This window comes from Pseudopipra pipra, chromosome 3 (assembly GCF_036250125.1).
Source record: "Pseudopipra pipra isolate bDixPip1 chromosome 3, bDixPip1.hap1, whole genome shotgun sequence".
Taxonomy (NCBI): Eukaryota; Metazoa; Chordata; class Aves; order Passeriformes; family Pipridae; genus Pseudopipra; species Pseudopipra pipra.
The window spans coordinates 17183136-17325529 of NC_087551.1; the positions used below are offsets into that span (position 1 = coordinate 17183136).

General features: G+C 47.5%; 2 protein-coding genes across 7 annotated transcripts; one reads left to right on the plus strand and one right to left on the minus strand.

Moving 5' to 3' along the window:
* Positions 1 to 7591: 7591 nt before the first annotated feature.
* Positions 7592 to 75987, plus strand: ITPKB (inositol-trisphosphate 3-kinase B). Its single transcript, XM_064648062.1, has 8 exons — positions 7592 to 7930; positions 9302 to 10385; positions 59917 to 60016; positions 60634 to 60847; positions 63816 to 64020; positions 69231 to 69332; positions 70840 to 70911; positions 73556 to 75987. The coding sequence occupies exons 2-8, from the start codon at positions 9465 to 9467 to the stop codon at positions 73769 to 73771; spliced, it is 1830 nt and encodes a 609-aa protein (XP_064504132.1). The 5' UTR covers positions 7592 to 7930; positions 9302 to 9464; the 3' UTR covers positions 73772 to 75987.
* A 9754-nt stretch (positions 75988 to 85741) lies between these two features.
* On the minus strand, positions 85742 to 133704 carry STUM (stum, mechanosensory transduction mediator homolog). Of its 6 annotated transcripts, XR_010428959.1 has the most exons (5): positions 133446 to 133696; positions 100035 to 100214; positions 94320 to 94404; positions 90477 to 91481; positions 85742 to 87878 (listed from the first exon to the last, which is right to left on the minus strand). XR_010428959.1 is itself a non-coding variant. In XM_064648064.1 (4 exons), the coding sequence occupies exons 1-4, from the start codon at positions 133633 to 133635 to the stop codon at positions 91447 to 91449; spliced, it is 414 nt and encodes a 137-aa protein (XP_064504134.1). In that variant the 5' UTR covers positions 133636 to 133693; the 3' UTR covers positions 91288 to 91446. The 6 variants fall into 6 exon arrangements, 4 of the variants coding, with proteins under 4 accessions (XP_064504134.1, XP_064504135.1, XP_064504137.1 ...); XR_010428958.1 differs by lacking the exon at positions 94320 to 94404 and having other exon boundaries at positions 90477 to 91298; positions 133446 to 133704; XM_064648064.1 differs by lacking the exon at positions 85742 to 87878 and having other exon boundaries at positions 91288 to 91481; positions 94320 to 94328; positions 133446 to 133693.
* Positions 133705 to 142394: the final 8690 nt, after the last annotated feature.

The window sequence follows — 142394 nt, forward strand, 5'->3', positions numbered from 1 at the left end:
ATCAGAAAGGGTCATTCCAAGGCATTTCTCTGGCAGCTCTTATTAATCTCCCTCTCTCTGAGCCAGAAGACATGAAGATGTCAGACATCTGTGCTCTTGCACTGTTCCCGTTTTCCTATTCAGGACAAGTCTGTCCTCAGCCAGTGGGAGAGAACGTAAAGGAACTGGCAAACCTCAAACATTTTGTCAAATGGAGACACATTTGTAAAGTTAATTCTTAGTGCTCTGTCCGGGTACTCTCTTCCTGCTTCTCATAAAACAGCCCTGAAGAAAAACAGTTTCAGTCTGTTCCCAGTGGAGAGAAGATAATGACGACTGCCAGCTTCTCCAGTGCCCTCAGCTGCGGGTGCCGGCTGTGTTCCAAGGGGTGAAGAGACATCATCCCTGCCAGCCTCAAGAAGCCACCGGCTCTGAGGGCAAGGCAGCCCACCTGGCGTTGGGGCCAGTTCTCCTGGTTCTCCCATCTCCATGCTCTTTCTTTCTGGGCAAGTGTCTCTCTGTCCCACTTGCCAGGTGAGTCCTGCTCTTCTCAAACAGCAGAATCCTGTGGGCAGAGTGGCCGGAGTGTGGGTGTGTGTAGGCCCAGGTTGAGGCACGCCTGGGAGACCCCCACCAGGGAGCAGCTGAGCCTCTTTGCCGTGTCCCTCTGCAGCACCATCTTCTGCCATCTCTACCTGGCTCAGGCTGGCCTGAAGTCCTACATTACCTGGTCCAGAATGGTGCTGCTGGGGTTCGTGGGAGAATCTGGTTCAGACAACAAGGGCTACAGGATCTATAGGTGTGCCCAGAAAGAAGGAGAGCAAAGGATGGAAAAGGGGTGAAGAACAGGTGGCAAGCAAACACAGGAGTTCTGCTGAGGACCTGCAGGCCCCATGTCTCTCCTTTATTGTCTTTGCTTTTGCATCTCGTTAAGTTACTTAAGCAAATAGGTAATTCCTCTGGGAAGAAAAGAGCAGCCAGCTGGAACTCTGTGGTATTAGTCCCCATCCAGCAGGAAGCAGGGAGAAAATACACAACATTTAGGAACCATTAATGCTGCAGTCTAGCTCATCATTTCCCATTCAGCAAGATAGGAAATGGATGATTAATATCTCCTTTCTGGGTCAGATCTTCACCTTGCCCAGCTTTATTGTCTTTTTAGAGCCCTAATTTCAAGCAGCCAGACCATGAAATATCTTTCACCTTTTCCAAAGGAGAAGAAGGATGGGGAACCCCTTCCTTGGAGCGCAGAGAGTTGTGAAGAGCGGCAAACTTCATGGAGATGTAAAGGATCATCTGTCTTCTTACTGAGGCACCTAAACATGGGTTTAAATTCTTCAGTTTAGTTACATAAAGGTGAAAACTCGAGCTGTGGTGTAGTCTAGTGTTAGAGAGCTCGTGGTAGTAGATTGGGAAATGCCAATGAACTGAAACTCTGTAGTCTGTTATTGGTGACTTTAAAAACTTAGACAAGTACCCTCTCAGAGATAAACAACTCTGCCAATCCAGGAACAACCTGGAAATAACTGGGGGGATGGGAGGGGGTAGGGGAAGGGGAAAGGTAGCACAAGAAGGAGGCTTGTCCTGGGCATACCAGCCAGAGGAGCTGGGAGCACAGCAGGGGAAACTACGCTGCATTGCTCAATTTGCTGCTCAGATCCAGAACTGGGGAGGCAGCTCAGAGAGCAGTTCACAGCTGTCTCCAGACAGCTCCAAGAGTGGATGTCTCCAGAGCTGTGGCAAGGGGCAGCAGGGAGATAAGGCTCTGACTAGTGTTAGTTGGGGCTGGAGAAGCTGCTTTTTGTGCTATTAAAGTGCACCCTTATTATGCCTGGGCATACTTGTATGTATGTGTAGAAACCTGTGACAGTTTGAAAATTTCCCTAGGTGGACACATCTTTCCATAAGGGCTTTACTTACCTCTAAGTTGTTCAGAGGAAAAGCACGATCCAGCATGTGGATCTCAATCTATCTGGGAAAGACGTTCTTGCTTGGAACACTTTTATGTGCAAGGACGGGTGTTTTCCAGTGGCTGCTATAACACAGCTGCTTTTCAGGGTCAGGGTCTGCTGACTTTTGCGATTTGTTGCGAGGCAATGAACAGTGCTACACATAGAAAACAGCACAGATAATGCTCTGCTGTCTGGCAACATCATTTAGGAATATTTTCATAGTTCTATTGCTCTAGCTGTTCAAAACTATGAAAAATCAACCTAGATCTGCCAGTTTATTAAACTGTGCTGCAGTCATTCAAAGCTCAGCTTTTTTCCTTTCACAGTCATAGGAACAAAGGTAAACATCTGTCCATCATAGCAGTATTATGGTAAATCCTTAAAATATATTATTATACTACGAGCAAAAATAGATTCTTGGAGAAAACCAAAATGTTTTATTTTAAATTAAATGGCTATAGCTCAGTATGGACTTAAAAATTATTAATTATGCTTTCTTCAGTGTCCTCTCTCTCCCTGTTTTTCAAAACACACATATCACTCATTGCAGAGTGGAAACTTGGACAGCATTTCTTATGATCCCATGTTCATCTCACCCCTAAAAGGTGCAGTGGAATCTCACAGCCCCTTCATAAACTACTGATTCCAAAACAGTCTATGTGACACACCGCACACTTGAAACACAGTTTGTCTTTTTCCTGCTGTGATCTCAAACAAACGTAAAGCTGCCCAATTATGGCTGTGTGGTCACAGTCTAGTGGAGTAACTGTGACCCATGAATAGGAAAAACCTCTTCAGGCAATGAAGCAGTATTTCAATTCCAATTGTTTTATCCCCTCAAACAGAGAGCTGGGTATAACTTTTAGTAGCCTCAGGCTCTGATGGGGAAGGATTTCCCTTTCTACTTTTAGTTTTACTGAACCTCCATATATAGTCGACAATACATGTTTGATGTGCTCCTACTGCCTGTAGTTCGGTCTGTGGAAAAGAAGGAAACATTTATGCTGAATCATGGGTTACTCCCCAGATATGCACATATGTTTATATTCTTATTATCTGCAAACAGCAACTGTGGGCCAAAGTGCCAGTGTAAAGCCCTGCTGTAGCACAGGGGACCACAGCTGTGGCACACATCAACTGCAGAGCTCGGCTCTTCTCTGGCATCAGGAAAAAACAGGAAGGGTGTCACTGAAACTGCTGCCCATATCCAGACATAAAACTAGGCATTCACATCAGACCTTCACATCTTCATCCTGGGCAGTTTACTAGCTGAAGGAAAAATAAAGGTACCACTGCCACATATGTATTGCATCAAGAGGAAATGTAACATCCTGTGCTTGTTCTAGGGTTCCTAAACACTCTTGCATATCATGTGTGTAATTCCTTATTAGAGTAATTCACTATGCATAATATTTTCCATCCATACATCCTTATCTCCTGAGCTCTGTAACATTTCTCCAAAGTCCTGCTGCAAATACTGAAACCTGTAAGCTACACTGATGTTCTTAGCTCAGTGCTAAAGCTCCACATATGTGTGCTGTGCACGGATGTCTAGGATGTATGCACCCCTTCCTCCAAGGGCCCCAAGTGTATACGCAACTGTAGGCAGGTCACAGCCCCAAATACCCTTGGAGACACAGGATGTCTTAGTCCACACTGCCTGTTTCACAGGTGGGTGAAACAAGGCGAAGAGGCAACAACCACATTGCTGACACCCCACGGCGCAGCAGGGGCAGAGCCAGGAACAGATCGCCAGGATCTTTGGCTGACTTTCTTGGCTGCGCCACAACGTGTGTCTCGGTGCAGCACAGGGCGAGGTGCAGGCAGGAATGCGTGGAGGAGGCTCCCAGAGAACAAAACTGGTTTCTTTGTGCTCTAGGTGGACGTACAAGCTCAGGCAGACGTGGGTGCAGTACACAGACTGCCCTAAATTACATTGACTTGCTACAGGTGTCTTTGCACCTTTGTCTGTGTTCTTGCTCCCTGAACAGGAGCTGGCACAAGGAATATTAACGAGTCTCTGCTTAGTTCTGCCATTATGCATGTTCCTGTGGGATAGGGGGAAGGGAGCAAATGACCAGATAACCCAGCTTAGAGGCTGCCGAGAGCTGGGAAAACCAGCTTTTTTCTGATCTCTTACCACTGAAGGAAGGCAAAAGGGCTGGTGCAAGATAAACATCCAGAGCCCTTTTCTCAGGCCTCCATTTCCCCTGCCAGCCTAGACAAGGTAGAAGTGTGCCATGCCTGTGACAGCCACCTGCATGAACACAGACAATTTCCAGCACATAGTTCAGTGTTGTGTTTTCACTTGTGTCTTCTGTGGCTCTTTTTCTTTTAAAATATTAGCTGGATTTGTTCTCTGTCATAGTGGCATAAACACAAAGTAAGTCTGTTGACTGTAGAATTACTCTGTATTTATACACTTATTTCTATATTTACAAGGTTTTAAGATTCAACTTGCTGGTGAGGAAATGCTGTCAAATACTGACTTCCCCTGTAAGGATGCCGACAGTCCTTCTGATTCTGAACGGGATGAACAGTGACAGTTTGGACAACTCAGCTTTGAAACACAGTGAAGGCTGTCTTGTTCAACCAGTCCAAAACATGACAGAGAGTAATAATTTAAAAAATGGTTCTTATAATAAAGGGAGAATGGGAGGAGGAGGGTACTTGAGGATTGTAGTTGTTTTGTGATTAAATAGTTATGATTTTTTCTGTTTTGTTTTTACAGTTGGATGGATGCTAAGTAGATTGTGGTCTGTTCTGTCCTGTTCTAGCTTTATAATGCAGCCCACATCGTATTAAGTGTGTGTTTTCAAGGATTTAAGTGATTGCAATGACCAGTATGTACCATGCAACTGTTCTCCCCCCTCCATGGAAGGAAGTATTTCTGTAGTACAGGATCTTGTTTCAGTATGGTGTTTTAGGTTGGTTCCTTTGCCTGTTACTGTGGTTTGGACTGGGGAAGGGGTTCTTCTTCAGTTCAGTACCTGTGGACCAGGACCTCAACTGCAGAGGAAGAGGGTGTGTAAAATAGCAAAGGACAGTCCTCGCTTTATTTCAGACTAAATACATTCTGCCATGCATATATGCTCTTCCTTAGTGAAAGATCCTGTTCATTTTAATGGCTCCACTCTCTTGAATAAGAACAAGTTGCCCACACAAAAGTTGGCTGGATCAACTGCTTGCCCTAACCCAGCCTGTTTTCAGTATTCTCAAGCACTGTAATGATTTTCTTTGGAAGCAGGAAGTATAAATTCAAATGAAGAACACAGCTTAAGCGGAGGCAAGATCTTTTAAGACCTTGGACTTTTACTTGAAGAATGTTCACTGAGATTGCAAGCGAGTCAGAGTAGGATGATCTTTTTGGGTTTCTTCTCTTTGTACAGCACCTAATGCAACTGTGCCAAAGCCACGGAGAAGGCTTCTCGGCAGCATCAAGTAACTACAGCAGTACTAGTGCCCAGAGACACTGTCTGCATCTGTGAAAGAAACCTTTCTCCTTTCTTGCCTCCATCCTTGTCTCTGGATTGGACTAGCAACCTGTTTCAGTTTGTGTTTTCCATTTAAGCTGACCTCAGACACTTGGTTTCCACTTGATTGGAAACAAGTGTGTTGAAAGCTGTCTGTTCTTTCTTCACTATACAATGTGGAATGCTGCCTGGCTCCAGTCTGGAAACAATTATTTCCCTTCTCTACCTACTCCTTCTGAATAGTAAAAGACTTATCCCTAGATTTTCTTTTCCTCTTTGCATTTTTATTAGCCACTTCAATTATAAAGAAAAGCTTGACTTTTTATATAGTACCCACAGAACAGCTCTAGCTCTGTTACATGACAAAAATGCTGCCATGTTTTAAGGCCGGGTCTCCCTTAGGGAGTTTTGTATCTGTAAACCTGCCCACAGTGAATTCACCACTCCTTTGTCCTGTTCTGATAGGATGAATATCTGATGGTGCTTGAATTTGTGGGACTTCAAGAAACAGCTTTAAGCACCCGTTGTGATTACAGTCGTGTAAATATTCTTTAAAAAACCCAAAGAATGGCCAAAACATCCACATACAGATGTGCAGTAGTGTTTGCAAGTGCATGCAGATGCTATCAGCATAGCATAGTACAGCTGTTTTAAAAAAAGAACATACCTGTTTATCTGCATGTATTCCTGGATTTATTCTTTACTGCAAGAGTTCCTACTTTTTGACATGTGTATGCAGACACAAGGGAATGTGAGCAACAGCTGAGCAGAATCTGCAGATATTTGCACACAGGGGAAGCTTGTGCCAATGAATAGTGCTGTTATACTCAGCAGGGTCACTTTTCTGAGAGAGTTTGATCACATTATTTCATGAAAGACCAGTTCCTGACCAAGCACAGACTCTAAGGAAACAGATTGGAGTGGAAAGAGTCTAAAAATTTCTTTTCCTGCACTGAATTCAAAATAGTGTTTCTCTTACTGGAAAAACAAACATAAGCTCATTTTGGGTGTCTCTCTCTGTCTGCCTGTGGGATTGGCAATCCACACCTTCTGCCAATTCAGAGACCTCTCTGCCCCCATTTATGCTCTAGAGGTTATGCTTTAATTACAAAAAGCTGATCCGCTGTGACATCAGTTTCCCTCTCTAGGGGAAAGTCCTAGCTGTGAAATCCTAGCCAAGGCAAATTGCTGTTCTTTTTTCTTTTTCTTTTTTTTTTTTTTCCTTTGGCCAATCCAGACCAACCCCAGAACTGCTATCTGGGTTTGACCTTGACCACTACTTTGAGAGTGAATTGCAGATCCTGCTCTCCTGAAGTGCTGACGTACAGACAACTATTTCCAATGAGTTATCTTGATACAGAAATCATGCTGTATCACAGCCAAGAGCCTGCTCCTCCTGCCAAGCAGGACCCAAGCCTGGGGGCTGCAGGAGAGTGCTCTCTGGGGCCCTACTTGAGTCAAAATGGACAGTGTCCAGAACGAGTTAGTCACAGCCCTGCCTAAACCTAGGGAAGGACCACGGCAGGTGGATGTGCCAGCAACACTCGCGTTTGCCCTCTGGGGATGCGGAGGTCATCTTCCCTCCACGGGACGTGCTCACCCAAGGCCACACAACCTGGCAGGGAGGTCATCGAGCCCATCTTGGGCTCGTGTGAATGACCAGTGTGCTGAGAAGCAGCAGGACTGAGCCGTGGTGCCTGGGGAAAGGGGGATGCGGTGGGAAATGGATGGACTAGTCGGTGCCTTCGAGCCGCGTGCATGGGGAGGTGGGTGGCCTCTAGCTCTGCGTTCCTGGTGCGGCCGGCACCACCCTTTGCCTTGACCGCTGTGCCCAAGGGAGGAATACGACGGCCAGCTGCGATGGGAGGCCGGGATGCGGCGGGGAGGCGGGGGATGTCCCCCCGCGGGCGGTGCCGGGGCTGACCGGGGACTCTGCCGGGCCCCGCCGCGGGACCTGCCCCGCCCGCCGCGGACGGGGGTGGAAAATGCCTCGTGTATCTTTAACCCACAGCGGCCAAAGCGCGGCGGCGGTGGGGTTTTTTTTTTCTTAGTTAACAATGGAAACTTTTTTTTTTCAGTATTTCCCTCCAGCCGAGCGAGCAAAAAAAAAAAAAAAAAAAAAAAAAGAAACTTGTTCCGCTGAGTTCAACCCCAGACAGGCTCACAACTTCCTTCCTGCTTTCCTACCCCCTCCCTCCGCTCTCCTCCTCCTCGCCGCTCCTCTCCCTCTCCTCCTCCTCCTCCTCTCTCCGCCTTTCCAGCCGCACCGGGAGCGGGCGCCGGGGCCGCGGCGCGGACCTGGCCGGAGCGCGGAGCCGCCGCGCAGCCTTGGCCGCGGAAGCGCGGAGGGGCAAATCCCGGCGCCCCCGGCCCCCCGCGGGGCGAGGAGAACCGCCCGGACCCGCGGAGGGAGCGGGACCCCCCGGCAGCCGCGCTCCGCGCCCGCGGCGATGGTTTCGGCAGCGCCCCGCGGCCGCCGGCGGGCGCTGCCGGGCGGCGCGCACTGAGCGCGGATCCCGCTCCCAGGTAAGCGGCGGAGCCGGGGGGTCGCGGCCGCCCCTCCACCGGGGGACGCCCGGCAGCCGCGCCGGCGGCTAGCGGGGCCCCGCGGGCAGGAAGGGGCGAGCTGGGGGCGGGCAGAGGGGCTAGGTGCTGCCCCGGGGCCAGGCGGGCTGTCCCGCACCCAAACTCTGGCCGAGCACCTTGTGCCGGTGCTTGCTTTCGTACCGAGCCAGAGTGCTGGGAGCGTTGCGTTGCCGGGGATTCCTGCGAAGAGTGACTGCCCTGGGCTCTGCTGAGCCTCACGCTGCCTCCAAGCAGTGCCTGGAGGGATGGGGGACCTTTTGGTCACACACTCAGCGGGGTCTGCGCTTTTAGACCTGGGGGCATTTTCCTGCCAGGAGCCTCACAGAGTCACAGGGCTGCTGCTGACAGCATCGTGCGCAAGTGCTTCCAAAGGCTTTTACACCCATAGCCAGAGTTAGCGCGCTGTGTGTAAACAAGCCTGTGCACTCATGTGGGCAGTGAGTTTATGTAGATCTCATGGGTTCCCGTGCCCCAGCATGGGATGGGGGCTGCAGCTCCAGTGGCACATGGAGCAAACAGACATGACGGAAGGCAGGCTGAGGTACACAGAGGCACAGAGAGCCACCTACAAAAGCAGAGTCTCTCACACGCGTACACAGTCACACACTCACCAGAACAAACAGCACTGCACATCTCTGCCTGTGGGATCCGGGCTCTGACTTGGAGGCAGCTGCAGTGGTTGATGCCCCAGAAGGCAGACATGCACAGGGGAGGCACGTTTAGCCAAGAAATGCATGAAGATGTGCAAAGCCATGTTATTGCACATGGTAACTTAGGGGAGTAGTGGAGATGTGGCCCCATACCATATAAAACTGTGCAAGCAGGAAGACTGTATCATTATGTCATTGTCCATGTATCATTGAACAGAAATCCGTTCCTGAGACTTGATCTTGCTCATAGGTGACAAACTGGAAGGTGACAAATTTAAGCTGTTTGAAGTCTTTAACTTTCTTCAGCTTTTGGGGCCAACACTTGAAAGGTACCAACTTTCAGTTCACATCAGTTGACCTTAACTCCTTTATTCTGTTGAGGGAACTGTTTCTGGCTGTGTGTCCTCTTGGACACTGCTGCTGCAGCTGCGTGGGCAGGCAACCTGGAGTGGGGAGTAGGGAAGAGGGGAAACGCCCAAACCTGATTTTCCCTTCACTCAAATCCTTCTGATGATCAGGCCCCAGAGGTGGCACACTGGGGCTGTGTGCAGGTGGGAGGGGCACACAGGAAGGGAAGAGTCTGGCCAGCTGCGTGTGCACAGCTGGATGGTGAGCTAAGGGAGGGCACAGAACTACTCTCACTGCTTCACTTTCTCCTCAGCTGTCCTGTTTTATGGAGCTGTGGGTCAGGTCCAGCCCAGCTCCCCTTTTGCCTCCTGGCGATGCTGCTGGTCCCGGCGGGGAGAGACCCTCGGCAGCCCCGCGGAGCCTGAGCGCCGAGGCGGCAGTGGCGACGGCCCCCCTGTGCACCCCGGCTGACTACTATGGCCGTGTACTGCTATGCGCTCAATAGCTTGGTGATGATGAATAGCAACAGCGAGGTGACAAGCGGCCGGAGCAAGACGCCGCCTCCTCCCGGACAAGTACTGCCCAGGGGCCCGGAGACACCCGGCAGCTGCCGCTCGCTCCCTGTCTTCAGCCCGGCCCCCGTGCCGCCCCGCTCCCCGCGCTGTGGCCCCGCTTTCCTCTTTCCACCACTTGAGGAGCCCCTGCGGCAGCCAGGCAGCCCCAGGGGGCGGCGGGGCAGCCGGGGCGAAGAGGGGCAGCCAGGACCCCCCATGGCACGGCAACTTCAACGGGAGCTGCACAACGTCCAGGTGAACCAGAAAGTGGGGCTCTTCGAGGCACACATCCAGGCACACAGCTCTGCTGCCCAGCCACCGCGGAGCCCCCGGCCATCCCGGCCCCGGCCCGCCAGCCCTACAGTGCCAGTGGTGGGACTTGGAATTGGACCCCGGCTGCGAGCCCATGGGGAGAGTGAGGCCCCCGATGCTGGTGGGGTGCAGGTTTGTCTGAGCACTGCAGAGCCCTCCGGGAGGCCAGCAATGACAGTGGTGCCAGCTGTGGAGCTGGCAGAGAGCGCCAGCCCCCTGGAGCAGTCAGGGCCTGCACCACGGCAAGGGGAGGTGGTGGTGGCCCCCACAGAACTTAAGGGCCAGTGCCCAGCCATTGGCGGAAGCATCCCCGCCGTCATTGTCACGGACCTGGGGGGCCCGGAGGAGGAGGCGGGCGCCGTGCCCCCCGGCAGCCTGCCCGTCAGGAAGCTGTCATCGTCCTCAGCATCTTCCACTGGCTTCTCCTCATCCTGGGAGGAGTCCGAGGAGGACATTTCCAGTGACCCCGAGCGCACCTTGGACCAGACCCCGGCCTTCCTGCAGACCCTGGACCAGCAGAAGCCCCGAGTGGTGAGTCTTGCACCACACCCTGGGAAGGTGGGGTGAGGGCTGGCAGCATCCCCGCTCTGCGGCACAGCTGCAGCGGCAGGGCAGAGGTCTGTCACAGCAGAGGTCTGCAGAGGAACTTTCCATTTGCTCAGCGGTGCTTGCTTTCCCTCACATGAAAGCTTTCAAACTTGGAGCAGGGGTTCCTAGTCGGAAAATCCCCTGCTTGCAGGAGAGAGCATTGGTACCTGTCCTGTTGTGCACGATCCTCGCAGAGCTTCCCTGGTGCTGCAAGCTGCCTGCTGGCATGCTTAAAATGCATCCATGGACTGCAGCCTTCTGCTGACATGTGGTTACGAGCCTCAGCTTTCCCTCAGTACAGCTTCCTTGGGTGCTGGAGGTTTCCCATGATTTACATGAGCCTTAGGGAGAGTTTATTTCCTTCTTGGAGTCGAAACTGTGTGGGCCAACTGTTGAAATATATACTGATGCTCATCAGCGTAGTGTCTGTGTGTCTTTCACATGGAAGCAAAAATCTTGAGAATTTCTGGTAATTCCCCTTTTGAATAAAATTTTCAGCATGTGGGTATCTTATATTTTAGGTAAGCATATTTTTATTTGGTATTTATATTAAGCTCGCTCATCTGTTTCACAATCTCTCTTTGTTGAGGAGCTGGTTGTGAGGCTTCAGGCGAGAGAAGGCATCAGGGTAGTATTACCCCTAGAGCGGAAAGGTCTTCTCAGAGAGGAGAACTTTGAGGCATTTTCCAGAGGCATGAGACAGTCATGGGATTTGTTGTGTCACTAGGGGAGTTCACTCTGTGTCTGAATGCTCCACACAGAGCGTGCTTTGCTCTGAACTGTCACACCATTTATCCAGAGGGCTTTGAACCACTTTACTCCAGAGCAGGGCACCCATCACGAGGTTCTCCAACCGGCGTGTGGTCTCTCCCATCCTCCAGCTCTGAGACAATTCATTGATTCGAGCCCAGCACTGAAGCCTCACACTGACAACACTCTGAAACATGCAGGGCAACCCCAGTGGCTCCTTAATTTAAAGAGTTTGATAAAGAACCATCAACTTTCAGTGATATGGTTCACTATGTTTAACTTTCTGTAGACACATGGTAGTGAAAGTCTTGCTAAGTTCAACAACACAAGGAAAACTGGAAATGTTTAAGTGAAGGTATCAAACTTGGAAGAACTGAGATTGTGGTTTGTAAAACACTCAACAGACTGAAATAAGTATCTTTCCTTTTGTCCTTGTTTTGTCCTATTCCAAGAATTCAGGCTCAGTTCTGCTCAGGATAGAGCAGCAGTTGAGTAAAAGCACAGTTAATGAAGTTACGAGTCTGTGGCTCATCGTGTTTGCAGACAGTTTTGTATTTTGGGGCTCTCGGCTGATGAATCAGCTTGCTCCCTTTGGGAGCTGCTACAATCCCGCTGCTGATTAAGTTCTGCTGGTTTTGTGTGCATAAACTGTAGTAATCTCTGCTCTGTTCTCTGTACTAATGACTGTTCCCAGTGCCAGATCCCACTGATTTGCTGCTGAAAACAGTTCATTGATGGGCAAAAGCATGCCTGATGCTCTTGTGGAAAGCTTCCTGATGCCTCAGGCTGACTCTGTTACCTCCCGTGGCACCCAGTGAGCCCAGCCAGGCTGGTGGCTCAGCAGTGAACAGGCAAGGCTCGTTTGTATTGCCAAAAGGCCTGGATCAGAGCAAGCTCATATCAAGTCTAAGACCAGAGTAACTCAGCTGATCTCAGTGGGACTACTCAAGCTAAACGAGATGAAGATCTGGTCCAGAACATGTCAGACATCCCAAGGAGGATTGATTTTGTGTTTCAGTGCTGGATTTGTCTCAGCGGGAGCGGCTGGGCTGTTTTACAATGATACTTTTCCGCTGGGCTCCACAGGTCCTGTGCAGGGCTGATCACTGACTTTGGCAGATTACAGTCAACTTCTCAGCAGGATGGTGTGCAAATGCCCAGTAATTCAAAGCTGATTCATATAAATAACACCCAACTTTGTGTACTCGTTGGCAGTATCTTGTAAATCCCTAATGACAGCAGAAGGCAGCTACTGAAGCAGTGTCAGGTTGCACACTAATTTGTTTTCATGAACTCACTATTTCCTTTTAACGATGCACATGGTCTGAAAATGAGTTATGTAATGAGGGACAATGTATGAGAAGCTCTCTCCAGAAGTTGTGCTTTTCTGTCACATCCTGGGAGACCTTGGCTGACAGAAACCAATGTGGTGCCTCTGGGTTGGGAAGATAAACACTGGGCAGGCAGAGGACCCTGTCTGTCTGTACTGGGTGCCGCTGGCACAGGGGAGGGCTGTGGTACCTGGGGGAGAGGTAATGACGAGCAACAGGAAAGCAGTTCTTGCTGCAGATGCAGTATGTGCTGCACATCTCACATAGCATGTTTACAGGTTTGATAAACAAAAGGCCTGCTTCTGCCCTTCCTTTCTGGAGGCTGTCTGGCTTAGCAGATCTGTTAGGGATGTCCGGCTGTCTATTGTAGTTCCTCCTGATGTCCCAGGGAAATGGGCAGATCCCTCCATCTGGCATGGGCAGATCATCCTCCATTTGTACTGCAGGTAGGAAACTTCATTTGTGTTCAGGCCTGAAAATTGGCCAGTGAGAAAGTGACGTTGCGTAGTGAAAGAGAGGGAGGTATTGTGGCCACATTTTTGGACACCATGACCTGGAGCAGCTCTGTGTCTGAAACTGGCTCTGCCTCTGTTAATTGAAAGTTTGCTCAGTGCTTTGCCTGTCCCTGGAGTGCTCTGGTGCTCAGTGGGCTGCGCAGCACTGGGGAACAGTGACCCAGCTGTGATAGTTGCAGACTTGTGAAGTGCAGTAACAGTAAGAGCAATGTGACGTTTTACTGTTGTCTAATTGCAAGTCCACTTAAGGTCTGAGTAAACTTCCACGTAAGGGCTTTTGCAGCTGTGGCTTTCCCCGGGCTGTGGGCTGCTGCTGGAGAAACCCCAGGCTTGTTTATTGATGCTTGAAAGGTTTCAAAGGCACTTGAGCGCTTGCACTTCTCGGGCTGTGTGGGAGGGATGGGCTGTCCAGGCGCCATGTTGGGATGGGGACACGGTGGTTTGGGAATGCTGCGGGGCAGCGCTTCCTGCACACCTCCCGCGACATCAACACGGGCAGTCCGGGGAAGGAGTGGGTACCTTCGCTCACCTACCACTCAAGCCAGGAGGATACAGTGGCTGTTGGAAGGTGCCTGTCTCTGTCACAGTGTGTCTCATGCTGAGGGAGGAGTTTTCTCCTCACAGCTGATTGCACAGATTGGGTTTGTAGGGGAGTGAGAAGGTCTCCTTGTCCCAGGGTACAGGTAGCCTGAGATGGCAGGCCAACTCCTAAAGGGATGTCACACCAAAAATGAGACACATTCTTGCCGTGACTCCCTCTGACTTCTTGACTGGAAAAATACCAGTGTATTAGTTTTGCTGTTCCTGGGGAACTCTGTTTGCTCTTCCCAAAGAAGAGGTGCTAAGCAGGGTGTACTCAGCAGCAGGAGATTTGTCCCAGTCTTGAAAACTGATGTGCCCCTTAAGTGGAAGATATTCCAATGCTTGTCATTAGTGAGTCGCTGTCGTTGACCTAAATTCCCTAGTTTGTCAACTCCTCGGCAACTAGAGACAAAGTGACAGACAAGTGGGGGGAAAGGCAGAAATTGTGCAAGCACGTACTGTAGAAAAATGACATGTCAAGAGGGAAAAAAAGCCTTCCTGGAAAAACAGTGCAAGACACTGCAGTGTTCCTCTTCCTGGCTTTCCCACAGCCGCCGTGGAAACACAAGGATGTACAGCAGAATAGTTAATCAAGTGACTTGGTACATTGTGAAATGTCTGCTTCTTTCAGCAGGCAGAGCAGTTTGCTCAGAATAAGAGGCTTCCATTAAGCTGTGCAAAATGGCAAGAACTTTCGGAAAAAAACTAATGGCACTGCTGCTGACAGGCGATTTTTTAATTGATTTATTTGTTTGATTCACAGTGGCTGTAACACAGTTCTGAATGGAGCCAAGTTTATAAAGGGTTAGTGTCAGCCAGGGGCCTGTGGGACCCTTACTGATTTCTCTTTGAGATGTTCCAAGGCATAAGCTGACAACAGCACTCCTGATTTGTTCCTATGAAAATTACTCAAGTTAAATATGCTTTCATTCCCATACCTAGCTGTCACTGTGATCAGGAAGTCTCCGTGTAACAGAAACCATGACCACATGGTGATGCATGCAAGCCCCGTGAATGTATATCTTTATGCTGACTGTGTTTATGTGTTTTACTCCTTCCTCCCACTGTGTTTGTCTTGAAAGCTCCTAAGCTTATGAGTTTGTGAGTGGTATCACTGATTTAGCATCAATATAATGTCTAACACATTAGGGCCCTGCTGGCTTGCTCAGAAGAGCGACTGTTCCTCTAGTAATGTGCATCATTGACCCGGGAAGGTGCTTAGCACACCTGGTAAGCTGCCAGAGGATGGAGTCTCCTTCAGCCCTGTGGGAACGCTAGGATAAAGAGGAAGATGAGGTGGACACCTCTGTGTTGCCATTTTCAGAACAGCACGGCCTATTTTGTCTACTGGGATGAGCTGAGGACCCTCTGGTGCTCAGCGGACTGGGCAGATCTTCAGACTCCCTGTGGATGGAGGCCGTGCACTCCAGGGAGTTCACAAAGCATCACTCTCTATTCAGTAGCTTATCTTCTGCCTTCTCACATGGCCTTCTCAGGGAATAAGCAGCTTTCTTATGGGCTCCCACCCACAGAGTCTAAGTGAAGATGCAGCTATAACCCAGTGAGAGACATATGGTGCTACTTCAAGTCCGTTTTCATCAGCACTTTTAAGCTCATTGGGAAGGGTTTCTTCTCTGTGCACATTCCCCATGATTGACAGTGCAGGAATTACATGGCACATAGCAGATCCTTTTCATAGGGGACTTACTTGCTAGCACAGCTGCTGTCTCTTGCATATTTTGTTTCTCAAACAATTTCACACTGAAAGCGTTCATAAAAAGTTCATAAAAAAAAAAAGGCATTTCTGAGGTGCAGGAAGAACAAACATTAGGCCCATCATTCTTAGGGTCCCCAGCTCTGAAACATTCAGATTTCCTCCTCTTCTGTTGGGAATTGCAGGGTGTCAGGAGCTTGACTGGTTGGACCCTTCGGGTGTTAAGCTGAATGTCCGCAGAGTGAATTTCACGGATCAGTGGAAACTTTAGAGTTTTGCCTTTACCTTTTGAGGCTTGCAATGACAAAACCCAAACTGTAGTCAGCACCTGTCTCATGTTTTCCATATTATTCCTGTAATGTGTTAGGACAGATTTACATGTGAAGAAAATATTAGCGCAGCACTGAGCTCTCGCGTGCCATGCGATGGCTGAAAGCCACTGCTGAGCTAATGTTTTCTTTCATTTAATTCTGTTCTAGCTCACTAGAGAAATAATGGCATCTATGTATGATGTTAAATGTCTCTTCAGCTAAGATTAGTCTTCTGTAATGGTTAGAGATTATGTTGTTTATACCAGTAGGTAAATTTCTGCAGTAAATTTGACCTGCTTTCTTCCAATGAAGCCCAGCCAAGCTTTCTAAGAAAGATATGTTAATATTTAATAGACAGTGAAAACTAAATGTTAATATTTTCAAATCACTGAATAACTTTGCAGCCTAATCCCTATTCTCAAATGTGACTTTCTGGGGAGTGTGGGCTCCTATACTTGCCGGGTCACTTGAAATAGCTCTTTTATGGCATCCATCTTGCTTAGCCTGTTGGATGTCTCCTCAGGATAAGTCTTCTCCTAAGGTACCTTTCTTCTCTGTTGACTCTGATGGGATCTTGAGGATTAGACCAAGAGTGTGCTTAAGACTGAATGTCTGCAATAAAATTAGTTGGAATTTCATTCTTATTCGTATAGATAAAAACTCATAGCCTGCAAAACAGCTGCAAGTAGTTCAGGAAGCTGCCCCAGTCTGAGCTTTACCAGACTTAAAAGTAAGTGCCTCTGATTTGGCTTTTAAATCAATGTTTAGGCAGCAAAATGTGATTTGCTGTATGACAGAGATGATAACCCAGCAGTGCCTTTCAGTGTGAGTTGGTGTGGGTATGTTCAGAAGCTCGGGGTCTCCAGCTGCAAGTTTCAGCCTTGGTGTAGGTACTGTGGATGCGCTCAGAACTGGTGGAAGCTTTTGGAAAACGTAGACTGCAGCTTCTTCTTTCCCAGCCATTGTGGGAGTTCAGCACACAGAGCTGCTGTCAAGGCTGCGTGCCTGTGGAGATCCTCACTGCCACTGTCAGCCACGGATTGTGTTTACTGAGTGCTGGTGGTTTCTGACCTTAGTTTCTCAGAGATGGGCAATATTGGAGTCTAAAGCTACTCCACAGTGCTAAGACCCATATTAGCCTTTTCAAACTATTTATTTCAATATTTTCATACATTTTGGCCATGAAAAGAAAGAATCAATTTTCTTTTATATTAAAGAACATTCTTTTCATTAATGACATGGGAAAAGAGACAGCCCAGTAGAAGGAATTCAGTTCTTCCTTTCAGATATAAGATTTATTGCTGGTCAGAACACAAGGATTACTTTTGGAAGGAGAGCTAGGGGGTAAAACAACAAGTGTTTAACACTTACAATTTCTTCTTGTAAGCAGTACAGTGCATTATCTGATCAGTGCTACACAACAGGAACTTCATTAGCATTCAGCACTGTTGTGGTTTTAAGTAATAGTAAAGCATCCCTTGTCTCTGTGAAAGACATATATGGACTCTGGGGGGACATGCTGACAGACATTTTAATGAGTTTGATTCTAAGGACAGAGTCAGGTTGTGTCTTTACTGTTTCTTCAAACATTTGATTTGCAGAGAGGTAGGCACCTGCAGTTGCTGTGATGTGGACCTCGCTGAACTGATGCGAGTTTTGCTCAGGGTTTCTTCCTTGACCTCTGGGCTTTCATCCTTGACTTTAAGCTTTGTACTTGAGGTCTTAGACAATAGGGTTCCTGGACGGCGTGAAGCAGAGGGAGGTCTCATGAGGCCTGCAGTCTTCACTGTCACAAAATGCCCTTCAGCCTAAATGAAGACCAATATGCCAACACCAGGAATAACCAGCACAACACTTTGGGAGAATGGCTGTGGCAGGGAGCAGGCACAACTCTCTCCTCCCACCCCATCAGCTTTTGCAGAAGGGGCTGTTTAGCAAGGGCTAAGCAATGGCAGCACCTACCTTCAGCATCACCTCCTTCTCCTCCCCCTTCGCTTCCTGTCCCTTTGCCCTTGCTTGGGCAATTCATCTGCAGCAAGATAGAATCAAAGAACCCTCTTCCTTTGCTAAACAATTCGTTCCTTTTGTTAGGGTCAGATAAAATGCTGATAAAAGCTGTTGTAGCTCCGCTGAAGCCAGCAGGAGCATGCTGCAGGTTTGGTCCTTGATCATTTTTCGCCTTGCTCACCCCTGCATGTCTCCAGTTACATCTTGTGGTAAATCCAATATTAAACTGAATTAATGAACCAGAGACGCAGTCCCTGCGGGGGGGGTGGTTTGCCTGTTGGTAGGTACAGTGCTTCAGAGCCTTTGGGGACAGGAGGTTTATAAATGGAAAGATCTGCAGGGTGGCTTTTTGGAAAGTGCATTTTACGGTTGGGTGTTTTTCTCTTGTGTCTTGATGAACAATCTCCGATCCCTGCTGCTCGGGAAAAGGGGAGGAGCCAAGGCTGGCCTTCAGATCACCACTGAGCCTTGTTCTTTGCAAATGTACTTTGAGAAGGCATTTTGGGAAGGCGTAGGAATAGCTTTTGTCCCATTGAGCTAAACATGTTCAAAACATTGTACTTAAATGGGTACTTAAGTACAAGCCCATGTGTACCCCTCAAAAGAGAGGAGACCAGGGCACCAAGGAGGGGTGGGAGTGAGGGGGAGGTGAGCAGGCTCTTTCTCACCATGTGGACCATAGGAATTGCCCTGCTGGCAGCCACAAGCCGCACTAGGTATCCAGGGGCATCCTCCCACTGCAAGCAAGGTACAGAGCAGCTGGGGAGAGAATTAGCAACGTATCCAAATGTAGTATGGTTGCTATTACGGGTAATATGTATTTAACACTCTGCAGGGACCATTTAAACCTGCATCTGTAGGAAGAGGAAAAAAGTCAGGTTTGCTTTTTTGGCAGACTGCAGATCAGAGAGTCCAATCTATAATCTCTCTTGGTATGTTTTATGTGGGTGGGTTTTGTTAAATTACAGGCAAAGTTATTGCACCCCTAGGCTACTCACATTAAACGTTTCTCCAATTTTAGCAGCATTCTTTCCAGGCTCAGCTACATTTGTTTTTGTCTTCTTCTCTATGGCAATTGATGAGCTAAGTCTAAAATGTATAACTCTGCAGGATCTCCTGTTATATATTTCTTCCACAGCTGTAGCTGAACTGGGACAGTATAATCCAATGACTTATTGTAATGCCTAGTGCTTTCTTTAATACATTCCAGATTAAAGGAGTCAGCAAAGTTTACATATCCAAAGTAATAAATTTAAACAATAATAATGGCAAATCCCAAACCATGATTATCTCTTTAAAGTGTTGGGCTTTTTTTCCCTCCTATCTTCTCTGGTCTGGCTAAAGTCTGTTTTTAGGAAACTCAACAGGACAGATAAAAGATGATGAGACAAACAACTTAATCCCTTAATAATGTCAAGTGGAAAATCCAACAACAGATTGGCAAGAAACTCAAATAACAACTGCAAAGTGACCCTTACTGAGGACTAAAGAACAAGTTTAAAAGGCTGAGCTTGGGATATAATTAGAGATGAGCCTGAATCAGTGCCCATAGGCTCAAATATTTCTTTGAACTCTGAAATGGAGCCAAATTCCTTTTTTTCATCCATGCCTGCATAGCATCATCTTAGTTCCATTGAGGCCAGTTCAGCATCACCTCGTACCTCATGCTGCCCTCGGTACTCACACAAGGTGACCCGGGAAGGCCCCAGGGTGATATTCCCACCTCTGGGTGCTGTTTCAGATGGAGTGTGGGATACCAGCAAGTGTGTGCAGCCCAGGTATGTGCCAGGTATGTGCCTGTCATGGCAGCAGGAAGAGAAGAGATGGGCACTGCCACTCTGGCCTCAGAGTCCCAGTATCTCGTTCTGCTCTTGCCAGGGACTGGCACACAGCTTCACCCCTGGGCAGCAACCCTAAGCAGTCTTGGGCTGCCATTAGTAGATACACCTTGGAAGCAAGGCACGTGGTCACAGGAGTAGAAGGCACCTGGAATTGTAATTGCCAAGCAGCTTCAGAAAGAGCATGTTAATTATTCTCTCTCTCCTCAGAGCCATATTTATTTAGAGCTGACAACCCTTCACCCTGGGGTTTCGTCGTAGGAATGTCTTACTTGGGTGGAGATGAGGGCGGCCAGAAAGAAAACAAAGGAAAGAGATTTTAGAACCGTGTCTTGTCTGTAGCCACCTGAATTACTGTTGTATTTTAAAAGAATATGTGAAAAAGAATTGTTTGCAAAAGCCTTGACAAGTGTACTCTCCCAACTCCCTTGTTTTAACCTTCTCCTAGGAATTTGTGTATAAAATGTTCTCAATTCAGTTTATCTCTCTGCTTGACAAATCCTGTGTTTCCCTTCCGTACTTTCAGCAGAGAGGGAACTAACTTTGATCTTTTTGCGAAGTGAACAGAATTGCCTTGTCGGATGTCACATTCCCACCTTCACACACAAACAGTGCGTGTCACAGTTTTTGAGCAAGATGTACCATCGCTGAAAAAAAAAATTGCGTAAAGCTGATATAAAGATGAGCTTTTGGAAAAGCAGCTCCAAACTGAACCAGACTCTCCCTCAGAGGAAAGAGCAACTGATGTCATCCGTCTCTTGTTGAAGCCACCTTGCACAGCAGGTTAAAACAAATGATCTGAAGCCAGGACTGTAGCTCAGCTTCTCCATTAGCAGCCCCTCATCCACGTCTCATCTCAAGGAGAAAAGACTTGGCCTCTCTCCTCAGGTCTCTGTTTTCTCTTGTTACCATGTGTTGCTGGAACTGCTTTTTTGAGCCAAGGAAAGCAGCACAGAAGTCCAGGTGGTCACAAGTGACCGTAACGTTGACCAGGTGTTAGGCTGGTAATGAGAGACAAATGCAGAGGTAGCACAATGCCACCTTGTCTGCTATTGTCTGTTCCTGTGTTGCATATCCTGACCAGCTCTGGTATTTGGGTTTGGAGTTTTTGGAAAGCTCAAAAGGCAGTTCCAGAGCCCAGGTTTGTTCTTGTGGATGGGAACCCTTCCCAGAAGGGAGAAAGCTCAGAGAAGCCTGTTTAATATAGGCTGATCTCATGCTTGAGCATACGCAGGAGTTGACCTTTCAGCACTGAAATAAGAAGTGATGGGAATAGAATAAATCACAGTCTTGAAAGAAAAGCCGAGTAGCTTAGACATGCATCTCAGGAGGAGTCAAGGTAGGGAGGCTGAGGGAGCCACAGAGGGGCCAAATGACAGATTGAAAAGCAGTCTTTCAGCAATGGGTTTGGTGGATCTTTGCAGAGCAAGCCTGCAGAGCAAAGGCTATTGAGATGTGAATTGGGATATGAGGTGATGAGCCCTGAAGGTGAATTTTAGTCAGGTGAGTAGACTGGAAAGACTCTGTTAGGGATGTTATCCTGAAAAAATCTGCAAGACGTACAGATGAGTTGGATGTGACTACTGAAAAAGATCCAAGTTTTCCACTTGCTAAAAGTTTCAGGGTAGGAGCAAAACACAGATGGGAGCAGTAACATTTGCACTTGCACTGCAAAGGCATCAGTTGTTCTCTGAATTGCCAGGCTGCAAAGAATCAAGCCTCTATATTGCATTGCAAGCCTTGGAACTGTCAAGTTTTGATTGAGTCCTAAGCCAAAATTTTTGTAACCTTGATAGGAGACAGCTCCAAGCGCCCGTGGTACACCCCTTTAACCTTCAGGGGCCTGGCTTACAATGCAAGATTCTTCCAAGCGAACCAAAACTTGAAGCACTCCCCTCATATCTGGAAGCCACATCCTGATGAGGAACTCCCTCTGCGTGGTGGCCTCTGTCAGAGCCCGGCTCCCTGTTCAGTCTCAAGAGGGGATGGCCCAGGGCTTTTTCAGGGCAGCCATGGTGGAGAGTTGGGCTGCTCTGTACCACAGAGCCCATCACTGCCTGGAAGGATGCTGAGGTTTGCCCTCCTGGCCCACTCTGTGTCCCCAAGGCAGTCAGACTCTCAGACTCATCCAGACAAACTCTGGCAGGACAGGAGATTGTAGGAGCTGGCTGGATCTGGAAGAACAGTTTTTTGGCAGAGAATAGATTTTCCAGCAAATGTCAAGGGAGAGGGGGAGTCAAAATGATTCACAAATTCAAACACATTTTCTGAATAGTTCTGGCCTAGAAAAAATACAGAGGTGGGGGAAGAGGGAGCGATGTTAAAAATAGCAATGAGTGTCATTCTGACACTTTCAGAATGAACTGTTTCATTTTGGGAATGGTTTGTTTATGTTTTGCAAGTATTTGAAATGTAGATTTGATTCAAAATGGCATTTTTCACTTAAAAGTTGACCTTACCGCTAAAACACATTGAAAGAAGAAAAATGGTTTTTTTAGGACTTACGTAACCTGAAATAAAACACCTCCTTTTGCTTTGACTCCACATGAGATGTTTCAGAGTTTTCCTTTCACAGCCCCATGATCTTAGCTGCGTTCAGCCCAACCTGAACATCTCCTCTCCCCTTGTTTTAGGGTTGAGCTCTGATGTTAAAAAAACTGTCCAGCTCCCGTGCTGGCCAACCTTAAGGTCCAATGCCATGGAGCAAGTACTTTAGTTTAATCTGAGGTCAACCACACATTGCTGTGATTCAAACTGAAACCTGTGGTATCAAATGAATAAGAGCTGTAGGTTTTGTAGATAACTGGCATCTTCTGCGGAAGATGCAACGTCGAACCTCATTTAGAAAAATAACCCAAACTCCTGAGGCCCTGAAATCTGATCTAGAAATCTTCAGAGAGGCTGGAGTTTGCAGACAGCTGAATGACAGACTTTCACTCCTCCGACACTCACGCTGGTCTCATTCAACTGATTCATTAAAGGAAAATGAGCAAACAGCTAGTAATTATTTTTTTGTAGCCAAAACGTGCTGCAGAGTTTCCCTGGGCAGAGGGGAAGGAACACGTGTGTTTGCTGTACGATGAGCCATAGCTGAGTTTACTGTTCCCCACTGCCTGGCTGGGACACATTGTGCCATTTCCTCAGCTGAAGTCCATCCCTTAGTGACTGGAGTGGAGCCTCCTTTGCTGAGATTTACCTTGACTGTCTCCTGAGCTCCTTCCTCTGTGCCTTGGGAGGGTTCGGGCACAAAAGAGGGAGAAAAAAGATACTATGGTGTGGGACAGCAAACTTTTTAACAGCAGCCCCTTTTGGACAGGGGCCATAGGAAAGACCTTTTTCATTCGTGGGAAGATCCTGGGTTTTACCTGGAATAGGCAGGTTTGAAAGCATTTTTCTGGCACACTGTAGATGTTACTGAAGGATGGATCTCATGGTGTGGACAGGACATGGATGTTTTTATCATAGAGATTTGTAGAGGTGAGGGGTTGGCAGTGGCCGAGCATGGGAGTGGGTTGTCCTCCCTGCTGTCCTGGCAGCAGTGGGAGCTGGGATGGCTCTGCTGCTTTCTGTGGTGGCTCTGGGTCCCCCAGCAGTGGGGAGGGCAGGGATTAGTGCCTGCACTGGGATGAGGAATCAAGGCCAGAGTGTGTGTATCAGCTATGCAGTTCCTTCAACCATGCATTTACTGTTCAAACACTGCCAACTCAAGCTCTCCCAAAAACAATGAGGATTGCCTTAAAAACCACCAAATGTTTCAGAGGTTTTTTTGGAAGTGCTGGGTTTGATTGTTTTCCTAGTTTCTATGCCTTTAACTCACACTTGGGACAATTTTTCAGTCTGTTCTCTGCAAGCCAGAAGTCTAGAAATGTACTTTCTTTTTAAAAATGAAAGCTCAGAGTCTCAGCCACCTGACTGCAAGAGCTGGGGGCTGTGAGAACAAGGCAGAGCTCACACTAAAACTGCAGGAGAGGGCAAACAGATTGTTGAAATAGCTGCTTCTCTTGGTCAGGAGTTGGGCTGAATGGAAAGAAAGGCCAGAAGGGCAGAGCATGTAAGCTGACTCGGTTTTCCTGTAACAATCGGAGAACGCCAGCTCTCCCTCCCCGCCCCAGCTGAAACAAAAAGCCCATACACAACTAAAGCAAAATCTGCCTTCCTGTTTGTACGCCTGTCATGAGGCCTGGGAGAGCAGGTGGCATTCGACTGTTGCATCCCTACCAAAATTCAAGGTCCTCTCCTGGCTGAGGAGGTAGGGGTGCAGATAGAGATGTAGGCGGTCACTGAAGAGCAAGGACCATATGAACTGCACGAGAAGGCTCACACTGCTTCCCTGTCGATAGTTTATATGAAATATATTTTGAAAACTAACCACTTTTTCTAGAGGTAAAGGTGATTCCCAGATCCTTGACGCAAGCAGCTGCCAGGATATGGGAGAACAGCTTTGGTTATGTTAAAGTGGGAAGGCAGTAATTTTCCAACTAAACAACTGCATTTGGGTAACAATCTGTGGAAGGTTGTACACATCTTTCAACAAGGAATCTTAGGCTCTGCTACCACTCAGAAAATAGCAAGCAGGATTGTTGAACCATCCCAAACCACCTTGTCATTGAATGGTGCAGAGGTGCTGTATGAAATGATGCCAGGTGTTCTCCGGCAGCTCTAAGGGTATTTGGATTTCAGTTTACTTTCATCAGATATGCTGACGTGTTCCCCAGTTTGCCTCTTGCATTAAGATGCTGCAGTGTTCACTTTTCTCCTTTCCAGCTGATAGGCATGTGTCTTTGCTCCTCCAGGGGGAGGAAGACAAGTATATTCTTCTCTTTAGCATGCCCTTCAAAGCATGGGCGTGGATGTTGGGTGTGCCCCGTTCCAGCTGGTGGGCTGAACGCTGTTCTCAGGTGCTCCATGTGCAGGGTTGACTTCACTGAAATAGCACCAGGAGTGCAGATTTGAAGGTTGCATACAACATACAGATGGTCTTCTGGAGAGCAGCTGCCCTTGGAAACCTAGCTAGAACTACTGATGGCGTTAACAAACAGAATTAGAATATTTCCAGGATATAAAATTAAGGGAAGAAAGTGGCTTTACTGGCTATTGTCAGAAAACAGAGGTGTGCATAACAGCAACATTTTCCATATACTGTGCAATTAAGTTACTTGCTTGGGAATTAAATTGCACGTCAGTTTACACAGCGTGGCCAGCTGTAACATTGCAACACACGTACTGAATGTTATTACTTGGTGTCAGTGTTTATTGAAGCGAGTGGGGATTTGAGAAACAAGCTTTGGCGCAGTGAACACTAACAATGTGATGGCACTTAACATCTCTAAAGCAGTGCAGCTCATGTAAGAACTTTGGGGAATAAATTCTCCAAAGATAGAATACTTTGGAAAATACCTGCTAATCCCTTTAAACCCCTAAGACACATTAATTTTCATATTGTGTAATGATAAGCCACAGATTTCACCACTAATCACAAAAATATCCTGTGGTTTTTGGAATAGGAAGGGAGACTCCAGGTGTAGTTCAGTGGCTGATTTTGCAGTGGCAGCTCCAGCTGATCTTTCTGGAAAGAGTTTATTTGCTGCTGTCTGCTGGTCCCTTGCTGCCTTCTTTTGCTACTGCAGGAACCAGGGCCAGCAAAAACTGCTCACTAACTCCTTGTACTACTCTTCCCTCACATCTTTATAGGGGAGAATCAAAACTCTATGATGTCACTTCATTTTAGTTGCAAGAGTGGAATAAGATTGGGCCAAATCAAGTCTGTTGTAGCTCTCTTGGTTCTGGTGGGCTTGCAGGAGGGATAAATTTGATCCAGAGTAAGAATAACACGAAACACAGATGGGCTGGGTTAGTGCATTGTTTATATAAATGGCTAGATCATGGAGAGCTGCCCGCATTGCAAAACCCCCCTCCCAGCGGGCTCCTTCAAGGGATCTGAAATCACAGCAAGGGCAGACCAGCAACAAAATGTGGCACAAAGACCAAGTTTCTCCTCTCTTCCTACAGCAGGTTTCTTGTGCTCAGAGCTGAGGACTGTTGGCATTGGTGCACGGGCTCAGCTCACCGACCGTGCTGAACTGGCATCTCAGGGAGCAGGACAGGTCAGATTGCTGTGCCCTCCGTTGTCAGTAAAGTTATAAATACATTTTTGGAACAAAAATAGGAACCATCCACCAGAGCTATTTCTGATGACCTCAAAATAAAGTTAGATTTTAGTTGTTTTTTTTTCCCTCTGTTTCTTAGTAGGACTGCTGAGCTCTCCAGCAGAACAGGAAGTAGGCTGAGGAGCTGTTTGAGTAACCAGACTCGTCAGATCAATGGAAAAAGTGGTTTGAGTACATTCTGTGAAAGTTCAGTCAACAATTTTGAAATGACTTCAGTTTCTCTTCCTAGGTCAGGGCTGTTGTTCATGCCAAGAGGACTTAAGTCTACCACTGCTGTGTCTGTAAGCAAACAGAGCATTTCTTTTTGATGATGTACATCATGTGCACCCAGGGATGAAGCAGAAATCTTTTCCTTGGTGTCCTTGGATCAGATTCCAGATGAGTTAATCTCTCAACTTGATCAAGATCCTACGTAATTTTGAAATGCCTACCATGCCATTTGGAAGAGAAATAAACTTGCTTTTATTGGGAGTTGGTCATGGAGAGGTCAGGGTAGGTGAGGAGCGAGGGAGAGGATAAGAGAAGACACCATTTTGCTATCAAGGAGGAAGGTGTATAGTTGTCAATCTCAAATTTGAGGCTGATCCTATATTTTAGTGACACTTGCAGCTTCTTTCATGTTTTGCAAGCTCATCCGAGAATTGAATGCATGCCAAATTAATCTTTCAAGGGAAGTGGAGCTGGGTTGAAAATACCTCCAGCACAGATAATTCAAAGGAAGTGCATTAAAAAAAGTGTGTGAAATGCCTCTAAGAATCTACCTGTTTTTTCCTGTTTTCTTGTCTTCTTTTTCTCTTTCCTCCCCTTAGTCCCACATTTTGCCTCTCCACTCTCATCATTTCACCATTTCCTTTTATTTCCCCCCTTTATCTGTTCTCACAGAGGCATACAAAGGGTTTTCAATCCCGTCACATGCTCCAACTGGAACTGGAGCACGATTCCTTTCTGACTGTATTTTCTCCAGGATTTTGTCAAGTTCAGCTGCGGACGCTCCCCAGCTTTTCCCTGATTGTCTTTTCAGCTGTCCTCCGCTTGCGACACTCACGGTGCAGCCGGGCAAAGGCCGGTTCCAGCTGCAAAGTGGAGGCGATGCCGTGAGTGCTGGGGGCAAGGGGCTGCACGGGTGGTGCCTGCGGGGAGCGGGATGGGGCGGCTGTGGGAGCGGCCCGGCCGTGGGAGAGCAGGGCCAGGAGAGAGAGATAAGACGGGCAGGAAGGGGAAAGGCAGGTGGAAAAGGGAAATGACCACGGAGGCCAGGAAGACTAAAGAGAATACAAGGGAAGCTGCGAAGCCATCTGGGAATCTGCTCTAGCCACGTGTAAATCGTACACGTCCCTGCGGCTTCCCACTCCGCGCAGAGCAAAGCAGCGCCCAGAGGAGGCCGGGCAGAGCCGGGATGGCGGCGTGCAGCTGTGTGAGGTGAGCCTGCCTGGGTCAGGGGTCGGCATGCTGCGAGGGGGGACGTGGGGGACTAACCCGGTGCAAGTGTGGGGACAGCCCCACACAGTTGTGGGGGCACAGTGGTGGCTGGATGTGGGTGAGGGGAAGTGAGCGGGTGTCCCAAGGTGGGGTGCAGAGGTGGTAGAGCTGTGTCCTGTGAGGAGGAGGGCAGAGGTTGATGGAACTTCTGGGCAATGGCAGGGGCAGAGTGGAAGGAGAGGTGAGTGCTGTGGGATGGAGGCAGATTGGGAAGTTTGGGAGGAACGGAGCGCAAAAGCTGATCAGAAGAAAGTGGAGGGAAAAGCCATGTGAAAAGTTGCAGGTAGTGGAAAAAAGCATCACATAAGGCTGATATGGAAAGGCAGGTGAAAAAGAGGAGAGCTTGGATGAAAAGACTTTAGAAGTACCTAATGATGACTGTGGTGAGATTTATGGCAAATAGCTAGATCTGAGCCAGCCTCCCTTCGTGGGGAGAAACAGGCCCCTGCAGAGCACAGTGTATGTGACCTGCCTGCACAGCACGAGAGGAGCTGAGGCTGAGCAGCGCTGTGACTGTAAAAGGAGTTAACTAGCATAGATGCAGTCATCTACATTGAACATGTCTAAAAATAGGTGAGATGAATTTCAGTCCCAAGGACAAAACGTTACAGTAAATGAATACAAACAATCTCATGTTATCTGGCTGGGTGTGTTCATGCCTCCTCCATGTGTGTGCATGCAGGAGGTGTGTGCCCAGGTGTGGGGCTTGTGCACATTAGGAGCACATGTGAACACCAGCACGTACCTGGCTGCAACGTTCACGTCTTTGGTGCAGAAGTCCTCTGCACCTCAAACACTGAAAAATTGAGCCATGATGCTGGAACAGGCTGTAGTTCCTCAAGTGTCTGGAGTTTGTACTGTGAATCATTCCTAAGAATCACAAGGAAGAGCAGGGAGATGTGCTGCAGTTTCAGGGAGTGCTGCTGCTGACCCCACCACTCTCTGCTTCACTATGGAAGGGGCTGCAGAGTTAATCCAGACCCTCACCTGGTTGCCTGGTTTTAGCTCAGCTCTGCAGGCTTCCTTCACCAGCATGGGGCTCCTGGCTGCCTCTGCCAGAGCTGTGGGGGTTACTTTGCTTTATCTCACACTGGGAGGCATCAGCGTGACAGGGAAGAAAGGTGCCCAGTCCTGATGGTGCTGTTTGCCCCGTGCCACCTTGCCAGCTGTCCTGAAGGAGAGATAATTTCTTTCCCCCAGTGAGAAAACTGGTTAGTAAAGAACAGTTGCATCTCTACGGGGACACCTTTGGGATGTGCCAAGAGAACCCCAGGCAGATGCAGTTTTTTCATGGGATCCCTTGCTCATGGACTAGGTTAGTGTGGATGGTCTGAGCAGGGCATGGATCTGGAGCCTGTCTGCATTGGAGTTGTCCTCTGGCTGCCTCAGCCAGTTCCCTGCAACCCTGCTCTCCTTTCCTGTCCCAGTCTCTGAGCTTGTCCTCATCTCCAAAATTAGGTCTGCAGGTCCCTCGCCTCATGTTTAAAACGCTCTGTGCAATTAATGTGCACAGGCATGTCCTTGGCAGAAAATGACCCCAGAGGATGGGTGACAAGAGGATGCACACAGTTTGACTGGCTAGGGCTCACAGTTGTAGGAAAAGCTCGGAATGCCTCTCTCTGCACCAAGAAGTGTCAGTGTGTTCATGGAGGTTGTGAGTCTGTGGTGCAACTTGAGCTTGTTTAATGGTCTCCGCTGTGGAAAAGAACAGAGTTTTAGTGTAGTGACGGTGACATTTTAGTGCTTGGGTCTGACTAGTCGTAATTAAACTCCCCTTTCACTTAGTCCTTTACTGGAGGCTGCTCATTCTCATGCTGCGCATTTCCTCTACCTGCAAAAGCACTTAAAGCAGCTTGGATTCCCAAGTCACATATCCTCAGTATTTATGCCCCATGGATGTTTTTCCAGGGAAGCTCTTAATCTTACAAGTCAAGAGAAGACTAGCAAGGTGCAGAGTTCATCCTTAGACAGCAGCTGGGTTATAAAGTCTTATTTTTATGCAATTCATTTTGTAAGAGCTCTCTTCCCAATTCTCTCTGCTTTTATCTGCTTCTGTATCCTGGGGTCTCAGATGACAAAGGTTTTTAAGGGCCAATATCTGCCTTGAGATCACTTGCCAGCAGTGCCGCAGGAGCAGCGCAGAGGTGACCGTCCCTGTATTTCCACATTTGTGTTAGCTGTTGAAGTATGTTGTCTCACGAGAACTATAGGGTATCACCCCAACAGTTCTTTAAGCCTGTTCATAGGGGACCAGTAGGAACCCAATAAGCCAGTTTCCCATTACTGTAATAGTTTCCAGATTATTTTGTTTAGAAGCCCGTGTGAAACATTACTTTGTGCCTTTCTCTGTCAGCCCTCAGGCTGAAAGTGAAAAGGTCCTGGTAAAGAAGACTGAGTCAGGAGATACACATAGTTTATACATGGGATTATCTAGCCTGCAAACTAATGGGTTTCAAGTGAAATATCTAAGATCATTGCGAAAACTCTTCCATTCCTTCCTTTCTACTTACCCTCTCCGTTAAATCAACATACACTTTGCGTGATGAAATTGCGAGGATATGCACACAGACTTGGAGAAGAAATTAGTGGGCTCTGTGCAGAGCTACCCTAGGGAACTCTGTGCTGTGGGATGCCTCGAGCCCACCTGTTCCAAGGGGAGAAGGGGCTGGGGAACAGCCCAGCCACCTGCTTGCAGCCTTGCAGGCTGAGATACGCAGCCACGTGCGGGATTTCAGCAGTGGCCGTAAGCTGATCATGTGGAAGGAACAGGACAGGCTTTCTGCGCTGTGTGGGTGAGGTTGCACAACAGCCTCTGTGGCTGATGGGCTGGGGCTGTCTGCTCGCTGAGGCTCCTCTCCTCGCTCTGCCGATGGGGATGGGGCTGCAGAGGCACCATGTGGCCCATGGCAAAGACCCACAGCTTTATACAGTGATGAAAGCTGTAGTCCAAATGGGAAGGCAGCTCCTCATGCCACTTCATCTTCCTGTGAAACAGGGGCACAGCTGACAGCAAAAACACCAAATGGCACTTGCTCCAATGTGGGCCACGTAGGCTGTACTGCCCTAACAGCTGGAACTCTGAGTGACAGCCTTTGCCCAGCTTCCTATTACATGCAGCACCTGAGACATTGAAAGCCTTGAGTTCTGTAAGTCCTTAGACCTCACGTGACAAATTATGAGCCCCAGATACATCACACGACTAGCACTGGCTCCATGGCAGTCTCAGGCACCACAGGAGCAGGATCCTAAAGGGTGTGGTTTTTCCCCAAAGTTGATGTGAGCTCCAGCACATGCTGTGCAAGGCTTGCAGCAATGCCAAGTGGCTGCTCCTGCCGCGTACTATCAGCAGGGCATCTCTGAGCATCCTGCTCTGATGGGCTTGGGGGGCAAAGTCTTCCCCTGGTGGGAAGTCCCCAAGCTGTCTTAGATTCAGCACAGCTCTCACATTTACTCCAGCTGAGGATCTGACTGCCATCTCAAAGGGTTACACAAATAACACACAGTTTGAGCTCTGTTATAAAGCCCCACCCTTTTCCTGCAGTTTTAGTTAGAGGAGTAGTGCTACTGAGATGCTTTATTGTAACAGAAAATGAAGAGAAACATGGAAAAACAAGGCAGTAGGATACTTGTTTTAAGGTATGCAGCTGGGCTTTTTGTGTAGGGAGGGGGAGAAGGTACCCTTTCTTCAGTATGTGTTTTTAGATTATTTTTGTCTAAGCAAGGAGTGAAGTAGACCCAGTAATTTTCACACATAACCTTAACTGTGGTTGTACATGAGGATGAGTTTAATTAGAATCAATTGCGTGTGCCTTCTGAACATTGCCTCGGTCCCTCCTGGCCCAGGTGTGCTCTTCAGCATCCAGGGGCTGTTCAGCTGCCAAAGAGTGAGCACAGCACACTGGGCTGGCACGGTGGGGCCAGGTGGTGGGTCGTAAGGGTGAGCGAGAGGAGCTGTGGGGACCCTGTGAACCCTATGAGGGTAACCACACAGCAGCCACACTTGGTGCCTTCTCAGGATCCCTGTCAGAAGCAGTGCAGCATTCTGGCTCCAGCGACCATCCCCTTTGGAAGTTCACATTCACTGTCACTCCTCTTAGATGTGTTTGAATTTTTTAATCCACCTGTTTCTTCTCTCAAGCTTCTCTACTTGCTCCATCAAATACTGCTATGGCAAAGCCTTTAAAGGTGTGTTTAGGACCATAGAATTCCCCAGGTTTCTGCATAGTACCTGAGCATCACGTAGATCCTGAGTAGCACTGTCCTCACGTGGTTTGTGTATGGCTGCATGTTGCCCTCAGCACAGGGACTTCAATCCTCCTCTGTGTAAGGAGGGAAATTGCACTGGAGCTTCACCAACAAACCCAGAGATTGCTATGGAGTCTTTATGAAATTCAGTTGAACCTGGCTGCCATAGAAGTCTCAGGACTGGAGTAAGAACATTGTTTGGGATAGGTCTGAGGCACATCAGCAGGGCTTTCAGGCAGTAGCTAGTCCATCATATTCCCTCACATGGGAGCTGTGCAGTTAAGGTGCTAGAGCTGTGCCCCAGTTTCCCACCCACAGGCCTCTGTGCTTCATGTGGCTGGCCTGAAAAAAGCAGGATTTGCAGGTACAAATGGGTGGTGCGTATGTGTTGGTGCAGGAGATATCTTGAAGGGCGAAACTGATGCACTGGCACCAGAACAGGGAGCTGATGGGCTAGAGATAGCCAGCTTGCAGCCCCTAGGAGTCTTAGGGACCAATATGCATCATTTAGCAGAAGGCTCTACTGGGACTGCACTGCTTGATTTCTGAGACCTCTGTGTTCACTGTTGTTCCTTACCATTTTTCTGTTGATTTGGGTAGTCTGTGCAGCCCTGTTGAATTCTGCTATGTTGAATGCTGTTGTGTGCCATCAGGCTATGTGGGAAGAGATGCCCTCCCCACTCTTGGACTCTCTTCTGCTTCTCCTCTGTTCAGGCAAGTGGTCGTCTTTTGCTTCCTTGGTCCAGCAAAACATGTTCCTTCAGGTGCACTCTTTGATCCTGCTGGCTAACAACCCTGTAGTTTGTTTGTGCCAGGATTTCCACAGAAATTCCCTGCTTCTCCTGCACTGGGTTTTTCTCCTCCCAGTGGTGGGACTGGCTCTTTTCAGCATCCCATCAGGCTGAGAGCTCTGCCAGCTCCCAGCCAGGCTCCACTGCCCGCACACAGCCAGCACAGGACAACAGAGGTTGTCTCCAATGCCTGGCTGTTTGCTGCTCGGATAGGCACCCCCAGGCTCTGCTCTGCTGAGAAGCAGCATATCTAATCCTGCAGGAGTTTCATCCCTTTCAGTCAAGGGTCTAAACAGCTCCTTGCAATGATTAGCTCTATGAATGACAGTAATCCATAATTTGACTAGTGCTGGGTCTTCTTTTTCAAGGACCACCTCCCAAAGTAACTGCTGAAGGAACAGAGAGGTGAAGTTGGACATAAAAGCAGATGTTACAGGAGTGTGTGACCGCAGAGATGTCCACTGCCTTGTGCTGAGGGGAGTCCTTAACCTCTCATGAAAGAGGAGAGAACCAGTATGTTTCCTTCTTCTGGTGGCGGGTTGCCAAGGTGAGCAGGTTAGCACCGATAAAAATACTTCTCTCTTCTGCCCTCAAACTGGGCCACATGGGTTTCCTCTTCAGATTTGCATTTCTCTTGCAGCCCCTTTTAGCTGGCTTGAGGTGCAGTAGTGTGCAGCTGGAAGAGCCCTTGTGAGGTTAATTGTGAGTGACTTGAGGAGGAGCAGGAGCGTGATCGCACACACCTAAAGCCCTCGCTCTCTGTTACAGAAGATGAGCGGTGTTTCTCGCCATGGTTTTGCTTTTGCCACACAGCTGCTTAGCGTGCTGCAGCCACAGGGATGGCAGAAATAACTTACCAACACATATGGCACACACGTGCTCACATAAGCAGCTCATCTGCACGCGCAGTGGCCACTGTCACTGCCAGTGCTTGGACCTTCAAAGCCAAACATGTGAGCTTTTTGTCTGGGATGAAGAACATGGCTTGAGGAGGGGTTTACATGTCCTTTGTGCTGTGGTGTGAAGTGTGGGCGGGGACACAAGCTCTTGCATCTGAGTGACCAGAAGTGACATCTCCCCTTCTGAGCTCCTGCTCTGGGGTGTGAATGCTTCCACCCGTATGCTGACAGTGCCCGAGTTGTATTTACACCATGTGGATCCAACTCCAAAACTTCTTTCAGCTTTCCCTCCATTCTTACTGGAAAGCAAAGCTCTCACTGAAATTCAAGTGGAGTTTTTCCAAGAAAAAAAGACTTTAAAAAAAAAAGCCTTCATGATTTTGTCCAGTATGAAGGTTGCTTTTACTTTTAGTTTCACAGAAATCACAAACATCCCTAGTTGCTCTAAGAGTTGAGGTCAGAATAGAAACGTGCTGTTTATGGGGAGGGGGGGGTAGTGAGAAAGAGCTGGTGAATCTTTAAACCCACAGCACCTCTGTGACTCTCACCAAGAAAACCTGTCACAAAGAGCTGCTCATTTGGATGGGTAGTCATGAGCAGCCTCGCAGAGGCGTGAGTGGCATTCATTACAAACCCCAGAGTGAGGCAGCGTGTCCTGCATCATCATTTCACAGTGGTACCCAGTTCTGCTTAATGCCTCACCACAGCCTGGGGGAGGCTGGTGTGCAGGGAGCACAGGGATGCTCTGTCGCAGGGATCCATCTGGGGAAGCTCAGGCTGTTAAGGGACCTACAGTACCTCCATTAGCAAGGGACATGCTGCACTGTGAGCATCTGCCCTCAGGTTTCCCTATTATCAATTAGAAGTCTCTGCCTAGGCTTTTTGGATGCTTTGTTCCCAAAGCTGGCATTACAACCTGATGAGGTTTTCATCTGGGGACTGGTAGGTGTAGCCAGGTGTCTACGAATATGCTGTGCATTGAAGTCAGCCTGGGATGGGAACAGCTTCACCTTTAGAGGATATGGCAGGTCTACATCTCCATAGTCTTCTCCCTGGGCTGTTCTCCCTGTTCCTGTGGCAGCTCCAGCAGCAGACATGGCAGCCTGGCTGCAACCTTTGGGCCCCTGTGCCCCCCTGAGGATGCAAGGGACAACGCCCTGTGCCTTTGCTGGTGGGCGGCTGGGGATGGGAGCAGCCAGGCACCGGGCTCCTGCAGCAGCTGTGCTGGAGATCAGGCTTTGCTAAGAGGACCCATAGCATGAACCTCGTCCGGCCCAGCTTCACCTGCTGTGCTGTCACCAGAAATTCTTGTTGTCCTTTTCTTTTCTCTATTTTTTCCTTAATTACTCTCATTGCCCTCTTTTCCTGGCAAGTCAATGCCGTTAAATCCAGGCACCAAATCCGGAGGGACACTGGCAGTGCTGATTTTCTGGGCAGTCTCCTGAGGGCTCTGCAACCTCCTTATGAAACTCATGTCCTTTGGTGGAAACGGTTTGGCTGCTTTTGTCAATCACTTCTGTCTGCAACCATCAGCAGTGACTCGCCTCTCTCAGGATTTAGACAATTTCTTTGCCTCTGAAATGCAGAAGGTTTTATTAGAACTTGCACATTTATACTATAAGGTCTTGGTAGTAATACATCATCTTTTCATCTCTTCTATTGTACAGGATGTACCACAAATAGGCCCCGATTCCTGTTTACTTTAAACATTATCTCAGCATTAGTACACAGGCTCTCCTGATTATTTCTCCTCCTCTGCCACAGGCCTTCCAGATTTTTAAATTTTTTTTTTATTTACACATCACACAAGTCAAGGGTTGGATTTTATAATCAATATGGTAAGGAGAACTGAAATACAAAACTTTCCAATAGAAAAAAGCAGGACACAATTTTTTTGTCCAGATAAGTGAAGAGATGAATATGGCCCCACAATGACTGCAAGCACTGGAGAAGCTTTTTGGGAGCCCCTGCGGAAAAGCAGAGAATGGAGGGAGTGAAAGCAGAGCTTTCCAGCAACTTCTGCTGGCTGATTTGGGCCTCTGTGTACTTTAGTTGAAATAACACGCACCAGGCTCTCAGCACTTGTTTTTGTGAGCACTTTTGTGGCAGTGCCTGGGGCAGGCATGGGAGCCCTTTGTTATGAGTTGTGCAGTGCAGCCCCCCAGCTGGGGACAGCAAATGCTGTCTTGCTTCCAGGGCTCACAGCTATGTGAGAGTAATCATGTCACAGGCATCCTTGACAGCGCCCCTGTTGAGCAGTTGAAGTGCGCTCCGTTTTAGAAATCAGGACGGCTTGGCAGAGAGGTCAGTGTTTCCTTAAGCATCCACTTACTTGATACCTCCGGTTTGTAGCCCATTTTGACACTGGCAAGGCTGAAGAGCGGCTATCGATTCAGACAGTGCTTCATGCTCTTAAATGTTGCCTCCAGTGTAGTGACCCTGAGGGAAAAACTCTGGCTTCAGTGAGCATATCCAGTCTCTGCTGGAGTACAGAACACTGTTCAGAGCTCCCCTTTCCTCGCTCCTCAGCCCCTAGAGTCACACCGCAGTCTCCCAGGCACACATGGCCCTCTGTCAGGCAGCCTTTAGCATGACTGTGTAACTCTTTTTTGTTCTTTGTCTTATTTATGACTGTAAAGTATGTTTCTTCCAGTCCAGCAGAAAGCAAGTCAATGTAGAAAACAATATGCGATTCAGTTTGCAGTGGCGCATCTAATTTACAGGAACTGGCTCCTTCGTACAGTACATGCTGTGAAATAGAAGGTCTGCCTTGGCACTGACTGGACAAACAGAGGTGACTAAGCAATCCAGTTGATTTATAGCAATAGCCTTGCACAGGAGATCCGGGAAACCTCTGGGAAAACTGCCTATAGCTTAAGGAATTGCCACATGCGAATTACAAAGCCTGGGCACAGCAGAGACCTGTCGTCAAAGCCTGAGGAGTGAAACATGAGGCAGGAGAGCACCTAAATTTTTCGGGCACTGCTTCTCCCAGAGCTCACATCTTGGGCTGCCAGCGGGTGACGGGAAGTGCCTTTCCCGCAGGATTGCGATGCAGGGGTGCCCGAGGCGAGCCAATGATGATGGACTGTTGTGGGAATTCCTGTCACAGGTAGGGTTGTTGGGGCAGACAGGGAGGAGTGAGAGATGCTTGGAAAGTTTGAGGCATCGCTGTGAGATGGGAAAAGGGGGAGGTTCTGGTGGATGGAGTGCCTGAGTGCTGCACAGCAGGGTGATGGGGGAGGACAGAGGTCTGGTTTCAGGGGCATCAAGTGCCTTCACTCCTTGGAAATGAGAGGGACTCGAGAATGCTCATTCCTGTGGCAGTGTAGTGTTTTGTGTCAGGCAAATTGTGGGCCACTAGCTATAGGCAGGTGCAAAGAATATTTTCATGATTAAGGAGGCAAAATAATTTACTTGATTTGACTTATTCTTACAATGAAAGGCCTTCCATTGTAACAGGGAATATTTGTGCAGTCTCTGAATGTGAGCTGTGATGTCTCTGTGGGCTGCTGTTAAACTTCAGATCTAGGTTTCTTTTTGCCTAACCCAGGGTGTCCCACAGCCCTACCACCCTGCAACTTAGGTTTGACTGGCTTGAGCTGCAGAGAGATTCTTCATTCTCAATGGCAGCTGAGATTTACTAAACCAGTGTTGAAAGAAGCTGTTTTGGCAGTGTGAGGCTTTTGGGGGTTAAGCTGTGGGGAAGAAGCTCAGTACAAAAGAAGTGGCTGTCTGAGGGCATTCACTCAGCAGGGCAGTGCTTAGCTCTGCAGCATAATGGGCAAGGGCTACCCTGCCTTTCCTCTTCCTCACATCCCACCAGTGTTAGCCCTTTTCCCTAATCCTTCATCACTCTGTGTTGGAGCACACAGACCCTTTGTTGCTCTGCTTTCCCAGTACCTTGCACTGCCTGTTTGGCACGCCACAGCCACCCCCACAGGTGCTGGCAGTGACAAGGGAAACTGGCCTCATCTCAGTCACCACTCTTCTCTCCTGAGCCCTCAGTGTCTGTGTCTAAAGGACAGCCCATCCCAACATGTTCACAAGCTGATGTCACTGCTTGCTGGGAAGGACTGTGTTTGCCCTGCCCACCTCTCCACTCCAGTGGTGACAAAGCCCATGGACCTGTGGCCTTTGATGGTGGTGCCTGACTGTCCACGGGGATGGAGAACGTCCCATGACATCAGGGAGATCTGGGGTTAACAAACACTGAGTGCAATAATTTCTTCAGAAGTAATAGAAAAACAAAGGGATCAGTGCTTGCCACATTTCCCAGGAAAACACAAATGACCTGCTGGGAGGCATGTCTCCTGGCTGCCATAGCCTGTGAAATGGAGGGGCTGTTTCTGGAGATGCAGTGCTATGTCCTGTTGCACAAGGGGCCTCAGCTTTGGTGGTCATGTGTGAGAAGAAATGGTGCAGAAAGGATGAACCAATCTAAAACTGCTTGGACTTTCAAGTGTGAGTGTGTGGGGTGTGAAATACCAGATTTACTGGTGGAGGAGAGTGGAGAGCAGAAGGCAGATGCTCTGCCTGTTGATCCGAACACAGGTGCTGTGGTATGTAAAGCACCCCTGGATTGTTTGTGGAGCAGAGGAGGAAGGAGTTTGGCAGCATACCATGGAAATTACTGCCTCTCTCTGAGAGGAATTGATTAATGAGATCAGGTAGGGACAAGGCTTACCAGGTTAAAACAACTTTGCAATGCCTTCTCTGTTTCTTGTGGGGCACCACCCAGAAACACAGATCAAAAATCGACGTCTGGGTTGCGTTGGATGAGTGGCCCTGTTGCACATCTCCATCCCTTAGGTCCAGGATCTCTGTGCCAACTCTAGCAGCTGTCTCAGCTGTGAAGGAATCTTGTGTGTGGACTGCTCTGCCAGAGCAAAATGGGGCAGAGGGAGGTGGTGAGGATCAGCAGCCACCTTGCAAATTAGGATTGCCTCCTTCCACATTGGTTGCAGCACTTGTGAGTGGCTTACAGTCATGTCCATGTGCCCTCCCCTACACCTAGGGGCTGGGGTGGAGGTTTGGGTTCCTACAGGTACCTGCTTCTTCATATCCCACAGCCCAGAGAGGATTAGTGGACACTTGATGAGTTTAGGAATCTACACAGTGCCTTCACGCTGCTACATTTGACTGTTGTAGCAGCATGAAGGCATTGTGTAGATTCCTAAACTTCTGAAGCTACTAATCATGTGTAATGAACTGTGGAGAGAAGTACTTGTGAGCATCTGAAAAGCCTGATACGAAGGCTTTAATGCTCATGTGTTACTCTTCTCAAGGATGACAATTCCCGGTATGTAAACTCACAGCATCTTATCAAAAAATCTAAGACAAACCTCAAGGAAGCTTCGAAATAGGGGAAACTCAGACTCATCAGGTGGGAATGGCATTCAAGACCTGCTCCTCTGGGAAGCTGAAACTTTCTTTTCTGTGCATTTATCTGCTGATATCTCAGCTGCCAACCCAACCACTCTCCTCGAAAACGTTCTTTATTGCCAGATCCTGGGTGCTGTACACCTCCATTCGATAACTGGCTGTGGGGCTCTGAGGCACTGGGAGTGGGGAGAGAAGGGCTTTCCAAGGAAGCCAGTGACTTTCTACTTGCTCATGACCGATTTGAGGGTGGGTTGTTTTGCATTGCTTGTTTAAAGTAATGGTAGAGTTGAATCAATCTAGGGATAGGCTTTTTACCTATCACATATGTTTTGGAAAAATGTCACTCATGTGAACCTCTAGTCTCAAACTAGAGCTCTTGAGGTGTTGGGGCCTCTGTCTTTCCTGTTCTTCTTCTCTGTGTGTTGAAAGGAGCCTAATTTAATACGGTTGCCCTGCAGTTTAGAAATGTGGTTGTGCTAAATGGCTGTCTGCTAGATTGCTCTTGTGAAGTTTCCTCTGGATCCCATAGAAATTGCAGATGTTCATGCTCAACATTGCAAAGATAAGCTTAAAGTTCAAATGAAGCTTTGCATCAGACTGGAAGGATGAAGCCAAATCTTGTCATTTCCTTGTCAGAGCTCTGTGTTTGATAGTACATCTTGATGATGTGTGGCGTGGATACGCAATTCATCACCACCTGCCTTTTCATGCAGCTGTAGCAAAAATTCATGTTCTCATATCTCCCCATTTGCCATCTGCAACTGGAGAAAGCGTGTCCCAGGACAAGAAAACAAATTTGCTTTTTCAGACTCAGGCACTCAAAATATGTGCTTTAAGTGGCAGCAGTCCTGGGATGTGGAAGATGTGGGCTCATGTTCTTCTGCTGCAGCATTTTGGTTCCTAGGAAGCCCTTTGTAAATGAATCAGGGCCAGTGACCTCATTTTCAGTAAATTACAAGGAGAGATACTTGCTGATTTTTCTGCAGAGATGTCTGATTAAGCCACAGAGTAAATAATAGGAACAAATATATCAGAAGGACCTTTCCCTTGGGGTTTGTTCCCACTGAGTCAGTCCCTGTTACATCAACAAACAGTGACACTTCAGTAACTGCAGGAATCAACAGGGCTGAGCGGAAATCACAACACGTTGAGGTGATTCCTCCTTTCCCCTCAGCTGGGTCATCACCATGGCTTTCAGTTTCCATCCTGCCCCAGTATGAATGTGGGCAGACATCACAGCCTGGCCTTGAATTCAGAAAGCGGTGATGGATCATGGTTGTCCAGCTCAGTCCCACGTCAAGAAACTTCTCGTGGATGCGTCCTGTGAAAACTTTTGCTCTAGATCATCTTCTTCAAGATGAACTGTGGGGTATGCCATGTGCTCCTGTGAGGCTGCCTGTCCCACAGCAACCCCCCGCTCTGGGCACCAGTACCAGGGCAGCAGGGCTCCTGCCCTCCTCCTGCCTCTCAGTCTCACTTCTGCAATTCAGTTTCTGCTCAGCCCCAAGCAGGGACATCTGCCGGTCCTGGAAAGTCACCGTCCTTTCACAGGGAGAAGGAATCATTGCCCTTCAAGCGATATGATTACTGTGGTGGTCTGGCAGTGCTTCAGCCTGGGACCTCTGTGTCTCTGAGCATGAGCTGGGAATGCTTGGCACGAAGGAGCATTTTGATAGCCACGAGCTGAGCTGGGCTGACCCATGTTTCCCTGTCACTGAGAGCAAGTGCTACCCACTGAGCCACCCTCTCTGTTCACCGCTGCCAAAACCAGCTGGTAGCATCAGAACAGAACAGCTTGCCTGCTGGACCTGGGGAAAGTACCTGGTGTGAGGATCCTGCCCATTCTCTGGGAATGGGCTGCATGCCGAGAGCACAGCACAACTGGAAACTGTCATCCCAGTTGTGCAGCCCTGACAGCTCATTTCCGCAAGGGAGCAAGCCATTGAGTGGGAATGCTGGAAGTGGCTGTTGCTGGCTCCCACTAGGCAACCGTGGCCTATTGCAACATGAGGACATGCTAGGGGACTCCAGAGTAGACGATCCAGCTGAGGCAACAGCCCCCAGATCCACGGGAAATAGGATTACTAACTGTTTTCCAGCCAAACGCCTCCTTGTCTACGCTTTTACCAGGAATAAGATAGGGGCAGCCCCAATATAGGAGCTAGAAATGTCTGGCTGAGCGGCGAGACGATCACAAGGTGTTGGATCCTGTCTGCTGTCAGCAGTCCACACTGAAGGCACCTTTGCAGCCAGCAGCAGGGGTTCTGCTTTAAGAGAAGCAGAGCCACCACAGATCTGCTCACCTGGCTAGTTTGCGTTGCATTTTCTCCACATGTAGGTTCGAGGTTACTAGGACAATGTCCTCCATTGGACAACATCCAGAAAAGCCCACCAAAGAGGGAAGAGAGGTAAGAGAAGGAGCACTAATGGGAATGCAATAATAATGGCATCAATGGAAATTATTTTTCAGTGAGCAAAATGCAGGCTCGGGGCAGCACCAGCCCTGCAGTCTGCTGGGTCAGCACCTCGTGCTGCCCTTGAGCCTTCTAGCCTGCCTTCCTCCCTGGGAAGGGGAAAGGGCACAGTCTGCATTTACTACCTTCTTCAAGGGCTTCAGATGAAATTCTTAATGTTTTGGAGTTTGTAAACCTCTTTGCAGGGTGAGGAAGCCCAGGGGAAACACGACAGCTGCAGGGGTAGCCTGGCACAGGTTTGGGGGTAGCAGTTTTCTGACTGATTGGTGCTGGGCTCAGAACTGCCTCTAAAGGTTGCTGGAAAATACTTTCAACTAATAACACTTTTTTTTCCCTGTTTTCCCTAAGCTCACATTTTTTTTCTTTGGCATTTTGGCTGACAGTCGAATGGATTTATTGCTCTAATAGCAGAAAATGACCATCAGCAAATCCCTATGTTTTTGCTGCCTCTCAGGCAAACTGCTCATGGTTTCTCCATACTCCAGAGCACAGACATTTTGCTGGGTGGTTTTCCAGCCTCTGTCCACAGGCTGGCTGGGGCAGCTGGGCTCCTCCAGTGGCAGAATTCCTATACCTGCATTTCACTGTCCTGCTGAGGGTGACTTTCGTGCACAGGGTGAACACAAGACAGCAATTCAGGGAGAGGCATTTGGGGGCTGTGGGAAGTTGGGAGGAGAGCCAGGGCACACAGCTGGCTCCAACAGTCTTAGTGACAGTGTGTCCTCCCTGATGCAGGGTGTGTGGCAGGGGTCAGATTTGGCCTTCGTGCAGAAGGACAGGATGTTTCTGGTGCAATTCCAGACACTGGTGGAAGTGCATTTCCAGGGCAGAGCTTTGTCCTGTATCAGGTTTTGTACATCCATACGCTGCCAGCAACTCAAGCCATTTTGGATATACATGCTGGATGCAGCTGCTCTCATGTGACTTCCTGGGCTAAACTTTGTTACAGGGGGAAAAGCAAAGTCTTTGTTTACCCGTCTCAATGGAAAAGTTTAGTTCTGGCCTGTCTTGCCAAGGAAGGAAGGAGTGTGCCAAAGTGATAGTACAGCAAATTCTGGCTGCTGGTGGACCAGGGATGGAGCTGGTTGCTGGGCACGCCATCAGCATCACACCCTGGCTGTGCGGGGCTGCCCTGGGGCATGGGGCTTCAGGATACAGGGAGCATCTGACTCTTTCTTGGCATTTTCCACTGTGAGAGACGGCCACAGTGAGGTACTGGTTGAGTCTCTGTTGTCTGTCCAGCAGAAAATGAGGAGGGGGAGAAGCAAGCACTGTGCGTGTGGGATAGGAATGGCTTAGGGAGGAAAACATCTTTGGCCACATATACACAGACGATGTAGCATAGGGCATGGTGGGACCATGCTTGGTTTTGAAATGCCATCTTAATTCAAGTAATCACAGCTCTGGTATCAATTTTCTCACTTACTGTGTGCAGCTTTCAGCTTTCTCAAAGCATGTAGCAAATGCATGCAGCACCTGCTGCCCACAGCTACCTAAAGGGCAAAACTCCAACCGTGAGCTTTAGGGCATACTTCCCGTTCAGGCTTTGTATTCCATTTCTTTCTGTCCTCCTTCCCCTTATTCAGCATGGGATGTTTGGTTGACATGGGATGTTCAGCTAACATGGAATGCTTGGCTGGCACTGCTGCTCTCTCACAGGGCTGAAAGGCACAAGTTGCCCCCGTGGCTTTCATTTACATGGGTTGAAACTATTGCAAGGTTAAATTACAGCCAGGCAATGCTCCTGGGTGCTTTAAAAGTTGCAGACTTTAAAAACTGGCTCCAGAAGGTGGCTCAAACAGGACTCTGCAATGGGAAATTCATCCATGGTGAATTTACCGCATGCCTTCCTTTCACAAGCTGCTCTCCTGTGGCCAGCTGGGGCAGGGTGGTTCCCCCAAATCACAGCCATCCCACAGCAGCACAGGAGTGGCAAAGGGCCCCACGCAACCTGAACAGGATCTCCGGCGTACAAAGGGCAGGCTTGTGTGAAGAGAGGGTGGGATTTTTTCATATTTTCCAATGGGACCGGGAGACTCAACCAGACCTGGGTCTGACTCACTATATCCAGCTCTTGAAACCAGTCTCTTAGAGTATGTAATTTTTTATATTGTCCTCTTCTCGGTGTAAGGAAGCGACGGTGCTGTGGAGTGAAGGATGGTGCCCCACGTGTGCATTACCCGTCCCCCTGCGTCTAAAGCTTTCCATCCACTTGAAACCAAGAGCCCACGCACTGAGCTCTGCTGCCAATCCCAAATCCCAGCACTGATTGCTGTGCAGCTGAAACACAGCTGCAGCTCCCCTCCTGATTTTGTCCAGATCCTCAGTTTTCTATGAGTACTTCTGCTCCTTCCTTTTGGAGCTGCTTGAACTCAAATTAAAAACCCTTTAATGGGACCTGCATCTTCCAAAGGAGTCTCTGTTCGCTGCTTGCCATGGCTATAATTTTCCAAATGCTTTCAATGACCCTTTTTAACTACCTCCCTCTACAGAAAAAATCTCTCCTTCTGCCTTCACCTCATCTAGCCAGTCTCTGGGATGTGCTAGTCACTGACTGACTTGAGAGCACTTTGTTCTTGTCTGGCACATCAGCGGGTGTCACAAGTAGTCACCTCATCAGCACGCTTTTTGTCAATATCTCAAACACCCTGTCTATTAAAAATACTAAAAATACCTTAGCTCATTAACGAGTCACTGTTTCCAGCATATAAACTTTTCCATTCCAGAACGACTCACTGTAATGCCCTAATAAGCTTACAGTTGTTTATAATCTAAGTAAAATAGGACACCTTCCATCTACTTGTGCCATGTCCCGCCCGTGACTACATGAAAGGGGTGGATGTGTGCTGCTGTTTCCGTAGGCATGTGTTAGCCAGGATGAAATACTTTTACTTATGGATTTTTGGTTCTTCTTCTGCCTGCTGCCTGGGCAACACCACTCACGGATGTAGGTCTTGTGAGATTTTTACTTCTGCCCTCATGAGCCAGAGCATCAGCTGCTGCTGGGTGTTGAGGGTCCCTGCCTTCCCATCACGCAGGGGTGGGTGGGCTGCAGCCAGGGGCCAGGCAGTCACTAGCTGGGCACAGCATCTTTGCATAGACAATTACATTTGTGACTGGGAACAGAGAAGATTTAGCCACAATATTTGCATAGCTCCTGTGCAGAGCTCTGCAAGCACTGGTACCTAACCCCAGGGTGGCAGTTGTGCCCTTGGCCCAGGGCCCATGTGATGGAAGAGGGCTGGCTGCAGTTTTCTTGGCCATCTTGGAGATGCCAGCTCAGGAGAAATGGATCCTTCTCCCTGGTGGTCCTGGGAACGTGTCCATAGTTAGCTGTGCATCCGGGCATCTAGTACTGTTGTGCATGGTCCGGGAGGTGTGAGCCTCCCCCAGTGATGATGCTGTCACTGGGACTCAAATACCTTGTGGTGGCCACGGTTTAAAATGCTTTGCCTGCTCTAAGGAAGCACATGAAACATTTTCAGTAGTTCTGAAGCTGTAGCGTCGGGAGTGCCACTTTCTCATCAGTAGCTTTCTAACTTGTTTTCCATGCAGAGAGTCCTGGTGTTTGTGCAGGTGAAGGAACAGTGAATCCAAATTGGTTTTATGCAAAAAATGCAAATATCGCTTTTATTAGTAGATTGCCATGCAACAGGGACAGCACATTTGCAAAGCAATACAGCTTATTTTCTGCAAATCTCTCCTCCTCATTCCATGTAAGGCTGGGTATCCTTGACCATTACATCCTTGAGAGGCCCTGGCAGCCACATGCTATTGCATGGAGTAGTGACTTTGCAGTAAAAAATAAGGTCTTATTCTCCCCAGGCCAAAGAGTGGCTCCAAATAGTGCTAGCAGCCAAGCAGTGGAGCTCAGCAAGGTTGCCAAAACCCAACCATTTCCAAGCTGAAATACTGAAAGCTAACTTGTGATTTCTAGTTGATCTTGGTACTGTTCAGTCTGAGACTGTGAAGGTCTCGTTGCTTTTCTGTAGAGAGCTGGGCTTGTTTTTCATATAGAAAATCTACAAGGGAGTTATGGGAAACTTCTAGTGATCACCCCATAGGTGAGGCTGCCTTTCTGTAGCTTCCTTCTATTCCTAACAGGAGTAATTTGAGAGCTTGGAAATGCCCGATTTTTTTCCTTTTCTTATTTTTCCCTTCTGGAAAGGAAGGTTTCCCAAGCTGTGATTCAGTACCACTGAACTAATACCTTAGCTTTACGCCTGTGTGCTGGTCCCTGCCTCTGAGGACGGGATTGCCACACTTCGAGCCAGTAGCATGGCTTTGTGATAGCAGCTGCAGCCTCCCAGTACTTGCTCAACACCCCAGGTGGCAGGAGATCCCTGCATGGGAACACAACACTGAGATAGCTTCTTCTGTCCACACCAGGGAGGGACAAGAAGGATTGTGAACACAGCACACCATAACTGAACCAAAGAGGAAGCACTGACCCTAATATGTTAATCCCGAATGGTCACAATGAAATTACACCATGAGGAGCTGTGTAAAACTGTCTAACAGTTAGCTGGACTTCTAGGGAGTATCCTCCATATCCTTGGTGCTCCCCAGTTGCCCATCTCTTAGGCTCTAGGGAGGATAAATTAACACTGCATAAATTGCTGTGTCTGGCAGCATTTAATACCTCACAAGCCTGGCCTGCAGCTTTGAGCTGTGTGGGAGGCAGATAAGCTGTGACCAGAGGTGTCACATAGAGCTGGCTTTCTGCAGAAGCTGGGCAGGCTGCTGCCTCGAGCTGCTGCTTGGAGGACCATCCCTGTGGTTGTCAGCACCCAGCAGTGGGAGAGGAGCCTCAGTGCTGAGGGTGGATTAAAATCAGTCCATGAACCATGGTGAAGAGAAACCTGCCCCCTAGATCTACCAAAGCATGGAGGTGGGAGAGACTGTATGGCGAGTGACTGCTCTTGGATGGGGTCCTGTTTCTGCTCAGGCTGTGCTGCTGCTCTCAGTCCATGCTGCAAGGCAGAGGCCTGCCCCAAGTGTGAGCAGGGCTGGCTCAGCCCCCTTAAATAGCACTGAGGATGATGGCACAGCGGTGAGGGGGCATCTCTGTGGGTGGGACCCCAGTGAAGGGACTGGCAGCAGTGCCTGTGCTAGTACAGCCACAGTGCCCTGGTTCCAGCATGCCCAGGTACCGTCTGGAGTGAGCGTGTCAGCACATCCTCCCCCAGGAGTCACAGCTGTGCTTCCCAGGGAAAGCCACCAGGAATTTTTGGTTCTCCACCCATACCTTGCTCTGCTCGACTTTTCTGTACTTGCACTCTGAGAATAGTAGTAGTAGGTGTGCCCTTTTTCCAAGCCAGATCTGAAAACGTGCACTCATTTGTTCCGAACAAGGCAGATTTCTGGCTCCGCTGTGCACTCCTTCTTTCAAACACAGCGTAAGTAGCACACAACACGCCTTGCAGAGTCCTGCCATCTCACTGATCTCTCAGTTGCTCACTCAGGAAAGCTACCTCCTGCTCTGCAAGCTTCAACACCGTGTAATGGAAAAATGTAGAAGTGGGGCCCGGCTGTGCGTCAGCGGGTGCCTTGGCAACCTCCGCCTGCGCTGGGCTCGGCGATAGGCGCGCGGGGCTGTCCGTCACCACCGGGGATGAAATGTAGCATTAAGCATCCCCCCCCCTCCTTTACGAGGGAGAAGAAGGAAATACCAGGGTTTGCTGGTGTCACTAGAGCTTGCCGGGTGCTAACAAAGCAGTAATTTATGAGTGTTGCAAAGAATTTCATCGTTCTTCAAAGCAGGACAGAGGCATCTGGCACTGGGCCATTGTGTTTGTATCAGTACAGGAAAAACGCTGAATTTCTTCAAAGCTGCCACAGCGTTTCCTATTTTTAGGTTAACAATGCCTGTTTTGCTGTACAGCATCAAATGTCAACAAAGAATGAAGATCTATTTATGTTGCTTTATTGTAAAGCTGAAGCAACAGGAAGCCATGAGCCATCTGGGTGCCTTCTGAGCCCTCCAAAACCTCCATCCTGAGGCAGTTTTAAAGTGCAATGTGTTATGGCCATGCCCGCTGATTTGCTCTCTGATGGAGGAAGAAATGATGGGGATTTGGGGGTTTTGCCTTCCTGTCCTCACACCCTTCAAGATACTCTGCAGGGGAGAGAAACCAAATGACTAACTCTAGATTGCGCTTGTGTTCAGAGGCACGTTGTTTCTTGCTGTCGTTCGTGCTCTCCCTTTTGAGGCAGCATCTCAGCACCAGTGTGCACCTCAGTGTTGGTGCCTGTGCTGCTGCCTGCATTTCACAGTCAAAGAGCAGGCACTCGCTGGAGAAAGGGATGGTGCCGAGGGCCCTCTGTGCTCCCGAGGATGAGAGAAGTCAGGAAGGACACCAGCTGTCCTGTGTTGTGCTACAACACTGTTGGAGAAAGCCAGTTTTGACAAAAGTTTCTATCATTAAAGACTCCTTTAATACAGGAGCTATGGTTGCTTGCTTATTAACATCAACCCCAAAGGAACTGCTGCTCTGACACTGGTATTTCTGAGTTGGAGAATGGAGGACATCCAAGCTAGACGTGATTTAGGTGGTAAACTGATCCTTGCCTTGCTGCAGGAAAACACTTGGAGCATGAGTGGTGTGTTAGGTACCAAATGCCTGTAGGGGGGCACGAAGCAGAGTTTGGCTGTGGAGGATGCTTGGCACCTTGGCTTGCTGAAGCAGCTCATCGAGCTGTCACTGAGTGAGAGGAAGCGGCAGTGCCTGCCCTCTCTCCTGCACTCTGAAAACACTCTCCTGGGTGTCTGCAGCAGCCAGCTGAGCTGTAGGGTGAAGTCCTGGCCACTCACTGCTCACTCCCCCAGCCTCCTCCACTAGCTGCTTATTTGGGAAGGAACCTCCTTTTTCTCTTTTTATTTTGATTTGGAAAAAATAAAATTAGAAAAAGCCTGTTGGAGACAAAGTGACTAAGTGCTTCGTGTGCTGCTGAAGGAAATGAACAGCAAAATGTCTGAGGGGATAAGATGACTTAAGTTTTCTTCCTCCTCTTCTACTTCCCTCACCTTCTAAGAGAAACTAAACATAGTTGCCTGCAGCGGGAGAACTTCAGCAGCCCACAGACACAGCCTCAGAGATCGTGGGTTTGTGCCTTGCCGGAAAACCTGGTTGTTCAGAAGATTGGGCGTCTTCCCTACACTGATCTCTCTTCTCCCTTGCTCTTCCCCCAAGACAAAATATATTTAGAAATTCTAGGACACAATGAGCTAAACTCTGGCTTTGTTACACCCATGTTTATAATGGGTTCATTGTATTGCCTCTGCCAGTGCCTTTGCGATTTTACAGCTAGATATAACTACCCTTCATCTTTGTCTCCTTTTTTGGACCAGAAAATGCTTGAGCATCCTCTTCAACCATAACAGTGCTGTTTCAAGAAAGACTATCTGTATTTTAATATGAAACCCACGATCTATACCTCTTTAAAGGATATCACACTCTGTCGTGCCGCTCGCCTTAAAATAGCCTCTTTCAAGAGAAATATTTAGTTTAGAAACAATTTCCCTTAAAAAAAAAAAAAAAGCAAAGAAAAAGAAGCAGGCAGATCTCTGGATCTGTCTTTATAAATTATGAACCTGAATCTCCTGGGTCACCCTTGGGTGATGCTGTTTGTGGTCAGGGTGTTGTCAGCATTGCTGTAGCACTTAGACCCTCTCTTCCTACATCTGGGACTCCCACGTAAGGCACTTACCAACTCTGCCACTGCCTCAGCTGAGCAGTGTTCCTCCCCAAAACCCCAGCATGCTCTTGTTTGTGCCTGTGCCAGCATCAGCCCCCCAGGGTTACCTGCATTCCCAAGTGAGCTGACTTGGGAGGGGCAGGGTGTTTCTCCCCAAGCATCCTCTCCCTGCTGCACACCCAGGGATTGAACCATTACAGAGGTGATTTTCCATTAATAATGCTCAAAAGAAAGTTCCATTTTCCTGTTTCAGATGAGCATTTCCCTTTTAGGTTAGAGAAACCTCTTCCTCCCCAGCACCCTGTGGAAGGCTGTAAATATGCACCGAAGCAGCAAATTTCTTTGCTGGCCCCTGCATTCCTCCTACCACCAAAAATCCGGCATCCCCCCAGCTGGCACCTTTACTGGCACCTCTGCACCAGCTCATGGGAGATCAGGACTGTTTATAAAGGAGCAACATGATTTTTCCTCAATTTCTTAGGAGTTAACAGATGAAATCCTCTTTTTTCTTCCCCCGCCCCACCCCTGCGTGTCAGCACATGGTTGGGTTGGAAAATCCAACCCCGTGTGTCGCACCAGGATGTAGGGTTGGGTAACCTTCTCTGTGTCTCCGAGGATCCCGTCCTTTTCCCTAAGGGCTCGGGGGAGTGCCGGGGTGCAGCAGGGCTTGTCGGCTCTGTGCACAAGCTTCAAAGGCAGCGTAAGAGAAGCGGTGTAGGAGCTCCCGTGGCAAGAAACCTTCTTGCCTGAATGCCGTGACAGCTTCTTCCCCCACCGCCACGTTGCCCTTTCCCCGGCACAGGGTTGCCCAGCCAGCTCTTCGGATGCTCTCACACCAGGCAGGCGTGGCAGGACATCGGCTTTGGCGGCAGAGGTATGTACCTGGCCCTGCAGAGTTCGAGCTGCTTTGCTAAAGCTGGCATTTTTTGGTGACTCATAACTGAAATGGTTAAGGGGTGTGTGTAGGGCTCTGACTGGGAAAATGAAGCCAAAGATAAAATTACTGCTGGTTCTGTGCTGAGATCTGCTCACTGTCAGACCTTCTGCTGCAGCGGGCCGGGGGGCAGTGGAAGTATGCTGTTAACATGAATTCCTCCCTCTGTCACGGTCTCCAAGGTCCCACACAGCTCAGTGGCACTGCACAGCCGGTGCTCTTGCTCTGCTGAGCTTGTCCACCCCCTGTCCCCACCAGGCTGGGTGAGCCCACTCCTGGGTGTGGCAGCGATGAGCAACCTGCCTGAAGGAGCAAGAGTACAGCAGGGTCTGGATCTGTATGGATAGGGAACAGGGTAATCTAGCTGAAGTCAATGGAGACACACTTCTGTTCTCAGCCTGACACTGCTGTGTGGATAATTGGGAATGAGCAGCTGAGCATGAGAGATGCTCCATGTTTGAAGCCCTGTAATTAGCTTGGTCTTGCTGTGCTCCTGGGAGCCCCTGGCTCTAGCACAGTCTCTAGTTGATGTGCCCAGTGAGCAAGGAGTCTTTTAAAGTGTTTTTGTGCTTCCCATACCCACTCAGGGCAGTGCAGCTGGAAAGCTGCTGGAGGAGAAAGGCTCAGGACACCCATAAGGTAGGCTTGGAAGCAGACCATGGCAAACGAGTTTATGTCTGTCTCATTCTGGTGGAGAGAAGCCCTGTGTGTTCCCACAAGCCCTGGTGCCAGGAATAACAGATGCTGAGAGCTGTAAAAGCTGACCTGCACTGTTCTTACCTGCACATCACCTTGCAGCACACAGGGGAACTGCTCTGTGGGTGCACAGTGCCTGTAACAAATCTTTCTTTGCCTTCAGGCCTAGGCCACTTTTTTTAGATAGCCCTTAGTGCTGTTTTAAAAGCAGAACCTCTGAGATGCTGTGCTAAATCTCCTGGGAAGATGCTTTGGGCACTGTGAGGTGCATATACAGCACGTCTGCAGCTGCGAGGAAGATGCTGCATGGCACGTGCCTGTGGCTTTCTGGCTGCTTGCAGTGTCCCTCTTTTAAGCAAAGAGGTTTCCCAAAGCCATCATCTTTCTAATATGCTTCTGTAAGGATCCAAAACCAAGGAGTACCAAACTGCATTTCCACTCCTGGAGGAGTTTGTCCTCGTTACTGATTATATTTAGGAGCTGCCTAGGAAAAGGGGACTATCCCATGACAATGAGCTGGGGGTGCTGGGGAGCTACGGCCGAGGCAGGCTGGTGCTCCCAGCAGCTCCTGTGCAAGCAGAAACTCCTCCAGCCACTTAGTAGAGGATGTGAGGTCTCAGCTCCAAAGCAGGAGAGACAATAAAACTCCCAAATAGTACTTTAAAACATCAAAGTGCTATCCAAACATGAGGGACTCCAAACACAAATGAAAGTGCTAAACTGATTTAAAGGGGAATTAAAAGGTCACGCATGTTGAACATTTAGCTTTAGAGTTTAGTCATGTTTATGAAACTTATAACTGCTCTTCTAAATCAGCTTTTTACTGTTCATATACCCAGTAAATGTCGGTATGTTCAGGGCTTATGACTAATTTTCAAAATTTTCTGTTCTAAACAAATTACCACAGCCATAGCCTGGCCCTTTTTTTCCTTCCCTTCCATCTCTGCCTTCCCACTCTACCGAAGGCACTTAAAATGCATCCAAACATTTCACTTGCTCTTGGAAAAGAGATGCATTTCTCACTCATATATTCCACAAAGTGAAGTTCAGTTATGGTCAAACAGCAGAAGAGCAGGGAACTAACTCCATGAGCGGGAAGAGCAAGGAACAATGATGGAAATGTTTTCTGTGTCCAAGATCAGCATGAAGTGCTGGGGGTCTCAGCAACAGCAAAGCTCAAGTCTACAAGCCAGGCCTTTCTCATCCAGCTTCTCCTGCAGATTGCCTCACTAACATTGCATGACTTAGCTTTTGCTTACCCTTGCTTGTGTATCATCAGTGCTTATGGGCATTATGCTCCTAGGGTGTTATATTTACAGTATCCAGATCATTACCCTCTGTGCTATGCCAGAGGAAAGACTTCAGAAGGCTACAGCAGCACTGGAAGTCTGTGGCAGCCCTGTCTCACCTGTGTCCACCCTGCCTGGAAATGTCAGACTGAATGGATGAGTGATGTAGTATCACCACACCATAGCATGTGCCTGCTGTGAGCCCCAACAGGGAAGGAAATCTGTGTCCATCCCCCTCCTCTGGGGACATGAGCTCTGGGCATTTTAGCTCACATCATGGCTCATGTCAGAGAGCAGATTAGTCCATTCCCAAGATTTCTGGGTCTCCTCCTGAATCCAACAGAAAGAAATCAGACTCAAAAAACAAGTATTATAACTTGCTTTGTTCCACTCATTGATGCTATTCCTCCATTTGGAGTTTCTGACCCAAAGTGCCTCTGGACAGACTGTAAATGGTATCATCCTGGTTTGAATCTCTAAAAACTTACCTTCAAATTGTAGAAGAGAGTGTTTGATAGCCCATGTCCTGTGATTAACACATCCCTTGGGAGGACATGGCAAAGCCTACAGCTCCTATCCCACCTCCCTGACATGCAAGAGCACACGTCTTGTGCACAGGTTGTTTCTTGCAGGAAGGCTCTGCCCAACCAAACCATTGCCCTCCAGGACACTGTTGGGACTAACTGCAGCTCTGGCCTTTAGGCTGCTGAGATGGACTTCAAATCAAGCGACCAGAGACCAATGCAGTTGTTTAGTGTCATGAAGGGCACGTCCATGTCTTCTGTCTCAGAGAGCATACAGAAGCTAGCAGCAGTTTGGGATTTACAGTGGCAGGGTTGGGAAGGCTGTGCAGGTCCTTCCCCACCAGCAGCATGAGAGTGAGAAGTGCTAAAGCCAGCACAGGCTCAGGAGCCCACGTCCCCAGCTTGTGGTACACTGCTGCAGGAGCTGATGAGCAGAAATGATGCTGTGAGCCAGAAAGACGGTGGTGAATACTCCAAAACTGGGAAAAGGATCAAACACAAGTCTCCAGATGGAGCAGTTTCCATCAGAGCCGATGACAAGTTCCCTGATACAGGGATACAGGGTCAGATCTTTGGACAGCATATCCCGTTTCTCAGCTGGATGCCTGATCTGGCTGCCTGGAGCTCTGTGCACCAGTTTGTTGCACAGATGAGCTGCAGTGCTCCAAGACCCTTCTCACAAATCATTTTGTGATTGTGATGGTAGCCCATTTTTGGCTACCAGCAAGGATTTTTACAATCTCCTGGCTTTTAAAAACTAACTGCTTGCAGAGGAAGAAGCACTGCACTGCTTAAGCAGCAGTCCACCAAAAGTGATTAGCTGTTTCTGAGTTATTCACTTACCTTCTCCAAGCTGCAAATTGCTTAACAAATCTTATTGGTGTGTACTTAATGAGTAACAAATACATTTGCAGAGATCTGGATCGGTTCCCACTCAGGAAAGTAGGCTGAACATGTCTAATGCTGGCAATTAATAATTCAACTGACTTTATGGGAGAGTCACTTGCGGCTGATCTGCATTAGGAGGTTTTCAGCTTTGCTGCGGTAAAGGCTCTCCATCAGGAAGAAATGCCTCATGGAGACAGCTGTAGCTTTGAGGCTCAGCTACTCAGCTCCAATGCAGGCTTTTCCTTCGCTCTTACTTAGGCTTGTTTTGCTTCTTTCCTACTTTGCCAAATTGGACGGAGAGGTCTAACACCATCTCTCCTCTCCGTAGCCATTAGCCCTAAGCGTGGTGTTGATGTGGCTCCCACGCTGCTCGTGCTTTGTGGGTGAGGAGGTTGCAAATGTCCTTACAGGCGATGGGTGACTCCTCTGCAGCCGGCTCCCACAGCGCTCCGTTTCCTCCCATTGTGATAGGGGAGGTCAAGCTGAAGGACTGCTGCTCACTCATCTGCCTTTGCTGCTTCTAATTCTCCTTGCCTCCATCACAGGCAGGAAGAGGGAGCCTGCAACAAGCTCCTGTTTTTTTCCAATACACTGGAATATTTTTTCCATGATCCCAGGAGATGTTCCTGGCTTTCATGCATTTTTGCTGAGGCTCCTCTATCGCACATACTGATCTCTTGCAGACGGCAGAGAAGCACTAGCTTTATCTCTATGACCCTCTACCCTAGATCTTTAGTCTTCGTGGGACAACTCCCTGATCCCACTGGAGAAGAGGGCATTCCTCACAAAGCCAGTGGGGAGTGGCTTCCCTCTTGTGAGAAGCAAAATCCTTCCTGGCTAAAACAGGACTATTCTGAAAAACAAAGCATCTGAAGTAAAAGAATGCACATATTAGCATTTTTTCTCTCTGTAAAGGTGGTGGAGACCTTGGAAAGTAGCAGATGCTACTACACCCCAGCAGAAGTTACTATGCCCCAACAGAAGTTACTACGCCCCAACAGAAGCTACTATGCCCCAGCAGAAGTTTCTATGCCCCAGCCATCAAAATAATTTATCTAACAGGGCTTAGGAGTTTGGACTAGAATTTCAAGGCACCTAGAAGTGCCTTTCAGTCATCAAACTACATTTCCTTGTATTAACTTTAGTGAAGTCTGATGTTGGGCCTCACTTTATCTTTGCTCAACAACGTCTGTGGGATGTGGGACTGGCATTGCCTCTGCCAGGTTTTGGGGAGCTGCTGAAACTTTTATTATATGCCTTGTGTGACTAAACCAAGAAATGCCCCCTGATCCAAAGCCCTCCCATTGCCAGCTGCTCCTCTGGCCAAAACAAAGCTATTTAGCTGTTGTGAGGTACAGAAGGGTGAGGATGAGAGGAGTTTGTGTAGGAGGAAGACGATGTAAAATATGGGCTGTCACTTGCTGCCAGCATCAGGGTCAGTGGTCACAGCCTGTGTGTTGCTGAAGCAGTCACTGGGCTCTCTCTATTGCTGCCTGGACAGAAGCAGCAGTTCCAAGGGGCTGGAAGATGGCAAAGCAGAGCAGAATATGAGCCCAGCTCTGCACCATGTTAGCCATCACGCTCTGGAGCACGTCACAGATTTTTCATCTGGAATCCTGAGTTTTGGTCACCCAGATGCCAGGATGCCAGGAGGAGGTATTCTGTGGTACCTGCCAGCTCTGCCCCGCTGCCCTCTGCGCCCAGCGTCCGGCACAATGAACAAAGCTGGCCTCCTCACCACGGCTGGAGTGACAAGGCTTTACCCAGTCATGGGAAACAATCATCACTAGGGAAACCTTTACCACTTTTTAAAGACCAAAAGAAAACACATTCATTCTTTTAAACATGGAAAACTAAATGGCCTCTTTTTCCTTGGCTGCATATCCATGGCCGTGGAGCAGGCTGACACGGAGTGAACTCTTTGGCCAAACACTCCCCCCACTCATTTAGTTATCGAAAAAGAGAGCTCTGTGGTGCAAACTCTGCCATTCTCAGCTGCTTGCCGCACTGTTTTTTTAAACCAGAAAGGCTCAGGGCATGAGGAGTGACTTGCCAACCCTCTTACTTGTGAGTGAAACATCTTGGAGCCCTCCTGAGCTGTGCTGAAAGCACTTCCTGCAGGGGCCCCTGTCACCACAGCACTACGGCTTCATTTCTCTTTTTGGAAGAACTGGAAGTGAAGCTCCCTGGAGCAGGGCTTTCTCAAAAGGGAATGGAAAGCCAGGGTTTCACTCATGCAAGTCCCTGGGCTACAGCAACTCCATTGAAGCCAGGGGAAGCAGTGGGCATTGGTGACACTAATGTCTTCTCATAGTTTTCCTCCATCTCTTCTGATCCTAGGCTATTTCAAGATCTTCCTGGGAGAGAGAAGCTGAAGTTCTTTTCAGAATTGAGAAAATCATTAATTTAACACTGCTCCCACTCTTTTCCATCCCCTGCCCCAGCTGTGTAATCTTGCCTCTAACCATGCACGCTCTAGTTAATAAAAAACACTGAAATATAGGTTCAGTTCCTGCTATTTCCAGGAACATTTGGTCCCATAAAACCATAGGAAACCATAATTTCAGCAAATTAAATCAGTTACTGCCTATCTCTCTGGCTGAATGCATGGAAAGGGAAGAGCTCCCTGCTGGCTCCGTGCATGGGGAGTAACACCAGTCAAATTCCACCAGTGTCCATGCTGGGAAAGGGAGGCAACAGGCAGTCCAAGAAAGGCATGTCTCCTTTGAGCAGACATTAAAGGAATGCCATGTGCAATAGGGAAAATGTACAGTGAGCACGGAGCTCATCAGTCACTTTTTGTTTAATCTATTTAAACACAATATATCCTCTGACCTTCTGGGCTGGCACTAAATTCTCCTATGTTGTTCTTTCCATACGAAGCTCTATTGACAGATGGGGAAAGCCTGGAGTTTGCTTTAAGCTTCAGATAAGTAAAGTTAAACATGCAGCAGATAAAATTGTTTTCCCAGCGCTCCTCTCCCACTGACCAATTGTGGGTGCACACTGGGAGGGCTTAATTCCTCTGGCCTGTATCCCACCCCCAGGTCAGGGCACTGTGCTCTGCGGCAAGCAAAAGCTGTAAAAGGGCAGAGGCAGAAGCAGAGGGCTGCAGAAACCCTGGAAAATTCATTTTTAGAGTTGGTTCTGACAGTTGCTGAGCTTCATTTACATGTAGCAGACTATTAGGGAAAATGGTGCTGCTCCTTGCTAAATATATTTCCAGAGTCACTAAATAATTTACTTAGCAGCTAATCAGTTGGCATTTGCTGATGCTAAAGCAGGTTTTAAATTAAAAGTGTCGAATTGCATCAGACACCTCGTGCATGTTCTTTGCTTATACAGGCTCCATGCTTTTGCTTTGTATGCAAGAGTGCAATTGGTCAGCACAGCTTTGTGAATTTTCTGGGAGGTCAAGAAACCACAGAGTTGGATTTGGGGAACAGCAAGGTGCCAGGGTGCCACAAGCAGGTGCAGGCTTTGATCATGCAAAAGAGTTGGAATTGTGCTCCCCTTTCAGCGTGACAACCTGTGAGCTCACTTCCTTGCAGGCAAATGAGAAAAGCACACGTCTGCCCTTCACCAGCATCACTTGGTACCACCTACAAAGCTATTTTTTCCAGAATGGTGAAAAATCCTTTAGTCCGAGTCTGGGGAGTTATCACAGGTAACACCTCCATGTACGTACAGCTGTGCCTGTGCTCCTGGATGTGCCAGGAAATAACTCCTTGAAATGTAAACCAAAAGTTACAGAGAAGCCCGGAGGCGATAACCTTATGGTTCCCAACAGGCCATGTTAAAGAAGATTTCTTTACTGTAAATAGCTTTAATGCTCCTTTTATCTATTAATAGCACCAGGCAGGGCTGGAGGCAGCAGCCCGCTGAGCGCAGAGGGGCTGTTTCCTCTGGGGGGCCGTGGAGTCAGACTGGAGTGGTGTGAACCTTGTGGCTCTGATTTTCCGTGGCCAGTTGCAGGAGCCTGACACAGAGTTTGGCATGTCAGCTTTCAGATCTCTGAACGCACGTTGGTGTCTGAATAAAGAAGCTCTCAGCCATTCTCAGAGGCTGTGAAGGACCCTCCAGATGGTTAACAGCCACCTAATATCTCTCTTGGACCTCTAGGGAAAATCTAAAGGCTGACTTTTTGGAGCCACTCTTTACCTAGGGAGAATTTTGTTAGCTTCAGGCAAAGGGGGTGGCAGGATCGCTGGGGGGATTGACTAGGGTTGCTCCTGTTGCTCCTCCATGGCCCAGACTCCACAGCCTGTTGGCAGCCCCAGAGAGCAGACAGGTGGAGTCATGCAACTGCTGGTTTACTAGAGGAGCTGCCCATTGCAAAACTCGCTGCCTTTTGAGCAATAGGACATTTTGTATAGACACATACACCCCCCAGAAAAATTGGACCCAGCAGGCTGCTCTGCAAAACGAGTTGTGCATGCTGGGCAGTAACATGCCATGGGCTGAGGGCAGAGGATAGCTTTCTTTTGATGAAGAAAACGTTCCCTCATTACACTGGGAGTGGGTTCAGGCATAAAACGAAAAATCTGATGACTGCTGAAGGAATTGAAGGATTTGGAGAGAGGAATTGGTTCCTCCTCTCTCCTGCAAGTGCCCATGTGGTTGCCCCTGCGAAGTCAGGGGAAGATGCTGCGTGAAGCAGAATTGTGGGTGACCCCTGTGGCAGAGGCAACTGGCCTTGCAGTCAATTTCCATCCTCAATATAAAAAGGTCATTACACACGTCCTTAAAACTTGAGTTGGAAATGCCTGGCCAAAGGTGTGCCTGAAACCGGGTGAAGCCCCAATGAAAAAGTTTTCCTCTGGTGTAAGGGATGGGGATGTGCTATGTGGTCCTCATGCAGCTGTTTCTGTTTCATTCAGCTCAGCAGAAGGGTTGTAGTTGTGTTTTGTGTCTCCAGGGGACTCAGGGTCATTCCCCTGCACTGGGAGCAGTGCTGGAGCAGAGTTCATCGCTCCTGGGAAAACCATGGCAGGGGCAAGCCAGGGTGGCTTGCCCTGCTTTAGGGGCTGCCTTTCTTCATTCTGCCTGCGCTTTGAAGTACCTCAAGGTTTTAGCTATAAAGCTCTAACCACTGGAAAACAGAATCTTGGATTGGGAAGGTGGGTTGCCTTGGCATGTTTCCTGGGACTGAGTGACTTATGATGCTGTGCTGGAAGCTGGGGGAGGACTCCTTGTTTTAGAGGAGGTGGGTCACTCTCGTCTACAGTCCAAACTCCCTCGGAGACCTTTTCTTCCCCCTTTTTTTTCATGACATCAGCCAGGACTTGCTGTTACTATTTTAAAAACAAAAGGAGGGGACACCCCCCCGCTTCCCTCCTGCTCTCTGCCAAAAGGAGAACAAAGAACAGCTAAAGCGCACAAGTTCTGGCACTCTCTTTGGAAATAAAAACATTCATCCTCATGTCAGGTAGGGAACTGCCCGACCCCCCTGCCAAAGCAAGCAAGCTGGGCGGCAGAGCAGATCCATGGTGCAGAGAAGCCTGGGCGAAGGGGATGCCCGGTGTCACCCTGTGCTCGGCAGCTCAGTGCCAAACTCCTGCACTGCTGTACCAGTGCCAGGGTGCTCCGTGACGCTCCTGGACACGGGCAGTCCGCCAGGGGAGGGCTACCCTGATCCTCCCAGTGAGGTGGGGGAGGATCTTTCTTCTTCCCCTCTCCCACCCCTGGTCCCTGCTGCTTGGGCAGCCCCTGCATCTCCGTGCGATGTGTCCCCGCTCCCCAGCAGGGCTGGTGCACAGCACAGGGGTCACCCGGTGTGATTTCCACACTTTAGACACTAACATCTTTGTCTGGCTTCTTCCTCGCCATTTAAACATGTCAGCAGTTCCCAGCACGGATTCCTGTGCTGTGAGTTCACCCCCAACAAGCATCCAAACTGCAAGTTGGGGCTGCTGGCTCTTCCCTGCCTGTCTGCGAAGCATTACTGGAACAGGGGCCAGTTCTCCAAGCATGAGGAAGAGATTACTTGGGCTTTCTGGAAGGCTCCCTCCCATGCCTTCAGAGTGGAGCAAATGAGGATAATTTATCTGCAGGCTTCCAGCTGAACCCAGAAGCTTGGAGCAGCCAGAACTACGCTGTCTGTTTGTCCCAGCTCCCACAAGAAGGCATTTTTCCATTGTTGCTGTTGTATATTGTTCACATGATTTGTTTGTGCCATCACCTTCTGGGGCTGAGATAAGAAGTCATCCCCTTGCCTTCTACTGGTGGTGTGTTCCCCAGAACAATCCAGGGAAAAACTCTCTCAGGAAGGAGCCTTTGAAGGAGGCCTTCGTATGTCCAATGCAGCCTTCGTTACAGCCATGTAAATAGCTTTGTGCAATCTATCTGGTGAGAAGCAGAATATGCCAGAAGGGAATTGTTCTCTAAACTGCAGTTATGGACGGGCCAAAGCAGGCGGATCAGTGCACGTGGGTCACCGGCATAATGGACACAGCAGCTGCCTTTCAGGGGGAACAAAAGCCAGGCAGTGAGCCTCTCTGTGCCTGTGTGAGCGGCTCTTGTTCCCCACAGGAGCTGGAATTCAGTTTTGTGGCCGGATGGCAATCCTGGGTTCTCTTCTCCGCTCCATCTGCTGTAATCTAATGCGGTGCTCAAGGATGGGTTAATGTCCCTGCTGCTTCCGCAGAGGGATGCAGGGAGCAAAGACAAGGCGGTACGGATGGCTGGGCCCTCTGCAGCAGAAGCAGCCAACTGGAACAACACTGTAACACCATCCACTTTAGTGAAGTTACTCGTGATTTTTGAATGTTGAGGCCCAGCAGCTCTGGCTTGGCGCAGTGCAATGGGAAAAGAGCAGATTGTCTGTTTGCTTCCATCCTGAGCTGGCTCCCGTGCCTCTTTCCCTGTCCAAAACAGCTGCGTACTGCCTGAAGTGACTTTACAAACAGTAAAGGCTTAAAACATTGCATTCACCTTCATGATTTTTTTTCCCTTTAGAGCAAATCATGGCGGAAGATCAAGAATATGGTGCACTGGTCCCCGTTTGTGATGTCTTTCAAGAAGAAGTACCCTTGGATCCAGCTAGCGGGACACGCAGGTACAGAGCATGGGGAGGGGCAGAGTGGTGGAAAGGCTCTTTATTATCTCAGGTTAATGGGCTTTGTTGGCCTTGATTGCTTCAGACTGCTGCATGAGTGTCACAGCTTGCAGCTCCCACGTCTCTAGTCCAGGAGAGGGACCTATCTAAGTGCTAGGAAGGGTGATGTGAAGGTGCAGTGCTCTGGGCTTTTAGTCTCTCAGGGCCAGCAGGTGTTATTGCCACCTTTTACTCAAGCAGCAGAAAGCTGGGTCCTTTGGGTGAGGCCCAAGCCCACCTCATAATCAACAGCAAAGCGGATGATGCTGCCCAGCACGAAGGTGCCCCACACATGAGCCTAGAGACAAAAGTGTGAACATACTGGAGAGCACACAGAGGCTATGAAGCAAATGTGTTGAGTGCTGCAGGGCAGGTCTCTGCCCTGTTTGAGGTGTGACAGTGCTGGTCATAAACCTCCGGCAACCCAAGCTTTTAAGTCACATCCTGTGGGGACTCTTTTTGAGTTCAAGTGTAAGTGGAGATGCCTCCAAGGTGTTGGGCCGCCCTTCTTGTTTTGAGAAGGCATAACATCATCCCCCATGCAAAGCAAGTGCCACATCATCCCTTGTCACTCTCAGGTAGTTTCAAGGCAGCGGCCAACGGCAGGATCCTGAAGAAGCACTGTGAATCCGAGCAGCGCTGCCTCGACCGCCTGATGAACGATGTCCTGAAGCCGTATGTTCCTGCCTACCACGGCGACGTTGTCAAGGATGGGGAGCGATACAACCAGATGGAAGATCTGCTGGCTGAATTTGACTGCCCCTGTGTTATGGACTGCAAAATGGGGGTCAGGTGAGTGGCTTTGGGGACGTTATGTGAGTTTTAAGATGGGATACCCAAAGCAAATGCATCTCCTGGGAAAAACCGCCTGAAACATGCAGGTAAGAACACCAGGCTCATCTATCTTCAGGAAAAGCTAAGCCAACAGCATGAGGGAGAGAGCCATGGGGAAGCCTGGGTATGGGAAGGACGCATCAGGCTCCTTCCTTCTCTGCTTGTTGACTGTCCTGCATGCTGGGAAAGTGGTTTGGTGTTTTGGAAGGGACAGCACTCTGTTTGGGTTTAGGTATATCAGAATGGCACAGTAGCTTTTAGGAGTATGGAAGCCTTCTTCTCTCTGCCACATGAGCACACAGTCATGGGGCAGGGACCAAAAGGTGTGGGAGATCCTATCCAGGGTTCCAGGGGGGTGAAATAAAGACGCTTGAATGGCACAACTTCAGTGAGCAAGAAACTTTCCCTCTGCTCACGCTTTGCTCCTTTGCGCACTGGAGGGATAAAATGCGTGTGCTAAGTAGTTTAGTGCCTTTCATGCAAAGCTCTTGAAACGTTTCCTAACAGATGAGCAACATTACCCGTGTCCTTCTCGAGAACCATCTACAGATACTCCAGGATCCCAGGCTGCAGCCACTTGGCCAGCAGCAGCTTCTGAGTGAGCGATGCCACAGCTGACAAGGGTGTCCAGAGCAAATGTGAGCGGGATTGGTGACCCCAGGTGGCTGCCAGTTTTGGAGCAGCTTCAGGCCACCACTTGGCCCTAGATCTGCTGCAGGCTGGCAACAGGGCGGGTTGAGACCCCCCTCACTGGCGAAGACGCAGCCCAGACGTGGTGGAGACACTTGCGCTGCTGGAAAAGCTGATGCTTTCTGTGGGAGGGAGGAATCTTTTTTTTCCCCTCCTGAACTCCCGATGTGAAACTCGAACTGGCGCGTTGGGCTGTCGGCAGGGAAGAGGCAAGGAATACTTTCCATCCGAGGGGTGGAGAGAAGGGCAGGGGGCCCCGCGCAGCCACGTGGCCCTGGCTGGCACGTACCATGTTGCTGTGGGAAGGAGACAGGACCCACTCTGGACCCAGAGACAACAGCCACCAGAAGAAGACCTGCTGGTCATGCTGCCCAGGTGTTCCTGCAGCTGTCTGTGGGAGGGAGAAAGCCTCCCACGGACAGATCACAGGCTGGGTGATTTGTGCACCTGTGGTTTTGGGGCTCAGGCAAGCAGAACAGGCAAGGGGGCACATGTGCTGGGCCTCATCATCCTTAAATAAGATGGTGCTGTGGGAAGAGCTTGTAAGGGAGGGTGAATTGAGTTAATGCTATGGAGTGGGGCATCCCCATGGCCGACCAAATAATCTAAACCTGAAGGCTATAAACCTGTCATCTGAGCCAGGCAGACGGAGGTTTGGTTTTTTTCTGCCAACCTGGCTTTGGGATGCAGCAGCCTACTCCAGTTGCTCCTAAACAAAACTTTCTCTTTCTTAAGCCCTGGTGATGGTTCAAGCCTGAGGCGACAGGGGGGACAAAGCCACAGGTGATCTCTCATTCTCCTCCAGAGGAAATCTGAGGAGCATGACCAGCGCTTGTAGCACAGTGCTGCTTTATTGTGCTGCTTTATTCCGTGTGTCCCAAAATCATAGGTTTGGTGATCTCAGCTGAAGACTTTAATTTCTTTCATCTGCAGTATTTTTCACGGGGACTGATGCCCTGGAGATGTCTGCTCAGTGATCAGTGCTTGCCCTAAGTAAAGGCACCATTTTCCCTTGCTAAGCCTGTGGGGGACACAGGAACATTGTCCCACATACTCTGCCTAGAATCCTTCCCACGTGTTTTGTTTGGTTCTGGAGATGAACCAAACATGAAGTCCCTCTGCAGAGCTGGGCGTGACTAGTGGGAAGTGTAGAACAGTTTGGATTTGGGGGGAAGGAGGTGACAAGGTCATTCCTGTGTCCTGTTTCTGGGACATCTCACCCAACTTGGTGAGTTGTTTGAAGAGAGCCTCGACACTTGCCAGGCTGAGCCAGGGCAGGTTTGGGAGCTGCCAGATGAACTCCATAGTGGTTTATTACTGCTGCAGGAAGTATTACTTTGTGGATGACAGATTTCTGCATGCCAGAGTGCAGAACTTCACCAGTGTGCTCCTCTGAAGGATGCATAAAACCAAGGTCTTTGCACGCTCCTCTACACCTTCCATTCTCCTTCCCCCATTCCTCCATCCCAGCTGCACCCCCTGGTCTGGGGGTGATGGCAAGCACCTGGCCAAGGCTGCATCCCTTCCTCTGCTCCATCTTGCAGAGAAAGCTTTTGCTAGATAGTCCACTTAAAACAGACCTATACTGGGCGAAATCATCATCAGTGGAACAGCCCTGCATGAAAACACCCCATTTAGCAGCCAGTGAGGCTGAGCCCTCATGGTGCACAGAGTGAGGGGACAGAAAAGCAAAGGAGAGGCACAGGAGTGGCTTTGGCCCACGATGGCCAACCCTCTGAGAGACCTGCAGGTAATGCTGAGGGCTGGGTTACGTAGTAACCTCCTTCTTGCCTTCAATTCAGCTGGGTCCCAGAGTTTGTGGGCCATTTCCTGGGCACATTTTGAAAGCCATGTTTAGTTTGTGAGAGCCAAGTCACTGCTCAGGGTTCCTGAGCGTTGGGGAACAGGCTCCCCCAGACAAAGGGTGGCAGCAGGAGGCTGCCAGTGGGGCAGCAGCAAGGCCATGAGCACCTGTGAGAAAAACTTCCCTTGTTATTGCCAAACTGGTGGTGATTCCTCGATGAACTGAAAAGATAGCAGGTGTTGATGATGGAGTGATGATTAAATCAGGATCAATTCACCTGCAGTGAGGCTTGCTCCATTATTTCCTATGCTGCTCTACTCCTTAGAGATCAGCTATCTTGGATAAGCCTGATTTCTGGGGTAAGGGCTGTCTGTGGGTATATGGCACCTCGTGTGGCCCTGCTAATACACCCCCCCACACTGCTCCTTGCAGAACGTACTTGGAGGAGGAGCTGATAAAGGCCCGCAAGAAGCCTAGCCTGAGGAAGGACATGTACCAGAAGATGATTGAGGTGGATCCTGATGCCCCTACAGAGGAGGAGAACGTGCTGCGGGCAGTAACCAAGCCCCGCTACATGCAGTGGAGGGAGACCATCAGCTCGACCGCCACGCTGGGCTTCAGGATCGAGGGGATAAAGGTGAGTCTGCTCCAGTTGTGCAGAGCAGGGGCATCAGCTGCTGGGAGAGCTCAGTAACCAAACTCACTCACAGAGGTACACATGCAGTGTGCTGGTGGCAAGACTGTGTCACATCTGGACACGCCCAGTGTCTGCAGCCAAACTACCACCCAGGCACTTCGCCTGGGGCAGTGCTGCTCTTGTGAGCTCACAGTTGAGCTCAGGGCATCCATGCAAGAGGACAGTTTTAGCCATAATCTCATTAAATCAGCTGCTTGCTTGATTTCCCTAACTGCAAAATGCAAAGTGCCATCCTCCAACTTGAAGACTCAAATTAGTTGTCTGCTTTTAATACTACCGTGCCACTTGGCTGAGCCATTAATCCAAATCCCAGCTTGAACATGTGCTGGTCTGCGGTTGGAGCTGTGAGCTTAGCCACAGTCAGTAAGGAGGGTGTATTTACATGCCTGGCCAGAAGAATTCAGCAACTGAGCCCTCTGAAATGGGGCGAACACACACAGCAGCACTTTCTGTCAGCACCTGCACACACGTGTAACCTGCTGGCTGTGCTTGCTCAGAGCAGCGCTCACATTTCTGGAGATTCCAGATGGGATGCTTTTGTGTTCCTATTAGATGAGCTAGGCCAGGAGATTTTCTCCTGGTGAGCAGGCTTTGGAGTGAAAGAGGTGTCTGGAATGGCACTTGAACAGAGTTAGATCTGTAACCGCAGAGCAGTTGCATTAGTGATACTACTTGCATGAACATTAGCAATGGCATATGCCTTCTGATAGCCAGCCAACATGAATTAAAGGTAATATCACACTTGAGCCAAGGGTTTCATTGCATACCTGGGCATGGCATTGGCTTGGCAGCCAAGAGGAGCTCAGTCAAGTTGTGTTTGCAGTAATTCAGGCTTGGGCTGCTGCTGAGGGCCCAGGTGGTAGCTCCAGGCAGCCACTTGCTCTTAGTGGAAGCAATGGCCCAATTTCTACATGTATCTTGGTTAGAGGAGTTTCTTGATCACAGATAATTCTTCTCCTCTCTGAGTTGTAGAGGATTGTCCCAGAGTGCCCATCTGGGTCTCTGTGGCCTTAAACTCCTGCACTTCTCCTGCTTGGAGATAGCAGTGTCAAAATGATAGAATTAAAACAAATTAAGCCATTCCCTAGTAAAGCCCTGAAACCAGATCTTGTAGACTTTCTTGGTAGTGTTTCACTTCACCAAATAGCAAACAAACGCAGGTATTAGACCATGGATTTAAAAGCTGATCAGCAGGAGTGGGTCACTCGGAGCTGCTACTTCCTATTACCCACATTCCAAACCGATGGTTGTCACCTCCTCTGTGCATATTGCACACAGGGAGGAGGGCACCCTCTTCATTTAACTCTTTCAGTGGCCAGCAGAGGACGGCTCATTTAGCTCAACCACTCTCAGAAACCCCAGGAGCAGCCCTTGGGCTAAGCCCCTTTCAAGAGTTTCCTGTCAAGCAATGTGAGGCACTCCTGTCCATCCCATGCCTCTGCCTGGGATGCTGCCAGTCGTGCTCCCCCATAACAGCTTTCTGTGGTGCCTACAGAAAGCTGCCTGTAGGCAGCTCACGCAGCTCTTCCCTGATCTCCCCAGCTCTCCCAAAGACCCTTTTCTGCCATGAGTGTCCATTAATACACCGTGAGCTGCTCTGTTTCAGGACAACCCTTTGCCTAGTTCCCACTGCTGATGTTTTGCTGGTGTTTATTTTAAAACTGCGGACGTATAAAGAAGGACTGAACCAGTCGGGACCAAAGCTCCCATGCACTGTTTCTTCTCCCTGCTTTCTTTGTATAATCAGAAATATCTGTCTATTAATAGTCCAACATGATATATCCTTGGCCTCCAGCGGTGCTTCTCAGTCTGTGATCTGGGGAAGTTTAGGGGGCTTTACAACAGGAGCAGGTCATACGTGAACCACCTGAAATGAAAAACATATAAAAAACCCAAATCACATTCCCACAGAAGAAAAAAACTACTGTAGAGGGAAATAAAATCCATAACCGAGTGGTGAGGTTTCCGCCTCTGTTTTAGCTGCCCATAAGTAAGTTGCTGCCCAATCTGAGCAGTGGATTTTTTTCAAAGTGTTGAAGCAGCCCTTTAATTGAAAAATGTTGAGAAGTACTGGCCTCCAGCAGTATTCCTGCTGCTGCTGCTAGGGGCTGACTAATTTGATCAAGGCTCTAATTACTGTAATTCTCCTTAAATCCCTCAGCTTCTGGGTTATTTTCCCCTAAGCTAAAGCATTAGCAGTTCACGCTGTTTCGCAGCTGGCTTTTTTTCCAACAGGGCTGTAGAGCTGGCTGTGCTGTATCCCTGTTGTTTGCCCTATTTCTGAGGTTGAGTCCTTGCATTAAGGAAAGTGCCTTTGGTGCCCTGGCTGTCTCTCCATGTTATATTTCCTGCTGAGGATGCTTCCCTGGGAAGAGCAGGAGTGAATCTGCCCTGCCCCTTGCTGACGGCTGGAGGCTGGTAAAGGAGAGTACCTTGAAGTGGAAGGGAAGGACAGGATTTGGCCCTGGGCACAAGGGCTGGAAGGGGTCACAGGGGAAGGAGAGGAACGGTGGTAGCCTTTGGGATAGCATTGACAGGTAAGGTGAACAGGCAGCTCACGGCTGGGAAGAAGGATGGAAACCCTTTCCTGGCCGAGCTCTCCCTTTCCCAGATGGCCTTGAGGATCCAGTTTTTCCTCTTTAAAATGGAAATTTTCCTCTGCTAAAGGAGATAATGACACTCATCTAACTTTCTGGCGTAGCTTGAAACTGTTGGAAACAGTAGCTATTAATAAAATTTCCATGCTAAAAGTAATACAAGTGATCCCTGGTGACCCAGTAGAAGTTTGCTGGAGCTCATTGCAAAAGTGACACTTCTGAGCTCCTGATCTGCACTGAGCATCACTCACACTGCCTGCAGCAAGGCCACGGTGGGATGGTATTCCCCAGGGCTGGAATGTCTGCAGGGTCCCAAAACCAGCCCTGAAAGCCTTCACCTGACTTTCCCAAGACAGGCAGCTTGCGAGCCCCATCCGAGGTCAGACACAGTGCTGGAGGGAGATCTGGCTGACCCGGATCCTGCCTGGGTGACGCCAGAGTGAACTGGAATCACTGATGGGGCGGAGGTTGCAATAGTCCTTATCAGCCCCCCTCACATTTCTCCTGCATGGAAGCCAGCCCCCTCGGGGCTCAGACACCTGTAAATGTTATGGCAGTTGTCAGCCTCATGGCAGAAACGTCTGGCTGGGCAAGGAAACCGCGGGAGGCGGGTAATGATGGGAGCAGCACTGCAGATAGGCTGTTTGGCTTTTCTGAAGCTGAGACTGCCTTATCTGAAAGACCATCTGTGATTTTCATTTATTTTTAGGAGCACTTAGAAGTCCATCTCCTTTCTTGGATGCTTTGTGGAAAGTTGTGCTCTTTATATGTGAAATGAGTGCTGTGGCACTTCTCCAGATTGATATCGATCATCCCCCTGGGAGAGGGTGGATTGGTTTCTCAGCTGCCACATCAGGGCTCACGTGAGGGACATAAAGCGGCCTGGTGCCCTCCCCCTGTCCATTGCACACGTGTCACCATTGGCCACACTGTGTCCAGCCTTGGATGGGGCTTGTGAGCTGCCTGTCTTGGGAAAGTTGGGTGAAGGCCTCCTGCCCGTGCTGCTGCAGGGACACAGCTGAAAGTAGGGAGCCTGGTTGTGTTTGGTCCATTGTTCAGAGGGCTGCTGCAGCAGGGAGTCTCCCTGGGCACTGCCAGCCATTAGCCTTGCTTTTATACCCTGTGACAGCATGGTGGTCAGGTTGGGTCTGGGGTGGTTTGAAGCTGGTTGCATTGGTTGCAATCTGTGCAAAGTTTTTCCTGGAGTTTTTCTTTTAATACGTTGCTTTTGTTGTCACTTTTGTTAATGCTTGCACAAAACACAAGTTAGAAGCTTAAGTGTGCTGTGTGTTTCATCCCATGTGTTGGTTTGGTGCTGGGCTTGCCTTGCCCAGCTCTCCACAGCCTGAGTACTCAACCTTCCCCCCCAAGCTGGACTGTTCACCATGCCCACAGCCAGCCTTCTGTCCAGGGAGATGTACATTGCCCCATCCCAGGGCATTTTGCTGGGTGGGTCTCAAATCTCCAGGGCAGGTGATTCATTGTACCTTCTTCCTCCCCCAGGCCTGCTCTGCTTCTTCATCCTCACTTCATCTTCCTCAGCCCACAGGATGTCTTTTTGGCCCCTATCCTTCACTCTATTGTGTGCAAACAATCTGTCCAGAGCAGTGGGATGGAGCTCTGCAACGGAGCTATGAGCAGAAGCATGTGTGGTTTAAAATAGCCCCTGTATCCAGGAAGCGGGATCTGCCTGCCTGTCCCGCAGCCCCTCCAGACAATGAAACGTGCTGATGTAAAAATCAGAACCCAGGAGGATCAGGGAAATGGGGAGAGACCTACAAAGCTGCCCAAAGGTTCAGACAGGAACTGCTGGGTCAGGGCTGAGTGTCATCCCTGCAGTGGACCAAGCCATGCCAACCCCATGGCAGGTCAAGGACAGATGTGCCTCTGGGAAATAGATGGAGGAGAGCACAAAGCTGCTTCCTGCATCTCAGTGCCAGGCTGCTGCCTTTGAGGGTTTGCAATCCATGGACTATCAAAGGACTAGTTAGGCCAGACAGCCATGGGACTTGCTCCTTGCCTTCATCTCCTTGCTGCAGCGGTCCATGAAGAACTTCACATTTTGTGCCTGCTCCTGAGATGTTGTCTCCATCCACACTCAGTTTTGTCCTGTTGTGATCGTGCTTTGCTGTCCTACCCAAGCCAGTGAGGCAGCCCAAGGCTGGTGTCAGCACCTGCGCGCAGCCACAGCAGTGATGGGAAGCTATTTGGGCACAGAAACAGCAGAAACAGGTAGTCTCCAGCCTGTGCTGGCAGTGAGCACCAGGTCCATGAGAGGGAGCTTGTCCACATTGCCAGTGACCTTGGCAAGTATGTAATGATGGAGAGCTGCTGTTTGCGTTAGAGGTCAATGCATCGGGGCTGTGGGATAGTTTGGGATGTTCAAGGCAGAGAGCTGCTGCCTCTGCTCACCCCTGCTCCATAGACAGATTCTCCAGCTGCCAAAAACGATGGTTGCATCCTACTCAGGAATATGCATGGCTGCTGAAACACCTAGTCCTGCCCCAACTCCCTCCCTCCCCATCCCACTCACCACTCTCCTGTCTTTTCCAGAAAGAGGACGGCACTGTGAACCGGGACTTCAAGAAGACACGGACAAAGGAACAAGTCATGGAGGCCTTCAGGGAGTTCACCAGAGGGAACAGGAACGTTTTGGTGAGTGGGGGATGCTGGGAGGACTCCCTGGAGAGGGCTTCTCCCGCAGAGACTGGCCTCAGCTCCCTGCCCTGCAGGGCTGAAGCCTGAGCAATTTCTCTTAAAAAAGCTTGAGAAATAGCGAAGAGAAAGACCATCCAAGTGCAGAGGTGAGGGAAGAACTGAGAAGGGACATGTTGGCGGCAACAGCATTACTTGAGACAGGTCTGAGTCTGCTGCTGATAGTCAAGAGTTGGCTTCCAAAACCCACTGTGGAGTCACAGCCATGTTCTGCCCCTCCTCCGTGGGTCTGATGTCCACTTCCAAGCCCACTCCTTACCCCAGTGTGGAATGGCAGGGGCTCCCACCCTGGCATAATGGGCATAATGCCCTGTGCTCGGTCTCGCAGAAGGGTGGCCCTGCGCCAGGCACCCTTCACATGGGCAAGCCGCCGTCAGCATTTTCCAAGCTTCCCTATGTTGCCAGGAGAATAAGAGATGTAGCTGTAAACAATTTACACCAACTGTGTCAAATATCCTGTTTGACAAAGCGCTCCCATTTTAAGCTCTACTGTATAAAGTCTCCAAAGGCAAGGCTTGAACTGGAGTGGCCCTTGGCACTACCTCCTTCAAACCAGCATGTTCACTTTGACGAGGGTTACCCTGGGATTATTCCTGGATCTGAAAATGAAATTGCCTGGCTGTATTTTATCCCCAGAGAACTTGGAGCACACTCACACCATCATGCTGTGGCTCTGGATGGGGCTTCTTGGCCAAAGCATTTTAATACAGTGATCCTCACATCTCTGCTTGCAGGTGTGTTACAGTGCCCAGATACCTGCTGTTTGTGTCCTCTTGTGCTTAGTCCTTCTAAATAAACCCCAAAATCAAATTACCAGTGGGGCCCCCTGAAAACATTTAGTGCCTTCCAGCAATTTGCCAGGATACTCAAACAGACTCACGGATCTTGACCTGCGTGTTGACTCTTGTGAAAGCCCTTCTGCCTATGGGACCAACTCTGCAGAAGTGCTGATATGGAGTTACAGAAGTGTCTTATGGTGTTTGACTGACTGAGTGATAAAATGATAGATGAGGTGAAGACTTGACCTATTAAAAGGGTGCAGGGGAGAGAAAAAACCAACCTGGCTGTGCACACACAGCAGTGACAGCTGAATTAGCTGTTCCCTCCTCGGGAGCACCATGGATGCAGTGGGGAGAGTCTGCAGAAAGCACTGTTTCAGCAAAAGCAAATGCTTTCACTAAGTTTTGGAAGGCACAGGATACTGTAGAAGCCAAAAGGATAAGTGGATCTCAAAAAGAAGGGGGTACCCTCTGATGGGACAGGTCTGTGGGAGGATGCTGAGTGCAGGGCGGCTGAAAAACACCCTCGGCCTCTCTCCATACAAATGTAGTATCATGGAGACGATGCTGGGAAGAGGGGTGACGGTCCTGGCTGCCCCATGCAGCGGTTTTTATGTAGGTTTCCTCAGCACTGACGTCTTGGTTTGTTTTGTTTTTTGTAATTCCAGAACAGTTACCTTAACCGGTTGAAGGGTATCCGCGCTACCCTGGAGACATCCCCATTCTTCAAGTGCCATGAGGTAATACTCTTGTTTAGATAGATCTGCCTAGAAATGCAAACTGTTTAATCTCAGCTTGTGCAAGGAGAGAAGTCAAAGTCAGAGGCTGTAAATATCTATAATTTTGAATTCATTCTTATATCCATATTTTCATAGCCCTGTTTATCTAGTACTTATGTGCAAATACAGATGATGACAGATACAATGTTTATGCATTTGACATGAGCTCAAATCTACTGAAAACTGATGTTCATACAGATTAAAAGCTATTTAGGAGGAACTCAGGCTGCTTATGGATTTACATGACAGAGAGAAATCCCTAGTGTAAAAGTGGGGTTTCCTGGAGAGAAATGGCTGTTTCAATGTGCCTCAGGCATCATTTGGCTGCCAGTTGCTCCATGTGATCAAACAGGGCTTCGACATAGCCATAAATTGCAGCTATCCCAAGCCTGGCTTTCATGAGCTGGTTGGGGCACCACAGTAAGAACTCTTCTTTGGAAGGATTTTCCTACAGAAATGACTGTCCATGATACCAACTTTTTCCACAGTGAAAATTCAGTTCTGATGGGAAAACAAAGATGAAATGCCACTTTTTTTTGGCCATTTCAGGAACTGAAATGCTCGACAATTTAATGAAATAACTTTATTGATTTAGCACTGGTGAAGAATATTTGCTATTCCATCTACCTAAGAAAACATGAGAGCACGTGTTGTCACATGTTGTCTATGGGCAAAGGAGCCTCATAGGAGTCTTTGACTCACAGGGCTCAGGAGCCACAGCTCCAAGAGCCCAGTGTCCTTCAGCCAGAGCCGCATGAGCCACCTCGGCTCTGGCCACACGCGGAGAGTCCTGCTGGGAGCTGGAGGCAGATGGGGCCATGCCTTCTGATGGCAGTGCCTGTAAGGCAATTGGAAGGGAAATGTCAAAACTGAGGGTTTCAGGTCAGTTCAACACAGGAAACAAAATGCTCCCTGAAACCGAGTGCCAGGGTTTCATTTGAAAACACAGAAACAAAGCAGCCTTTCAAAGGAGGTTTTGAAAGGAGTTCCCACTCCTTAAAAATTAAAAAGCAGCAGCTTTGACTTTCCATCCCGCATCAAGATGAAGCACAGCAGAAGGCCTGCCATGCTCTGTGTGTCCCTTCATGGGGCCCTTGCTGCGCAGGGCTCCTCTGAGGAGCTGCAGGACAATTTGGCAGCCCAGGACAGGCAAGCAAAGAACGTCAGCAAAAGGCTCTTCTTTAAAATTAAAATGCTTTCTTCCTGGCCAAGAAAGAGGCTTAGAAGGAGGAGAGCTGTAGGTAAGCATTTCTCAGAAATAATACATAACTCTGGACCTTGGATGTTTTCCCAATGCACTGCAGGAAAAAGCCTCCTCAAAAATGTAAATTCATAACAGCTTTTGCAAACAGTACATGCTTCCCATTCAAAACCCTTGTCTAAAGGCAAACCTCAAGCTAAACCCTGCTGATAGCATGAATGTGGGAGTCCCGAGTAATGTTTAGTGCTGCTGTTGTGGAGGGCTGACAGCAACTGGATTCTCCTCCACGTACATATGGGACACTTGTGGCTTTTAGTTCACTGCATTACCTCTGCTACTGCCCTTTCACTCCTGTTACCAAGGTCCCTATTTGTGATACAAGGGCAAGTGAGTTTGTACTCCACCAATTCATGCACACCAGAGAGAATTTCGGAAGCAGTCTCCGTTTGGGACAGCTCTGAAGCACATCCATTGGTGCTTTTCTGGAGAAATCCCTGCTAAAGTCTTTTGACTAGAGGAGCAGATTCTGCATAAGAGCACGACGGTGACTGGCCCGATACTGATACATGTTTCTTAAGCATTGGGAAGCCACAGCAGAGCTGCTGCTGGGTGTCAGCCTGGCTGGGACTGTGAGCCAGGATGGGCCAGGGTCCTGAGCTGCTGATCATCTCTCTGCTCCATGGCTGGTGACCATGGCTCGTGGGGTCTTGTCCCACTGCAGTAGGTCTTGAGACTTCTGCTGTCAGCCCAAATGCCCCTGTGGGCTTCTCCCAGTTGCCCAGGCCAACACTTGCTGCAGGATTTCCCAAAGGCTGATCAGGATGTGAAAGAGTCCTTCAAAACAGACGAAGCTGAGTGCAGTCAGGGAAAAGGAAATCTATGTGCATGCAGCTCTGTACCTTGCACCCCCAGAGTGCTGTGAAAGCCAGGAGGATATTCTAGGGGGAATCTGAGTGTAATTGAATAGAGACAACATGTTGCAAGGAACTTGTACTTGGAGCATCCCCATCCCTGCAGTCATGTCTGCAGGGCTGGAGAGTGAACAGCACAAGGTAATCACAAAGAAACAGCTTTGGGAAAAATTCCCTTCTGAAGGCTGAGACAATTCATCTCATTCCTTCCTAGGGGACTTTGGCTCAGTTTCCAAAATAACATCTCTGTCTTTCATGCCTATGTTTTTCTGATCTTTTGCTAAGACCTGACATTTGTATGAGTAAATCGGCTTGTCCGAATGCCCGATTTGCATGTGCAAACACAACCAGCAGCACCCAGAGCTTGCTTTTGCTCGTGCAAAACTGCAGCAGATCTCTTGTAAGTGCAGCCTGAGATAAGGCGTCTGAAAGCCCCAAAGCTGTCTGAGAATGAGCAACAGAAGCACCACTAATTCATCTCCTCTCTCCGCAGGTAATTGGGAGCTCCCTCCTCTTCATTCATGACAAGCAGGAACAGGCCAAAGTCTGGATGATTGACTTTGGGAAAACCACCCCACTGCCGGAGGGACAAGTTCTCCAGCACAACGTGCCCTGGGTGGAAGGGAACAGAGAGGACGGCTACCTCTGGGGACTGGACAACCTCATTCAGATCCTGACAGAGTTGTCCCAGAGCGAAGACTTGCATTAAAGCCACACGTCCAACTCTGCCACTACCCCCAGCCTGCCCCCGACTGACTCTTCTGAACTGCACTACAAGACACTTTCCAGTCCTTGCCCTTCCCATTTGAAAGCTATACTCTCCCTATTTAATGTTTTTGTTGTGGTTTCTTAGGTTGTCTTGGTTGGTTTTTTTTTCCCCCTCTCCTTGTAAATAGAGAGCTAACCTGCCAGAACAAAAGCTGAACTTGAAACCTTGCCTTTGCAGAGTCAGTGGGAGCAGGCGGCTGTGCCTGCCAGGAGCAGCCCGGAGGGGTTGCTCAGGCAAGCGCATGCTTTGCCTGTCGCGCTTTGGTCTCTTGTGCAGCCTGATTTTAAGAGGGCTGGCTGAGAAAGGAGCCTCTCCCTGCACTGGGATCGGTAGCTTCATCCTGAAAACACTCAGTGGCCATGCCCAGGACCCTCTAGCAGCCCAGGTGTGTGAGCAAGGTGTGGAGATGGTGAAGGACACTGGGGTGGGATCTCGTTAGTTGTCTTTGCCAGCACCTTTCAGCCTAGAGAACTGGCTGTGCCAGGTCCTTAAGAGCTGCTAGAAGGGCAGATTTGTGGGGGTTTTGTGTTGTAGACATCCCGTAGAGGTTGCTTAGTTATTTTTGAGTGGCACTGAAGGGTGAGTGTTTCTCTCCTGCTGCAGAGCCTTGTAGCTGGGCACAGGTATTTGCCACGGCCAGGTGCTTCCCACCCACATCCCCTACACAGGGTGTCCTGGTGGGTAACACTTTGAAATCCTCTCTAGACACTCAGCTCCCCTGCTAGCAGCTGCTTCCAGCTTACATTAGCTAGGGTCTGCAATCCTCCTTAGCTGGGAAAAATCGCTTGTAAAGGACTACTATGAGACCAAAAGTAGCCATCCGGGTTGATCAGGTTTTTTTGCCAGCAGCCAAGCACATGTGTAGGGGTCATGCCTCCAATGCCCACACCTGGCCCAGGGCAACCCTCACACCTGGAGCATCTCCATAACTTTTATCTTCAGCAGACAAAGGGTTACAGCAGCAAAGCATCTCCCGGGTTAGTCACCAGGAGCTTGGCAAAGCAGAGTTGGGGTCAGGCATGCCCATGCCTTCCCCTTTTTTCCTCAGAGCTGGCTGACTGCCACTGCACTGGCTTCCCAGCCTACTCAGGCTCTGTGGATGGCCTCTGCGCTCTTGATCCTGCAAAAACACCCAGTTCCCTGTTTAGGGCGGAGGCTATTTTTTAACTTCCTGGAACATTTGAACTAAGCGGCGGCAGGGCTGGCTCACTAAAGGTCATCCATCCAGAGGACGGCAGGGAGGGGAGTCTGTGGGGCAAGGCAGGAGTCCCTCAAGTTGAGGACAGAAGGAGTTTGCAGTGCAGGAGGTGGTGCAGGAGCTTGACAGCCACGAGTCCCTCACCTGCTCCATCCCCAAACCCACTGTCTCATTTCGGAGCTCCAGAGCCCCTCTGCCATAGGTCAGTGGGTCCAGCACCCTCAGTGGGGGAGATCTCCCAGCAGCAATAAGGAGGAGGAGGAGTTGGCAGCCAAGCCATCTGCAGCTATGCCCCAGCCTCTTTCCCAAGGACTGAAGTTTCCTAAGGTTTTTCTCGTTTCATATCTCACCAGACAGGTGTCTTTTGCTCATCGGATGTCATTGTAAATGGTTGCACTGTTTTAGCTCCTTGCCAGGCTTTCTAGAATAGCCCATGTGGAAGTGCCTTATAGATTTGCCTCTATTCCATTAGTGTCATGGAAAAGGTTGGGGTTTTTTAAGTTATATTTATTTTCATCCCATTTTAATTGCACAAAACACTAAAATTTAATGCATGGAATCCCTCTTTTTTTTTTTTTTTTTTTTAAACTGTTTTTAGTTTTTAAACCATCCCTTTTCCAGCTTTGGAGAAAGGGTGTGAACAGATACTCATAGCTATGTACCACTTACCGCTGTACTTTAGCTTCGAGCTGCTCTTATATATGTACATTATTTTTTAAACCTGTTTATAAACCAGAGTTCTTGCTTTGTGGCTTCGGAAGAAGCGGATTGTTCCTCTCAGATGTCTTATGCCTTCCTGGAGGCTGGAATGGTTGATGTGAGGGATTCTCCCTGCTCCCACCACACCTCTCAGTCATTGGGTAATACAGAAGAAAATCCAAACCGGTCTGGAACGCCAACGCACAGTGCCTGTAAAAAAGTCCTGTAACATTGCAAATAAAGGCATATGGGAAGCATTCCCCTGGTGTGCAGTCTGTGTCTGCCCTGCACAGCTTGTGGCAGCCTGGGAACAACCTTTCATGTCCATGATGATTTGGGGGTGGAATTGGCTTCCAGCTGCATAAAAGCGAGAGTAGGGAAGGACCCTACACTAGGGACAGATCCTCACAAACAGGAACTGACTTTGCAGGGAGCCGGGGGGGGGGGCGGGGGGAGCAGACTTGGGGTTGTGGGGGAGCCCCGGGCTCGGTGGGGGCCACCCTGGAAGGGCCTGACAGGGAGGCCCACTGAAGCCAGCTCCACATCAGGAATTTTTTTTAATGCTTTCTTGCAAACACTGTGTTGTGGCTCCCACTGAGTGGTTCCCAAGTGCCACCCTGTGATTTCTGCACCAGAGAATACCAAAGCACCCAGGAGCATCAAAGCTGCCTGGCACAGCCAAGCACTTCCCCTCCTCCTCTCCCTCTCAGCCGCAGTGGGCAGGGCTAGAGGGAGCACTTTGGACCAAAGGCCACAAAAAAAAGAAACAGATTGTTTCTTTACTGAAGGAGAAATCAAGTTGTAGAGCCTGGAGGCAGCTCCATTCCCTTCTGGTTGTTTCTGCAAGCACAGGACAGCAGGAGCCTGGCTGAGGGAGGTGGGTGGGCTGCCCCACAGGAAAGCCAGATTTAATGCCCAGACCCCCAGGAGCAGCGGGGCCTGGGGACCAGTCCTGGCTTACCATGGCTCCCCTAAAACAAACTGCAGGAGAAACCCAGCGTAGAATTTGCTTGAAGACTAGAAACCTCTTGTTTCTAGGAGGTAGAGCTGGCAGTATAAATGAAATAAGGCTGCTCTCCGTGCACCAGCGGTCTCTCTTGGGCTGTGAGAAAGCCAACACGTTTCCTGTCTGGCTGCCATGCACACTCCTGCAGCACCTTTTCCGACAGTGTTTTACTTATTGCTCCAGTTTTTGTGGGCCACTGAGAGTCTCTCTGGGATGTGACTCCTCTTCCTACCTTTGGAGAAAAACAAAAACCTCCAAAACTTACCCAGCTGCACTCTGAAATGCAAAACCAGAAGGGAAGGAATAAGAACCTCAACCCTGTTCTACAAAAACTTCTCTTGAGAGTTAAGGAAACACCACAACCTCACGGTGAAGACGGAAAGGGAATAAGCCAGAGAAAGAAACCCATTGTGACAGAGTGCTGGCATCTGCTGACCCTGAGGTTTATGCATGGGGTTGGGAAGGGGCAGGTCCTTCCCAAGAGCTTGGCTTGCCCCTCCACCTGGCTTTACTGCACCCCCTGAAACAAAGCCTAGGGCTCCCTGACTCTTTGGGGATTAATAAACTAAATGATTCATAAACTCAGCATAGAGAAGAGAGGACAGCACTTATAATAATGGAACAAAGTGAACTAGACACTGCTGAGGCTTCTACTCTTATGGAACAGAGCCTCCCAGTATTTCCAGCAGTGCTGGGAGGTGTGAGGCAGGCTACTCAGACCATAGGTGGGGAGGGGGCAGCTCCCTTCCTTCGTCATTATCTTGTTACATACTACTTGCCAGAAAGAGCCAAGTATAAATCGGGGGGTGCTAGGGGCCAACTGGGAGTGGCAACCTCTGAAAATGCAGGATTTTACTGTGATGGTTGATAGGGGGCTGAGGCTCGTATGTTCCAGGCTGTTCACAGCACAAGCTGGTGGGGTTTTGGGGGTCTCTGGGAAGCCCCTCTAGAGGGATTTTACCCCTGCCAAGGCCCCCCCCAGCCAGAGCCGCTGCCCTGAGAAAGGGCTGGAGGGGATTGCATTGCCTGAGCAGTGAGACCTCAGAAGGAGGGTCCTAAACTATTTAAGACCACCTAAGTACTGCTGGCCATAAATTGAAGGTGTGAGGAGACTGGAGGAATCCCAGCTGTACCAGGGACAGTTCTCTTATGCAGAGGTGTGGAGTGATGAAGTGCTCACATTTTGGGGCTGGTGCTTTTCCCCCTGGAAAGCCCTCACTGCTGCCCCAGGGTAAGGTGGTTCTGGCAGCCTGGAAGTTGGCAATAGACCCTTTGGATTTCACTCAGGACCCCCATGTCACCCTGCCCAGTGCAGCTGGGGAAAGTGGGAGTGAGGGGGTTGCCAGGGTGGGAAAGCTCCTGCCTTTGTGGTGCTGCAGGGGATGCGTGGCCGGGATAACACGGGGGCACCACGGCAGGAGTGGCTTAGCAGGGCGGTGACAGGACGGCCAAATAGCATCCGAGTGTGGAGGGGTCGCTGTCGGCCTGGGGATGCCTTTCCCCTCAGCCACTCTCTCATGGGGATGTGCCTGACACCTCCAGGGGCCTGCTGGCTTGGGAGGGGTGCTGCTGGGGGCACCCTCCAGGGTCCAGTGGGGAGGGCTCGTGTTGGGTTTCAGCCCCCTCACAGGGCTGTGCTTGGGCTGCTCCTTTCCGCCCTACCTTAAAAAGCGAGCCCCGCTCCCCTGCCGACCACCCCCTGCCCGGGGCCGGGTCGGGGCTCCCGGCGCTTTCCCCGAGGGCCGGGAGGTGGCGATGCGGCCCCGTCGGCTGGAGCCTGGCGGGCTGTGCGGGAGAGGGAGCGCTTCCCCGCGGGAACGGTGTGCGCATCCCAGGGCTCTCCGGGATGCTTTCTCCGGCCCTGCCCGCACCCCGGGCGTCGCTGCTCTGAGACTTGCCCCTCAGCCCCCTGAAGTTTTGGGACCTGTCGCCTGGCGATGCTCGCACTGGGAGCCGGGGGGGTCGTTAAAATGAATAAACCCCCTCCCCAAAAGAGGCTCCGTCCCGGACCCCGCCGGAGCAGGGCGGAGCCTGAAGGGCTTCGTGTTGCCCACATCCCCTTCCTGGGTGTAGACTCCTGCATCTGGCGGGGAGAAGCTGGGGAAACACATCTCCCCTCCCTGCGCCAGTCCAGGGCTGGAGGCCCCCGGCTCTCCCAACCCTCTGTCCGACTGAGGGACAGACAGCTTTCCCACTCACACATCCCTGGCCTTGCCAATTACAGATTTGTTCTTTGTTACTGTGAAAAGTTAAAAACTTTCCCCTGGAAATGAGAAAAGCGGCCAGAGCCCCCCTGTAGTGTCAGCTGGTTTGGTTTTTCTTTTTCCCAAATGGTTTCAATTCCATGAATGTGGTCACACTCGGCTCCTGCGGCAGAGTGAGATGCCCACCTGACCTGGGGCCCCAGGGATGACCTGCCATGCCCAGAACCACACTTCACCCACCCTCAGAGTGGGGCTGGGAACATGACTGTACCATCTCCTGCACTTCCAGTGCCTGACCCACCACGAGGGGTGTCTCCAGCGAGGTACTGGAGCACGGCAAGGAAGGCTTATGTGGGGATTTACTGCTCTGGGAGGTGCCCCAGGGGCTGCTGTTGCTTTTATACTGGCAGGTGTTCTCTTTCCACCCCTACCTCTCTCATCCTTAGGGGACCTGTCTTGGTGGTTCCTCCTGCTTGCGGCACTCCAGGATAAAACTGTGCTTCCATCCTGGAGCAGCCAGGGAGCACAGGAGAGCTGCTGCTGGTGACACTCTAAAGAAGAGAAAGCCCACGGAGGAGGTTCCTGAGTAAATCCCGTCTGGGACAGCAATGGGGATACTGTGGAAAATTTTTGGGCCCCAACAGCTCATCCCACTGCTGGCAACTCTCTGCTTCCTGCCTGGAGATAGTCCTTTCTGTTTGCTGGGACTTTGTGCCTCCTGCCATTCATGACACTGTGTGTATAATGTTAGACCTGCAACACCTGGGGCCAGCACTCCCCATTGCCTACTGCCAGGGTGTTCAAACACATTTTGCCTAATGTAAAAATCTTACACTTGAAACCACCTGGAGAAAGGAGTACAAAGGGAAAATAGAGGCACAAAATTATTTACTCAAACAGCTGACCAGAACCAGGAAACAAAAAGAAAGTACTTTAATATTTAGTGACTGACCTTCCTGTCAGGAGGGGCTTTTGCTCTGAAATGGTTTATATGTGCTTTCCATGACATGAACCCAGGGACTCCTCCTGCAGGGACACACTCACAGAGCTACAAAAGTGGGGTTTGACTTGGATAAGGGAATGTGAGAAGAAAAAGCAACAGGAGTCTGTAGTAGCAAGATAGAGATCCTACAGATGTGTTTCCTCCTTTGTAAGGGATTTGTGGCTAAAATACATTTCCCACTGTCAGTGCAGTATCTTTTGCTGTGCTAAATTCATGCTTCATTTCTTTTTATGCCTCCAAATCAGTGAGGGGACATGGCAGGACCCATGGGTGTGTTCTGCTGTGTATCATGTGCTTCCTCCCACAATTCATCATCCCCAAGCAGGCACTTCAAACATGTCTTGATGCGATTGGCACATTTTGCACGTGTCCAACTGCTTTTCCTATGGGACATGGCTTTGCAAGAAGGTTCACAGTCCCTGTGGTGTACAGAGAGATGATTAAGGGTCAGAAAAGATGCCTCTTGAGTGCTTGCATGCCAGTGTGGTCCATCCCACAGGTGTTGCTGCCCAGAGAGCATCCGCAGGGCAGTTTGGTGCTATTCTGTCCTTCACACCCAAGAGCAAAGTGGATCTGGAGCTGCACCAGCCACAGGTAGGACAGTGGCCACTTTGCTCATCATCTTCTGAAAATGAGCCCTGCCCAGCAGGGATTGCAACTGCAGCTCCTCAGCCATCAAAACAGCCTTGTCCTCAGGGGGAGGCCAGTAGGGAATTGGAGGGTGTCAGGCAGAGGGCCCAGAAGGGAGGTTGTGGTGTTCTGAGCCTGCCAGAGCACTTTTACAATGTCTCTGCAGGGACAGTGATCCCTGATGACTCCTAATCCCTGTGCTGCCCAGTCTGGCTGCTCAACAGCAGGCAGGCCTCTGAATAAACAGAATTTAAGCCTGGAATTTGGCATCCATCTGGCTGGCCTGGAACTGGCTGGCCTGGAACCAAGACTCATCCCTTAAAAGCCCACAGCCTTTCTTCACACTGCTGGCAGTGCAATGCCCGTTTGCCCTCACTGCCCCTATCAGGGGTGGATAACCTGCCCTGGCAGGTTTGGGAGTGGGGAGAGCAGAGGTGAGGGGTCAGGCTGGGCAAGGCAGGGGGCACATTCTGGCCAGAGCCAGCAGACAGAGCCATTTTCTAAAATTAGACCTCCAGGGAATTAGTTTCCTAGAGCATATCTTCTCCAATTGGAGAAGAAACTGCAGAGGCCTTGGAGTTAGCCTTAGCCTTTAATTCCACTTTCTCCTGAACTATGGCTCAGTGGGGTTGGAGGTGCATCAGCACCCTCCAGCTTCCCACCTGTGCCCCAGGATGGCTCCAGGCTCCAGGTGGAACAGCTGCACACAGCCTCAGTCCGCAGTTGTAAGCAGGAGCAGCATCACATCTGATGAGCACAACTATGAGCAAGGCACTGCTGAGCTGAGCCCCCCACTGGGTTCAAATTTCCGGCTGCTCAGGTCCTGGTGGGAGCTGCAGCTCTGACATTAAGTGTCTTGTGGGCTCAGAGCAGTGCAGGCACTTCATTGGAATAATGTCTGGTGGTGAAAAGGAGCCAGACTTTATGTTTGCACACACATGAGGGGGAACTCAGAAGTGGCTGCAGGTGGGCAGCATGCAGCAAACCTCCCCTTCAATGGCAGTTGCTCCACGTCAGCCAGCGATTGCCAGAGCTCCTGTGCCAAGGGCTGGTGGAGGAATCCCTGCTGCCACAGGGGCTGCCTTTGGGCTCCTGCTGCAGGGGGTAGCATTTCAGCTTTCCCTGGAGGGTTCAGCCTGGGGGTGGTTTTGCCCCCCTCACTTTGCCCACCTTGGCAGGCAGGACTGAGCAAGTGTGTCAACCAAAGCCTCAGTCCAAAGTTACTGGGAGACATGGTGTTTGATGCCATTTTTTAGTGCATGGATACTCTGGCTGACACATCTTCGCCTCCTCTGGGGACACACTTAATGTGCCCTAGACACAAGCATATACTCCTGCCAGTCTTGCAGCTCACATCCTTTTCCAGCAGCTGCAATTTTCTTGTGGAAACAAGCTCTGAAATAGCCTATAATTTTAATATTAGCTTCTAGGATCAGGATCTCATAGCTGCATTTGGATCCGAATGTGTATTTGGACTGCATGACTTTTGAGATTTCAAGGTAGTACATGTATACCTTGTAATAACCCTCCTTTGCATGGACATTATGGGTTTTTTTAAATGGTTGATCAGACAGTTTGAACAGAATACAATTGAAATTATGCTTTTCTACTTGTGTATCTCTAAAGGATCCAGTATCCAGGTGGTATATTTCCATGTCTCTGCATGCCCACCAGTGAGAGCTGCTGATGGACAGACTGTGGCTCCCCATCGGGGTGAGCTGCAAGCCAGGACTGACAGCAGCCCTCCTGCACAAGATACTTTTGTCTCACTGGTGTAACAGCAGCTGACAGCCCGAACTCTCCTAGATGGGCTGATGTGAAGCACACCTGGTTACTGCTGATAGCCCTGGATCATGCAGAAAGCCTCAGCTGCTCTCCATCAGCAAGGGAGTGTTGTTGGTGCTGTGGCTGTAGCCCTCTGTGGCTCTCAGCAAGAGCTGCTGCAGGGTTGAATGTATCCCAGCACTGTGGTAGCCCTGAGAAGGTGAGTTTGGTCTGGGGAGGCTGTAAGTGCAAAGGGAGAGTAATTTCTCCAGTTTGTGCCGTGGTTCCTGGAAAGGGAGTTTCCTTGGGCCCACCATTGCTGTGCTGCACCAAGTGGGTGCACAGAGGAGTGACCCTTAAGGGCTGTGCTGTGCTTTGAGGGCACCTGGGCCGGCTCTGCTCTTGGGCTGGGGACTGAGCCAGTGCCCCTGAAGTCTGGGTGAGATGTGTGTGGTGGCTGTGTGCCTCCCCTGGGGCCACGGGCTGGGTGGAGGAGGTGGGTGCCCAGGAATGCAGTGTGGGACTTGGGGCAGGGCAGCCATGGGCTTTGGCTGTACCCCCTCTGGCTGGGGGGACAGGAGCAGCTCTCATCTGGCTTCTGCCTACCCACAGGATGCTGGAGAAGTGCAGAGCAGGGCTGTGTTGGGCATTTCCAGTTCTTCAGGAGCTCAGTGTTTGCTGGTTACTGTCTCTGGTAAGGGCCAGCATACTGTGGGGTAAGTGCCCCAGGAACCCGTCAGTCACCCCATTCCCTGGGTTTCTGGGTGATGGTACTGTCTGGTTTCAGAACAGGGATTTGGGTGTCTGCTGCAGCAAAGCTGGTCCTGCTGCCTATTTGAGGAGCCAGCAGAAGCTGCAGGCTGTGCTCATTACCTCTTGCCTCTCTGCTTCTTCTAAACCCCTGAAAACCTCCTGGGTTTCTGCCTCCTGATGCCAGAGCACTCCCTGGAACACTGGTGTCAACAGCTTGCAGGGCTGAGAAACTGCTGGAGATGCCTTTTCCTTGGGGCGAGGGAGAGACCTGTTCCCATGGTGGTGCTTGGATGAGGATAAGGCATGGAGGTTTTCCCCATGGCTTATCTTCACTAAACTCCAGTTTTTGACTTTCCATTTGTGTGCTTATTATCTTTCCCCCTCCCCTTCTGAAATGGTTCCATTAGCAGGGTGTCAAAGAAATCTCTTTGAGATAATTATTCTAGATCTCTCTAGTGGATTTGCCACATGATAGCATGTCTGCATGGGTGTATTAATAGTATCATAATACTATATATCAGTTTTCATCCCGAAGTGCTTCACATGCTGAGGAGCGAAGCTTAAATAGAAAGACGTGGAAAGGGAAAGAAAGTTTCTGTCTCACCTACCAGACCTCTCAAAGCCATGGGATGCAAGAAGAATCTTCTTGATGGTCTTGCACCAAATCTGAGTTTGGTCCACTGAGTCCTGTGATGGCCCACTGAGTCCTGTGGCAGCCCTCCAGGCTGGACCTGCCACCCGGTTCGACCTGTCTCATTCTCTGCACTGCTCTATTCCTGATGCTGGTTCTTGGTGGACTCCATGGCTCCAATGCTCTTGCTGCAGCCAGTTGCCTTGCTGAGCTGCAAACAGCAGTCTGCATCCTTCCCCCTTCCCTCTTTTCCTTGTTAAGGACAGGTGCTGTGGGACTGTCCCCTCAGCCCAGCAGTGGGGTGCCATGGGGTGTCCCTTGATGGTGCCAGGTCAAGAGGTCACTGAAGGTCTGTGCTGGGCACTGCTTGCCAGGGCAGGTGAAGTGGGATCTGTGCTGTCACCTTCCCCCACCCTCACTGGGTGGGTGTCCCCTCCAGGGCCCCTTCTCCAGGGCCACACTTGGCTTTGGCCTCCTGCCACTCCTCCTTCACGAGCCTGTGCAAATGGGGAGCACTGTGCTGCACTGGCAATTTGGAGACAGGGATAACCACATTTTAATCTCTCAAGCAGCATCTCCCAACATCTGCCCTTGTGTTTGGGCCTGTGGAGGGTGACTATCATGGGCACAGTTGTATTTTCTCCCAGACGCCTTTCACCTTCTCCACCGGCCCCCTTCCCTCTGCACTGCCAGGATCCCTCTTCATCCCTGCTCTGCCTCTCAGAAAGGCTGGGAACCTGGGAAGGGAGGCCAGCCCTGCACCTGCTCTGGGTGGGCAGCAGATGCCACCAAGCCCTGTGCCGCAGTGTTGCCTTCCCTGTTAAGAGCAGGGAATGGGGAGAGCCAAGGCGCTGCAGTGCGGAGGAAACCACCCTGGGCAGTGAGAGCTGAGGGTCAGTCATGGGCTGTAGGGTGTATGAGGGACTGTGTAGCCCCATATGGCACAGAGAAATGTGCTCAGGGCTTACTCCCTGCAGCCTGACATCACCTCTGGCAGTGTAGCAGTCCTCTGAGGATTTGAGGTTTTGATGGAACAAGAGGCTGCCCTATCCCATCCGGGCAGTATTATCCAAGGCGGACGAAACCCATCCTCCATGAATGCTGTCTGGGCTAGAGATGGGGTGATGGCTGCAGGCCTTGCCCTCCTAAGGGCTGGGAGGTCTCTTGCAGGGGGGTCAGCTGGGACAAGCTGCTTGTGTAACCCTGTGTTTGCAGGAGTCTCCTACAGAGGTAGGGCATCCAAGCAGGACCAGGGGAAACTTGGCAGCCGGGAAACCACCTGTGTGCCAATGTTTGAGGTCAAAACTACTAGGCTGTAGACATTCATATGAATGAACAACTGCTTAGAGACTTTAGACAGTTGCTTGTCTCAGCAACAACCAAGGCCTGATGAGTCCAGCTGGGATCTCCCCACCCACAGTGGCTTTGGGGAGGGAGCAAAGAGCAGCAGCACTTCGGGGCATTGCACATCACAGGAGGAGCAGGGAGCATGAAGTGTGGATTGTTCAAATGTACAGGTGTGTTTTGACAAGCTGCTGGCCCTCGCAGCAGAGCTGCCTTTCCTGGGAAAGCTCCCCTGCGACGGCTCTGCCGCCTGCCGAGGTCTGCTCTGCTCAGGTGTGTGTGGCCAAGCCACCAGCAGCACAGGGGCTGTTCTTCATGAAGAGCAGGGATAATATGCTTGGAGTCATATTAAAGTGTTAAAACAGCAAAGAAAACATAGTCAAGAGGGACTGCTGGTAGGCATGTGCAGAGGGGAACATAGGGTACCTTTTCCCCCCTCCCTTGTCTCCACTCCAGAGGTGCAGGTGAGGCTCCTCACTAGCCTTCTGCTCCCCTGGAAGACTCTGGGTCCTACATTGCTTAAGAAAGTCATGCCCTGGTCCCTACCTCCTCTCCTCAAGTGATGTGGATGTGGGCTGATGTCTGCTGGTGGGAGGAGGAGGACCAGGACCCACTGTGAGTCAGGGTTTGATGGGGTTTCTCCAGGCTACATAAAAAGACTCTGCATTTCGTTCCAGCTGTCCAGCAATAGAATATATTTAACTTTAAAAAAAAAAATATCCACAGTATCAAAACACGAGAAGTCACAATCCAATACTTGGTGATATAAACAGGCATACAAATGGTCCTCGGCAACCCCTTAGTTTGGGCTTCAGTACGAAAACAAAAGGTGGGCTCACCAGCAGGGTGCCAATGACACAGGTGGGCAGGCCCTTGCTCCCTCCTTCCTAGGGTGGAAAAATCTGATGTACCCATGCATGGCCAAAACCAAGGAGAACATGGACTTGAGCCAGCAATGGAAAACTTATCCCCCTCCCAGCCTCTGGAGCAGCGCCTGCGTCTGCGTGTGGTGAGTGGAAGCGGGGCTGTGGGTCTGGGTGAGATCACCTGTTGGGTATTTGGGAGAGAGCTGCCATCACCTCCAGGCAGTGCTGGTAATGGTGAGCCCCTGTTTTTATCCCAAGCCAAAATGTTCCATTCCCTTTCACCTGCCTGCTGAAAGCATCCTTAGAGCTGGAAGATGGATTCAGCTACTCTCGCCTCGCCACTCCTGGAGCTTAAGTGAAGCCTTCCACTTCCCACTGCACCATTCCAGCAGTGAGGATTGGGTGTTTCCGCTTTCCTCTAGTCAGTGGGTGGGTGCAAGAGAAGGAGGATTTGAATTTTAGCTTGGCTTAGGGATGACAAGAGGAGGAAGAATAGCTTGTAGGTGGCATGGGCTCTAGTGGGATTCACTGTAATTAAGCCTGGTTCAGCTGGTGCCACTGTGACCTGGGGTTTCGCAGCATGCTGCTCCCACAGGGGGATGGAAATGCTGAGTGCCAGTTTGGGAAATAAATTGCTGCACTGCCTCAAAGTGTGTGCGAGTGTGAAGCGAAGTCTGCTAGAACGTACAGGGCCGTGTTACCACACCATGGTTAGCAAGCATGTGGGAGAAGCCACTGCTTTTAACTGGGAGGAATATCAGATCTAGCCAAGCTTATAGGTCTCCTTGTATCTGGGCTTTAAATGAACTCTTGGTGGTGTGTTGCAGTGGATGCAGTTTGGGTTGAATAGCAATAAATTACACCCTGGCTGGAGTATGTGCATGTACATGAACTGCAGGGTCATCCCAAAACAAGCAGGAGGCAAGGCAAGGGTGGAATAAAACAGTCCCCCTAAAGAATACTGGGACTATGACTCTCCTGTCCACAGAGCTTGGCACAATACTCAAGGCAAGACTATGACAAGGGGCAGTTTCCAGTAGAACTGAAAGATCTTTAATAAAATGTGTGACAGTAAACGGACGTAGGGAGGACCATGCGGCTTTGTGTCTTGGGAAGCACAGGATGTGGCATAGATGGGGTTACCTAGCACATCTAAACACTCCCTACCACATGGCTGCATGCCAGAGCCATTCCCAGCTGACCTTCCCGGCTGCAATTTCCAGGCATGTGTGCCATGGCTGGGAGCAATGCTGAGCTAGTCAGGCAAAGGGCTAGGAGAGTGGGGGTCATCTGCCATAGCACCTTTTCCATGGTAAAGACGGATTTGGCAACACCAACAAACTGGGAAAAAATGTTAATGTGCTCTGTGTTGCAATGGTTGGGCTGGCCAAGAGTGATGAAACTGGTTTTCGACTGGCCACACATTTCAAACACACATTTGGTTTGGTCCTTCCTGGAATTGCTTTCCAGTGACTAGTAAATCAGCTGTTCAGCCCGGCTGGGTTCAAGTACCATAGAACTATTTCATTAAAGCCCTTTTTTTTGGTTTTTTGAGAAACCTGGTTTTCACAATCAGAAAAGAGCAGCAGAAAATTCTGTGTTGCTGACAGATGGGAGTGAAGCAACTGCATTTATTCGTTGTTACCCACTATCACTCTTTAGCTGTAAAATTTGCATCTAAAACATCTAAAGCAGGTGATGGCATTGGGATAGCTGGGTGCCATGCACTTTGGACCAGATGAAGTGTTCGGGGCTGTGACCTCTGGCTGCGCTGGCAAGGAGGCAGGGCTGGTTGGCAGTAGTGGTGTGGCACCTCATGGCACAGCTCCTGCAATCAGGATGAGAGTTATCCAGCCCTGGTGTTGGTGGAGGTGGTGTCCCAGAAGAGGTGGCCTCCCTCTGCAGTGCTTCGGAAAGAGGTGTAAAAGTGCTCGCTGACTAATTTGACCCTAAAGAGAAAGAAAATAATTGCTGATGGGGGAAAGCTCCGAACTGGAACTCATACCTGTGTCTTCACTGCGTGGCTCTTCTCATCAGTGCGTGATCTGTGGGCACCACACACACCCCTCCAGCTTGCTGCCAGCTTCCCCACCACAGGCTTACCAGGAGCCCCTTGAGGGGATGGGTCTGCTGGGCCTGTCCCTGGCACAAAGCTCTGGCTTTTTATGGAGAGGAAGAAAAATAAGTCACGGTGGAGGGTGTGATATAAAAGATGGGACTGAGCAGAACCCCCTTGTGACCACCAGGGTCCTCCCCTCCAGCTTCCCCAACCCTGCCGTAGGCTCAGCCTCCGAGCTCACTGCAGCTCCCCAGTACTTGCCATGGGGAGACCTGAAAGCATGGTGAGGGGCTCACCACAGCCTGAGGCTGTTCACACCTGGGCTGGGGGGAGCTTGGCAGTGCCAGTTTTAATCAGGACTACTGAAAAAAGCAGAGGTTTTTATCACCGTTATTACTGCTGCGGGGCAGCTTTGGGGAAAATGCAATTGGATGCCTGCTGTCTGATAGCAAGGCCCATCTATAAAGTTGCTCCTGTCTTAAAGTAAAGAGTGGGAATCTGTCTGCTTCTAATTTAAAATAAATTAAGCAAATCACCACAACAGGCAGAAATAAGACCTTTTGTCCTAGGTGTCATTTGCAGATTTCAGAGTCTCCTAAATGGTGTGCTGGGTGTTTCCTTGGCTTCACCAATTTGATAGGTAGGTCAAAAATAAGAAAATTATAGAGCAAAACCTGAAAGTAAATTATAAATCCCTCACTTCTCCTGCGCAGTGCTGCACTGCGGTACCAAACTCCCTCATGCAATAAATGTAGACAGCACACAGACCTAACTGAAGCAATGCTCTCTGGAGACCTGCAGCCATCCCGGGGAGGGCAGCATTTCCATACTAGTCCTTCCTGAAGTAAGCCAATTCTCCCGTCCTCACTAGAGCACAGAGATCGACAGCACCAGTTGTGACCTGGAAGGCCAGCAAAACCCTGGTGATGCTGAAGAGGAGCTAATTCTGCCCTTTTGTTCCCAGGGGAGCTTTTGTACAGGTGCTGGGTCTCTGGGTTGGGGCATCAGCTGCTGCTCTGACATCTGATGCCACACAAGATGTGACTTTTGGCAGTTTAATGCCCAGTGAAAATGTCAGCTTGTTTAATCCTGCCCAGACTGAGGTTTCCTGCACTGCCTGTCCACTTCATGTTTAAATCTATCTTCTAAAAGTGAATCCAAATTCACAGGCACCAGAAGAAATTGTTCTTAAGCTGCACTTGGCTGCTCCTATTTCAGAGACTCTGCACCCAAAGGCTTTGCCTGGTTTCTTTTATCTATGACCTATCTGCAGAGGCTCCTGCACACCCATCCTGACACCGCAGCACAGCTAACTCGATGCTTAGGCAACATTTGGCATTTGCTCTTGAACTAGCCATTCTGTTTTGGCAAAATTGAGGGGTAACCATTGCTCTTTGTCTTTGTGTTCGCTGCAGCTGAGCTGGCAAGCTGTTTGGGTGGCTTCTCAAGTGTTCCCACTGATGACAGCAGCAGCTTGTGAAGGTGTTTTCCAGCTTAGGGGTCCTGTCTTGCCACACGTTAGTTGGGACTGTGGATGATGCTTTATCATTAACCCTGGAGGAGGACCTCCTGAGCTGGGAGAGCAGAGAGGTACTGGTGCCTGCTTTCCACAGGCTGTGGGCTCACAGTGAAGTGTGGGCATTGGGCAGGTAGAAAACTTTCTGTGAAGAAAGGTCTGGCATCTCCAGCCTTCAGGAGAGCACCTGGGGCTGTAGGGAGGCTAAGCCATAGGTTTACACTAAAACACCAAAGGAGCTTCTTGTGCCACCAGCTTCTTGGGGGCATCACCGACATGTGCCCTGCCCAGCACAGGGCTCTCCTCCAGCCTTGGTGGGCAGCTGTCCTGCCCAGTGCACCCCTGCCATGCCTCTGAGGATTAAACACACAGCGTGGGGAGAACAGCGCTTTCTGCCTAGCAAGAGGACATCCGTGCTCAGGGGCACTTGCTGCTGTTTGACACCCCAAGCTCTCTTTGCAACAGGAGCTGTTTTAGCTCACAGGATCTGCTCTGCATGAAAAATCCAGACCTGTGTTAAAAGCAAACCATCATACCAGGAGAGGCCAGGAGCTTGTAGGGCAGTGGGGTTTGCTGTCACCTCCTTGCCCACTGTCTCTTGGCAGGAGCAGTGGACTGGAAGTGGGTCAGGTGGCTCCCAGTTTTGGCAGTGGGTTTGTATGAAGCTCCTCTGGATGGAAGGACCCTACCTAGGTGCGAGCAGAAGCCTGGTTTTGCCCTGTTTCAGCAGGGATCCTCCTGCCAAAGTAGAAAAGCAGCCAGGTACTCCCACCAAGCTGAGCTCCTCTCGCCCTGCTTAAATATCAGCCAGGATCAGAGGGGTCACTCCACCTGGATGACCAATGTAACTGCACACCGCGTGTTCAAACCAGGAAAACACAGCCCTACTCCATTTGGCCATGGGCCTTCCAACCACGACAGCTGCTGAGCACCTGGTTAGCAGGTCGTGATACTCGAGCTTTGGGCACTTACCCCAGGGAAGCGGAGCTGGGACACTGCTTGAGCCAGGAGCACACGTCACGCTGTAAGGGGATCCATTTCCAAATCATGGAGACACTGCCAGCAAGTCTCTTTCAGAGGGAGGAAAAGCCTTGGGTTTTGGCTCCCCCAGTATTGTTTCACACTAGAAGCTTTTGGCAGCACGTGGCTGCACCCGCCACCCTAGAGGAGCTGCAGGGCACCAGTCCCTTGATGGATAAAGTCTCCCCAGGGCTGGCGGGAGGTCTGGTCTTTGCATGGTGGCAGCAGATGGAAGCAGGGGACGCCCCCAGATCACTTCAGCAGTACAATACGATTTACAGCAAGCACGTTTCTCAAGACATCTGTGAGGACAGAACTTCATTGAGTATCGTATATACAGACAGCAGAGGAGGCTGTGCTGAACCCTCCACTACTGCAAAGCAGTCAAAGATGGAATCTTGGGGCGGGAAAAAAGTACCACTGGTTGGCTTTTACACACTGTACATGTATCTATGAACAGCTCCTTGGCAGCTGATGTTCACAGCCAGTTTCCTTTAACAGTGAGCATAGAAAGGAGGCAAAACGTCTTCAGTGACCTCCCCCTGGGAGGAGAGGGAAAGCAGCATTTCCCACTGCCTCGGTTCAGCTGCCTGCCCAGGTGCATCCTTCACCAAGGGTGTTTCCTTTTCCTGGCACCGTCCTCCTCCTCCTCCTCGTCTGCTGCCCACCACGTGCTGGCCAGGACCAGTCCCAACCCATGCCGTGCTTGCCTCATCTCCGCTGCTCAGTGGGATCAGTGCAAGTCTCCACCGGCTGCTCTGCATCTCCGCTCCGCTGGACGGGCAGATGAACCAGGTTCAAACAGAAGGAAACAAAACAAAAGGAAGAAGAAGAGAGACAAAGGGTAATAAAAAGTTCCATGGCCCACAGCTGCCAAAGGAAATCTCTCGCCGTGTTTCTCTGACCATACTTGTGCCAGCCACTACAGCTGCTGTGGGATCCCCTGTTCCTTGTAGCCTGTGAGGAGGGAGGGGAAGGGAACATGATTAGAGTTAATTCCTAATGAGGACACGGTGAGAAAGCCACCAGCCTAGTTTACGAGGAGTAGCAAACCATGTGGGAAAACAGGGGGGCTGCCACAGCCCCCCTTGTGGCCAGGCTGCCCTGGGCAGCCTCAGCCCAGCAAGCCACCCTGCCCTGCTCTAGCCAACACCTGCCTGGTGCAGCCACCTTCCTGGGCATGGCCATGTGGATGCTGGCAGCCAGCCCTGCTGCTGCAACACCCACCTGGCCCCAGCAGTGGCAGGGGCACATCTGCCTGAGGAGATTATAAAAGCACAGCAGGTACCAGTAGTCACCAATTCCAGTACAACCTATACAATAACCTAAAACTGCTACAGAGCATGTTTTTTTTGCAGTGTAGGGGAAATGTATGCCCTTATTTCCTGCTCCAGAGGTGCTGCTGTTCCCAAGTGCTGACCTGGCATTTTGCTGGCTGTGCATCCGACACATCTCTACTTGTGATCTATGCTTGAACCTTGTCCTTCCAGAGCAGGAGGCTGGCTTCCTCTATCCATCTTTTTATTCCTGTGCTAGCTTTTGCTAACAGAGCTCTCCAGCAGCAACCAATTGCACTGCAGTTTGCAGAGGTGAACAAACCTCTTGGAGAAGAAGCCTTTAATCACAGGCTGACTTGTCAAATTTCAAACACAGACCTCAAGATCCCTCTGTGAGCACTTCCCCTAATGATATTCTCACTGCCTTGTTATGCACTTGCTTTTCTCCAGCCCAGCAGCATTATAGGTGTTTTTGTTAGGGCACAGTGGCTGTCCAGCAGGCCTGGAGAAAACTGAGCTTTTCAGCAGCAAAACCAATTGCACTGGGAACTGCCTGGATCCCTGTTCCTCCACACCCTCTCCTCTTCCTGCGGACACGAGGTTTGCTGCACCTCCCAAACAAGGTAGCGAAGCCCTTGGGATCCCTGCTGTGCTGCAGCCACATGGATGTTGCAAAGCCCAAAGCAGCTTGTCCTGCTGCCCATCACAGCTCCTCCCAAGCTTATTTACTATCCTGAATATAGTTGTTGAGGGGAGGCTGCAAATCCCATAGGACACAGCTGCTTCTCTCTGGAGGGAGCTACGGCAGGGAAGGGCAATAGGAGAGCACACAAGCTCTTGTGGTGACAGAGGATAATCAGAAAAATACTGAATTTTTTAACACTTTCTTAGATGGTTGCAGTGACTGCACCAGAAGCTTTACCTGCTTTTCTTTTAACAGAAGCTGGGATTGTTTTTATGATAGTATCAATGCAAAAGATCTCCTTATTAAAGAAGCAAACCAACTGTCCTTACTTGCACTGCCTGCCACAGAAAAGATCTTTCAGCTTTAAAGATCTGGAGAGGTTTTTTTTCTTACATTAAATAACGTAAGTAGCCTGTCATTTTTTATATTTTGAATTTCAAAGAAGTCTGAAATTTCACATCTCAGAAGAATGCTTAACTCTTCAAACACTTTTCCATTGATGCTTTTTTAATATTTCTTTCCAACCCTTATGTCAGACTGTTTTAAGTCCCTTAAAAAAACTGAACACAAAATACCAGCAGGTGCCAGGACCCATATCTTTAAGGACTTTTTGCTGAACCAAGAACTGACTCCAGCATATGAACTTTGCTGTACTTCAGAAAAAAAATCCACACATTCACCCAGCCTTGGCAGTCTGGATCTCCTGCTGTTAAACAGGCACAAGGGGCAGATTAATGACACTTAACTGCATTGCTGTCCATTGTGTGCAGCTGAACAGAAAGACTCTCATCTCTTTCAAAGAGCTTTTTCTAGGGGGCAAAATGAGATTTCTCATGCATTTATGTTCTAAGTGTGTCAGCTCTGAAGGCAAGATGAGCTGGCTGGAAACCTGTAATATAGGCTTGTCTACAGCATGGGTTTAATTTGTTTAGGGAGCATAGTTAAAAAAAACCCAAAACAACCCATGGACCAGAAAGTTGGGGTCTGCCATAAATCTTTATCTCAAGTAAGCAGCTGAGTTATGGTTACAGTAACTTGCTTACACAGCCATGCCTTTTATTGAGACATAAGAAAATTAGGATTAAGAAATCCTTTCAGTCCTGCTATCAGTTTTGAAGCTGGCTGGAAGACAGTTATAGTGGCCAAGCTTGTGTCTCTCTCTATGTGACCAAAGTAAGCCAAAAAATTACCTGTCCTATGCTAAACCTATTTATTACAATACTTTAGACTTAACTTATTAAATAGTTTATATATCAAAATAGTTATTGCATTTCTTGCATAGAAGCAGCTATTTTGTACGAAGCAGTTTCACATTAGTACACCTGCAATCCAGCTGAGGTGCAGGTCTGTAGGGCAGACAGCTCTGGGGTCATGATTAACTTGGTCTGTGCACAAAGTCACTGATTTAATCAAGTTTACTTGAAATTGCACTTCTTCTGTAAACCACTGCATGTAAGACTGAGGCAAAAAGAACCCAGTCTGTGCACAGCCTGTCCTACCAGGACTGGGTTCATGCAGAGGGTGGCTTCAGGATGCTCTCAAGGCTGAACCAGGTTCCTGCTGTGCTCCAAGGGTGCCCTTGGGGCAGCCTGAGGGACATTTCAATGGTGTGCGAAGATTTTCAACATCCCTGGGGCTCTGCAGCCACAGGACAGACACAGAGACAGGCGGATACACACACGTAGAGGCACAAGGCTGGACTTGGGCTGGGAGCGGGCAGCACTGGCCAAAGGGAATTCCTGATGGCTTGCCCTGGCCGATGCTCGCTGCTCTCCATGGGGAGCTGCTACAGAGTGCGAGGAGGAGGAAGAGGAAGAACAGAAACAAACTTACCTTGTGAGACTTTGATGGTGAACAAAAGGAGGCAAAGGAACATGAAAGAAAGAGAGAGGGAGAAATGTAACTGTAGATGATATATCTGAAACACATGGAGAATCAGAAAAGAATGAACAAGTTGGGGCTGCAGAATAAACAGAGAACAGCTGCTCTGCCATCAGACATTCACACCAGGGCTAAACATTATTTAAAATCTTTGTACTTGAACCGGATCATTTCATTTGGGACTCCTGTTTAAAGACGATGGGGAAATTTTCATCTGCTTTCCAGTTCACCGGCCCTGAGCTGGACAGGCTGGCTGGAGTAACACCTCTGAGCAATGCTCACACACTTTCCTATGTGACACTGGTATTTCATGGGTCTGACTGAAGGCAAACCACTGAAGGATGGCAGCAAACAAGACATCACGGTGTACCAGAGGGCACATGGTGTGCTCTTCACAGTCTGAGAGCTTGGAAAACTACACCCAAAGCCTTTGGCAGTTTTGTTGATGAGTTTGCTTGTGCCTGCAGGTAACTCACAACCACAGCGTGCCTCAGCATGTCTGGGTGCTGCAAACCCTGGTGGTATTTAACATTCCTACAATATTTTAAGAACTTGCCCCACCACAGCATTTGGTAGGAAACAGCAAAAAAGGGTATTTATTTCAACTATTTTCCTCAGCCACAGTTTGGGGGACAGCTTTATTTAGATTTTTTACAAAAAACATAATAGGTCTAAGCTAGCAATTTTTCCTCGGATTTTCCTTCATCATTTCCTTCTCTCTTCCAGCTGTTATCCTCTGAGTCTCTTAAGTGCCTTCTGTTCCCCTTTCCTTCCCAGGGCAGCCGTGTTACCTGCCCTAGCAGGGGCCCTGAAGAGCAGAGGGACTCAGTGATGCTTTCCAAAGTCCCTCAGAACCCAGGACTACAGTAACTGTGCAATCATCTGCTGCTGCTCCTAGCAGGGTCTGAGCACTGTAATTAGCAAAGGAGTGACAAGTGGACAGCATAATTACAGGTAAGTTCTCACTACTGGCTGGCAATCAGCCCCTGGGAGTCAGCTGAAGTGAAGCCATGAGCGATGGTGCAGCCAAGCATTCAGAGGCAGTTGTTCATTCAGAGGCCAAAAGCTGAGCTTTTGAAGGCTTCCCTCAGAAAGCAGGCCTGACTTCTTGGCTGTGTTCACTAGAGGCGAAACAATGCCTGGACAAACAGTCCCTGACTTGTGTCCCCTGTGCCACCTCAGTGTGACATTACTATATTATTTCTCTGGCATTTCTGTCAAGAAATGGTACACAACCTGTTATAATGGGCTCTGAGCAGCTAGGGAGTTCCTGGAAAGGCCATTCCACTGTGGTCATTCTGCACAATGTGGCCAATGAATATGTGTGCTGCGTGGGCTGGGGACAAGGTGTGCCTACAGCAGAAGGAACTTTGCCCAGAAAGCCTTGGCAGGCTTGTTTTCCAATTGGCCTTGGCAGCTAATTAGCTCTGTTTTGCCTCAGCTCCATGGCTCATCCCTGCAGACATGATGAGGGGTTTGAAGATAGCACAGTGTGGCAGCACTGCCCAGCCATCACTGAGGACAGCTGGATATCTGCAGCAGCCAGGGGAGAGTCCAGATATTTTATTTTTTTTTTTCACAATAATTAAGTTCTTCCTTTTAACCTACCTTTGCCTTCAGACAGTGGTACAGCGAAGGACAGTTCCCAAAGCCATATGGCTGCTCTAAGAAGATATCTGTGGCGTCAAATGGGGGCAGCTGGCAATTCATTTAAATTAGCAGAGAAAATGCCCCATGCCATGGTGCTGCCAAAAGTAATTAAGTGTGACAGCAAAACTGCATTCAATTAATCTTCCTTCTGGGATATTATTCTGCTAAAGGGCACCATACAGGAGATGAGGGCTGGATGGGACCCTCTGAGGTCAGTTGTTCTCTTCCCGTGTCCCACCTTGCTCCTGACAGAAGTCAATCTACTCATTCTTGCAGTCTCCTAGGAACAGAGAGGGCAGATCCTGCCATCCCACCTCTGCAGCATTTTGACCTTACTGGAGGAAAAATGTCTCCTAATTTCCATACAGATCTTCCCTGCTGTTATTTAAGTCTGTCTTAGGCTGAACTGCTGCCCTGAACTGCTGCCTGCTGAACATCTTCATCATCAACGTGCCTGCTGTCTTACGGTCCTCTGGACTCTCTTAAGGTTTTCCATATGAAGTACAGACTCCAAAGCTGACCACAAGCCTCACAGCAGCTTCATGTGTACAGAGAAAGGTGAGGGGATCAGTTAATTCCCTACAGGCTCTGCTCCTACCTGCCTGGGCGGTGTTTGTTCCCTCCACAGCAACGTACTCCTGTGCCACTTGTGACTCCCTGCAGCCACCACATCCTTTGCTGAAAAACAAGTAGTTCCCTGTATTTATGGAGTCAATTAATTCTTCTGTAGAGTCTTGGGCTTGTCTCTACTGAGTAGCACTTACTGTTTTCCAGCCATTTCTTCAAATTACTTGAATCTGGACACTGCCTGCGCTGTGCCAGCTGTCCCCCCAGCCGCTGCTGATGCGGGGCTGGTGACCCCCTTCTCAGAGCTGGATTCAGGAGGGACCTTTCAACACATCTCTCTTTATATCTTTCTAGTTCAGGAAAATCCATTTAGAGTCAAGTTCTCAAGTGCATTTTCACTCAGGCCACGTCTCCCTGGCTTGCTGGTAGGAATGCTGCGTGAGATGGCGTCAGCACCTGAAGGTTAGAAGCGATGGCTGACTGCTGCCACCACAGACAAAATTAATCTCTCTGCCACAAAAAGGAATCAGTCTGACACAGCTTGCTCTGGACAAACCCAGGTTGACTTTGTGGGGATGTTTTATATCTTCTAAATGCATGCAAGTCACTTACTTGATTACTTCTTCCAGGAATTGAAGTATACCTGGTTGGCCTATAATTCTTCTCCTTTTCCCCTCATTACAGACAGTATGACATTATCCTCAGAGCAGGCTCCCCCTTTCCATGGCTGAGAATTAGCACTGAAGATGAAAAGCTGCAACGAGCCTCCTGTTCAAAAGGCATGTGGATGTGGCACTCGGGGACATGGTTTAGTAGCGAACACAGTGGTGACGGGTTAACAGTTGGACTGTGATCTTGGAGGTCTTTTCCAACCTTAGTGATTCTATGATTCTAATTCTCTCCCAACTATCTACCAGTTAACAGACAGGCAGGCCCTAATCCAGGGAGTGAGGCACTCATCCCTCAGGGAGAGCCTGAGTGGAGTCCCTAAGCCTTAGCTGTTTCCCACCCTTCTCCTCACTGCTAGCCCCCACCAGCTTAGACACCACCTGCTGTGTCCAGCCTCTAGCCCATCCAAATAGTATGGCACCCTCACAGGGATGCATGGAATAGACCATTGCAAGGCAAGGGAGACTAGAGGTGGCCAGTAGTTTTGTATTTTTTTAACTATTTTCCATCTGCAGATTCAAGTTGCAATGGTGTACGATTTCTGTCCACTGCATCAAATTGCTTGTGCACAAGCAAAACCCAGCCAAAGCAAACTGTTTCCTAGCAGTGTTCTTAGATGAAATACCTTATTTCTTGCATTTCAAACATGGCTTTCTTTTACAGTTAGTACCTTTTTTTTTAACATGAAAATAAGAACTCCTCTTGGTCTGACAGGGCTGTTTGATCCAGCCAGCAGCAACTGATCACTTCTGTTCTTTGTTTCAATTGAAATTGATTTTTTTTTAATTCTCCATCAACCTAGAGCTGCTTTATTTAGCAATTATTTTCTCTGCATGGCAAATAAACTTAAAACCAGCTATTTAATGAGACAGCAAGAAACTGCCCAGGGCTGCAACTTGTCAGATGATGCTGGTGAACATAAGACGTGTTGTCTCCTCTCACCATTCTCTACTACCACCAGAGGGGTGAAATATTGTGCTGTGGTTGGGAACCTCTTGACCTGAGCATTCCCACCACATGCTGCTCACCCACGCTCTGCCTTTCAGACTAGTGGGGTCCAGCCAGATGTGAGAAATAGCTTCCAATCTGTATGGTTTTCCCCAACAACCAAACTGGAAAACCAATACAAGCCTCCTAAGCAAAAAACCCTCTACCTGGAGAACAGGACTATGCAGAAAAGCAAGTCATGATTTCAGATGTAGCTCTTTATCAGGACAGATGTTTTCCTGACTCCCCACAACTGCAGAATGGGGTCCTGCCAGACAGCAAACTGCACACGGAGGCTGTCCAGCAGAGGAAGAGCAGAAGAGCATATGATTATGAACACAATTATGGGATTACACACAAATTGGGCAGATTATTAAAGACACATCACAGATGTACACCCATTCACAGTTTATCCTCAGAAATAACCTAGGCTACCCCTGCTCTGCAGGTTCATCTGGAAGGAAATGTGGCAAGTGGTTTGCAGGGAAAACCAAAGGGCAGTGCTGCCTTCACCCTTGCCTTTTGCCTTGCATATGTTCAGGTTTTTAATATCCATTGTTTGCTCTGTGTGGGGATTACCCTTAACTCAGCCTGCAAATTGAAGCTGGCTCAGAAATTAAAAGGTGGTTTGGTGAGAGGGTTTAACCCCTGGGTTTGGCAGCTGAAAATGTGTACTGGTCTTCTGCTTTTTTTTTTTTTTTTCAGTTTCATCCATTTCATCTTTAGGCAGGTTCCTGGCAACTTCCCGAGATCCTCTCTCCTCCTGTGTCACGCAGCCACAGATGTCATCAGCAGAGATGACAAAGTGGAGCCCGTCCAAACCAAAAGGCAATAGGTGCTGGTAAGATGGGAGAAGGGCTTGCTTGGGGAACTGCCTGTCCTGTCAGCCTGAAAGATCTCAGACCTGGGTGGTTTGGGGCAATGCCCATCAGCCTCTGCCAGCCCCTGTAAAGGGAGCAGGGTCTTAGAGATGCCATCAGCAGCCTGAACTGTGTGTTGTTTCTGGCTTTGGAGGTGAGATGAGAGTGTCATCTCAATTCTCTGCAATACGATACAGGAGATATGATACAACTTTTACACCAGCAAAAGCCTTTGGCAGATAAAAGTTGGCAGTATTCTGGGTTGGTGATTTATACTAACTGGGTGATCTAAATTATGTAAATTTAAAAAAAGGATTCCTCTTCACCTAGGCTAATGTTTTAGAGGCTTCTCAAGGGGTGTCTGGGAAGTACACCCAGCAGCTAGGAGCAGCTAAACACTTCTGCTCACCTAAGGACTTGGTGTGAAACATTAAAAAAAAAATGCCTTGGGTAAATGTATTCTAGGGAGGAAAGGGAGGGTCCAGGAGAGTCCCCAGGGCTTTTCTGGGGACAGCTGGCCCTGGGAGCAGAACCAGCCTCTCAGAAAGGTCTCTGTAACAGCAGAGATGCAGCCAGAGTCGCAAGGGAGAAAGGTCTTTCTCGTTCAAACGGATGCAACCAGGGCAGAAGGGGCTTCAGACAGCAGAGTTCACAGTGCTGGGGATACTCCCCCTTCCTGCACCTTTCATTTCATAAAGGGAAAAGAAAGTTTGTAACCCATGTGGTGGGATGGGAGGCTCTACCAAATATGTCACAGGGCCCATTCAAACCCTCTTAGCCATTTCTCTGCCTAATGTGATTCTCATGGACTTGCAGAGCCCATCACGTGGCTCTTCTTCCCTACAGTACAGTCCAGTGGCTTGGAAGGACATTAGGTGGGACTCGGTAACACGGCCATGGAGAGAAGTCAGGGTGGTGAGTGTGCTGTACTTACTTGCAAGAATGACCATGTCCATCCCCCAAAATATACTCATAATCCAGCCAACCATCACGATCGCTGTCAGGATCTGAATCAGAGCAGCAGCAATGTTCAGCCAGAAGACACAACACATGTGCCTGTCAGGGAGGTCAGTCCGGGCTCCGCACAGCACGGTGAAAGCGGATACAAACGTTCCTAGGGAGAGAGCAGCAACGCAACACCCAGTGAGAGCCACGGCTTCGTGCCAGATCCCTCCCCTTAGACCCACTTCTCATAGTGTCCCACTTCTTGTGCTCCCATTGCAGTGATGAAAACCTGGGAGGACAAATAGAGGCACATTCTTACTTGAACATGCTGCTGTCTCTCACTGAATTACACCGACACATATATTTGGAGACCGAGACGGAAAAAGCACTCTTTGGGTTTTGGCTCCTTTTCCCCCACACCCAGCAGTAACTGTTTATGCACTGTAGGCAGTTTACAAGGGAATGCTGTGTGTCTGTGGAGATAACAGTCTACCTTTTTTCTGCTTGGTGGCTCTCTCTTGGGGAGAAACACTTAATATACAGCAGGTCTAAAAGGGAAAACTGCATCCCGAGTTAGAGCAGGACTGGCTCTAGAAAGCTGTACAGGTCTGGCAGTCTGTTACTATTTCCAAATACTTCTCTAGAATGAGCACACACACACAAAGAAGAGGTGCTAATGTGGCACTGCATCTTTGCACAATGCTTTCCCCAGTCACAAGTTGTAACCTGAGGTCATGTTTGAACAAAGCAGAAGTAGCTAAACTTAAAGTGCTGGAGCCAGGAAACCTGGTAATGCAGCCCTTGGCTCTGCTTGAGACCAGCTTACAAATCTTGCAGCCACCCTTCAGACTTCCTAAAATGTTTCAAATGGAGGATCTTCTTGATGCGTGACAGTTAAAGTTGAGTGAAAAAAATTACACCACAGCAGCCATTCACAAAGATTTTTCCTAAATTTACCCCGTTGGACAAGCAGGATCACTTATTCACAGCTGATGTCCTGGGCTCATGGCTGGCTGAAACCCACAGCTCGGGGAAGCCTTGTCTTGTCCCACAACCAACCTGCTGAAATACACAGCACAGGCAAAAAGCAGAAGAAACAGTTTTTGACCAAGCTGTTGGCCATGACATTCGGGCATCTTATCTATGTATGCATTTCAACACCTCTTAGCATCATGAATTGTCTTTGGGTTTTTTCTAATATAAATACAGCATTGCTAAGGTAGGAACAAAGGTGCAATGTTGATTGTACTGGATAACATAGTTCTGTGGGATGTTTTCTTTAATCAATTTTGTTGAATTAAAATGATGGTTTCTACAAAAACTTCCCGTTTTCCTCTCAAAGGATGGAAGCCTGCAAACAGCCTGTAAGAATGAGCACATCTTCAATGCACATGAGTGCTTTGTTGAACTGAGGGGAAGGTGGGAGCCCCTTGGTTTGACTGAAGACAGAGAGGAAACACTCAGTTTACACCCTTCCAGAAAAACTCATCAGATCAAGAGAGCGGAACGACCTGGTTAGAAGCAAAATGCCATTTTGTCCTGCACTGCCAGGGTGGTGGAAAACATAACCTCTTTCATTGTTGCCACTTCTTCAGTGGGTCACAAGCAAAACAGGCAGTTGAGGTGCCAAAACTCACTGGGAAAGGCTGGCTACAGCCTATTTTTAGTCTTGCCATCCTCTGCAAGCTTCAATTCCAGCATCTTCCTAACACTCCACCAGCTCCTAAAACCCTGCTCATATTCCTGCCGCTGGCTCTATCCAATTTTGTACTCCCACCCGCTCCATTTGCTGCACACTGAAGCTGGGCATGGAGCAGGCATGGAGCAGCACTACAGTGCAGGGGAATGGGTGAGCACTGCTGGGGTGGTGGGAGGCAGCCCTAAGGCAGAGCATCACTGGAGGGGACTGGGGCACCATCTTCTGCTTGAGAAATGACCCCTGGAATTTGTCCTCTGCTCGGCTTTCACAGGCAGGGTTTCATCCCCTTATCAACCAAAACTAAAGGGTCTGCAGAGAGAAAAAGGGGAAGTCATTTTAATCCCAAAGGATGTTGTGTAATTCTCCCCATTGCTTTTTAAAAGAAACCTGTCTTTTGCTCTGTGGCTTTGTTTTCCATGTCTTTTATGTCCTCCATGTGGGATTATGTGACATCTCTGCCCTGCTTCACCCACCCTCTTTTTTTCCTTCATAGTTTTTTTTTAAGCAGAAGGAAGCATGGAATATCTCCCCCATGCTTCCTGAAACTGTTGTCTTCAAAATTACACCACTGCACTCTCTGAGATTAAATATAGATTGAGGCAAGATCAGAGACTGGGTGTTTATGTTTTCTCATCAGGATGAAAAATCTTGCCAAATGGAAATGCCTGTCTCTTTTTTAAATTAAAATCTTCCCCTCTTGCTTTACCTTTAACTCTTCCAAGATGTGTTACAAAGAAAGGTCATAAATGAGCAGTAAGTCTTCAACTACAGCTTCAAATCCTTCCAGTGAAGCTTTTAAGATTTTTACGTCATTAGAGGAAGGTGCTGAATTAGCTAATTAATCCCCTAAACACCACAATGACTAAGCTAATGTGTAGTCCTATTCAGAAAGGAATAAAGCAAACAAAGCAGTTAAGTGTCCCCCTCTGGACTGGGAATTGATACAGGAACTAGGATTAAAATCTCGTAAACCTTGGCTTCTGATTGCCTCTTCAGGCCACTATCCTACTCATGGGAGCCAATTCATTTTTCCACTGCCAATGCATTTTTGTTATTAATTATGATTAGCCAACCTTTGGGAACTTGCTGACATTTTTGAATTCAAGTCTTGAGCCATGCCAGCAGGCATAAGATGGAAGTATTTTTCCTCTAGTCCACATATGCTTGAAAATGTGAAGCAGAAGTAAGTGTCTTAAATGCACTTGCCAAGGTAGATGTTTTCCCCTTAAGAAGCCATCATAGTTACACATTGCCAAATATGGAAGTATTTGCATCTGGAAGCAAAGAGGTGGAGAGGAGCAGGAGGAGAAGGAAGGCAAGCAAGCTGGATCTGCTGATACCTCCTGGCTACATCAGAGCTGGGGCACTGAACCATTTCCCTTCCTGACCAAACATTCAGACACTTGAATACCTACAGCCCAGAAATCATAAACTTGGTATGCCAGCTGCAGTTGGGGTGGTGTTGGCCAAGTAAATCAGCTGTCCAAAAAGGTCTCAGGCTGTGAGTGTAACCAGCAAACAAACTGCTAACTTCACAAGCAGATGTCAACTAAAAGCCCACACAGTTATGCCACTATAACATAAGTAAATATAGTAAGCACTTCTATCTTCCCAATGAAAAGCACCAAAGCTGCAGTGAAATCTGGGATTATTCTAAATCATTCATCAATACAGCCTCTTTGGGGACAGAGGAGAGGCAGCAAAGAGAAGATGTCCTATGTTACTTAAGTCTGTTCATTCAGCCTCGTGGGCCACCGGGGCCCACTGCAATCATCTGGCTAAGCCATACAGCCCCTGGAGCCAGCAAGTACCAGGGGCTGGGCAGAGGGATGGGTGGGAGCTGAGGATTGCTCTTCTGGAGCAGCTGGGAGGCAGAGGGTGAAAGTGCCCTGTGCAGTGAGGCTGTGAGATGTGACACCGATCTTGCTCTTTCACTTGGGGCAGCATCAGCCAGCTGGGGCACTAGCGTGGTAATAGGTTAGAAAGAGAGCCCCTGGAGGCCTGTGCTTGCTTTGGCTGTCAGCAGAATTGGGGTATTTTTAGATTACACTAGTAAATATAGAATGCTTTTTGTTTTCAACACTTTAACCCATTGAACATGAAGTGGAAGCGTTTTTGGTAGAACAACACTATAAATGGCGCAGCAAAGGAGTGGGTTTTGCCCTTTCTCTCCTCTCTGGTCATTCAGGATAAAGTCCCCACTCCAGTGTGTGCTGGTACTACGGCAGCCACGGCCTTCCCAAGAGCATCGCCTGCTGGTTCCTGGCCTCACAGAGTACACCAAAATAGTGTGACAGGAATAGTTTGGGGGTTTTTCTCTCAGAGCGAAAACTCTGGAAAGGGCTCCCTCGGTTTAGTATCATCTGAGTCACTCATCCAGGCTGGAGAAAGGCATGAGGGCAAGACCATGGCCTGTCCTGAACAGTCTCCTCTGTGTTATCTGAGTGCAGCAGGGACTGCATAATGGAATATCTTTAGCTGTATGAGAGAAGTTTTTCTCTCCTGTTTTTGCAAGAATGCCTATCCTGGGCACTCCTGCAAGAGCTTTAGTCTGACATGGAGCTTGGCAGGTTTCATGTGGAGGACCCGGCTGTGAGCAAGCTTCTGACAGCATCTTCCCAGAAATATCAGAAGAGGGAACCTGCTTGAAGCCAGGGTGCAAACCAGAAGGAGACGAGACACTGATGACCACAGTGTAAGTGCAACTACTTTGAGCATGCAGACAATTTACTAGTGGGCTTCCCACTGACTGCCAGGTATCTCAAATTTTCCAACACAAAGTATCTCTGCTGCAAGAAATCACATCTGATGAACTGTTCTGGTACAGGTGGGAGGCACAGCAAAAACCCAAATTGCTGCAATCAGGGGCAGCAAGTGGAGATGATGATGATTCTGTGATGATGATCCCTATCCTACAAAAGCCTGGAGCTAGGGAGGGGATGGGAAATACTCCTTCCTCTTCCTGCAGGCCTGGACATCGTATGAGACATTCTCTTGTAGTGCTGGGAGTTAATAAGGCAGTAGTATGGTGCCTCTTTTCCTGCTCCCAAAGGGGAAAAAAGAGGGCCATGTCATGATTCAGGAGTTGGAGCAAAGCTGCAGGAAGCACACAGCTGCAGGAAGGTACAGGCAAAGATGGGAATGAAATTTGAGGTGTCTGTGGGAGCAAGGCTGTTGGATCGACACTGGGAGATGTAATTAATGAGTGTGTGTTTTGTGGGGATGAGACATACCTGTGTAGCTGTATTGTGTCAGGGGAGCGTTCTGTGTGGGGACACGTCTGATGTGACTTTGAATTTCCTTAAGTAAAATGATTATTAGCTGTCATTAAACAGTGTTGGCAGGTATGTAAGGCAGATGTTGTGGATGTGCTGAAAATTCATGAGATGTGTTGGTTCTTGCTTGTGTGAGTCAGAAGAAGCTGTGTGAGAATGGTAATAAAGATTGCACTAGTTTCCTCGGTATAACAGTGAATATGGTATCTATTGGTCAAGGCATCCTCGGCTCCTTAGTGTCATGAACTTGTTTTTATACTCTAGTTTGAGCTGTAAAGAGTTGTTTCGTGTGTGGAGGCCTCTCATCCTTGGCATTAATCTGTAAACTAAGCTGTAGCCCTTTAGGTTATGATGAGGGAAAGAGAACTGCTAAAACTTGCCCAAGAAAGGGCTAAATCAGTGTCTACTGATGCTGAGAACCTTTGCCTTTTGCTTAAATAGAGATGGGCTGTGGAAAGGACACTATTGACAAGACAATAAAATGCAGTTGCAAAGCATTAACTCTCAGGATGACTATCTGCTGAAGTTTCCTAAAGCAGAGAACTGTTTGTGTGTTTTATTAAGAAAACAGATGCAAAGTAAAACCCCCTAGAAGTGTGAATCCTCACCAGTGTCCCCTGTCTCCACCTGGCTGGAACTCACTAGGGCTTAGGCTGCCTGAGAGAGAACCTGCCAGTGCAGGTGTGTCACCTAAACCCTCTGAAATAAGAGTGCTTTCTTTCCAGGCTTATTGCAGCTCTTTGAACAGAAAAGGCTGGTTCAGAAGAACAACTGATGTACTTCTGTGTCTACTGTGGCTCTTGCAGCTTGTGAGTGCAGAGCTCTTGTCAGGGTCTCCACCACACTCTTATTTCCATGGCTTCCCCAGAGAGCTGTGACTGCAGGCAGAAGGCATACAGTGAATCTCTTTGGTTTGCAGCAAAAGTAGAGGAGTGGAGGCTGTGGGGTGTCCTGAGGGAGCTAACCTTTCCTGAGTACCTGAGCCTGGCTTCGTGGCCAGATGTATCTTGCCCGGAGTCATATTCCCACCCAGTTTCCTTGGAGGCACTCAAAGCAAGCAATGGAAGACACCAAGCCACTTGCTATTCAGCTGAAATAGATGAAAATAAGGGCACACAGTTACAGCTGCGCTCCTGGAGAGGAGCATTCAGCTGAACAGTCTGTGGCCTTCTCACACCGAGCAGCTTGGGAGTGCTGAAGAACTTGTGCTGCTGCTGCTCTGGGCTGGGGCCAGTGCTTGGTCCAGGATATTGGAGGCTGTCATTTACACAGCAATTCTTCACCAGGTAGTGGGTGCTGGACTTCTTTCTCTTGAAATATCAAGAACACAGAGATGGCAAGACTGCAACACAATGCTGCAGCATCAGCAAGTTTTAGGTGTCCTACCCAAGAAAAGATGCAACCTGTCAGTGGCATCCCCTACATCCTTCCCCTTGTAGTTCATTTCAGCCATGGAAGTAAGTCAGGACTGAGTGCAATTACCTGGTTTTTTTTTCTAGAAATAATCCTGTTTTAGACCGACATCTTAAAAGCCTGGAGTTTTAGGTTAGAGTTTAATTAAACAGCCATGGGCAAGCCTTTTTCCCCTTTCCAGTATCCATACAGATCGAAGTCTGCCCCTGCCAAATACAGTGCAAGGGCACTAGGGAGGAGAGGTGGCTTTAATGATTTCAGGGGGAAGAACAGCAGGACCAGTGGACAGCTTAGGAAACAGGAGGCTTGCTTGGTCCCAGGTAGCACCTCTTGGAATCAAAAACCTGAACCCCACAGGTTCCAATCTGCTGGGAGGGACATGAATGACGTGCAGACACCTTGGTGGTAAAGTGATTGCCTGCGAATGCCAGGTCTCGTGGACAGCTGTGTGGGCAGGACTCAGGCAGGAACAGCAGGAGCAGAAGGGTAGGAGAGGGAGAGGAGAAAAGGAAGGAGGAGAGAGTGGAGGCAGCAAACGTGACAGAACCTAGACGTTGCCATGGAGAGGAGCTCATGAATTTTTCCTCTGTGGCCTGCTATTAAAAATGTTTTGTTTAGCTTCTGCCAGCACATTGTTTTTATTTTCCTCTTCCATATCAGAAGGACATTCAAAGGGAATTCTGGTCCTTCCTGGTCCTTTTGGCCTCACTACGGACAAAAATACACAGTCACTTGACAAGTGAGAGCTGGCACTTGCAGTTCTTGTCTCCATAGGGTTTGTTCCAACTCCCAAGTCTGCAGAAGGCAGGCTGTATATAGCCTTAGCTTTCTGGTTTCCCTATGTATGTGAAAAATGACCAGCATGTCCCGAAGCATTATTGGCCCATGACTGATCCCAAGTGTCCCCGTACCTCACTGTAGCTGCAGCACGGAGCTCTGCATCTGTTTGTTATTAGTAGGTCTGTGTCATGTGGTCAGAACAGGCTTTGACAGTGTTTATGTAGCATCCACAGAAGACAGCCCACGTGTAAGTAAGACAGCAGCGCCTTTGCATCAAAAATGAGATTTTTATCATATGTAATGCTTTAGAAAAAGTTAACTCTTCTAAAAATGCAGAGTTTTTTAACAAAAACTTCAAAACTTGACTGTAACAAACTTTCACAGACTTCCAAGGCTAAAAATACACAGCAAAATCTTAAATTACATGGAAGGGGGGGCTGCATGAAGGTGAACTGACTTACTAAAGCTTTAATTATACACGGACCCATCAATATTATTTTTACTCTGCAGCACTGCAATGTTTTGAACACTTAAAAGCAGCCACCCATAAATAGTGAGATTGCAGTACAACTTGTTCCACTGCCAGACATTCCACAATCCTTGGGTGAAGTTTTCCAATCCAATCCTACAGTTTAATTCTGTTGACTTGATGCTTAAAATTAAGGGGGTGCTAGAAGTATTTGAGACTGGAGAATTTCTGCTGAAGAGCAAATTCAAGGCCACATAGGATGATCCATGGTGATGGTGCAGACTTCAGACTTCTGCCAAGACTTGCTGAATTATCTTTGCAAGTTGTACCTGCCTGATTCCCAAACCGATTTCTTTCCCTCTTGTATAAATGATGTGATCCCAGAACCACCACTGACATTTTGCATCATGCTTTACAATATTACGAACCACTGCAGAGAACATGTAATTTCCCAGAAGTAAAAGGGGAGGTGGGGTCTGCTACACAGACACCTAGACATAGAAAATGGGAAAGTTGCAACAAATAATACCTACCACCTACAGTCAGAGAAAATTAATTGCTGAAGATAAGCCCATCCACACTAGAAGTATCATCTCTTGTCCTACTTCCAAGGTAATATTCCACAAGGAGAGATTCTTTGCTGCTTCTCACAGTAAAGATACTGAGATACTCAGCTGACACTCAGGTCAACTCTCTGAACACAGCAGTGACCTGCTGCTTACTCCCAGCTTCTTCCCAACATGACACTAGCACCTCACTGACAGACATATTCCTTCCCAACCTCTTCTGGCTCCTGGCTGAGTCACTTAGGTATTCCTGCCTGTCCAAGTCACACTGTAGCTAATCACTACACCTGTCCTGCTGACTGTGGTGGTACAGAGGGATGCTTTGCTGGGTGTAAAGAAGTCACCTCTGGGCACAGCAAGCTTTCCAGCAGCTTGAGCTTCCATGGACTCATCTGGCTTGCTTCTTGCCGGCAGCTAGACTGGCTTAGTTAAATCTGATATGGTTCCCCACTAGTACTGTGCAGCCTGTCAGGCAGATGTTTGCTATGAAGTGGACAACAGGCTGTCTGCACATTACAGACAGGGAACAAAGAGCCAGGGAGGGTAAATGACATGTCACTGGTTCTGCTGCTAGCCAGGGGCACTGCTATGAAAAGAACTGAGGCACTGCAGCTGTGCTTCTGCTCAAGGCTTACTTTCTTCTTTGCTAATGGAATGAAGAGAGGATTTTAATTAATTTGCATCCTTATTAAGTATGCCAGCGTTCAGAGAAATAATGTCATTTGCTTCCAATTATAACAAACGTAAAGTAAAACAAAAGGCAAGACCACTGTTTACAGCTCAGGGCACTTTGCTAAAAGCTCATCTGACCTAAGTGGACGCATTCCTGGTGCTCTGTAATTTTATCAGCTTATCAACTTAAAAGCTCCGTTTCATGGAATCAGCTCTATTGCTGGTTTCTCTCTGCTGTCTCCTGCCATGCAGAACTTTCTGTATTCATATTGTCTACTATTAAAACAGGTGCTTGCTCCACCTTGTGCTCCCTTCTCCTCCTTCCAGCTGCCCAGCTAGCTCTGCCACAGCTCTCCTAGTCCCAGGCTGCTCTGCACTCACCTGCTGCAGGAGTGAGAGGAACCAAGGAGCACAAAATAACTGTCCACTAAACTATCTCTTATTTTTAAGACTACAATCCTATTCACAATTCTCAAGCACCTCCAGAAATTAATTTTCTGTTTTCTTGATGCACATATAGAAACAAATGTCAAGCGATTCTGTTTCATGCTACTAATGATATTGAAGTAATTTGAATGTGGCTTTTCACCCAAACTTGACAAACCTGGAAGCTTCAACAGCAGAATGTCTGGAGAGAGTGCCTCCTTATTTCACAGTGGCCATGAAAGCTTTCTGGCTTTCTGATACCTCCAATTTCTAAAGGCTGACGGCAGTAAGAGCTGTGTAACAGTAGAAAAATAATGAGGAAAAGGCTATGGATTCTCAGAAGCTTTCACAAAGGCTCTTGCCAATTATGCAGTGATGAACTGAAGTTTATTCATAATTGTCTGTGCCAGGGAAAGCTCTTTCTTGTCAGGCACAGAGCAGGAGGTGGGCATGCATGACCCTCCAGCTTCCGCACCAGTGTAAGGGCTCTGATGGCTCCCGATGTTTTACTGGGTGAAGCCACATCAAATGCTCATTTGTCTTCCTGCCTCTGCCCTCTCAGAGGTTAATTAAGTGCCATTAGTGCCCATCTCAGGATGCTCTAATTGAGCAGAAGGAAAGCAGCAGGCTGGGGCAATGCCAGGTTGGAATGCACCCGGCCGGGCAGCTACAGCTCAAGTGAGGTCCACTGCTGCACTGCCTCATCTGTCTTTCTGATCAATGCCTTGCAATGAGTTTTGCCCTTTGAAGCTACCTAACTGCATTTGCTCTGCTCATGGAAGGACAGATTAACTACTTCTAAGATTCACTGAGCAGTGATTCTGAGCTTGCTGTGATACCCTGGAGCCCTTCACTGTGAAGACAAATCATGTTAATTAGGGACTACCAAGACAGAAGACAGAATTAATCTTATTAGTAAGTCAGATGGGGATGCAGAGCAATTAGACCTTATTCTACAGAACAAGGCAGCTGAAATGGAAGTGTAATAAATTGCACCAGCTTCCAAAATCATCCCAAAGTACCAGCTATCTTTTAAGGACTATAGGAATGTAAACCAAAACTGTGACATAATGTTTGGAGATCTGCAGTGATAAGTGTGCAGGAAACTAATGAAAAGACCTTTTTTTAATCCAGAAAACTCGGTGCATGCATTTTATGAGCCAAAGCTTCTCAAGCAGGGACTTAAAGGGGACACGACGGAGTTGCACTCTAACCCAAAGGTGTGGTGCTGTACCCAGGAGTCTGGAATACAATTTTTGAGACCAGAACTCAGTACTGCATTTATAGCTGCTTGCTAAATAATTCTGAAGCTGTAACTTCATTCTTATAATGCTGAATTAACATTATTAAGGTGTTAATGTAGATAGTCTGTGAGACAAAATTTACTGTCCTTCATGCATCTAACCTGAGGGGGTTATATCCCTCTTGTTCTGTTCAGTGCTACCATTAGTCAAATAGTGACCAGGTCTTGCTTTTAAAGGTCAGTTTTCATAAAAACACTATTCTTAGATGAAATGTAAAGCACTTTGCCTACTAAAGCCACTGCAAAGTTGCTGTTTTACTCATGTGCATAGCATCTGAAATATTTAGGAGATGGTGCTTTACACTCTAAGCTTGGCTTTGGTACTTCCAGGTGATTCAAGCAGTTTACAAACGAAAATCTCATTTCATGGTGAGTTTACTTGATTGAGAATATAAATATGTTTTATCTTCTTCAGCAAAACCGTAGGGAACATTTTTAACAATACAAGCATCTTAACTTGCATTCATTTTAACTGGAACTTCCCACATTAACATCCCTGAACAGCAGATTCAAATATGATTGATTCTGTACAAGAGCAGTGTGGGACGAGGAGGACAAGGATCCACCCAGAGCTGGGCTGCAACAACCCACAGTCTCTTTGGTGAGGGGGACACGCGCTGTCATTCTAGAGGTGAAGCACAAAGCCAGAGTGAGCCTCTACACAGGACCAGTCTTGCTCCTGCAGGGAAGATGGTGAGAAGATTTGGAGTCTTCCAGAGCCTTTTTGGCTTCCCATGGAAAGAGCCCAGGCAGATCAACAAAAGCAAGTCTTTTTTGGCAGTGGAGAAATGAGCTGTGGTACCTTATGCCTGACATCACCCCAGCAGAGGCTCCATAAATAGTTGAGGCTGGAGTGACCCCTGACTTTACAGATTCTGTGAATATGAGCACCAGCCAACACAAATTAATCCACCCAGATAAAACGGTTTTCTAAAAGGAAGATTTCTTATTAGGGTGGAGAAAATGTGGATATTATAGAGGCTAATACATGTATCAGCATAAGCAAGTAACCTGTGATATTGTGGATGAGAACCTGAGCAACCTGCTCTAGTTTAACCCACTTGAAGGAAGGACTAAGTAGCCTCCAAAAGTCTCTTCCAGTCCCAGCTATTCTATGGTATTTCAGTAACTTTATCTATTCCATGCAAAGCTTAGCTGATCTCTCGGTTTCTTTTCCCAGAGCCACATCCTTCTGCCAGCTCTTGAACACAGGGCTCTCCATGATTTTTCAATTTATTTTTGAAGAGCTGTTCTGTTTCTAAAATGTCAGGTGCAATTACTCTCATAGCAAGCAGGAAGCGTGCCTGTGAGTTGCTGATCACACCAAAACAGGTGAATTTCGAGTCAACAGCCTCCCTGCTTTGACATGGCCCCTCCTGATCTGTGCATGCTCATATCAAACAGCTCAGCCAGCCTCTGAGAGAGATGCCTTCGTGCTAAAAGGAATTACTGCTTTATACAGAAGTGTGGTCTTTCTTTAAAAGAAATGTTTACTTGGATATAATCATCATTTCTGCAGAGACTAGTCCTCTTCTGTCTAAAGCAAAGCTAAAGGAAATGCCACAGCTTAGTTGAGCAGGTCATAAACATAGATGAACACTCGGTCATGTTTGGGTGCCAGGTCATCCACAAACAGTTAATGGCTCTTGGCCATCCGAGCTGTGTCCAGCAAGGCCTGCAGAGGCACAGCCCTTTAAGTGTGCCTGTGAGATTTTATATATGGTCTTTTTATCTGAATGCACCCCCCTACCTCATCACTAGGAGTTCCTGTGTTCCCAATTTGCAGGAAATAGCATTTGATTTACATATATTTCTGTCAAAAGGCAAATTTTCCCTTGACCGAATAATTTCCAGTATCTGCCAACTAGCTACTGGTCAGCATTAGATAAAAATGCATGTGCATTGGTTTGTACATATCACAAAGAACTGAGTTACCAACATCACAATATAGCACATAATTATTCTGAATGAAATATGGAAAGCAATACCTATATCATATAATGATTGGAAGACACTGTTCTTCAGAGCTTAGAGAAGATTTATATAGAGTGAGACATACCAGGGAAAGAGTTATACAGAAAAACTGGAAATTATCATGGTTTCATCCTCTCTGTGCTTTTTTTCTAATTCTCATGTTGAATAGGTTATAATGAGGTTAGGGACAATGGTAACATGGTTTAACACTCCCACGCTGGAAGCACTTATCTTGCTGTTAAAGGGGGCAGCTGAAAAGAGATTCAGACTTTTAAACATCCTTTCCTGCCTTGCTGAGATGCTGTTAGACTGGGGGCAGGGGACCAACCCTGACAGCGACATTGCAACACAAGACTTCACAACCTAAACAAAGATGTTGTTTCTCTGCTTCTGTATGTCCTCCAGTTTGACTAACTAGAATTCAATAGGATCAGTTTTTACCCAGTTTTCCACAGTGTTTTCTAGACAAGGCTGGTTTGGGGGGAGTACCAGTCCTGCAGAGGAAAGGGAATTCATATTTGCTACTTATGTGCCAGCCAGAGCCAGCACCTTCATGTGGCAGGCAACGTATGCGCCCCAGAAGACTCTCCCTGTGCCAAAGAGCTCTTACTGCAGTTTTTTAATATCCCCAAAGCTACTCCTCCCTTATTCCTCTTGGTAACTGGTGTTGTGTACTGTGTCTCTGAAGAGCCTATGGCTCTCTGGAGCAGCTCAAAAAGCTTCATAACCTCCCACTCACCAAGCTTTGCCTTTTCCACCTTGCATGGCTCCCCCTGGTTCAGAACATTGGAGCAAGCAGCAAGGAAAGCAGAGGAATGCATTTCCTTGGAAAGAAGGAGCGGGCATAGAAGGAAAACACTTCTTTCAAGAAGGGCAGGCACAACTGAGGGACCATCTATCTAACGTTTATTCATTCCCCCATTGTTTTTCTTTTCCTTCTGCCAAAAAACACGTCTATATTGGACCCAGATTCATCTCTGACATAGATCAGTTGACTGCCAGAGTTACACTGGGGATTAATTTGGCACATGAGGTCTAACCTGATCTTGGCAGCAATTCAGAAGTGCAAACAGCAGAAAGACAGTACTTTTAAATAATAGTAACAGGCCATGGCAAACAGTATATGCCTGCTGCTCAGTATGAGGTTGATAACTCAAATTCAAATGTGAACTTAAGAGGGCTAACATGAATAGCATGGATACATACTCAAGCAGAATTAGAAATTGTAGAAAATTGATTCTATATGCATACTGCACTTTCCTAACTTTTTATCAGTTCTGTTGTGCTGCACAAGGATCAGGTAGGGCTCGATACAGCATGTGGTGTTGCTCTCCTTGCTCCTTAGCTGAGCAGGACCACAGTGCCTGGTGATCCTGGCAGGCTCTCTGGGCTTGTGTTGTGCCCAGAAGCCGTATAGCTGGGAGACTAATTATCCAGCTCCTGTCACCCTGCAGCTTCTAGTAGCTGCCTGTGGTTTAAGCTTGTATCTGGCTTGGATTTACTGTATCAGCATTCACACTACAATGTGAATTCAGTTTATGGGACTGCATAGCTGAAACTAAAGTGAGTCTACACTTTACCTCACTACAGAAAAAGGTCTCTTGTAAGACTCCTACCTCAGCAGAGTTGTGTAAGTCGTGCAGCTCCACTTGTCTCTCCTACCCCTTCCTATCTCCCTTTGTCTTGGAAATGTTGCAATGTTGCCTCAGTTTTCTTTCACAAATGAAGGTTTTGTCCTCTCTGATGAAATAGTTCTCACAAAGGCCTGCAAATAGTTGGATGAGTGTCAGGACCTCTGCTCCATCTGCAGAATTTCTGGTTCCTAGCTCTGGACTACATTAGGGGCTCTCTGCTCTTCGATGTCTTGCCATCTGTCTTACTTCTCTCTCCTACCATATCCCCAACATCTCTCACTCTACATTACCATCTTTCTCCTCCTGTTTCACAGAGATAGATTGAATCTCTGCAATTCTCTTCTCCCTGTCTTCTGTTTCCTCCATACCATGCTCCCTTTAAACTTCATCTGCATACAAGCCTTTGTTTCTGTGTCGGTGACTCAAACTCCTGTACATTTCTCCCACATCTTGCCTACTCTTCCTGGTATCTCTGCTTGGACATCCTCTTGTCTTAATGAAGATGGCAAAGTTAAACTCCATTTCTTTGCATAGTGAATGTTTCTTACTGATGACACCACCAACCACCTCTCCATCAATCTGGTTTGCAAGTAAAGAGAAAAGGAGGATAATTATGTATTTAATTCCTCCCTCTCCTTTTCACATGCACTCAGGTCACTGCAACTACTATTTCTTTTTCTCTCTCTCACAAACTTAAATGTTTTTTCCTTCCTTATATCACCAATCACTAGAGCTTACTCTCCAGCCAGAGTTCCCCTTCACACATCACATCAAATGCTTTTCACTCTAAGGCTTTCAGACCTGGTGAACACCTACTGCTGTTCTCATTTACATACACCCTGCAACACAAACCCCCTACCTTGAATTAGGGGTTTGTTCTAGTTCCTGTGTGACACAAGGTTACTTGCTGCAACAATTTATTTCTGTAGTTAATAAATGTCCCCATTCGTAGTAGGGATCTGCAAAGGTTAGATCAGTTAAACCATTGTTGCGTAACTTTATTTTTTTATTTATCTTTTTAAGACTAACCAATAGGTCTGATAATTCTCTTGCACACGTAGATATCTGCAGTTCTAACTACCAAAATGACAGGCAGCTATACTTTCTCCTGCCCAAAGTTCAGTAAGTAGGGGCAGAGAGACAGCTGTTCACTAACACAAACTATGGTGAGTCGCCCCACACTCCTCCTTAAAGCATGGGCTACTATGTGCTCTCTGAAAGCATGGACCACTGATATATTGCTATACACCTCAGTGTTCTCCTCCCACTTAGGAATTCCTTACTTTTCTATGCTAATCCTTACAGGTGTCTGAAGTGTATTTCTACAGTCATTATAGCTTCCTACACTTGAGCATTAAATAACCCCACGTTTCTAGCTAAATTAATTCATTTTTCTTTTAATTTTAGTGATAAAAATGTAGCATTTTTTCCTTCCCTCACATTTTACGGAATAAGATTTCTAGTACAGTATTGTACAAAAGCAACAATCTGACACATTAGAGCTATTCTGCCATCTTTTATTGTGCCTGCAATGAAAAAAATAAGCATGTATTTTCAGCTGACTGTGCTACACAGAACGATCTGATAGCAGAAGCCTGTTATTGTCATTCAAAGGAACATTTGTTTAACCAGATGCAGTCATGAAAAATTATCTTAAATTTTACAATTCGTATTTTCTAGCACTGTTCCACACAAAATCCAAATATGTCAATGCATTAAGACCACATCACAGACTGCACTTTATTCCTTTTCTTGAAGACAGATTGTAACAGAACCAACATTTTGGGACATCAGAGCCATCCACAGCAAGGCACACGTCTCCATCTCAGATATGAGGGTGATTAAGACAGCGCAATACTCTAAGAAGGGTTTATTGTAGGATCTCACATCCATAATGATTACACTGTGCTCTACAAAGGGAACAACTGTCCTACAGCAGCTCCTTGCAGGGAAAAGCAATAGCAAGTTGGTACACAGGACAGCAGGGCAGAAGGGAAGCTTAAGTTCAAAATGCATAGATCGAACTCCTTAGGTTCCTCAGGGTTGTGCAGACTGCCTGAGGTCTTGCCCAGAAAATATTTCTCAAGTAGAAAAGGAATTTCAGCACCCAGTAGAAACACTGGATGCTTGTGTCTGGGCAAAATTGGGATCCTGGGTGGCCCTGGGGTGTGGGTGGAGCAAACCATCCTAAATGTATGATTCATGAAGGATCACTAAGCACAGTGAGCTCAAGGCTGCAGTGCTCCCCTGGCAATTTCCACTGTGTTGCCCTGCAAGAAACTAGAGGCAGCGCAGGACTCTTTGGAAATCTTTGCATTTGCCTTTGCAATTTGCTCTGTATTCTTCTCAACTGTTGCATCTGACAGAAAGCAAGACCAGATTTGGGGTGGTAAGAGGACTGGATGGAGTAAAAATTGTAATTAATTCTCCTCAGTACTAATTAAACTAATACTGATCAAAATACACACAGAAGAAAGGTCAGTTGAAGGCTACTACAACACTGGGATGCAATTACAACTTGTGGGGTAGGAAGTTCCTAAATCACAGAATACCTTGAGGAAGAAAGGAGTATCTGGAGAAGGTGCTGGTGCATTTGCTGACACATTGGCTATACAAAGAAGAACCTGCCTGGTGCTGTGGGAAAGTTCAGTCTCATCATTGCTAGCTGAGTGGCAAACATACGAGGCAGGCAGTCTGCACTATCCGTGGGATCCATGTGACACATCACGTTTCTAGATCTGGGATTAAAGCAATACAAGTCTATTAGAAAAGTGCTTTTTATTTTCCAGTTAGTGAAAATTAACAGCTGAGCCAAACTGCTCAGCAGGGAGAGAACACAAACATAGTTCTTATCCTTCTCAAACGTCTGGCCCTAAACTATTTATAATCCTTCAGTATTTTATTTAACATATGCAAGTAACTGCATCTATTTTTCTACTTACTCTGCTTTGAACATACTGTCTCTTCTCTCCTAATGTCCATACTGACCAAGAACTAGTCTAGAGAACTTCAAGAGACCAAGACTAGAGAACTTCATCTAGTTCTCTTTATTTTAGCATCTTATAAGTACTAATGATACCCCAGTGCATGTCTGTAATTACATATGCTAATGTTCTCTTCCTTCTGTTGAAGAATGATAGAAGGAAGGCAAAGAAGCTAAAGCATGGACTTTTGAAAACACTTAGGCACCAAATTCCCAGTGAAATCAAGGAATTCCAGGCTAAATCATGCCTCCAGCCATAGTGAAAGAGCTATAAGGATATTTAATCACATTCTGGCTTTCCCAGTTTAGCCTCACTGCCCTCCATGGCTTTTGGCTATATTGAAAGTGAAATATACAGATTAGGATTAGGAGTATGTATCAGAAAATGAGTATATTTACAGGATAGTAAAGAATGTTCATCTGAAATGTCTTTCCTGTGCTGTCATAGTTTATATTCCTTCCTGTTTAAGCAGCGTGAATGATATTGGCTGAGTTTTTTACAACTTGAGGAAAGCAAAACAGATCCAGTAACTATATGAGGACTTACAGGCTGAAGAGGAACAGCGGCCAGGCAATTAATCTCTTCTTAGTACAGGTTATAAGCCTGTATCGGAGTCAACAGAAGGGAACACATATCTGAGTCACAACAAATTCAGTACAAAGTCTTACCAAAGCTTTCCTGTATTTAAAGTTAGCTTTAAGCATGCCTTTGCACTGAGTTATTAGTAGATGGTTTCCTCTGCCATCTCTTGATTGGAGGTATGCAATCTCCAGCTAAGATCAAGGGACAGATACTGTTACTTCAGCTGTAGCTGCTTAAACTGCCACAATCAATTTTCTGATGGAGATGTCAGTGTCCCAGAAGCCAGAAAAGAGAGAAGGGAAACCTCCCTACATTAGTCATCACAACCAGAAATTGCTGCCAGGCATCATCATGGTTGACTGGGGCAAAGTGAGGAGAGGCAGCAGCCAGTTCTCAAGATTCATCTGACTTCACCTGTCAGCCCCATTCCCAAATATAGCAGCTCTCAATGCTACAGAGCATGAAAGGACCTCTCTCATATTTTATATTCCTCAGATAATGCAAAAAGGAAGAAACATTGTGAACATTCAGCACATCCTTCAAAGAAGGGATCTAAAAGCACCATTTTGCAGTGGTTATTTAAATTTGCAGATATTATTTGCAAAAAAACCCAAAAAACATTCTGCAGCAAGAACATGTGCTCAAGGTGTTCCACAGTCAGCAAAGCTGTTGAGATTTTTAGACTGCTAAGAAGGAATGCTATGGAAGAGCAGGACAGAAATCAGTGATGTGCTATGGTGAGCTGACTGGCTACCAGACACCCACCCAGCCACTCTCTCACTCCCCTTCCCCTCTATAGGACAGAGGGGGAAAATAAGATTAAAAAAAGATTTTGTGTTGAGAGAAATAACAACAAGATCACTTCCCATTACTGCCAGAGGTGAAACAGACTGGACTTGGGGAAAGTCAATTTACTGTCAATTAAAATAAGTTTGGATAGTGAGAAACAAAACACCACCCTCACCCCTTATTTTCCCCCTGCTCCTAGGTTCAACTTCACTCTTCCATTCCTGATTCCTCTACCTCTGCCCCACTCTGAACAGAGCAGGATGCATGGGGAATGACAGGAGTTGTGGTCAGTTCTCTGCAGTTGCTCTCTCCCACTCCTTTCTCCATGCTTTTCCTCAGGTCTGGTGCCAATTGTTCCACAGGCTGCAGTCCTTTGGGATAAATCTGCTCTAGCATGGGCTCTCCACAAGTTGCAGTTCCTGTCAGGAGTTATGGTCCAGCATGGGCTCTCCATGCATGTCTCTCTTGCGTGTTCTCAAAGATGTGTCCCCCTCCTTCCCTGCAGTGCTCTGCTGTCCAAACCCTGCTACAAACACCCAACACTCATATACTTTGAAAAAGAGCTAGCAGAGAGCTATGGGGAAGGGCAATGATGGAAATTATAGACTCAAGAGAAAGAGAGGAGGTCTAAGCTTCAAAAATGTACAACGTACATGAGACATGGTAGATGTACATGCACTAAGAAACAGCGTGGAGGTCAGAACTACTTGAGTTCTTGTAGGGACAAGATGAGATCCAAAAGGATGTGTGGGCAGTGCATGATGTATTTTGAAACTATTAAAGCAAATGCCTTGTTTTGCCAACCAGTTAATGGGTAGCTTTGATCTGACCTAACTTCAGATATCTGCAAGGGAAGTGTCTCAATCTGAGCCAGTTACCCTTTGCAGGCAAAAAAAAAACCAAAAGAAAAAAAGAGACAGAGGCCCCCAGAGAGTGTGATTCACTTAACCTATTTTAAAGAGATGAGTCACATGCTGGTAGTGCCTAATTCCTCCCTACAAACTACAATGCCAACCAACTCAGATGCACAGGTAGATAGATGGATCCTATCTGATACATCCAATAAAAATAACGTTTGCTGTTAAGCTATTTTGGCTAAATAATACTATTAAAAATTATCTCCTGCTTTGGTGTATCAGCCAGCTAATCAACTCCTTTAGGAGGAGCTTTTGCTACAGGCCAGTTAGTGCTTTTAACTCTGTTCATTACAGATCTTCCTCTGAAACTTCTAGTACTGGACACAGCATGAGGTAAAAGAGAGCAAGGACTTTGTTCTGCAGGACTCCTATGCCCTCAGGGTAGAATACAGCCATGTTACTATGGATACAGAAGGATCACAGGACTTAAACTGTGGTTTATGGTAATACCAGTGCACCTATTTTTAAATAATATTTCTACTGTTCTTCCCTGATGATAAAGAGAAGTACAGATGAGTTCTTTGTTCTGATCATTACAGTGTATCAAAATGACCTTGTCGTTGCCTGGAGGCTTTTGCAATGCTGATGAAATGCTCCTGCTGCAACAGCAGAAAGATGTCTAAATTTGATGTTTCTAGCTCCTTTCATATTGCTTTTCTTCTTGAGGGTATCTTTTTCCAACTTGACAGTGTTTGTAGGGCTCAGATGAGCCCTGTTGCTAAGAAACAAGTCCCAACTGTGCCTTTAAAACACTGCCTTTAAACATACAACTCAAGGAAATATTTTTCTTTTTATTACACTGTATTGTGTGTTTTTATTAGGATTTCTTTTAACTAGGCTCTGACTCTTGAGGTTACATTATTATTACAACCTTCTGGGATAGGACTTATTCTTTTTCCATTATCTGTACAGTGCCATGGTCACATACATAGTTGTATAAATAATATATTTTAAAACTACTTTTTAAAGACCACAATAAGGCCCCATTTTGTGCACAACTGTGGTGCAAACAAGAAGGAATACAGTGGAGCAATATTGGTTAATACTAAACTATAGCATAGTATAAATCAGTGTTCTTTCAAATGGTAAATCTGGGGTGTATCTGTGCTTGCTTGGCTTGGGGTTTTGGTGTGGGTTTTCTTTTTTGCCATATACTAACTGAAACATGCTGAAGTCCCTTCTGTGCATACAAGATAGTGTGTAGCTTTCACAGGCATAAATCAGATCATAGAAACATGCCAGGGAGTAACCAGCACACCCAAACTAAAAACTGTCTTGTCCATCCTATGTGTTTACCATGTTCTCATTAATGCATGGCACAGACAACACTTTGCTTCTTGAAGAACACAAAGTCCAAGAGTGATAGGGGCAGTTCATTAATAACAATTTTCTTGGAAGAGATTAATGGAAACTAAAGTACGGCTGCATTATTTGAGGCACTGAACTGCAAGAAGTCCATGGAGATTCTCTTGCCAGTTCTGCCACCAACTTCCCAGACAATCTTCAGCTGCTTATCTCCTCTGAATTCTCCATTCAGACTGCAAAGAGTCTAAGTGTGTGACATAACATTCATATCTTAATATCCCCTTCTATATCACAATAGGTCTAGTGTCGTCAGCACTCCACAGTGCTACTGAAATAATCAGCAAAGCCCTGCTTGACTACCTTCCTGGCATTTCTCACACCAGTAAATAGTGGACTTCCTGAGAAAACTTATTCCAGTGACTGTGATTTAAGTCTACCATGTCATTTACCTATCATTCCTTTTACAAAATGTACTAAAGAACATTTACTGGTCTGCGATGAAGTGTCATAAATATTTAAAACAAACCCACATTTGTAGGGGAGAAAGCAGATTAAGTTTTAGGATGCAAGCTAATTTATTTTTAGCTTTGTTTGCTGGCTAATTTGGGAAATACAATTCTCAACGGGTGTCCTGCTTGGTACTGCAACTTGGCAAGAGTCTTCTCTGGCTTAAAGGGCAATGTAAGAGCTCAGCTCTGCAACTCTTCTTTATAGTAAGTAATACTTATTCACAGGAGCAACCTCAAGGGGCCAGCTCAATGTTACAAGAAGCAAAAATGGTGAGCAGAGGTGAGACAAAATAGTTCTAGAGGCTCAACACCACATTGCTCTGCATATTGTGGATTCTTAGTTCTGACAAGTGAGTTAAGCTTGCAATGGGAACATTTTATACCTGTTTTGCACTGGTTCAAATGACTGCTTGGTGTTCCAAGCAATGCGACCTGGGATCTACAGAGCACCTAGAAAGGGGACACCCTCTCTGTCCAGGTTCTGCCTTGGCACACAGAGTAAACAAGCACAGGAGGAACATCTAGTGGATTGAAAGCACTGATGTAAGAGCAGAACATATACACATATGGGACAGATTTTCTCTCGTGCAACGTACACCATGTTTTAGTTAATATGCAGAAGAAAAATCTTGGGTTCCTTGTCAGTTATACTAAGAGTAGACTGTTACCATTTATTCATCACAGCTTCAGTAAAAGAAGGATTCACTGTGTAGCTTCTGAGCAAGAGTGGTTCCTGGGAACTAATGCTTGGTCTAAATTCCATTCCCAGCTCCACCATGGGTTTCTTGTAAGCGTCAACTGCACACGGCACAAGGAGACAGATCCTAATTTTAACTGCGTTGCCTTGAATCTGCCATCCAAAGTGGAAATACTGAGGCTTAACTCTGTTGGAAACAAGCATTTGCTTCTGGGCACCCTTGTGCCTAAGGTGTTATTTGGATCAAGATGGGCTGGTGACACGGAATGGCTGAGCACAGAGTCCTCCCCATTGTGCTGTCCACTCTCACGGCTTGGTTCCTGCTCTGCTCTGCACGTGTGCAGCTGGCTACACCTCTGCAGTGTGGGTGGAAAAGGAGGCTGACCTTTTGTGGCAATGCACCCATGTGAGGGGCTAAGCCTCAAGGCAAAAAAACCAAGTCACAGTGTACAGCTGACCATTGTAAACAAAAAGCAAGTTAAATCACCACGGGGAGTCATCTCCAAAGGAGTGTCAGGAGAATCCATTTCCACATTGTTTTTGTGGGAGGAGCAGGGGGACTGAGTGAGATAAGTACTCAGATGCAAGTCAATGTATGAAATTACATTCTGGCTTTTAAAAGAGAAAATGAGAGAGTGTTTTTGTACTCACAATTGACAATGACTGTAGTCCCTGTGCTCTTTTCTCTCTTTTACATGAGACAAGAAACCATCCCACCAGCTCTCTGCAGCCACAATGAAATTTCAGTAGGAGGGGAAAAAAAATCTCGTGATGCTGAGTCTAAAACGTTGTTTTTAAAAAAGTTTAGTGCTTGTTTTGTAAAAGCCTTGCTAAGCCTTCCCTGGTATTGATTAGTTTGTCGGGTGAAGAGCTAATGAAGAAAGACATGCAGCAAAAAAAGTTGTCATCCTTGCACTACAGGTCGGAAGATCTGGCAATGCTTTCACAATTAAATAGCTCTAGAGAGGTAATTTGACGGCCAATCCAGAGAATCCACACTAATCAAATTGTCTAACTACATCAGAATCAATGTTCCAACTCCTTCGATGGGTTACTTGGTAACTGGCCTGGTGCAAATGAGTTTGGAAACGGGTCTGATTTGTTGCAATCATTTCACAAAGACAGAAGGAAAGTATGGGGAACCATGACAATCCCAGAGCTAGAGAGGAATTTTCTTCTGGCTACACCTCACAAATGTCTCAATTTTTGACCAGTCCTTTCTCACAGTTCTAAATCCTTTGTGAACCCCTCCCACTAAGACAGCAACTCCAGATTGTGTTGCAGGCCTATGAGAGTTTTGTGTCCTTACAGCTCTTTTGTATATGTAGATCCAAGGAGGTCCAGCTCTGCTTTTAACTGGAATTTAGTCTTCAGATTCTTGGAACCAATTTTCAGTGGAAAGGAAACGTAAAGCCACCTGAATCCAAAACAGTGTTTGCAAGAAGACATAAAAAAAAAAAAAATTACAGGAAATATAAATACATATACCTTGATCCAAGAGCTTATTTTATCACAGTATAAAGACCCCAGTCCAGACCACTACTAGTGAGATGTCTGACTCTATGGGCCTCTGCATATTGATTTCTGTGGTGTCAAGTTGCCATCTCCTTTCCCCACACAGCATAGCAAATACAATGTTGTATAGTCATATACAAAATATCATGTTTATGGAAATCAAATTGTCATGGCAACAGAAGAGGTCTTGCAAGTATTTTAAAAATAGCAAATTAACAAAACCAATTTATAAAATCTAAACCCCATTCTTTTATGAATGTACTTAAACAGATACAACAAAGGGTTTTCTACCTACATAAGGCTTTCCTTTAAAGCCATCATCTCACTTCACCATATTGCCACATGGAGTAGATATGCATTATACTTTAGACTTAAACAGCAAAACTATTTCAGCTGGACAGTGTCATACTAATGTGATCACTGGGGCTTATTTCAGGTAAAATATTGTCATAAAAACCTAATGATTCATATTTTGTAAAATGACTCAACTTTTTAACACAGTGAACTTCAAACAATGGCTCATTATAATCTACTTCTTAGTCTTCAATAAATCTTCGTTCTTCAAAGGCTTATTGACACTAACACTTACTTGTGTTTTAACTGAAATAAAATTATTATCCACAATTTGTAAGTTTTGTGTGGATATTCTTTAATGCTTATGGCAAACTAAGAGTTCAGCCTAGACAAATGACAAGGTGGTGAGATGCTGGATAATCATCTGTCATTTGTTTAAATTCATGTTCTAAAGGATGGCAGCCTTAGACCCCTGCAAAGTTCCTTGTATAAGCATTATTACTGAAGTTGGAAATGTACAGGATGAACCCCTGCAGAGAATGTGATTATGTTTCCAAGAGTTCCTCTATCAATTGTATTCACCCTTTCCTCTAACAAGATTTGACCATGATCCACTCCAGGCATATCCTTTGGGTATGCTGATACTGGAATTTTTAATTTAAGTTAGTGTATTGCCCATCAGTTTTCGTCAAGCATCTCATTTGTATTTACTAGTCTGGATATTTCATGATCATATGCTCAAAGACATGGGTGTCCATGGTTTTGTCTAGTTGGGCAGAATTGTAAGTTAGTTAACAACGTATCCTTTTTTTTTAATTTAAAAGCTTGGTATAATATTGGCATCCTTCAGTGCTGAAAAATCATGACTCAGGTTTTCCAAAACTGAGATCATTAAAAAAAAAAGTCAATTCATTCTTTCTTCCCCCAGCCTTCCCTTTTTTGGTTTTTTGGTTGTGGTTTTTTTTTTTGAGACAGGATCATTATCTTCAAATCCTGCTCCAAAGCCATAGGAGTTACATTTTTTTCTTTTCCTGAAAGCAGAGATTCTCATCTAATCAAGACCCTCAGGGGACAGGGTTCTAAGGAAACACTAAATATTGTGTTATTCAGGATTGCACTGCAAGGCCTTTTGAGGGGCTGTCAAGTAATTAGAAATTGTTTGGTCTGTAACTCCTTTGGAATGGAAACACTGAGCTTTGAACTGCCTTTATTACAAGGACTACATTGGAGCGTGAGAGCAGCTTTTAAGTGGTAAGATGGAGAGAAAACAAACCATGGAAATGAGTATTTTAAATCAAGTATTCAAGTTCTGTCCACTTATTTTTTCCTTAACTCTACACAGAATGAAACCTAAGTTTATAACATCAGAAATCAACACGTGAAATACAACTAGGTAGAACAGCATGTGATTGTTCTCAAGTTCTGACAGTATTTTCATTTTGGGGCTCCCTAGTTAATATAAATGCTCAAAAACCCTGTGAAGAGGAAGAGGGGTTAATTCCTTCCTTTAATGAAAAAAGCTTCCAACCTTCAGCAGAACCAGGGAAATTGAGGTTTCACATTCCTGCAATCCCTAAAGCAAGCTCAATGAACACAAACGTTTCTTTCTCAGGTGAGGCTGGGCCCGTGCTGATGCCATGTCCTGGGTCTGACTTGTACTCAGTGATGCCTAAGGTTGCTGTGTGATGCTCTCTCCAGCTCCTTGCTAAGGAGCTGCTGCCACACCAGCTTTCCTACATGTGCATAGCACCACAACTGCTCCAGGTCACAGATCAACATCTGAAAGGCAAATGAGCTCTAACTGCAGCTTTAAGTAAGATGTTGGATTGACCTGGAGTAGCTGCAGCAGAGGTGGGCACTCCCTCCTGCTTCCCTTGCTGCTGGAGCTGTAACTTCCAGCAGAAGTTGTGTAAGGCACAGATAATGTTTTTAACTGCCCATAAGGTTTGCCAGATGCCAGAACTTTTATACTAATAAAATCCCAAAAACTGGACATGGGTACAACACTCTAAACTGGTTTACCTTCTGTCAGATATGGTCTGGAAGGAATGTCCTATGAGGAGCAGCTGAGGACTCTGGGCTTGTCTAGTTTGGGGAAAAGGAGGCTGAGGGGTGACCTCATTGCTCTCTACAGCTTCCTGAGGAAGGGAAGTGGGGAGGAAGATCCTGATCTCTTCTCCCTGAGATCTTGCGATAGGATGCATGGGAATGATCCAAAGCTGCACCAGGGTAGGTTCAGACTGGACATTAGGAAGCATTTCTTTACCAAGAGGGTGGTCAAATAGTGGAACAGGCTTGCTATAGAGTTGGTTAATGCCCCAAGCCTGTCAGCGTCTAAAAGGCATTTGGATAACGGCCTTAATAACATGCTTTAACTTGGTCAGCCCTGAGTTGGTCAGCCCTCAGTTGGACAAGATGATCATTTCACGTCACTTAGAACTGAAACAGTCTCTTCTGTGATTCTGTGACCATCATCTTTGCACAGCACTCCAACCAAGTTTGCAGGCATGTGCTGTGGTGCTGCAACTGTATAACTTTAAAGCTGTAAAATTCTGAAATGAAGTCAGTCCAAAAACTGTAGGAATTCAGAATTCCAAATTCTGAAGGAATGTTATATATCAGCTTGATTTTATATCTCATAGAAAGTAAGAAAAGAAGCTCTTTTCCTGTTTTCCTTTCCAGGTTACCTCTAAATATAAGTTTTCATAAATCAATTGCAAACTCCAGTCCCTTTGAAAAACTTTAGGCCTATTTTAGAATCCCATTACCATCCAATCATTTGTTTCTCGACAAAATTCAAAACTGGATAGAGATTCTAAAATTCACCTTTGTGCTTTGTGCTAGCCACTGCCACCTACGGGTGTGTTTGTGTTCAGGGCACTGCACACAATTTGATGGGTAAGAAAGAGCCTGAGGAACCTGGTTTCTGCTTCCCACTCATCCATGGATGATCTTGAACAGCTCCACAAACTCTGAATGCTCTTTTCATGGTGTAGAGAATAAATGGCAGCAAAATGCTGCAGGCAATGGTGCTTTATCAGACTTCATAAATCACACCCCCTGATTCAGAGGAGGAGAACAATTCACCTCTATCCTGCAACCCAGACTAGCCAAAATTCACCTGTTAAAAGCACTCTCCTCATTCAAGTTACTTTTGTCTTTAAATCCTTTCATTCATTTACTCTCTTGCTACAAGAAGTTCCAGTTCTTTTGCCTTCTCACCATATCTCTGTGAATGTGCTTTTCTCCTCCTGGACTTGATTCTCTGTTTTCCCCCATGTCACACCCTTCATCTGGAACAGCTTTCTAGACTTAAAATTCAGTTGGTTTACTTGGCCATTTAACAGTTCTTCTCTGCTGTCTGCTCTCACCTTCACTCTTAATCTTCAAGTACATCTGTCCAAATTGCATTAAATGACAAACACAATTACAAGATGCTGAGCAAACCCTGTCTCCTTACGTGTTCATTAAGTAATGAATACCTCCACAGAGCTGCTTCAACCACAGCAGTGAACAAAAAGCACTGAACAAAAATGTCCCCAGCCATCTCTTTTGTCTTCTATTTTCATGGAAACAGAAGGCACAAGGGAGGTAAGATAAACTTCTTTGCATTTTAGCTGGTCTGGCACTGACAGCAATTCAAAGGCAGCAGCACTAGGTTAGTGCACAGATTGACAGTGAAATGAACCAAAAAGTCATTTTAAATGCAAGTGGAGCTCAACAGCTGACTTTTACCAACTGTAACAAGTGAAGAGCAAAAACTAACCAAAGGACATAAACAGTGCTAAATATTTGGAGTGTGACTTGAGGCCGTGGTCACGAACAAGGCCCTGCTGTGCTTTTGCTGTGTATGCATTTGTAAAGCAAGGCTCACTGGAGGATGACGAGTATGACAGCACATACTTGTGTGACCACTGTGGCTAAGCAGATAAACTCAAGGAAGGGATCCACAGTTACACAAAGGAGAGGGAGGAATAAGATTATATTAAGTATTCAGGCAAGTGTGGGCAAAGCAGAAAGCAGCTTTCTTCCAAAAATACATCAGGGCATGCCATTGGATGCTGGATTAAAACTGAGGGGCCAGATCAGGTCCCTCAGCAGAGATAGTACCTGTTTTTTGGGGGTGTTTTCTGCTGATCAAGTACACTGGCTGGAGTTGTCTCTACCAAGGAGCTACAAACTTGAAATACTTCGGCATTTATTGAGATCACAAATTATCTGTGAATCTCTTTTGAGTTTTCCAAGCTTCTTTATCATTCTAGATGGTCCAGACACTTCATGTCACAAAAATATTCCAGACTACCCTGTGCTGGCAAGTTCGTTGAGTGACTGTTCAACACCATCAGCCAAGTAAGTTATAGAAGACATTCAGATTTCTTGCTTAAATCTCTGTTGTTAAAAAAAAAGGAGGAAGTCAATGGCCTTCAATATACTGACAAGAACAAGGCCCTGCAGGTGCAGAAACCTGAGATCCAGTTGTTCTTGTGCCCAGCTTTACCTCACTGAGGATCATCTCCTGCACAGCTGATAACACTGCTGCCACCAATGGAGCAGTAACCTGGATACACACATTTTATCACAGGTCTCATTTTTCACCTTGCACAAGCAGATGAACAAATTACCATAAAGAACTTCTTGACCTTTTCACTGGAAAATACAAAACCCAACAGAGTGAAGTCTACTGGCAAATAGGTTTGCTTTGTTTAGTTATGTTCCACGAATAAATAGCTTGTTTCTGCAGATTACCAGCAGTCTGTACATCACAGGCTGAAAGGCAATGTTAGCTAAAGAATTGCAGCAGTAAAATTCACAAACACAAATTCATATAAACACTTGAGAAAAACCTTTGTTTTCCTCAAATGAGCTTGTAAATCACACAGATTCATTGGTTTGCATGTCTATAAGAAAAAAAATAATTAAAAAGGATCATAAATACCAAAGCAAGTTTGAGATTTTAATGCACAGATGTCTGAAAGCTCCAATTTCTTTTTGCAGTGTTTTCCTACTGTAGATAAGAAAATCTATTTTTTCCCTTGAAATTCTTTGTTTCGGTAATGAAAGCAATGGATGTTTGCTTGAGGCATCTATTTACCATTCCAACCACAAAAATAAAATGGGTATTGATAATTTTATGCAGACCTTATCCCTGCAACTTTCTCAACTGTTGTGTTCTGTACTTCTGTTCAGCTCTTTGGAGAGCTCACTTTGCTCAAGAGAGGCATGGTGCCTAATGAGAAGATGCTTGGCTTCCATGAATCGAACACTAGAGCCATATTCACATAGCTGAAGGTACAGTCCTTGAACTCTATCGAGACCAAAGCAGAATAAACAGATGGCAGAAGACTCGTGACAGGGAGCTGACATACTCAGGGACAGGGAGAGCTGCACTGTGGAACCGTGGAAGAAAAAAGTTCAGTGGGCTGGGAATCACCCCTTCTTTCTCTAGCTGCTGTGAGGAGCTGTCACTCATGATCTCCTCCACCGGCTATTTCATGGCACATGGGTGGCTGCTCTCCTATCTTGCACTAACATAATTTCATGCTACGTATTTCAATTACTCCCTGCATAAAAATAGTACACATGTATAATTCAGGCTGTGATCCAAAAGTCCACCCCCTTCCTGACAGGAGGGATTAATCTTGGAGAATACCTCATACTTTCAGACAATTTCACTCCCTTCTCACATTTCCCTCAAGTTCTCCCCCTTCGTTTACCCCCTCCCACACACGTGATGTCGAGAGAAGGAAAAGCAGATAGGAAGGAGGGCAAGATTCCCATGTATCAGCTCAGGGAATGACAGGGAGCCAGATCTTCTCCCACGCTGACTGGCACACGGCAGCTCCAAGGGAACACAGTCTGCCAGCTAAAGGGCATGGCCAGCCCCTTCTCTCAGCTGCCATCTGCAGCACGTACCGGCTGGAGGTGCACACTGCTCAGTCCTGCGGGAACCGGGTACACCACCATTTATCTCTGCTGAGATCATCATCTTCCATTCTCCAGAGTTCATCATGGCATGATTTGGCCCTGATGCTTCAGAGTCCAGAAGCCCAAAGCCAAAGCAGAGGTTACAGTGCCTGTGGCTCAGGGTGCCTCTGGCAGAGCTGGAACACTGGTAGCCAAGGCACGATGGCTTTTGCCACAGGACTCGCTGAGTCCTGCCTCTTCTTCCTTTTGTACTATCTGCTCTTTTCATGAACCTGAGCTAGGAACACCTTCATTACAGCTCAGCCCTACAGCCCTGTAAGACACAGATGAGAAAAACCACATTGGACCACGGAAAACTGATCCAGAACATCTCCAAGGGCTTGCTTCTATCACAGTGAATGGAAGCACAGCGTAATTTCAAGGCTGTTCTGCAAAACAGATTACAAGTAGATGGGCTAATCAAGCTTTTTTACATTGTATTTAGTCTGAATTTTAAGTTTTGGCAAGGCAAAAGTTAACATATCCTCTGGGTATGAACAAATTCCTATGAGTCTTTTGTAACATATATGGAAAGAGTAGTTAAAACCCAGTTTACAATGCATCTCAAAAACTGCCATTCTGGGTTACTACATAAAACTCTGAAAATTAACCAACTGAAAAAATAAAATTACTATAAACAAAGAAAAAGTGTTATGTTTTCTGTCCAAATGGAGCACTACTGCAAAAAGGAAAAATAAACTGGATATTTAAAAATTCTCAGATTTCACCCTCATAGATGACTTCCGTAAAATAGGAAAGATAAATTAACTAAAAAAAGTAGAGACTTTCAGATTCTGAGAAGAGTGCCTGAGGATTTGGTAGCCTGAATCAGAGCACAATTTCTATTTGGATATCACTGGTCCGAGGTACTGGGCACTAATGAAACCTCAAATGCACCCATCTCCAAGCAGTGGAAAACTTGGTTTATTCAGTGCTGACCACATTCTTGCCTTATTTCTATGGTTTCTGACCCTTCATTGCAATCGCACTCCAGAGTCTACACATGAATGACAACTACAGGCAAAATGATAAGGGATGAATTCAGGGACTGAAAAATAGAGAACTTCCATCACCACCTAAACACAGTCACACTCTCTACCTCAGCAGGCAGAATATACAGCAAACCAGTGAAACATCATTCTGACATGTTATAAATCTGGAATTGATGGGAATTTTGTCATTTACCTCACAGAGAACAGGCTCATAACCTTGATGTGAATAATTCCCACCACTGCAAATCTTATTTATTTTTATGAATGTTGCTCAGTTCATTGAGATTGCTGAAATGCAACAAATGGCACAAGATCTCTTTTTACCTTGAATATTCCTGCCAGTAGATTTGTGTTCCTCCTGTTTCCCCTTGTGTGTAGGCTACGTGATATACGACAGGATATGGCTGAGATTGTAAACAGCTTCATTCTAAGCAGGTGTATTATCTCAGAGTAAATTTTCTATCAAAATGCATACGCTATTAGCAGCTTCTTTAAGAGAATGGTTCATTTATGCATGAACTAAGTGCCATGCTTTGCATACAGAGCTCAGGATGCATCCCCAAAACACTGCATTTCACCAGCCTGTGGGAATGCCACATGGAAGGATTTCTTTTGATTTGTAGTTTGTTTGTTTTGCTACTTTTTCAACAGTGTATAAGTAGAAACAGTGGTATAGACAGCCAGAAAGTGCTACTGAAATCAGCGTACCAAACACAAACTAAGTTTAATAAAAATCTCCACCGAAAAAGGAATTAAAACCATTTTAGGGTGATCCAGCCAGTCAGTGATAGCACAACCACATGGCTGCAAAGTCCAGATTCAACTCTCAATTCTTCAAGCCAGCATGGACTGGGACCCTACATGCTCACCTGTAGCAAGGATATGCTATCTGCTGTCCTTGTTTAGACTCCTTCCGTGTGAGGGAAGGCACAACACTGCTACTTCCAGCAGACCTGCAGCAGCAGCCAGAGCAGAGCTCTGGGCAGATAACCACACTTCCAGCCAATTCTGACATGAGGATGTCTCATGAGCACCTACCCTACTGGGCTGAAAGAAGAACATTGAGGGTTTTCTAGTGTGCTGTTAAAAGCAACACAGTATGAAGTATAAGATCATTCAAAGGAGGAAAAGGGCATGGTAAGTCAGTTTTTTTCCTGTACGTCTACAGCGAAGATGTAGTGTCTTCAATGCCAACAGAAAAGTACATTCACTTTGAAAACTCTGGCTTTGAACATCTCTCTCTGAAGATGGTGGGAAAGTAAGTGCTAAATAACGACAACCTAAAACCCCATGAAAGCACTCAACTCGAGAGTTTCTCTTTGATTCATCACTCCGGGTTCTTCAGGTGGCTGCACACAAGGGATGTGCAAACAACAAATCCAAGCACAATGCACTGCATCTGGAAGCACATACAGCAATCCCAGTCCTTCCGCAGCAAAACTCTGGAGGTATTTCAAAAGGTACAAGCTTTCCTCTGGAATACATCTACAGGTTAAGAGCTAGCACACTGGAATAGCAATGGCTTTTATATGTTGCACATAGTGTACCACTCACACTTAGGTAATACTTTAGAATTACTTAAGAAGAACTTTTAGAATTTCATATTTATTACACAATTAAGCCACCTGAAACACATGAAGCAAATAAAGGCAGGGCAGTAGCTCTTCAAAAGCAGGTCTAGGTGGGGGATACTCCCCTATCACAAGGAAGGCTTCTGCAGTGGCCACAGGAGCAGAAATAGCAGCCGGGAATAGACTACGAGAGACTCGAGGTACGGATTAATGAGGGCTTTATTTTGTCTGGAGTTTTGTAAATGTGACTGCTTTGCTTGCAGCTAGAATACTTGTATTTAGCCTTGTGTTCCAGGTGCCTTTGTAGTGTTCAAACTCTAAGCTCCTGTTGCAGCAAGCATTTCCTAATTAAAAAGGAGGAAAGGGAAATATAGAAGGAACTGTAGCCACAGCTTAGGGATGCGTTACCTGAGCCGCTCACCAGTGATTTAGTATTGAGAAACCGTGAATCCACAGTTTCTCCGGGGAAATAGTTCCAACATTTTTCAGAGATCTCCTTAGGAAACGCGGGAAGGTGGGCTCTGAAAGCTCGCCTTAGCTGGCGAGCGATGCGGTCACTACGAGCCTTGGTCCTCTCTGACTAAAATCACAGTTCGCGAGAGCCCGAACAGCCGAAGCCCTTCTCCTAAAGCGCACAATTCCCCGCCTGGCGAGAACGGAGCGGCCGGAACGCGCGGGGGATGCTCAGCCCCCGGGGCCGGGGAATTCATTTCCCCTGCCTCGCAGAGTCACGGAGCGCTGCCCTGCGGGCGAGAACGGAGCGGGGTCGGGCGGGTGCCCCAGCCCCGGTCCCCGACTGCCGTCGGGGAGAAGCCCGACCCTCGCGGCCGCGGCTCCCCGAGGACCCCGCAGGGCGCTGCCCCGGCCCTCGACGCAAAACTTTCCGCCGGGGCGCAGAGACTCGCTGCCTGTTTGCCTGCCTGCCTGCCTCCATCCATCCCTTCCCGCGACGCCGTCGGGGAAAGTTGCCGGCGCGGCGGGGTCCGGCACCGGGCGAAGCAGTGGCAGGTGGGGAGAGGGACCCCCTGCCCCGGCCGCCCTCCCTCCGTTCCTCCCGCCGCGCTCCTTACCCAGCCCCGGCACGAAGGTGTTGAGGAAGAGGCAGATGACAGCCACGGGGAACGGCATGTAGGGGATGGCGGCGCGCAGGGGGCCCTTCTTCTCCCGGACCTGCACCACCACCCCGCTGGAAGGGGCCGCGCCGCCCCGGCTGGGCTCCGCGGCCGCCGCGCTCTCGCCGTCCTTGGGCGAGGGATCCATGGCCGGCGCGGCGGAGCCCGGCGGGATCACAGCTCCCGCCGCCCAGCGCGCTCCCGCCGCCGCCGCGCGGCCCCGCCTGCGCGCCCCCCGCGCGGACCCCTCCCCTCTCTCCTCCCGCCCCTCGCTGGGATGGATCCCGGGAGCGTTCCGATCCGCGCTCCTTCACGGATGGCTTCCCGAGGAGCGGGAGGCTGGAGCTGCGCGCCCCTCGCCAGGCTGCGGATCGCCCTGTCCCGCCTGGGCAGTGAGGAGAGAGGGCAAGGAGCTGTCCCGTTCTCCCTCTGGGAAGGGAAAGAGACAGCTCCGTGTTAGGGAGCGCAGGAGCGGTGTGAAATAACACCTCGTGCGCTTTCTAAAAATAGAAGGCGTGAGAAAAGGTGTAAATTAAACCCGCACGTTTATTGTTTAAAAATCCCTGTGGTAAGGAGGAAAGGGGAGGAGAGCCACAAGAATTGGAAGGCAAAGGAAAATACATCGCAGCTTGGGACAGTGTGAAAATCTATCTTAATTCCCCGGCACCACGAGGGAAAACAGGCCTTTGTAGAGCTGGTAATTATTGTTCAGTTCACAGGCTGAAATGGTAACAGAACTTGAGCTTGTCTGTAGCTAAAAAAGATGACGAGGCTGGTCATTGCAGATACGGTTCAGCAGAGAAAACAGGAAAAATATTAAAGGCATTAATCTCGATATAAAATGTAAGTGTGACACGTATACAGGGGCTTTGCATGAGAGAGAGGATAGTCTATGTCTTATTGCGCATTTCGAAGCTGTGGTTTTGCTGAGGAATTCCTGCTAGGAATTTCGATTCCAAAGGAAATCTTGAACTACTTCATATACGCCACTGGGATGCCACCTGGCATATACATGATTCAACAGTTTAATAGATTCCAATACAAATTAGTACAAAGACAAAATTAGGTAAACTAAATTACAGAGATCCAGAATCCTCTTTCTAGATTACATTTTTTTATTTTTCTATTGACTGGGTTTTGAACCATAAAAACATAGACACCCCATGTAAAAATCTCATATTTTTAACAACAAGTTTTCTTTGCTTATTTTCGGACTGCCTTTTATCCAAAAAAATCTTCTGACTTTTTTGATTAACCACACAGTTTAGACATGTTCCCAGAGCATGTTAACCAACCTGTTTTTTTTTCTTGGTGTTTTTTTTATTTATGGTGACATTTATTTCTACCAAAATAGTTCATGACAGCCTATTATATCCCCCAGACACAAAGCTATTGGAGGGCTGCACCTTTCTCTTGGTAAGATCTGATGTAACTGTTATGAAGTCTAACCTTCTGTGCTGTTGGATCAAACCAAAGTCAGATGAGAAATCTCTGTGGTATGAATATGGGCTAATTAGAGCCTGTACAAAGCAGAATCCACAGTTGGAACACTATCCAATAATTTGTAGTGATATCATTCTCCATAGGTTCTCAAAATCATGTGTGGATGAGCCCACATTACCTACAGTAAAAGCAAGCAATAGGCCATTGTGAGAGTAGCCCAAATAGAAGATCAAAGACTAAGATTAATTAAAACAATATTTTGTCAGAAATGCTTAATAACAGGTTGTGCTTTTATGGAACATTTCCTTGGAATATCTCAAAGCATTTGACAAATGTGACTTAATTCATTTGCTTCTTTAAGATTAGCTGGCAACATGTGAGTCTTCCTCTACCCACTATTAAAGTGCAACCGCTTCTAGACTGAACCGCATCATTAATTCTGCCCTGCCAGTGCTCATGGAAGTTCTCAGGCGCCTAAGGCAAAAGTTATGACTGCCTCAGAGTATATTAAGGATACCATCATGTAACAAGTTGTGACATTTCCAAGCTTTTCTTAAACAAGCAAATTGGTGGGCAATGTTACTCTGCTTTGATTGTTCCACACTCCCCAAGTGGTGCATGACAGACATGGAAACCATCTCATGTGCTGCATGCCTCACTGTGACTGAGGAGACAGGACTCTATGTGCTGGGGAGCTTAAATGGGGAAAGACAATCATTAATGAAAGGTGTGCTGGGACCTAGGCAAAAAATGTGACCCAGGGCTGACTATGTTTTTTTAATGAAAATAAGGTTGTCATTTATAAAAAGCAGTGTGAGTATTTATAAAAAGGTATGAGTATTTATAAAAATGTATGAGTATTAAGAAAACTCATATTTCTTCAGATTTGATCTTTAACATTTTCATTTCGCTTCTCAGCATGAAAACAGCTCACAGAACTGATATACATTATTTGTCTGCAGAGACAAAAAAATGGTTTAAAAAAAACCAAACTCAAAAAATCTATAAGCAAAACAAACCTGAATCCAAAGTGCAGTTTCAGAACATGGAACTCCCAGGGCACACCGGTATAGCATGTATTGACCCATAAGAGTGGGGACACATCCTCCTCCAGACTTCTCTCTGGAGAAGTACTTCAGGACACAAGTGCTGTAAAACTGAAGGCAACAGTTGCTGCTGTGCCTCAAGGGCAGGCACTTGAGAAGATGAGATCCCTTAATCTCCTGGATGTCTGGGGAAAGAGTAGCTGGTGTTGGCCCAGGTAGCAAAAAGACTGCAGGACCTCCTGCAGGTGGGTGAGCCTTCTACAATCTTGTAGCTCTTAAACCCAGAGGAGTCTGGCCTCTGGCTTCCTCCAGTCTTGCAAAGAGTACCTGTAGTTTCCAGGTCCTTGATAAGCAAGCATCAACAGAGAACGTGTTTGCCAAATAGTCCTGTCTCAATGCTGTCAAGACTTAAGATGGACTTTCTGATTGACAGAAGCTGGTGGTCTTACTGTGGAGCCCTTGTGGTTGGTTACACTGCATGTGGATGTTGCTGTGGGAAGTAGATGCTGGACTTCCATATGAGTCAGGCCTGCAATGTGTGGCTCATGGCCACCAAACCACCCAGTCAGAGGAGGCTAATCTCCCAGCTGAGAGCAGAAGGTATTTGTTATGGTCACTAGCCAACTTTCAAGGAGCTGTGATATGAGATTGTATAGTGGGAGTCTCGCCCTTTGTTGGGTTTCCACAGTGGATAACGAAGCTGTATTTCAATGATTTTACAGGTATGAGCACTTTGAGTTATACACTAAAGTGTAAGGGAAGTGTTGGCAGGTCAAAGAGAACTTTAGATCAGCTGGTTGTGTGAGTTTGCCCTACAGTTGTTTTCTTCTTTCCCTGCTGGTTCTAGTATTTGAGTTGTTTTTATGCAGTCAATGGAGAATTAGAAATCCTGCAAAAGGAAGGGATGGTGCTTCCCTGTTACAGTGCTCTGAGGACTGGGCACACCACAGTTTGCCTCTGACTTTAGAAAGGGGAAAAAATCTGCAAGCTGAATACCAGTGACATACCTCCAGTAACCAGGGGTTCATCTATTTTAAATAAACCCCACTCCCAAGCTTGGGTCCTTTCCAAAAGAGTCTTAAGTATCCTACAAGTATGTTAAGAGAAATACAAAAATAGATGCAAACATAAATCACTAGCAGTGTTATTAACAGAGACAATAAGGAGCCAAGCAGAGCTACTGCTCACTAACAATTCCTGGGGGACAGGAGGAGCCCTGCAGTCTGCACTCCAGTACACCAGTGTAAATCCAGCATGGCTCCATGCATCGTGACTGAAAGCAGAGCTTGGTTCAAGGAGTACAGCTTTCTCCTAGCAGAAAAGATCAATTAATTCTGTTCATGTGCAGGAGACTAGAGTTATTGGACTGCTGGTGTCTGTTATTAGAAAATCCATAGTATCACCTGAAATTGGGGCAGGACTAAGCCCCGTCTCTTCACAGAGACAAATGCAGCTCTGTGCAGAGGAATGGCTTATTTGTTAAGTGCCACTTGTGGCCCATGTCAGAATAGAGTCTTGGGACGGTCATGGCACTGAGACCTCATAAATTGTTTTCATCTGATAAATGTCAGACAGTCACATGAGATTGGGTTTGACTCAGTGAGCTTTTCCTGGTGCAAATGAGAGCTACACTTATTGCTGGCACGGTACGTGGGTATATCCTGACCACACAAGACTCCAGACTAGTTTTATTACAGACTTAAAAAAAGAAAAGCATTATTTGTGTCCAGTCTGGTGGAAATCCTGCATTGATTTCAGTGGGAGCAATAGTAGCCTCATATTTATTAATTCATTTTCTGCTACATGAGTTTATGAAAAAACAAACAGGAAATCCCTTTCTTCCCATAAATTTCTATTTGATTAAGACTGTTAATGGTGGTATTTACAGCTGCACTCTGCTACGTCTTGAGAGTATGTGATGCTGTGAAGATCACTAAGAAATGCTTAGGACTCCAGGACAAATCTGTTCCCCTGGCTTCTGCTTTCCTTTCCAGGCTTTAGTTACAGCATCCCTTCATCTTTACAGCCTGTGCACAACAAATTGCAGTTATTTCTAGGAAACATGAGGATCTCATCATGATGGTCTGCATGTTTTAATGCATGTAGCTGGTTTTCTTTGTTCCTGACTCAGTGTTCATGCAGTTGTTCTTCCTCCAAACAGCGTTGGACTGCTATGTATTGACCCCATGTGTCTGTGCCTGGCTCTGTAATATCCCCTAACCTTGCCCAGTGTGAATTGTGTAGCTCAGAGAGGGAAAACCCACAGTAAGTAAATTCTCCCAACACAGAAACTGGGAGAAGATAGTCAGGAAAATCTGTCCTTATCATAACAATGACCAGATAGGTGAGGAGAGAGAGCAGGCACTAGAGAAACACAGACACTCTGTGGTGGCCCAAAGCAATTCTGCAAGCCCAAACTTTTTTTCCCACCCCTCTTTTGAGTCATGCACACTTGGCCAAAAAGTAGAGTGGATACCCCAGTCTCATAATGGCTGCAACTCCCTGTGTAAGGAGCCCAGACAAAACTGCATGCATTAAATATGCAGTGATACTGCATGTGGTTATCCTCTACTGTGTATCACTTTTGAAGCCCAGTGCCAGCCACAAGGGCTCCTCCCACATAAACACATCAGACCTGTCTAGTGCTGTCTTGTTATGGAAAATGCCTTCTGACAGCAAGTTAGATGTCGGTTGTCTTGGAGTCTGAGAAGAGAGGTGACCTTAAGCTAGAGCAGTTAGCTCAGGGTGGGTGCTTTAAATTCTCTAGTCTCTGTCTTCCTGCATTCCAGGTTTTCCAAGAAATGTGAGATATGAACGGAAATCTGGAGCTCAATCTATTGATCATTGCATCCCAGCTTTAGGTTTGGGTCTGTCTTCAGTTCAGTTGTGGGTTGCTGTATTAGCTTAGTATGGCTTAGGCTTATTGTCAATTGTCATCTGTCCAAATGATTTGGCAGCACCTCTAGAACCATCTGAAGATTCAGAAATGCATTCTAGAATTTACCTGTGAATGTTATAGGTTAACAAAGATTTAACCTGCACTGAAACCTTCAATAGTGTCGGGCAGCTGCATCATGTAAGATAAAGATAACCTGACTAGAATCAATTTCTACCCTGCTTGTCCTCTAACACTAACTGCTTATCAAACTTAAGTCCTTTCCTCTGAATTGTATCTTGTTGATATTTTTCTGCTACTGAAATAATGTTCTTCATCCCAGTCTTGCTTTTATTCTTCCCTGTCATGAAGTCTTTTGGGTGGGAATGAACCTGAATGACAAAATCTATAGGCAGATCTTAATTCACATCCAAACATTTACCACAATCTATAGGAAAGGAGATCCTTACTCTATTGATTCCATGCTATCTCTATATTTTTCCTTGTTTCTTTTTTGTCATTGAAACACACATACTTATGGAAAACGTCAGGAAGGCTACAAACACCAGCAGCTGCCAGTGTCACAGGTGGTGATCTTGTGGCACTGGCCATTTGTTTTGCTGCTGATTATTTTTTTTTAGTAGTCTTGAATGTCTCTGTCTCCATTTGAGCTTATGGAATTCACTTTAACTGTTGAAAAGTTTCATTTTCTTCTTGGCGTAACCTCATTTCCCCCTTTTATAGCACCTTTCTGCATGAAAGTTTCTAACTTGTAGCATACCATAGCACTTTGTTATTGATTTAGCATTCCTGTGCACATCCATCATTTTTGATTTGGGCAGTTCTCCCCAGCATGAACCAATTATTATCTCGGGCATTATGTGATGCTCCAGGGCATTCACTTTTTGTGAGTATGGGCAGGACAAAGTTTCTAGGAGTTAACTCTTGCAACATAGTATTCTGTATTATGCAGTCCTCTTATACCATGGTTAAGTGGATCAATTACTGTGCTTGGAAATGCCCAAGGCTTTCTGGTTTAAACTGTTTCCATTTTCCAGGTCTATTCCTACACCTCACAAAATACAGTCTCCTTGTTTCCCCCTCTTTTCTACTGAGGGGAATCTCCTTGCCCAACTAGTCCCAGTGTCTCCCCATAATGAATCCTTTTTCTCTTTCTGTCTTGCCTTGTAGCTTCCAGCACCAGCCTTATTTAAGCACTGCCAGATTCCCACTGTGTGCCAAGATGAGAGCCTGTTCCTTCTCCTCTTCAAGAACTTTTTTCCTCCTCACAGTGTGATAGTGTGCAGAAGGAGGATGTGGAAAGGACAGGCTCAATTTTATCTTTTCTTTTGCCATATTCTGGTCCATCTACAGCAATCTAGAAGTGCCACAAATCTGGTCCATCACATCTAAGGTTCTTCATCCAAAACAATCTACTTTACCTAACACAGTCGTGCAAGTTCCCTATTGCAATTGGTGGAGAGGCAGATCCTCAGATCTTCAGTTTACTTAAGCTGAGCATGTATTTTTACAGTTAATCCTGGGGAGAACCTGCAGAATAAGTTAGGTATCTTCATCCATTTTGCATCCTTTCTGCTTTTCTCTTTTTGAAGGACAAACACGTAACGGTTTAGTACACTTCACACAAAGTAGAACTAAGCATCTGTGTGCTCAGTTTCCTGGGAGAGTATGTTTTACCAGAGACTATTATTTAAAAGCTGAATACTATTACTACCATACTCTGATCATGGCTTCTTTGAGGCACCTAGGAAGAGTTCAAAAGCCTAAAGTAAACCACTACAGAGCTGCAGGTGGGAGAGAGATACCAAATCCATGGAGGAGCACTAATGAGCAGCAGCAAGCAAGTAAAATTATGTGAAAAGGAAATATCTTTCTTGTGGCACCTTTAAATTCAGGTGCCTGAAAGATTTAACAGTCCTAAAAAGTAAGTGGGAATGGATTACTGGGTGGATCTGAGTGGGTTTGGGGTATCTGAGTTACAACTTAAAGCAATATTTTGTCAGATGAGGTTCTCTTCTTTGAACACTTGGATTGACCCCCTCGAGGTTATTATTCTTCGACATGTTTTCTAGTATGGGTGTGAGATGAGTTGGGAACCTTTCGTGTATAGTCTGTTTCTCTCAGATTATGTTTGAGGGAGACAAATTATGCTCTGTGACTTGAGAACCACATCAGTCTATCAGGTAAACTAGTGCAAAGCTGTCATGCTTTACCTTAAAAGAAATCACTCCTCAGATCAAATTTTTTGCCATTTATATAATACTTTTTATTTCTCAATAAAAGCTGGTTCAGACATGATTAAATGTTATGTTTTGTAAGACAGCCTTTTCAGAAAGCTGTGAAATAGGAAAACATATGCTGCTCCCCTTTCTTGAGATTTGCCTGAATCATGATGCCCACAGAGGCTGGTTTGCCGGCATACATAAATGTTGATCCTTGAGAAAGGTACCCATCTATTTGACAGCTGGGAGCAATGAAATCCTCTATTTACCAATACAAGAACAGTAGAAATGCATTCTCTTCCTCATGCTGTTCTACTCCTTATCCAGAGGGACCAATATTAAAAATTAGAAATCTGAAAGTATGAGTTACTCAGTCTTTGTTTCTCTGCTACAGTTGCCCATAGTTTTGTAGCCTCAGCTGGATGGAAATCAGCAGCTACAGTGACACAGGTCACGTTGGATGAGGTGTTCACGTTGGACGAGGTGTAAGCCATAAGCACTGTGGGTTAGCTCAGGGATTTTCAGTGGGGTGGGAAGTGCTGCTCATGGAATATAAGAAGTTATATTCTCTTACGCATGGCTGTTTGGACTTTTGCCCCTGTTGAAGATTTTGTCCAGCCCTCTGTGGGACAGCAGTAGGTCTCTGGTCTGTTCCAAGGTGTAAAGATCCTCACCAGGAGTTTAACAGTTTCAGCCAGACTTGCTGAGAACAGATGAAGGGTTTTGACTGAGGACAGCTTTCTTGAGGTTGCTGATGGGCTGTGAAATGTAAGGATCTCAGGGTTGGATTTTTTTAAGATATAACACAGTGGACTTCAAGCTTTCCAGCAGGAATGGGGCTCTGAGCAGGCACACTGTGATCTGTGGGGGAGGCTTTTTTATGCTCAAGAGGGAGAAGTTTTAGCTATGCACTGTCAAGTACTCACTGCAATATGAACTTTCTCTGATGCTGCCAAGTCTTTCTCTCTCTTATGAGCAAGTAGGGGACTTAATTTTCTGAAACTGTACTCGCTCATTTTGTAAATGCTGCATTGACATACAACAGATTGTAGCAATGTTCCACAGCTATTAGGAATTAAAATAGGAGAAAAATGGTATTTTTAAGCTTGTTCAGCAAAAAAAGAAATTGCAAAACTTGACTTGAAGCTTAATGCACCCAACTAATGTTGGCAAGAGTTGTGAATGTGAAAGTGAAGGTTGTCGTAGTCAGGAAGGTAATAATGACAGAAGCTGCTGCTAAGGCAATGAGAGCTGACATTAGCAGCATGCAGAAGAACTGCAAGTCCTGTTGTAAGTGGAC

Bases quoted from the DNA above. Each gene is read 5' to 3' on its own strand.
- ITPKB (XM_064648062.1), top strand. From the start codon at position 9,465: ATGGCCGTGTACTGCTATGCGCTCAATAGCTTGGTGATGATGAATAGC. The intron at 60,848-63,815 runs GTGAGTGGCTTT...TGCTCCTTGCAG, and splicing joins GACTGCAAAATGGGGGTCAG to AACGTACTTGGAGGAGGAGC. The intron at 70,912-73,555 runs GTAATACTCTTG...CTCTCTCCGCAG, and splicing joins CATTCTTCAAGTGCCATGAG to GTAATTGGGAGCTCCCTCCT.
- STUM (XM_064648063.1), bottom strand. From the start codon at position 133,635: ATGGATCCCTCGCCCAAGGACGGCGAGAGCGCGGCGGCCGCGGAGCCC. The intron at 100,215-133,445 runs GTAAGGAGCGCG...CTCTCTCCCTAG, and splicing joins CACCTTCGTGCCGGGGCTGG to GAACGTTTGTATCCGCTTTC. The intron at 97,325-100,034 runs GTAAGTACAGCA...TTTCATCTTCAG, and splicing joins GGACATGGTCATTCTTGCAA to TGCTAATTCTCAGCCATGGA.